Below are 144,179 nucleotides of genomic sequence, written 5' to 3'. Positions count from 1 at the left end.
TTCTATTTGCATATATCCAACTTGATATTTCGAAAAATAAAAAAATGAAAACAGCGAATACTTCAAAAATCTAAATAGCTTGCAGAACTCAGAATGAAATCTTGCGACAAATTTCTAGAACTCTTAACTATGTTTTATACTTTATTTTAGCAAAATAATTTACTTTTTTATCCTGGTATAAAACTATCTGTTCTTAATACATGTTTCCGTATTACAATTGAACAATTTATATACCTTTACTCAAACTTTTTCCAAAATTCTGTTGTTGCAAAATAAAATTATTTTATACCTATGCATCAAAATGAGTTTATAATTTCTTTGTAAAAACTTTTATTTCGTTATTCAGCTTTCATTGAAAGCAAAATGTTGTTTAAGATGTAAAATTATTGGATATAACAGACAGATTTAAAACACCAAAATGGAGTTTTTCAAAATTCAGGCCGTTTTATAATTCCATTTAGAGCAAAAAGTAAATAATTAATATTTGTTTATTGATATATAAGCAAATTTAACTTCTGCGCCTAAACTCTTGTCCAGGTTACCAGGAAAGAATTATTTTAAATATTGATACGCATCGAGCAATTAACAACATCTATCAACATCAAATGTACTATTAGTTGATCTTCTGTTTCCTGTCTTTTGGTTAATTGCTTACCGAGTACAGAATTCTTTTCTATGAAACACTCTCTTGAAATCAATGCATTCAATGTCATAGAAACTTCTTCCAATACTCTATGGAACTCATGAGAAAAATCAATCGAGATGGCAATAGACAATGGACTCCTCTGAAAATCACATTGGTAGATAAATGAATCAGCCATTGTACCAAATGTGTTTTGTCTTTCAACTGTTATCAATAATCTGAAACGCTTTCTTACACATGAAATCGATATCACTGATCTGAAGTCAACCAAACTACATACTTTTCAGCTTTGAAAGAATGGATAATGGTTTTAGACTTGTACACGATGGGGATTTTCCGTTGATATATAGTAACATTCGCACATGCGATTCATCAATAACTTTAGCTGTAAATTGCCACATGTATCTTTGCAATGAAAGTAATAATCTACGAATGATGATAAAATTTGGATGGACATTACATTATATAATGCATTTCTCTTTGAATTAATTAAATTCCAGATAAGAAGAATAAAAGAAAAATGTCTAAAACCATGAAACAAATAATAAAAAATATCTACTGCATTTTATCCCCGTAGACCATTATTTAGAAAAATCATTTGGAAGTAATTAAGCAGAATTATACGGGATCTTACCATATTTAAACGAAACACGTATCTAATAAATACCACACAGCGAATGCTGAAAATGCCTTTTTGCAACATTTTCCTACTGGAAGTGAAAGTTCTTGGTTGATTTTATTATACGCTATATTCAGATATCACCTGTATTGCATGTTATTCTTTAGGCAAAATGAAATGAATTTGCTCCTCGAGATTAAGTGATAAATTTGAGCTTATAATTTGGACATTCAGAGATTTTTTTTAAAAATAAGTGCATTGTATTCCATATTGCAGGTAATAAAATATTTTTGTATAAAATGGATTATTTAAAAGAAATTTAGTGCAGTAATTTACAAATAAATTTTCTACATGAATTGCGTAATATCTACATTTTATTTCCACATAAAAATAATTAAATAAAGCTGTAATGCACTTCTGTTTAATTTACATTTATTATCATCTTAAAGTTTACCTTAATTAAATACTAACAAATTTATTTCATGTAAATTAAGAGTATTCACTTTTAATTTTTTATGAGCAAGACCTCACACAAGATCAGTCCTAATATTAGATAAAAGAAGTTTGGAGGGAAGGTATAAAATTAACATTTATTAAAGTAATTGATTTTAACATGGTTTGAAATCGGCTCTGCGATTTGTCGGTGACCCTTCTTCTTGCATAGCGTATCTAGGCTTTTTATTATTAAATTTTATTACTATTACTTACATCTTCACATTGTAGAGTTAAATGTGCAATGCCGTTTTTGAGACTCAAACTGCTGACTGTGTAATTGCTAACCAGTCGTGCTCCACGAAGGCACGTGGCAAGGAGAGAGAAAACATTATAATTTTACTAAAGAATTTCTTGCTTAGATTTAAATTATTGAGATAACTCTTCGATAACTAAGACAAGGTGTTTATGCTACACATGTTTTATATTACCATTGTAATGTAATAAAAAAGTATATTTTTTGTATCCAAAATAATTTAATCTAAATTCTCAGCGAAGATTTGCTGATCGTTTCCCGTAGTTTTACTCTAGTTGGTTGTTAAGGTACAGTACTTAGTGGTTTTTTAACTCCTTCCTCTTCTGCCCTTACCTATCTGGGATTATATTCTCTGAAAACATCATAAATCATGGTCGAGTGGTTGGTCCCCCGCACCCCATCCATCTCTGGTACTGGGTTGCAAGCCTGGTTGAACTCAATCCTTGAGTGTGACAGGTACTCGCGAACTGCGCTTTCACGTATTGCCAGTAGTCATACTATGAGCCTCTCTTTTAAGGAGGGCATGAAATTCTTTGCCACATGCACCAAGTGCCGAGCATCATATGTCTGCCAAACACATTTTAAGCTGATTAGGCCTCTTTAAAGAGGATATTTATTTCAATCCCCTAATAGTAATCGACTTTCTTAGAGTCTTGGGCCCTTTCTCACTTCGTCAAAAACAGGAGGAAAAACAACAACAACAACAACTTAGAGGTTTATTTAAAATTACAGACTAAATGTATAATATAAACCGTTCCCTAAAGAATTTGCTTTTATACTCAGTAAAAATTATTTTAATTTAATAAACTTTAAAATGTTTACATTTCAATAAATTCTATAAATTCAAAACAAAACAAACACATTTAATAAAATAATTAGGGGAAAAAAATAACATTTAACTAATATTCTTAGTAATCGATGTAATAATAATCAGTAATTTACTTAGAGTATAGTTACAAGATAAATGTCAGCAAAAATTACAAAATTTGTTTCTCTCTACTTTTAGACCAGCGTCATTTCCAAATTCCAATTAGCGTATTTTCCTAAGCCACTTGCAATCGTACTCTAGAAATTAATAAAGTGGGCAAAGATTTTGCTTACCTCGAAACCCAGATACACTATGGAAAAATATCCGAAACATCACACTGGGGACTCTGATATCCTCATTCCTATTAATTTCTTAAACATTAAAAAAATTCGCTGTAATTTTAAAAAAGTAGTGCAATCATCGCCACATTTTGCGGTGTTGCTAGTAAAGGAATATGGAATAAGTATTTACTTAATCAAATATTAATCAAATATCAAATATTAATTATTTTGGAAACTGGTCGTTACTTCATTTCATAAATTAAAGGAAAATATCGAAACAATCATTTTGAAAGAGAGACCTCTACACATTGTTACATTGTTTGTCGAATGCAGCAGAATACATAAAAACAACATACTCGAGATACTAATACCATTCAGGTCATGCTGAATGAGTAAATCTGAAACTTTCTGTTCACATTCTCGTAGAAAAGTGCCCGAAAGAAGGGACTGCGAAGGAGAAGACATTTCAATATTTATAATAAATATTTCTCCTTCGTAAGAAAATAAATAAAAAATTTCAATGATATAATAAAGAAGTTAATCTAATAAAACGAAAAAATCAAATTAATAATAAATGGATGTAAAGTGCTGAGAGAAGAAACGAAAAATGATTTTATATTTTGATCTAAATAAAACATTTCATTTTCGATTTAATCCTTTGCAAAACAGAGGGCCATCACAGTGTTCAAAGGGCTACAAACGATAACTGTTCAAAACCTTAATAGAAATCAAATATATATTCCGTAAACAAGAGGACTCGTGTAATTTCATCCCGTAAACACCCGCACGTTCAGAGAAAAAAAACTAGGTTAAAAATAACTAAAATAAGTAAAATGAAATAAAATTTTCACTGAGTTCAGCAGTTTGATTAAAATAGATCTGGGCAATAATACAATAATTATTCGCTCATCGCTCGCATATATCCCGCTCCTTTCCGTACTGATTTTACCGCTTAGAAACTAGGGAGGGAAAACAAACAGCATGTTATTTCTAAAGAGATGGCTAAACGATATATAGTATAGCACAGCAGAAAAAAACACACATAAAGCCACAATAGCATTATTATATGATATATTTCAAACAATTTATCAATTTCAGTAATATTCTATTTGTGCAGACATTTTATATTGTTACACAAATCAGGAATTTCTAAATCATATGCTGAAAACACTACGAGGAAAAATATGAGAGTAAATACGACTATAAGCAAAGACATTCCAAGGTTATATTTAAGTGGAAGAGAGTATACAATTAAGAATTTCTACTGCATAGATAGAAGGTTGCATATACTATAATTTCTTAAAATATTGAATATTAGTTAACTGATATGATGAGAGAATTTCTTAGTTTCATTTTTCAAAATTGATGAAATTATGGTTTTTGCGAGACTCCGTATTATTCTTGCTACTCTAGTACATTTTTCACAAAATATTTCTGCTGCTGAATTATTAGATGCACAAATTTTGATGAAATACTTCAATGACTACGGTAGTGTTTCACGCTGCTCTTTTTTTTCCTTGTTGTTGCATCTAATCTTAATATAAAATGATTCCAAAGACAATTTTAACCACACTTAAATTATAACCTCTAAATACTATAGGTTTTTAACGCATACTTTTATTTTGGAACAAGCCTTTCCTTTACCTTCCAATTTCGTACTTACGTTTCCATGCCGGAATTAGTTTTCAGGATTACGATTTATGTAAATGAAATACAAACGAGTATTTAAGCTGAAATCAGGGGCACTTCAGTAAGAGAGCGTGTTCTACCTGTCGGCCATATTGTTGCTATTATTGTAGCTTAAGCATGCTATTCTACGCCGTTCTTAATACGTGCCTGTTTTTATATGCTCATGATTCTTAAATAAAGGGGCAACCAACGCGAATTAATTCTGAGCAGCTTCGACTGATTAATTCTCTTTAGTATTAGTTTAATATTTTCTATTTTGAATTAAAGTCCAAATGGAGGCTTCTTGTACGCCCCAAAGGGTGAAACTTTTAATTCATTTTGAGTTGGAATAAAGGGTAATTTAACTCTTCTTTTGACTTGTTACTTACGCTACATGAACTCAGCGAATAGTGGCTAATTAGTTCATTGGTATTCTAGGATGCTTGGATTACAAGGAACGCTATTTTAGCTAGGATATTACAGTATCATCTAGGCTGTTTTAAATTCGCATCTGAGCAGCTGATACACTATTGAAAAAATGGAGTTATCAGTATATGTGACCTTTTCGAGACTTTGATCGTATTGATCCGTTTTATTTTAATAAGAACAAAATTCATGATCTTCCAGAAGGTTTCGGACAGTTAAGAAATATATAAACAGATAAAATGTATTCAAAGATTTATTTTATTATAGCTTATCACAGCTTTGAATTTATCACAGCTTACATACTCCTATCTAGCAACTTTGCAATAAACCTTCGGATGAAATTTTTATTCATCCCCAATCAGTTAATTTAGTTCAGATTTGAGATTTCAAAATTAATAGCAGAAAATGCCTATATTTATTTCTTACTTATTTAACATATATTTTGTAAACGGTATAAAGTCAAACGGGAATTAGTAATCTCTAATACTAAATTCTGTCATTAATATAAAGATAAGAAAGACATACAAACATTTAATTTTTCCAACTATTGCAAACGATAATTGTCAACATTTAAATATTTAAATAACTGGGATTCTATCGATAAACTGCTTGATTAATTTTTCTTTCGAGCGATATTAAACCTTTATGGCAAGAAAAGAAACTAACAGACTTCATTCAAATGCCAGTGGTCTCTGAGAGTCATTAATCGATGCATGAGACAAATAAATATCGAAATAGGTATTCATTTAGACTATCGTTTATTAAATTTAGTCACTAAGAAAAGCAAGTACCCATTTCAAGGAATTGAATTAATCTTATACTATATCGTCGCATATTCATTGTTCAGTTTGAAGCAAAGGTATTGGAAAACAGAATTTCATTTTGAAATTTATTATGAATCACCGTCAGTAAACTCAAATATATCGTGGCAGTTTTTCAAACCTCATTCGAGAATCGAGAATAAATTATCAGTATTTGGAAAGCACCAAGATTATCTGCTATGAATTCGAAAAGTGCCTAAAATAATACGTCATCTCTTAGAAAATATATGAAAGTTGGAAAACCAATTTGGCCAGAACCTGAAACCTTGTCTTAAGACTACAGATTTTTAATATGAGATCATTATTTACTTTTTTGGTGCTACTTTTTAATAACAAAATAAGTGGTATTCATGGTTAAGCTTATCATACATCCCGCTTTGTCCGCTATTACGGTGTGGTTCATTCTTCCCAACCAGTTGTTCATTTTGTCCCAGATATTTGGTAATATTTTAAAATTGCTGAATATACAAGAAATAAAAATCGTGCAGCCTCGGGTAAAACACTGATTCTCTGAAAATATATCCTCTGCTACTCTCGCTGTTACCTTTTAAATATGTTTTGTGCTTTTAATGTTATGTAGGTGTTTCCCTCCAACATGCGGTCAAATTGAATTCATATTTTTTTTTATTTTTCATCTCATTCATTTAATTTATACTAACAGGTACAGGTAGTTGATAAGTTTGTATCTCTGTAGCGCTACAGGTGATTGTAGTAACCAAGCTAACTCAACCGGGCTAACTGGTAAAATTTCGCGCCAGTTTTGAGGGAGGACACTAAGGGGCGTTAAAAAGATCTGCCACTTCCTCACTTCTGGAGAAGACATTTGACTCGCCGCACAGGCACAGTCGTTTAGAAGCATTCATGCCTTATCCGAATTTGACCTGGTGCCATCGATCCGGCAGTCAAGGCCACTAGCCACTACCGGCTAAGCGGCAAATTTATAATTGCAGGTTGAGAGGCAAAGCAATTGGCTGTACACTTTAGCTCATTTTCTTCAAGCGGCTAAGCGGTAAATTTATAACTTCAGGTGATAGATGAATGCAGGGCCCGGACACCCGAACGGCTTAATATGACAAATCGGGTGTCTTCCGGCACGCGCACCTATCTAGAAGAACATAACCCTCGTGGCTTCCTGCGAGGCTGCATCAGGAATATGTTAATGGAGAATATGAGGTTTTAACGTGGCCAAACAAGGGCGTATGCATATATGCTTCAGTATACAATTAATAAAAAGTTTTATACCTAGGTATATTGGATGGTATAATTAAATTGGATACATATGTATATTGGTCTAAGTGGTTAATGAGATAGGCAAACAACAAACACTGACGCATTAAAAGAAATGATACACTAATGCAACTGGCGCATTAATGCAGAAGAGGACAATTAATGAATACACGTAATCGTGTGTCATCTTATACATAAACTACTAGAAATGATATGCATAAACACTTATACATAATTAGCAATGATATTTTGACAACGACACATACACAGTAATACGAATGATGGCGATAAATGAAAACACGTAATCATGCATTATTCTACTGGGCTACGCACACATCAATAAAAATGATACATACACACCTATACGTTGACAGAAATGATACACTGAGAATGAAAATTGTGCATCAGTGTGAACGATGACAATTAATGATTACACATATTCGTGTATAACATTACTTGGCTGTGCAAATATATATATTAGTACAAATGATAGACTTAAACACTTATACATTAATGGAAATGAAATACTAAAAATGGCGTTTTGTACATTATACGACAGATGAAAAATAATGGTAACACGTAATCGTGTATCATCCTAAGTGGCTATACATACAGTAGTAGAAATGATACACTTATATATTAATATACATTTGCACATGGTAAATAATTCCTTTATACATTAATAGAAATATAAGCCGGCAAGGGAATTGCGTTAGGCTCTAAGAATAGAAAAAGCTTGATTCCCTCCGTGCCCAACTGTCATCAACAGGACTCCCAAGGGAGAGAGGTAATGGTCAACCTAGAACGTCTGAGAGACAGGTCACAGTGATAAAGGGTACTTTGAACACTCTCGTGCACTTATAGAAACAGAACAAGGCGCCGCTGAAGTCTTTTCGTTGATTTTCTGCTTTTGCGATAATATTAAAATAGCACAGCATGTCACTGCTTCTGTTTGAAAGATAGATAAATATGTCATCCAGAGTAGAACAAACACTGCATTTTTCTACCATTTCACTAGAGGAAATTTCAAGGCATTTATATATACGTACATGCGCATAAACTGTATTATAGTTTGTGTTTGGTTTTTGTTTTTTAAAATAATATTTACTCTTGCAACAATGCTAAATTAAAAATAAATTTAATTTAATCATTAAAAAATAATGTAATAAATATTCAAAAGTTCGAAAATAGCTATACAATATAAGCCAGCATAGAAAACAATAAAAATAAATTAAAAGTAAACAAAACTAAAGAAAAAAAAAAAAACTGTACACGAAATTGAGATTTAAAAAAAAAATTAAAGATCTTTGAAAGGTAATAAATTAAATTTGAATAAGGGGAGAAAACGTCTGAAGAACGTTTTAAAAAATGCTAGTATCACAAAATTACAAAAAAATATAGGAATTTTTATTCTGGTTTTTTGCTGTACATGTCATTTTTCTGTTGCAGCGGAACGTATGTTCAAAATAAGAGGATTTTTGAAAGGATTTACATTTAATCAAATATTGTTACTTCTATTAAGAATCATACATGCATATATAAATGGAAGCAGTAAACAATGCTCTATCTAGAGTACACGAAATATTTCATAATGAATGTGCAGAGTCATTAGATTATATCGATTCAAGAGATGTGAAGAATGTGCGATGCTGTAACGGGACTCGAACGCCGAACCTTCCGATTTCTAGCCGTTCGTGCTATAAGTTACACCACGAAGCGGAAAAGAGGAAGATAAACTTCAGATACTCCAAGAATGGAAGAAGGGGGCCCAATTTCAAAAAACCCTGGTGGTGACGAAATGTCGCCAAATTTATAACACAATTAGCAACAAATGCAGTTTTAATAACAAAAGACAGAATGAAAACCAAGCAGATAACTCTCGCGTGCTTTCCCATGTACCAAACCAAAGCAAAACGATGTCTACCTATTCTTTTTCTTTTTACATGAAGAGTTATAGTTTTATATATTTTTTAAATACTAGCAATGTCTAGTAATTTTTGTCAAAACCACTGATGAATGCATTCTGAGCACACAGTCGTAAGAAACATGTACAAGTTTTCGTAACACCTTTTCAGTGTTCAGATGATGAAGTTGGAAACCTGATGTGATATCCGCATAGCCATTTCATTTTGTAGAAACGCGGGTTATTTTCTTCTCTTGAGAATACTGCATGTAGAATTTTCGGAACAGAAAATAAAGTGCAATCTTGCCGTGAATCGAGTCATGGATCTTTCTGTTTATTGTCACATCTGCTAAATACATTTATTTCAAGAAAACGTATAGTTGAGTGCAATAATTACATTCATTTACCTTCATTGTAGAGACGATTAGGCTATTCTAAATACAAAATATTAAAAACCAACTTTGCCTTCGTTGAGATTTGATGCATGGATCTTCCAGTGCTAACTCTTTACGCGCAAAATACGCGTGAGGGAAATTCACAACACTCATTTTTACACGCGAACGATTTGCAAGGGACAATATAATCACAAAGAACACTGTAAATGTTTCTCAAGAATAGTTTGAAATCAACTTACTTGAAATATTTCCTTAATGCTTTGTAGGGTTTATGTTTATTTTAACTAACATTTATTTTAAGTTTAAACTACCTTTGCTGTCAAGCCTTACTTTTCCCCTGGAACTGCCAATGCCAGAGTATGTAAATTTTAGTAGAATGCGCAAGGATTCAAATTATCAGCGGAAGTATTCTGAGTTAAACAGAAAGGAAACGAGTTCGAGGTGTGCTGTTCTTACTTCACGAGCACGGAGGTAGTTATCCAGAAATTGAAGAACCCCGCGTTTCGGCCTGTGTGCTGGCCTGGAAGAATTGTTAATCGTTCAAGTGATCTTCAAGTTTGCTGAATTAGCAGCGGTATTGTAAAACGCGGTGAGGTTAGTTACTTTTAGAGAGCCTCGTATTAGAGTCTTCTCTTTAGTTTCTTTTCAGGTTTTTATTTTTATTTGACCGCCGAGTTGGCGCAGTTTGTGAGCGTCAAGAGCACGCAGTTGTAATTTATTACGTTGAATAAAAAGGGACTTAAACCCTTAACAAGACTCTGTCTTTTATCCAGTTTTCACAGTCATCTCTTGGTTGCGTGCAAGTTGGAGGCGCGCAAAGCTACAGCTTAATGCTCATATGATGTGATATGCTCCTGAGTCACTGAAGTTTCTTTCTTTTAAGAAAATTAAATAACTGTAATAATTATAAATATAAATAAAAGAATATGAATGATTTAAATAGCGTCGCTGGTATGTTAATTCTGATACATTTTCCAGTCTAAGAACGAAAACGAAAGTGACCTCAATAACCTATCCTCTTTAAAACCTGCTTCCCCCAGCCCTTATATTGGTAAGTGAGAACTGCCGTACCGATAGGCCTGCGTTCGAATCCCAGAGAAGGCATGGATGTTTGCTTTTCATCATTCGCTTTGTGTATAAAATTTAACATTAAGCATATACACCTTTTTATTTTTTGTTACATTTTAGTACTATTTTTATTTTTTTTTCCAAATGCAAATGGAAGTATACAAATTTATAGTGTTGTTCAGCAAGATCTGAAATAGATTATATGTGCATCATAAAGCCAATGTAATAAGTAGGTAAATTTAAGAATAATACGCAAGGTGAAAACTCTAAAAAATGGTGAAATAATTGGTATAAAATATACACCCCTAATACCACCTTTGGACCAGCCAGCGGCCGAGCGGTAAACTCCGTTGAACAATGGTAGTTTGGTCCACGGCTCGAGTCCCCGCGAGAGGGTCTTGGGTTTCCCCACGTGTAACTTTGATACAAGTCCGTTTTTCAACGTCCTCCATGTTGAAACTCCATGTTTCAACGTCCTCCATCTCGCTTTCCATGTAAGACGCACTGACGGAATACGTAATAATAATAATAACTACGTAACATTCTTGTCAAAATTGCTTGCAAAAAATTATATTTCAGGTACCTATATGAATGAAGCTTTTAACAATGATGGAGATTTTATGCTGTACTACAGAAGATTCAATGCAAAGTATTGTGACCATCCGTACTGTATGTCGGATGCGTGTTATTATCATTACTCTCCAATCAGCTCCACTGCAAAATGTATTCACAAACAAATTTACTGAATTTATATACACTATTGATCCTAAAAAACTTTTAATGTAGCTTACTGAAGCGAGATGTGAGTGAAGTACAGTAATCCCTTTAAGAATGCAGTGATTACGTCAATAATAAAATACGCGTACAGCAAAATCACGTTCCGCAAAATTAACTTTCTATAGAAAAACCGTGTTAGGTATAGTTCAGATTTAAGAAGTATATATAATTTAAACATGCATAAATAATATTGTAATTCAAATAGAAAAATGAAACAAAAGTTAAATGAATTTGTATCACCGTTCAAAATAAGTATGTCCATGTTACCATAATACCATATTTTTTATATATCTGGTGATTTTCGTTTGGGACAATGTCTGACATAACTCAAACATTTCGCGGTAAGGTGTGAAGGTTTTTCGATATCTGTTATAAAGTGTACTCTTTTCACTTCATTTTGGTGAACTACCATAAAGAAAATCAGACAGTTCCTGTGCCTTTTTAAAAAATTCGTATCACTTTTTGTATGCTAAAGGCTCTTTAACTTCCTCACCACCGTTTCGTTCACCGTAGGCTGGTGTTATAGGTTCATCCAGTTCTTCTTTTGTCATTTAAAGATCATCATTCTCGAATAATTCTTTGATTTCTTCTTCGTCTATATATGAATATCTTTCGTTGCTTTTGCAATCTGTACAGTTCGATTTTCAGTCGATGGAAATTCTTTAAAATTGTTAAAAACTTCTGGCCAGAGCTGATGCGAACAAGCATTCATTGTTGATGAATGCGAGTTTAATCATTTCTAGACAGCGTCCTATGTTGAACTGCTTTCAAGATGCCATGCTATTCTTCCTCTAATGCTTTATTTGTACAGAAGGAAACATAATGACTTCTGAGTGTTTCAATGATTCTTTGATCCATTGGTTTGATTAACAAAGTGGTGTTAGATGGAAAGAATAAAACATTTTCATTTTGACGCAACGTTATGAGGGCTTCAGCACTGTGTTTTGGAGTATTATCGCGGATAAAATCGAACTGAGTTGTATAATTAATGAAATTATATAACTCCTCTTGCTGGTCAAAGTAATGTTTGATTACCTTAGTAACTGAATTTTCAAACCCTTTGCTAAAAAAGCTTATTGGTTATTGGTAAATCTCTGCAACGTACAATGTATGATTGAAATACTCGCTTAGGACTGCTGTTATACAGACTCTCAAAGAGTATTCAAGAGAGCACGTATACGTCAAATCGCGTTCTGCAAGTCCACGTTCGCAGATATTTACTGGATTTCTTAGTTCACTAGTACTTATTATTAAATGATAATGCAGAATTCTATTTTGGTACATAATGCATGTAATTTAGTATTTCCATTTTGCTTCCTTGTGTGAAGTATTCCAAAAATGTGCATCGGATTTCTAATGAGGATTCCAATATTTTTCATGATAAACCTTAACGGTGACACAAGGGCTATACATTGGTATTACACTATTTTGCAAAACAATCGAAGCACCAAGAAGGACATTTGCGATCGTGACGAAATTTGGTATGCGAAAACATCTCGATGGAACATGAAAATGATCAATGTTTCAGGCAAGTGACCAGGAAGTGCGATCATAGCTCGCATTTCTAGTGCGCAATTCGCAAAGTATAAAACCAGTACCAGAGGCGGAAAATTTACCTTTTTTTGCTGATGCCTTCGTAATTCCGTAAAGAAGCACCTAAAGATTCCATTCCGACGATATCGAAAACCTTGCTGACAACTAAACGACTTCGAACGTGGTCGCATTGTAGGGTTGCGTTAAGCTGGGTTGTTATACCGAGCAATAGGCCGCCACCAGCAGCGTACAGACACTGCTGTGCAAAGATGTTGCCAGCAATGGCTGCTACAAGGAAATTGCCGACGAAACGAAGGTTCTGGAAGGTCAAGGAGCACAAATACGAGGTAAGAAAGATAGGATGATTGTTCGCCAGGCCCGAACCGCCCCAACAGTATCATTGTCAACTATTCAATGCACTAGAGTCACGTCTATACCTCTCATGGTACCGTCCACCATCTCACGGCGCTTGTCTCTGAGACGGGGTTACGCTCAGAGAAGCCTTTAAGACGTTTGCCTTTGGTCCCACAACATGGGCGCAGTCGTTTGGAGTGTTGTCGCAGCCGATCATCATAGCTGCCATCAGACTTGCATCATATAGATTTCAGCGAGGAATCCCGCTTCACTCTTGAAGCAGATTACCACCGTCTTCGTGTATGGAGAGGACAGGAACAGGGGTCCTAATCAGCCTTTGTGGTTTTACAAAGGCATACAGCCATAAACCCTGGTGTGATGGTGTAGGAAGCTATTTCTTATGACAGCAGGTCATCTTTAGTCATCCTCCGTACATCTTTAACAGTTCAACGATATGTTGATACCAGTCTGCGGATTGTTGCCTTTACCCTTCATAGCACGTCAAACTGGGACCATTTTCCAACAAGATAATGCCAGGCCACATACCGTTTGCATATTTCTGGACTGTCTCCGTGCAGTTGATACTCTTCTTTGACCAGCAAGGTCACCAGACCGTTCACCAATCGAACATGTCTGGATATCTGGGACACGATATGTCACCAAGTTCGAGCACCTCAAAATATCGCAGATCTGGAGCGACAACTGATGAATACCTGGCAGAATGTGTCGCAGGATAGTATTAGGAACCTCTACCACTCCTTGCCTCGACGAATTCAAGCATGTTTGCTGCCACGGACGGTTCGAACAACTACTAATTTGAACACTCAATGGGTGATTGTGAGCCATCAACAGGTACTATGACCTTGATTTTTGTAATCATTTTATTATGTGCGTATAAGCTACACACATATTCAATTTCATCAAAAACAAAAAAACAACCACTTCCTCCATGGTGCTTCGTTTTTTTTTTTTTTTTTTTTTTTTTTTTTTTTTTTTGCAAAAGAGAATATTTGCAGTTGAATGCTTGAGGCAAAAGGAAGTATCCATTGCAGTTGTGTACAATACATCATTATCAAACATAAGTGTTTTTAAAATGGAGTTTTCTGTAGCGTTATATACTGTGACTATAGAAATAAAAATCATACTTCAAGATCTGAAAACATATGTGTCAAATATCCAATAGAATTTCAAAATTTACTGCAGTGATTTACACAGATGATTTGTAGAAAAGAAACATTTGTGCTCGATGCCCGTTCACTGTTTGACAGATGAACAGATACATTTGAATCTTTAACTGCTATTCAAAAACCAATGTTTGATGATATAAGTGAAATATTTTTGACTCGAGCAATTGCTGTTGAGAAAACATATTTCACAAGCCTTGAAACAGAGCTTTTATGATTTTCACGAGCCAAAAAATTTTAACAAACGCAGTAATGCGAAAATAGTTGGCTATCGCTATCTATTATTACCAAAGAATCTTCATCAAGATGAGAACTCTATCAAGAAAGCGTGTCACAACTGCATAATATTCGGAGCTGTTGTAAAAATTGTGGAGAAAAATATACAAAAATGATCTGCCGTTCTTAAAGATGGACGTTCATTTAGAAACTGGTACAGTTCTGTCGACGAGTACGTGTGCAAAGCTTTACCTTAACCGGAGCTTTACACAAGTCTACAAATAAGTCCACCAAACTTAAAAATTTTGCCTAAACTGAAAGAGGTCTTGAATGAATACCAATTTTTCAAGTTGAAAGGAGTTTTTTATAGCGAAGCTATCCACAGATAAGGAGCTTCAGATCCTTTAAGAGAAACAAATTTTCCAAGACAATGTATCGTGGCTGCTAAAAAGCTGAGGAACTAAAGAAATATTTTCTGAAGTAACACAAATTTGAGAAGAAAAGCACAGTGCATTGTGCACATATTTTTATAATGACATTCACATTTGTCTTTTGTTCCGAAGTCCATGGTATGCTTTAAAAGTAACACGATTGTAGCGGGAATTTGTTGAAATGTAATTTATTGCCACTTTGCTGTTCTTATGATTAGCGCACTGTGAACAATTTGTAATGAATTGTATTAATGCGCAGTGTAAACGAAAAAGTAATAAATAAATTATTCATTAAAGAAGCTTGCCATTTTATTATTCCTGCTTCTGAATACAATTATATATAAAAATTAACTATTGGTTTTGAGAACCGGATCAGTTTTAAAGAGCCAAAGTTGCACATGGGGACAGTATTTGTCTCATGAACAGTATTTGTCTACTATATAATACATATCAAAACAGACTGCAAGATTTCAATAAAAGAGTGATAGTATTTGTTACCTCTGAAATGCTATAATGTTGATTGGAAATTGATTGCACATCGGTTTATTTGACACATTTTAAAGTTATTCATTCATAAATTTTATTACATTTGTTCTGCAAATATGCTGCTAAACTCCGCGTAGCAAAATTTCATTTAATTGAATTCACGCATAATTACACTCAAAATCTATCCTGAAAACTAATCTTTCTGATTACTTAAAAAAATAAACTTTATATTATTTTAATATTGTTCCAAATTAAATACCCTTTTTTTAAAGTAATGATTTGGTTGCAGAAATCATGAGCTGTTAGTGAAATGGCCTTAACTTATTTTTTAATTATATTTATTTGAACTAATTTGAATTAAAATAGGTTTAAAATAAATGTTCATTTTATTTAAAAAAAGCGACATAGCCCCGAAGTTTGAAATATGTATTAATGACTCATTTCCATGCATCTTTATGAAAACATGTACACCACGAATTAGCCTAAAGAAATACGTATGTTATCAAGTACTTCTTCCCTTTAATTAGTTTAAATAAACGGGATTCAACTCCGCATGCATTGAATTCGAACAATTTCATGGCACCAAAATAGTTCGAAAATTTTTTCAATCAGTATGCCATTGAAAGCCGATTTTTTCAGTGGAGAAGGAATAGAGTATTCTGGTTTTATTCGGCAAGAAGGCAACAAGAGAGCGATTTTCCGACTTTTTCCACTGCATTCTTCTATGAATGTTCTTTTTTCCCCACTCAATACCTCTAAAATGACGGTAACTTTGTGGAAGACCATGAAAGGTAACATAGTTTTCTGATCTTTGTTCTCGCGTGGTTTAAAGTTTTTCAGGTTTTCTTATCTTTTGAGAGAATTTTCTCCAGTTTGAAAATTTTAAAATAGCGAAGAAAAACCGCTCCTGAAATATATCGTTATCACTATTCAACCCAATTCATTTGTAATATCATATTACTCACTTCTTGAAACTCAGTAAAAGGAACGAAATTCATATCTTCTTTATTTACAGGAATTATGTCTGAAGAAAACAAATCATATAGCACGTTAATTATATGCACAAATGATGTTTGAGAAACAGAATCAAATATGTGAAACTGTATGTGTAACATTCCTTGAAAAGTTAAGGAAAAGGAGCAACTTAATGTAATTATTATCAGAGATCAAATTTATCGGAATCCTCTTCCAAAACCTTTTTACTTCCTTGTACGAAGTAAAAAGGAAGTATTGTAATCCCGAAAAGTTTCAGGCAGCATATTTCAACGAAAATATCCATTTCGACTGCTATCGAATGCAATTTAACGATGTTTTTGCGTGATATCTGTACGTAAGGACAGAATAAAAGACTCGTTTCCTCCAAAAAAATTATAAAACTGCTTTAAAATTAATTCTGAAGAGAATTTTTCGTGGCGTCTGTACGATCGTATGTACGTACGTGCGTACGTATCTCGCATAACTCGAAAACGAGTAGCCTCAGAACGTTGCAATTTTGTATATGGCACTGCTATAACATGTAGTGCAACCAAAATGCACCTCGCATTTTGGTTGCAATTGGCCGCACCAAACGTATATAAATACTATATTTATATATATATCCACTTTGTTACTCGGCACAGTGATCTCAGTTTCTTTACTCTTATATGTTTGTAAATTGTACATTTTTTGCTTTAAAAATGATTGAATTATGTTGTTCTTATATTCCGGTTAAGGTTTTTATGCCTTTCTTAATTCTGGAAGCAATATTTGTACAATTATCAACAATTTAAAAGCTGTTTAAGGGCGGTTAAGTTTTTAATAACATGGCGGACATATTTGTTTACATTTGAAACAGCAGAATTGTAGATTTGTTGCCAATCTAGAGAGACTAAGCTTCGCAACAACAAAAACAACGCCTTCATTTATTATTGCGAATTAAATCATACTTAATCCTTTCTGGAATTGTTTCGATGAAGTAAGTGTTTAAAATTTACTTCGTAATTCTTAATACATATATTTTGAGTTTTTATGTATTTTTGCCTTGTCGCGAAGTGAGAACTTAATTAATTGAATGAGAAATACTGCATCGTCTGGGAAAAACTGTTTTTTTTCTGTTTTGTTTGCTTAATTTCTTTCATACATCATTCTAGCTTTATTATAGTATTTGAATAGAACATGTGGAAACGATAAGATAATTCTTCAAATAATATAAATTTTGTGCTTTCAGAGTGTCGTTATAGTAAACAAATATAGTGAATTTTAAAGAGTACGCTTATTCTATTGTCGTTTATGCGCCGTCGACGAAGTAGATTTTATTCAATCCAATCAATTTAAATGAAATTCAAGAAACAAATGCGTATAATTTAATATTCCGTACAAGGAAGTCATGCGGTGTACACATCAGATTTTTTTTAATTGATTTGATTGATCAGATTTTTTATTTTGGAGGTAACTAACAGCCGACCACCGTTATCTCCTATGAAGGGACAGACAGGTTACATCCATGCATCTCCGGAATTATAACCCTTCGGTTCGGCTGTCAAAGCCACTAAACACTTTCCCGTTTGGGCGGTCTCTTCCAGACATAAACTGTAAAAATTTGGTGTTTCTAAAATAAGAAAAATCATGTAAATGCTGTATGTCAAAGATACAGTAAATTAAAAATTTCGGTACATCTTAGATGATATTTCATTTAATTTTACTTAAAACTCGTCTCTATGAGAAGAAATATCTCCAAACAAGTATCTTTTGATCTGGTCCAATTCGTCTACGTAGGGAAACATCAGCTGTGCGTCAAAAGCATGCCTGAGTGGTCGCCTCTGCCGGACGTCATGTTCATTGACCACAGCAGCATACATTGCCGCTGGAGACATATTTGGCGACTGCTAATGGAATTGTGCATGGAAATCACGTGACCGAAAAGGACTGGTGCTGAATTAGCGTTTTCTTTCTTAAGAAAAGCGAATTATTTGGAGTTTCTTACTATTTTAAAAACTTAATTTACAATGTCCCATTTATTTTGAATCAGAATTTTCGATGAATTTATCGTAAATTCTAGAATACATTTTTCGCCTTATGCAAATGATTTCTTATTATAAGCTATAGAGTTATAACATTTCTTTAACTCATTTGTTAGCATTAACAAAATCGCGCGGAATATTTTTTTCTGTTAAAGGAGATTACTATATTTTTTTGTTCTGACAAGTCTAATAAAGAAAACAAAATTCAACTTATCATCAATTTGCAATAATACTTTTGATACTAGTATTTTCTGATAAATCATCACTAGTGATTCTTTTGACTAAATCTAGCTAGCTTGATTGGTTGGCGCGTTTGCGGGCAACTTAAATTTTGTTTGAAGCATCAGATTGGGAATTCGAATTCAGTTCAGCTGTTTTGTTATTTCCACTGAAAATAAATATTTTATTGTTTCTGTAAGTAACAGAGCTCTGTTGATATAAAAATATTAAATGGATATCAATTTTAAGTAATTATTATGCTCAAAATTTTACATTAATCAATTATTTTTTATTTTATGTTAATTATATAAATATAATAATTATATTTTCACGTTCTTTATAAAGTGATAAAATTTTAATATCCCTCTTTCATGTGATTAAAAGGCGCTGTATTATAAATTCTATTATTATCAGTAAAATTTCTAAAAAAATCTGAAAGATTTCAGATTTTAAATTAGGTCCAAAGGGGCGCTTTTTTTAACGTTTTGTGTGTTACCTTTATTTATTAAATATCATGTTCTTTGCACTTAAACCATAAAATTCAGTTCAATAGCAATGTCGCAAAATAATTTTAAAACGAGCCTATCTTTAGAATTTTCGATATACAGTTCCGCGCGCGGGAGATAAAAAGTTTTATTTTCCCCGTAGAATGTTGCTATTGCTAGCTTTGAAATCCTTGAGTTTATTCATCAAAAATTCGTTAAAGTTTTACAAAATATGAAATCGATAATAAAACAATTCCAAATTTCAAATTTGGTCTTGCACATGCCCATATTCGCAGGAGGGTTACGTCATTCAAAATTGGATCGCTCTGTGTACCGTTGTTTTATCACAATGTGAGAAATATACATACATTTATGCAGATTTTTCATTATTTAATTAATTCAAATATAGTGCAGGACTCTAATATTTGGTGGCAACAGTTTGAAAAGTGAAACGAACATTTATAATGATTCAACGCAGAATCGCAAAACGAAAATAATAGTCCACCAAGGACAAAGCCCCTTTGGCCTAATAAGTTACATTTTCTGCTATAAATGAAGTCAACAATTTATTCACTTTTTAATGCAAGTTTGTGCACATTACTTTTTACATTTAATTGCATTTCTGTCCGTTTCATTATTATTTTCTTAATTTACATTTTTTTTTCTTAATTTGCATTTTTGTTAGCATTTTTATCACTTTCATTTTCTGTTTGTTACTAAGGATCCTATTTAGTATTACGATTAATAATACTTTAAAGCAGTCATTTCATATTTTACCTTTCTCCCGTATTTAATCTTCCGACGGAACTTTTTTTATAACTCTAACTCTACATACCCGTAGAGATAGCCTGATTTATTTTTTTAAATTTTAATATATAGGAATTTTAAAATGAATACTGACTGCATGAGGTTTCAATCTAGGCATTATTTTATGGATTTTTAAAAATGTAAGCATTTTCTGTACTCGGTGTTAGCGAATGAAGACCATGATCGATAAGCTTATAGCTTTTCATCAGAACTGCCACCTACACTTTCAATGACTACCTGTTCGTTGTTAGCGATATATAGATGGAAATGTTTCGTAAGAGCATCTTATACTTTACATTTTATTATTCATCTAAGACCTTCCGTATTTCATTTCGATGACATTCGGGATGCATCTGTAAATAAGAGAAAAAATATTTTTCGTTTTAGGTATAAAATAGACTTGAGACGGGGAATACTGGAAGCAAGAAGTTAGTACTGTAAATAAATTTTAAAATCATAGGTCAAACAACATAGCATAGTGACAAATATGCTTTAATTCATTGATGATTCTAGAAGTTTGTTTCTCTATTACGCAGTATATTATTTTTTGCTTTGAACTGTGATACAGAAAAACAGGTATAAAGTTTCACTTATTTCAATGAAAGTACCAATTTGTTCCTAAACATTAACTTAAATTTAAAATTTTAAATAAATTCATATGAGGTGAAATTCATTTTTTATTTTTTGTCTTAGAATTTTTTTAGTAGTCTTTCTGAAGCTTTATTGCCAGAGAGAATTTCGTAACTTAATTGGGGAGCCCAATAAAGTTACGAAATTAAGTTACGGGCTCTCCAAGTAAGTATAATTAATAGTCATATTATGAATATATGTGTTTTACATATACAATGTAGTGACGAAGAAACTGGAAGAGCTATCTAATAAATTGCAGAGTCCCATACGAACTGTAGATCTTCAGAAACATGAGAAAGCATGCTTTTGACGAGCTCTGTGAGGCACTTTGTATTCAATTAACAAAAGATTGGTCAATATTTATGAACTATTTAAAAGAGGTAAATGTCTTCGTTTCAGGGTATCTGAAATAAGCTCGGAGCCGTAAGAATTTGGAGAACAGCTGAGACTGAGCATTGTGACGTTACATGACGAAAAATTCCGTAAAAATTGCTCGTCTTGACAAACGATTATTTTTATGATTGTCCACTTCTTTCGCTGAGCACTCTGATGTTGAACGTGGAAGTATTCGAATTATAGCACGTTGAATTATATGATTTTTGTCTTAGCATTCGAATAAACTCTGGTAAAGCAAAATTTGAAGGTTTAAGGTGACTACCAGAGTCATTTTAAAATGCGCTTTCACGAAATTACACTCTTTGCAAACATCTCTAAAATAGTGTCATTCATCTCATGCATATCTATCACAAAATTTCACTGAATGTTACATAAACAGTGAAAATTAGACATCATTGCTGAATCTGCAACTTTTACACATAGGAAAAACATAATGGCGTATAATTTTTTCGCGAAGGAAGTATACGTAATTTTCAGGGGGAAGGGAATGAAACAGAAATCCATTTTTCGAAACAGGTGGTTTCTGGATTAGAAGAATGAGTGATAGTGTTTTAAGCTTCTACAAATTTATGTGGGCATATACAGGTAATCTTCGCCTTACGACGAATAACCTTCTAACAATCCGTCTTAAGTCGATTCTGACGTCAGTCGGGGTCAAAATATTTTTGATAATATTTTTATAAATTAAGATGTAATTCAATATAAAATGGATTTAAGAAGATCTTCTTTCTCTTTCATTTGCTGATATTTGAGCAAAATATGGATCAGAAGCTTTTTGCATGATGGCGTTTATCATTTCATGATTTATGTAAAATATATCTTCATAAAAAAACTTAAGGATCAGATGCAAGATTTAAAGTAATCGGGAAAATTCTGTCGCCAATGCCAGGTAAAATCGCTCTTAGTAGCATTTTTTTTTATCCTATCTATTTTTTAATAGACCTTACAGTTTCAAACTGTTTCCAGAAACCACAGTTTTTTATCTTGGGACATTCGGACATCTTACACTTCCATGAGAGCAGGCTAATTTTAAACGATATATTATAATTTTTATAGCATTATGTTATAATTAATATATTAATAATGATATATATATTACAATATCTTGAACCACTTCAACAAGGAAAATTAAAAAAAGGGAACGAAACAATTTTAAATGTAAGTATTCAGTAATCGGTTTGATAAATAACATATAAGCTGTTCTTAACTCCATTTACTTATTACTCCTAAAATCGCAGAAATATATTCGCATAAAATTCTGTAGCAGACGAAAACACCTCAAATTTTATTATACCATTGATTCCTCCTTTCTTAAAACAAATTCAAACATTTTTCAGTCACATAAACCCCCTTTAAACTAAGTTCACAGCCAACTGAACGCAAACGATATTATGATCATATTATTTCATTCAAATTAAGTCACATGGAGATCTGTGTTAATGAATAAAGAAAAAGACTTAAGAATGAACATTCATATCTGCGTTAGAACAGGTATTCTGCAGACTTAAATTTTATATATATATATATATATATATATATATACGTCAAAGATATTTCGTTTTAGCATACGGAAAAATTCCTTTATTACTTCTTTATTATAATATCTGAAGCTTCATAAGTTATAATAAGGCAGTAGTAAAGGAATTTTTCAGTTTTATAATATTTTAGCATTATTCAAATTCGTAGTTAAATTATTTTCCCTCTTATTTTATGGCAATTCAAAACTTCAAATTATTTGGAGATAGCAATCCCAAATGGTAAATATTAAAAACAATTTGTTTTTCGATGCATACACTAAACAGAAAACGATCCTTTTATGTTTTTTTAAATATTCTTCAGACGCATATATGAGTATTTCATTCACATTTTGAAGTAAATAATTTTCAACATTTACATTTTGAAGTATATAATTTTTGGCTTCCTTTTCCTTTACGATAGTCAGTAAAATATGCAAAATTAAATATAAATAATCTATTAACTTCTAACGTACACTATTTATCTCCTCTCATTTTAAATTTTCGAAAAAATATATCTTACATATTACATTGTTCAAAGAAATATATAGCTACGTGTATATATATATATGTGTGTGTGTATGTATACATGTACCTATCTTTATTTCATGTTTAATCTTGTTTTCCTAAAATAAAGAGGGACTCTGAAGAAAGAACATACGAGTATAGGAAATGAGATAAAGCTGTGTTTAAAATCTGAAACATCTTCATTAAGATATAAACTGTGCGGTGCAATTTATAGCGATACATGTAAGATCATTAGATGATTAAAAAGCGTACGTTTATCTACACACACAAACACACCCAAAAAAACTTGGATATGATTAATTTGTATGGCAGACAATTGCCATTATTAGGCATAGATTACCAACGCCCATCCTCATAATTTAACCCACTCTAATCACGTTCGGTAGATAACTACGTATGTTTCTCACGACTCGAGAGACGAAACCAAAAATAAGACCTGAATTATGATACCAATCAGAAGGAAGAGAACTCTTTAAACTGGGGAAAATTGAAGGGAATAGCTATGTTAGCATTTAGGAAAAAAAACTGTTTTCACGACGTAATCAAAAAGTGAAAATAATTATGAGGTTTATTTGTTTAGTCTTTTGAATACACATAGTTATTTTTTGCAAATTATAGGAATTTAAACTCCACATTCTTGCAAACAAAAAATTCTCAATCAGAAACTTACGTGTATATGTATATTAGAAATTATAAATTTAAAAAATTAAATAATATATAAATTATGATTGAAATCACGGAGATTATTACTCATTCCAAAAAAAAATATGCAAGAATCTATTTACTTTCTTAAACTCAAAACACTTTATCCATTTGGACTCAACAGAGTTATCGACCATCAACATAGATAAAACCAATTCTTTCATATATCGAAATTTTGAAATTTATCCAAATGAAACTAAAAGCGGCTCTCATGGCAGAAATAAAAACTTTAATTATTATCGAACACTCTCGCAGTATTTATTTGTTTATAGAAAATTTCTTTAATTAAATAAATTTTGCTGCAACTACTAAAAACCTTTTCTGCTTAAGAAATAGAACTTTTAGAATTTTAGGAAAAGAACTTAGCAGCTCAGTCCAAAGCATTCTATTATAACTATTATAGTATTACTGATGTTTTCTAAGGTATAAATTAACTGCTAAGACTAAAACTAAAAATAAAATTGAAAACTTTTGTTTCACTGAATTTTTACACCATATGTTTGATCAAACTGATTTTAATCAAGTATTCTAAACTACTAAAACCTGTTTCTCGTTTCCAGTGATAAAATTAGAATTTGCTTCTAGTATACTAAAATCTTAGGCTTCATGATTAAAAACCACAAAAAAGATTGTGAGAATAGATGACATTTGTTTCTGTGAGGAAAGTAAATTAAAAAAAAATAATGATAACAAATATATTATTACCCAGAACTAAGAAATTACTGAAAATTTAAAATTTAAAAAAAAGTTTATGAAACGAGGTGCTATTCTTTATACTTACAAAGACAAAATAAAAAAAAAGTGTTTTGAGATCATTTTCTTCAATATTAATTAAAATATTATTTTAAACAAGTAATATTTTTTATCCTTATTAGTACATTTTTAGAATGGGCAAAAGGTATTTCTGTACATATTAAAAGTAAAATTTTCAAAATTAAAATTCCGAAATTTAAACTGAAATTCCCAGAAGTCATTAATTGCATCAAATAATTAAAAAAAAACAGTTTATGATTACCTCCTTAGATAAACAAAAAATAACCTGAGCAGCATTTGAAAAGCATTTTTATAAATTCATTACAAAAGGGCTGAGCAATGGAATAAATTATAAAACTTCCAGTTACAATAAGAGAACCATTAAAAAAATAGTATCTATCTTCCACATTTGCAATGCTTAGGCTCTTTCCAAATTTAATAAAACAGCACTTAAATTCAGATTTTTTTATACTTCTAAAAATTAAAAAAAAAAAATATTTAAGAACGTTTGTAACATTAATTGTTCAGTATAAAGCAATTTTAATTTACACAGTAGTATTACTAACAATGCAAGTTTATGAAACGGTGCTCACACTACTCAACTTGTATCATTACACTTACTGTTACCACTTACATTTTATTTATATTGCACACGTTCTTTTGGAAATTTTTTCTTCTAGGAAAAAAATTTTAATTTTCTATTTCACTTTAATTTTTTATCAAACTTTGATTTTATTTAAATTTCCATTTTTAGACTTTTATAATATATATATTGATTTACATGCATTACCTTAACAGCCCACCAGCGTCCGAGCGATAAAGTCGCTGAACTCTGGTAGTTCGGTCCGAGGTTCGAATCCCGCGAACGGGCTGGCCGCATGGGTGTTTTCGTGGTTTTCCCCATGTGTACCGTGTATATGAGCCAGTTTTCCTTAGAACGTCCTCCACGAAGGCATCCCTCTCATTAGGCAGATATCCCTCGAAGCTTTGCCATAATCACACACACACATTACCTTAACAATAATTGTGTGTTATTTTACCATTTTACAAAATAGCCCGCACACTACTCAAATAACATCTTTTAATTTTCTTTGCATTCTTCTCAATACACCAGGTGCATTAAAAGATTAATCGGAGACCAGGAGTAATAATCCAATTATATACTATTACTTTTAACTTTTTTTTTGGATACTGTGTTTTTTTATCCATTATCCGAATTTAAATTAAAATTTATTTAAATTTACTAACTTCACATTTGCGAAGTTTACGCATTTTGCATTTATCATGGTTTTTGATGTCTTTTCTGTTTAATATTTTGTTTCGTGTCAAATTTAAATAGTGTTTGCTAAAGGAAAAATACGTTTTTAAACAGTTTTATGACAAAACATTTTTATCTCCAGCGCACGAGACAGTATATCGAAAATTTTAAACATATGCTCATTTGAAATATTTTCCGATTTTGCTGTTGAATTGAATTTTATATCGTGTAAGCGCGAGAAACGTGATATTTAATAAATGAAGTTAACAGACACAAAGTGAGCAATAAAAACATTCTGAAAGGTTTCAGATTTTAAATTACGTCCAAAGTTTTTTAACATTTTGTCTGTTACCTTTATTTATTAAAGATCACGTTTTTCACACTTAAACCATAAAATTCAGTTCAAGAGCAATATCGCAAAATAGTTTTAAAATGAGCAAATTTTTCGATACAGAGTCGCGCGTGCTGGAGATAAAAATCTTTTTTTCTGTACAACGTTGCCATTGCTCGCTCAGAAATCCTTGAGTTTGTTAATTAAGAACACAAGCCCATATTCGCAGTAGGATTACGTCATTCAAAATTCGATGGCTCTGTGTACCGTTGTTTTATCACAGTACAAGAAATATAGACCCATTTATGCAGATATTTCATTATTTAATTTCTTCAAATATAATGCAGGACTCCATGTTTGGGGGCAACGGTTTGAAAAGTGAAACGGACGTTTATAGAATCAAAACAAAATCGGTTAGCAAGAGCGAGTACAGCGCAGACTGATAGACTGCGAGCCCAGTGAAAGCGCAAAAAAAAAACTTATTAAACCCTTTGCAACAACGGTTAGTTAAATTCTGAAAACTTTCAGATTTTTTAAATTTATTTTTTTATTTTAATTTATCAAAAATCTATTTTGTATTGATTTATTCCCATTTCATTAATTTTAGTTTTGAAAATTAAGAGTTTTAATTAAAATTTTTTTGAATTAATTTATTCATACCTAAATATAGAGAAACATATTTCTGCTTAAATTTCTTTCTGCTACTCCGTGAGAAATATTTTTTAATTTATCAAAATAATTTATTTTTTATTGATTTATTCTCTTTTGATTAATTTTCGTTTTGAAAATTAAGATTTTTATTTTTAATTTTCTTGAATTAGCTTATGCTTACCCAAATATAATTCAGAAAGATATCTCGGCTTAAAATTCTTTCGGCTACTCCATGAGAGAAAATTAAAAAAATAATAAAAAATCAACTATTACCTAATATTTGATGAACTGTGCTACATTAATTTATTTTATTTAAGATTTAATTTTAAAAGAAAAATTTATTTTATGCTGGCTATGTGCTAGTAAACAAAGATATTAATTCTATGTATTTTATCTCTTGCTAATGTCTATTAATGTGTAGGTTAAATTTCTTTCGTCTGTAGATGTTTAAGGTAGGACCGTGTTTGCAGTACAATTAAATTTAGATTAAAAGGTTATTATTCTAATATTCTCAATGTTAAACTTATGTTGAGAAATGTGGAAAAATTGGTACAAAAACATTTCACTTTTATTTAGAAAAAAGGAATTAATAATAACTATAGATCTGTAAGCTGAAGCAGATTACATCCAGACATTTGTAGGTGAAACATATATTTGTAACACTGTAAGGTATGTAGAAAATTGTGATACTGAAACGCTTCAAAATGTTCCGATTTGTGAAATTCGTTATGTTACCAAACTTTGCATCTGTTTTCTGGATTCAATGGAGAATTTGAAGAACAGTGAAATTCTTCCGCAAACTCTGGTAGATTAGACACTGGCCCGTTCACTCTGAAAATGTAAAAGTATATTTAAATGTTTTTATGTAGAACTAGGGCTCAAATACTTTAGTAAAACGTGGAATGGATTTAAGACATTTAGTACTTGTATATATGTTCAGTAAGTAAATAAATTAGTTATGTAGTAAGTTTTCTTTCAGACATATTAGTCCATTTTGTGGCTTATTTATACTGGTGTTCAAAATTGAGAATTTTCATATTTGGTTGACTACCTCCAGAAATAGTGAGTAGATTTTAATGAAGTTTGATATCGGTTTAGGTTTATGTAATAACATACAATACAACAATCGTGGTATCAGATGAAGGTACGTCGATGAAGAACCTGGGATTTGGTACCTGAGCTACAATAATCCGAAAAAGATTTGAGGTTTGATAGCATGGGGAGATATTATGTTGAACGGATACAATGAGAGAAACTATATCTTTGAGTGCCAAGATTAGGTTTTCAAGGGTACAGTTGGGATTCAGCTAATTTTTATGAACTACAAACCTGGTCCCCATTATGGATGTTTTCCTGGATGGATGGTGGATGATTTTTTTTAACTTGAGGATATTTACCAGATCTACTGAATAGTCAGATCTTCAGACGTAAACTTTATAGGACATGTCTGGGACTCTTTTGCAAGGATAACTCGAGCTTGTTTTCTAGCCTTCAGAACCTTTGAAGACTTCAAAACTTCAAGCGACAGGAGTGGGTTCAGCTGCCATAGGGATTATATGACTTGAGGAGTATTATACCCTGTATTAGCCGCGCTAAGTCGTGAAGCGCTGTTTTAGATCTGGCTGTGGCAATGAGCTTTTGAAAGATCTCGAGTATGCACCGCAGCTGTTTTCTAACAGTAAGTTTTCTGGTATCTTAACGAAGAGGAAATAACGTGAATATTTAAAAATGAAGCGGTAAAAGGGAGAAAACACTTTCATAATGTTGTGTTAAAAAGCTGACGAAGAAAATTACGCAAATAAATACAGTGTATATTTTTTGTATTATATCATATTATGCACATCAATATTTCATTTAAATTTATCCATCAGCTCTAAATATAACCTACCAAATGCGAAACTGCCTTAAATTTGAACATCAGCGGAATTAGTGAGAATCTAACATTGAATATTTTTCAGAAACCGCAATGTAGAAATAAATTATGAGCTGATAACTTCTGCCAACATCCTTCATATAAATACTATCTTGATAGCGTATTTCATTTTCCTTTAAAAACCATTATCCATGAATAACCATGAATGTTGCTTCCATAGCTATGTCATTAATTATTCGTTTCCTTTCTGTAGATTTCAATGATAATTAATGCCACAATCGGTGTAAGTTAAAATGTAATAATGGCGGGCGGTCGTGCCAATAATTATTAAAACTGGAGTACTAGAGATTCTGCCTGTAACCAATTATGGAAGACAATTAAAATTTCTAATAAGACGTAATAAAGGGAAAAATAACAGTTTCTAGTAATCAGAACCGTTTGCATGAGAGTAACAGAATTTAAAAATCGATTACATAATTAATTACATTTCTAATGATCCTGCACTCTTAGATGTATTCGTTAGACATATTAGATAGAATTTATTAGATTTAATAAATAGTGTTATTAGAATTATTAGATAAAATCGACCCATACTAGTGCTCATAATATTAATTTATGTATTTCAAAGTGCTTAAAGCTAAAACTAAATCTTTCTTATTTAATTTTACTCAACTATTCTAAGATAAATAATTTTTATACATTTTAATAGAATGTCAATTTTGTATTATATTCACATTAAAAATTTGCTTTAGCGTTTGCACAGAAAGAATGCATATATACATAGATCCAAATATTCTTATAGCTATCATTGGTATTTTAATCTTAACTTTTTTAATATATTCTTTTAAAAAGTTAGATTTCGTAACTTCTCAACATTATTAGACTTGACATATTTTTAACTCAGAATTTGATTATAATATTCTGTGCTAAATGTGTCATTATTTCTAGAGAGCGAATTTACAGAACATGGTTTGAACAACTTCTGGATATTGCTAAAATACGCTACCTATACAAAATATAAGCTGATGTGGAACCCTGCTCATAAGGAATGTGCTCATATCAGCATACACTGAAATAAATACACAGTATCACATGATTTGTAACACACAGTACATGTGAAACAACATATCACATGATTAAATTATTCAAGTATCGAGAAGATTTTTGAGTGTATCTAAATAAAAAAGAAAACTTATTTGATCAGCAACATAATTTAAAGATTTTGTTTAAAACGAATAACTGGAGGCCAGCTCAAGCCCAAGCTCCACTTTAAGCATTTTAAAAGATAACGCAGTTTCTGAGCATGTTTATATGAAAAGTGCAATATTTTCTCACGAAACTAATTTTAACGTATGTAAGATATTATAAGAAAAAATTATTTAAATAAGGATTCATAATTCACTTACCTAAATTTTGATGGGCTGTGTTCATCAGAAATAATGAGCATCGACAGAACTTCTGGTCTTATTTTCTGACACCACGCCTATAAAATTTACTGAAGTTAATATCTCAGGCTATGATACTCCATTTTGCACACAGATGACAATACCGGGAGCATAATTCGCAGCTGCCATCAGTATCGGCACTAAGGGAGGGGTTTCAGAAAAAGACCAATGGGCATCTACTGTTTTTTGAATCTGTGCATATGAGCGCATGCTTGTTGTTAAGTTTTATTTTGCATTTGTTTCGCAATTATAAATATATGGAATATAAATTCTGACATCATTTTAGTAGAAAATCTCATATTGCTTTTATTTTATTCATTTATTTTCGCGAAATTTATTACGCACTTGGATATTAGGATTTAACTTCGTGGCATATTATTGCTCTTTATATCGAGGAAATAATTCAAGCTGCAATCAGCCTTGAATATTTTGCACTTACTGACACTTGGGGATTAAGAGAATTCAAGTGTATATATATATATATATATATATATATATATATATATTGAGCTGACAATAACTGTGTTACAATGAATCTGGTAATTTATCGTCTCAATGCTTGGATTCGTTTCACTTTGAAAGTGCAAGATTGTGAAATTCAGCATAATAATGTGCAGAAATTCAAATTATGGAAATTCGCTTTGAATACAACTATGCATTGGCTATTACTATACATCTTTTTCATATAGACTTCAATAAAGAATGCTCAGATTTCTACTGTTTACATATATACAGGGTGTCCATAATTAAAATCGAAATTTGAGATATGTCTGTAGCAAAACCTATGCAGTAGAATAGCATGAAATTTGGTAATGGCAGAATGAAATGATGGAAATTCTAGAGAGGGAAAAAAACAATGAGTTTCAAAATCCCCTTTTAGATGGCGTTGTGCAATGTAAACTATTGGCATATGTATATGTTGTTACCATAGTAAACCTGTGCACGCACAGCAACCCTACAAAGATGCGAGAGGGGAAACGTAGTCATACTCGTTTTCAAGTCAAGGAGGATGAGGCTGACTTTCCAGGAACGTGCTAACTGGTGAAATTGCTTATCAAAACGGAGACTCTGTTACCAAAGCTTTGAGGAAATTTCGGTCTTGCGGTTACGAAAAGATCCACTCACTAATCAAGTACTAACAAACATGATTAGGAAATTTGAAGCAATGGGAACATTGGGGATTCAGCTAGAAAGGAGACGAGAGTGTGTTGCAGCACAGGTAGTGGATAATGTAGCGACGCAAGTGTGGAGGAAGACAGATCGCAAACTATCGACATCACTAGTGTTCGGCATACTGCAGCATCTGTTGACTAATCTTGTTCCACAGTTCTTAAGAATCTTCAAAACGTCTTACGATACTATACCTATAAAGTGTCGCTAGCGCAGCAGCTCTTACCAGCTGATCTGGATAGTCGAGAAACTTTTGCGTTGCGTTTTCTCGCGCAAGTTGAGCTCTAGGATGAATGGCCATGGAACAGTTTGTGTACCGACGAAGCACACTTTCATATGTAAGGTGCGGTTACCACGCACAACTGCCGTATTTGGCTGCTACAAACACACATCAATTCCTAAAAATTCCATTACACTCTTCGCATGTAACGGTTTGGTGCGGCTTTACTGCAAACTTCATTTTGGGTCAGTTTTTTTTTCGAAGAGCACAACACCGCAGGGCCTGTGACATGCACCGTCAACGATCAACGATACGCTTCATTATTAGAGCAATTCGTTATTCCGGCTCTTCAGGCAAGGTGATGTGATACAACCACAGTGTTTATGCAGGATGGTGCTAATCCACACATCGCCCGTTGTGTGAAACAAGTGCTCCGCCGCCATTTCGGGGATGACAGAATCATCAGCCGACAATTTACTATAGCTTGGCTTCCTAGATTCCCCGACTTGAATCCTCACGTCTTTTGGCTGTGGGGGGGGGGCGTATTCTACCGTAATCCCATGCCATCTCATTCCGACCTTAACGAAAGCATAGAATGCCATGTGCGTAACATTCCCTGGTTTATGGTGCTTTCAACAAGTCGAACATGCGATTTTGCGTTTCTAGATGGTGGCAGACAATGGTAGACATCATATCCAGCATGTTTTGTAAACTTTTGTAGATTATTTTTATGTTCTCAATAAAGCTATGATACGCCACTTATGGGGGATTTTTGAAACTCATTGTTTTTTCCCCTCGATAAAATTACCGTCATTTCATTTTGCCATTACAAAATTTTCGGGCAATTCCGCTGTATAGTTTTTGCTACAGACTGCTCGCAAATTTCAAGTTTAATTACGGACACCCTGTAATTATGCTTATATTTGATATAACTTCCCACTGAAAATTTTCGCAAGAACGCCTGATGCTTTAATTAGTTTGTACAGGAACTTAAGTGACAAAATATTTTCAATTATCTTGTTCAATATGCGGCAAATGTCATGAGAAATGACAGAAATATTACTGGACGCCCATTTGTCCAATCTAGAAGCCACACCTCCGGTGGCAATACAGATTTCCACTTACGAAATATGCACACGGGGATAACTGAATATTCATCTAGAAATGTAGTACTTGAATTCAGAATAGGAAAATCATGTCACAAAAATACTCGGAAGCTATTCAGATAGCAATAAAATCTTGTATGAAACCTGCAACATTCAGACCGTAAACACAGTTACCTACAATAAGTAACCTATAATAAGTGCAATATGTGCATTATATTCCATCTAAACACAATAGGAAATCTATCTGAAAAATCATATATTCGAATTCCTTCAATAAAGAATTCTTAGAATTTATGTTATTTAAAAATTTTATTGCAAAGGCTACTTACCCGTGCGATTAGAAACGTATCAACATCTTTTGAATTTGCAAATAAAAAAGCGAAATCTATTAGATAAGTTGCTGAACTGCTTTATATAAATAATTTCTGAGATTTTATGCAATACGGTATTAAAAGCATGGGAGCATTCAATATGAAAAAAGAGAAACTTTGCAAAGCGTTTTGTAGAACTTATCGTCATATTACTTAAATTAAGTAAAAGTGGTTTTTCTAGATCCGAATCGAAGCATTACTAGTCATGTCGAGTATTCATTAATCAAAAGACATTTTAAAATTGTTACCCGATATGCTAGTATTATGGCCAAAAGACAAAATAAATATTACACGTTAGTAAAATACTATAAAAGTTCAATTTCTTTTACCATTTACGAGAACTAATAATTCTATCCACTACAGATCAGTTTTCTTAGTACTGCGGTTAGTATATGGTCGATGAGAAAATATTATTTAACATTACTCATCAAATTAAGCACGCAGAACAGCCATTCAAAAATGGAATATATTTGTAGATCAGCATAAGTGTACCAATATTTTGCAATAAAATATAAAATTTTTTTTCACAAAACTTCAGTCAGCAAAACAGTTCCAAATTCTGCCTAACAATGCCTTGAGCATACTAGTATGCATATTTGGCTTTGGCTTGTGTTTGATGGCCTTAATATGTTCATAATGGCTTCCTCGATGTCCAAATGAGCACCTGATCGAACCGGTTTGGCAAAAAGTAGAATAAAACAAAAAATATTTCTTTAAAAGAACAGTATCACGTAAACAAAGGAGCGGAAAAAACTTTCAAAAACTTTTCAAGTTTCAAATAATAATAAATCTATCTGATTGCTTGGCAAAAAGATTAAGCGGCATTTGCAAAAGCTGCTTTCGATTACTTTTGATGGCTTCTATGGTATTCTAACAGAATATTACACAAAAAATTATAATTTCTTTTATAATTTTTATTTGATAAAATAAAATATTTCACCAATTTTATGACGCGAGTTTCTATCCTTAAAAAAAGGAATTGTTAGATGATAGGCTCACTGGGATAATGATAAGCTCACGTGTCTTTGGGATAAAATTTGTGTACAAATAGCACTGTATAAACATATACGTAATATAAAAAACCAATTTATAATTTTTTTCACGCATTTAAATTTTTGACATCAATTTCGGAAATGATAAGTGTCTGACCATTATTGAGAGAAAATGTAAGTGATTAAGAAATAATACTACAATTTTTTTTTCACAAAGTTTCGAAATTCAAAATTAAAATCAGTATTTTGTTTGAATGATTTGGAAAAAACTGTGTTGTAAATGAGCTGATAGAAAAGAGGTAATTTAATCTTTAAAATGTGGATGATTTGGGGACACAAATGCAAGGAATCCTTAAGATAAACTTATTATCTAGTTATAGCCAATTATTAAACCAACCAATGCTCTCTCGATATAAAAAATGCGCATTTCTTATGACACTCAGTTATCCGAGTATACATTTCACAAATATCACTGATGGGGTGGATTGAAAACAAGATCAAGTCAATAATGCACAAGGTGGTTATAAATAACGTGAGGTATTCAGAGTACTTTAGCGAGTAAAGTATTGAATGAAAAAAACAGATTTTATGAACTTACATAACGGACCATGTGATTTTGATTTCTTAAAAAAAATGTTGGTGCTGTTTACCGAATAAAACACATTAATTCGTATAATCGCTTTCCTTGTAGCGATCATCAATGTAAAAGGAAAATGCTGGGAGAATTCTCATTACTCTGAATCTAATTGCTTTTCGATGGCCTTACGGGACCTCGTTAAGGGGTATCAGAAACCCCCTATATCGACAATGTTAAATTGGCAATTTTCGATTGGCCATTGGTACCTTTTCTCAAAATATACTGTAGGTACAAGCTTGAACATTTTTCTGTAATTAAAGTATATCTATCTGATTATACTGAAATGAGCCTTTGAAGCATTTTGAATTTTAGAGTATATTACAGAATATTTTGTTAGGCATAGTAAAATTTAGCACTTTTCTCACACAAAAAAATTAACAATTTTTTCAAAGTTTATTACAAAAAGCTCATTTCAGTAAATATTAGGGAACCTAATAAATAAGCCATAAAAAGTTTAGATACCTATGAGCAGTAGTTCCTGAGAAAAGTTACATCGAGTATAAAAAAATCACGTTTGGAGAAAAACGCGTTTTAATGTAAAAATTCTCATTGATCAAAGCAGTAGATGACAAATTAAAACTAGATTTTTTACAGTTCTAATTTTTATAGAGATTAAAGAATGGTATTTTTAGAAAGATAAAAGTGATTTGAAAATGCAAAAATGCGAAATCACAATTTTTTGAAGATTTTGGGGTTCCAACACCCCTTAAGCTGTATTATGCCAATGCTGCCTTCGTGAATTCCGGTGGTTAAAGAAGTTGCTAAAGGACCGAAGTGCATAAAAAACTTAAGAAACGTGATTCAACGATTTGAAACCAAGGACATGTTCCCGATATCGCAAATTTGAAAAATTGAATAACGTTACAGGTGAGCAAATTAATTCTAATACGTTGCAAGCCGCCGTGGAAAATGCCGTGCAAAGTAATGGAACGTCACAAAAGTTCATGGAACGTCACAAAAGGTGGTCATATTAAACCTTATTTCTAACAATCATTTTTTGTTAAGAATTCATATGTGCAAAATTAACAAAATTGATATGTGCGTTTGGCATTTAATCATTGATTATTTACACTAATGCATTTTTGGACCGAAAACATTTTCCTTTGTGACAACTTTTGAAACTTTTTAAGAAATCAAAATCCCATGGTCCACTATGTGTGACCATTAAATTTTGTTATGTTTTGTCCAATAATTTACTCGCTAGAGTATGTCATTTTTTTTAAATTACCCTATATTTTTCACCGGCATGGGTTTAGAAAACCAAAACAAAACACTTGTACGATAATGTAGAATGAATGCACTTTTGTATCCAATCACAAGTTCAAGACTTTCCATATTTCATATAATAAAAAGCATATAGACTGGAATTGTGATTAAAAATTGACAAGCATATCTTAAAAATTCAAAGAAAATGAAACAGTAAACAAACGCTCTATAATTTATAAAGAGCTCATTTTCGATCAGTTTACAGTCTTTATAATTTTTTTCCAAAAGAAATTTTCCCTTCCGGTTTAAGGACTATAAAGCGTTCTTAAAATAGCAGTGCTTCAAAATTCCTTATACATTGCTACTTTATATCCACTTAGAATGAATTTATACTTTTTTCGTACTCTTTAATGTAAATACGAAGCATACAATTGAAATTCGGTGTTCTAGCACTGGATCATTCTATGAGAATGTAAAACTTTCGAAGTATTCTGGAAATACAAGTAGTGTAGCCTTTTGTAGAAATATATAAATTATAACCTAAAACAACCATCAAAACTTGAAAGGATCTAGCGAATTATTTTATTAGATGGTCTTTTTTTTCAATAAAATTCGAATTTTTCACACTTTCTTCGAAGTCTAAAACATCATTTTGTAATAAAGTAGTATTTTGGCATTGTGTATAACCAAATAAAAGTAGCAGTTATAATTATTTACATGTAATACGGTTAGTATTTCTTGCTTTATCACCTGAATTATAAAAAATGAAAGTATATTTTTACACTTTCTCTCATATGCCTCAAAATGACAAAGATTTGTTTCACTAACTTTTATTCCAGTAAAGTCTTGGCTTTATTAATCTTTGCTGTGATTTCTACTGAAGTCGGAATTGTCGGAATAGATATATCATCTTTCCAAGAGATGATAATTAACAGCTTGGGTTTAAATGGGGAGAGTACAGGCTGACTAATAATACTGGAAGAAGCAATTATTTAACTTTAAAAAGTCAATAGCTTCGGTGTCTGGATCAATGGGCATGTGCGCTTATCATGTAATAAAATTCATTTCCAACTAAAAATGAATTTTTTTACATTTTGCAGTGTTTATTTAGATTTCAGATTTAATATTTAGTGTAATTATAGACTACGATTTGGTAAATTTATTGTTTTAGCAGAAAAAAAAAAATCTTTAAACATGTTAATTCTTGAAATGAACCATGTTCAACAAATTATTCATTTAGTACTTATGCACTACGATATAACTATATATACACTAGCATAAATTGGATAGACATACGTTAGCTGCACTGATCCATAATAATTGATTTTGCGTATATTTCAGCCCCGGTAGCCTTGGCTCTCTTCCATTGTCTCTTACCCATTGCTGATATGCCTGTAAAAGTAAGAAGCAAAAGAATGATGCAGATCCTTGAAATGAAAAAATTCTAATATCTGAAAACCGAATTTAGATACAATATTGAAGATGACTCAAACAGAAAGTATAAAAATAATAAAAATGGAATCATCTACAATGCTTTCTGAAGCTAAGTGAATATTCAAAAAACACCCAGAAAGATAAATATAAATAAATTTCTTTCATTCAGTCATTGATTATTTTAAGTGCACTCAAAACTTCATTCTAAAGTGTGCTATTTTAAATCCATTAACACATAAAAATGAAATTAAATGTAAATGAAATTAACTGTGATTAATCTCTTATTTGCACTGATTTTAAGCTCACTGCAAGCCGGTACCCTTTAATAGCCCTGATGTGAAGAAATTTTCTTCTGAAAAGAAGATGTCAGACATAAAGATGTTAAACATATACAAATTTTTTTGAAAATCATTTCAAATCAGGAATTAAGAACCACAGATATTCCCGTGTGCTCCATTGATTACAGAACACACATTCAGTCAGGAGCCGAAATCCTTTTATACTTTTATACAAGTGGTGACAGCAGCATTCATGCGTTCTCTGAGCTCTACCAGCAATGGAAGAATGTATGAATATAAGATTTAAACAACTCCCAGAAGTCACACAGCTTTAAATCAGTAGAGCTGGGGTGAGGCATGCTAGGGAAGGTGTGAACAAAATTCGATTACATTTTCGATATGTATCTTGTGACCAGTGAAGTACTCATAAAATATTTCCAGCGTATGACAAAATATTAAACGTTTTACGTTTCTTTTCATGTATAAATTATTTGTGTATGCGTAACAAATTAGAACGTAAAGTGTGTGATAATCCGATGAATAATTTATAGTTGCCTTATAACTCCTTTCTATTACGTGTAAATTAAATATGAGAAAAGGCACAAGTGTAGAATTTCTAGTAAATTATTAAATGAATAATAATATTGCACAATCATGAAGAGAAATTGCATTACTTATTGAAAAAAATGTGTCATTAATAATAAAATTCACAAAATTGATGCTCTCTGGCATTTAACATATGATATTATATAAATGATATAAGGTTCAAAATTATTTCTTTGAATATTAAAAAATAATATTAGACAATTTACTAATTATTTAAGAAATGTAATTCCTTACTTTTCAGTTTTTTTAAAAATCTTCTGAAAATTAATTACAGATAACAGTGTTATGTGGCACAAAGCAAAGTAATTGTAAGCTTTTCAATGTTCAGTTTTTAAGTTGAGACCCATGTTACCAATTTCAAACACTTATCTATTAAAAGATTTCTTAAAGTTTCGGTTTCTCAAATATATAAATTATATTATTTAATTTTTCCGAAACTAAAAAAAGATAAATATTAGAATCAAGTCAGGTATCCTTCAATATGCAAGTTGGATGCGTTAATCGCTGCACTAGACGTGGGAGGTATGTTTTGGTGTCCTATCCGCCCACTCCATGTTTGAAAAATGCTGAGGAGAGGAAGGGCAATACAGTTGGCCAAGTCAAAGTGCTGGCGAGTTCTCGTTAATCTTATTTTGTTCATGAGCTTTCGCAGAGAAAATTAAATTGTTTGGAATGAAATATATAAAAAACTAAATTTGCATTTACCAGCAATCGAAACAGGAATCTTCTAATTTGCAGCTTAGTGAAGCAATAATATTATGGCATAAAGGAATGAATGCATTTCGTTTCTTGCAAACTCATACTATGCTTTACAAACATGCCTTGCTATTTTTCCATTCTTCTGCTTTTACTACCAAATTGTCCAGATCATCATTTTTTACCTTGTTAGGCATACTGCAATTCACACTTGTGCCCTTCCATTCCCAGATGAATTTCGCCACATATTTCAAATTCAGTTACGTTATCACAACTTCAAAGGGCCTCAAAAGCATTGCTTTAGTTCGTCGTTGTTTCAAGGATAAAAATATATATGTAGGGTTTACTTTCAAAAGAACATGGTAGAGCACAAGTTAAGCATAATTAACTATTTTATTTTACTAATAGGAAATAAAAGATAAAAAGTAAAAGTTAATAATTCAGATGGCGATCTCACGATGAAAGTAATTCCAAAAAAGTTCCACAGGATTCATGTAACGATGACTAACACACAGTCCTCAATAAATACATTCAAAGGGCCCGTCTTCTCTTGTACGGTTAACTATAGACAAGCATCTTGGAGGATTTGCAGGCCGTCTGCCTACTTATTCCATCTCAAAGATATCCGCTCCGCGCGTGGATGCGTCTCGTCTCCAGCACTTCCAACGGTCGTCTGCCACTCTGCAAGCTGCGCTACGTCATAGCTTGCTGAGTTGAAGTGGAAATGAAAGTAGTCGAAGAATCTACTTCCACATATATTGGTAAAATATATTTGATATTAAAAGCATTACAGTATTGCCCTCAAACTATCAGAGAACATCTGAAAGCTGTTCGGCTGTATTTAACGCTAATATCAAAGAACATCTTCCATATATGGAAATATACTCGACATCGAAACTCCAAGGAAATGACACTGCTATCAAAAGGTAAATTACAGGATTTCTTTGAAATATTTAGAAAATAAAAGCAAAATTTTTAATCGCTATTTACAATGCCTCTTATTCATAGATTCATAAATGTGCTTATGAAAATGTATTTATTGTAATAGTGGCAATATTTTAAGGGCAAATTTTAAATACCATTCATAATATTAATACAGTAATTTTAAACATCATGATAGTTCTATACTATTTAAAATTAAGATATAATATTATCATTTAAAAAAAATGGCAATATGTTATAATATTAAATTAATAAATAATCGTTGTAATTCGATTGCAAAACGTTCGAAAGATTGAGTTTTGCCATCATTTCTATTATTGCCACTACCCCAAGTAGTTAATGTTAGGTTAACTTTGTGGTGGTTTTCTTACGTAAGATCCTCCTGGAAAGCATCTTTCTATAAGTAATTATATCTTTAATATTTTCTATAATTATTTAACGAACTATTTAGAATATTAATTTAACTACGTGTAGATTCATTAGATTTGTTTTAAGCAGGAGAGGAGAAAAATGTGCATTGCCCTCGCCGGGACTCGAACATGGACCTCTCGAATACGTGGCGAGTGTGCTACTGTTACACCACGAAATCATGCTGGAACGAGGGAGAAAAAGCCTTTTATACTTACTAAAATTAATTCTGCGCTTTTCGGTTTTCTATTTAAAATTTAAATCGAAATTCTATAGCCTTTTTAAGAACAAAGAATACTTCTTACCAGATAAGTTTCTTTCAGACCTCCATTGTCAGCTATATTTTCTCCTTGTGTGTTAATGCCATTTAGCTGCGAAAGATATAATTATGTCAGTATAAATTCAACAGCATTATATATGTATATATGCACATTCAAAACGTTTTTATTAAATGTTATCCAAAAATCTGTAAACTTTTAAAGATTAGCGTTTCTATGAATTTCCAATAATTCCAATGATAATAGTATAAAATTGAAGATATATTAAATATTATGGTACATTTTTAAGTTGCTATTAATGCCTGCCATTGACGCTCTACAAAGAAAAATTTTACAGAAATATTTGCCATTAAAAAGAAGCGAGGTGCCAGTAAGCGGATTTTGGCATTCTCAGATAAACAATTCTGATAATAAATTATTACATATAAACGGTAGCAGCAGTAGCTCTGCCATTTGTTTTCAGCTCAGTTATTATTACATGTAGTAGAAGACCATTGATTAGAGAACGAAGGATCGAAGAACATAATTAAAAAGCTTGAGAAACTATACTGATGTTATCCGATAATGGACAATCAAATTTTAATGAATCTCCACTACGAGTTCTCATTGTTGATGGAACTGTCTAAGGAGAAAAATTAAATTTTTCTTAAAAAAAATTCAGTGTCTTCCGAGACTTATTGCTACTTCATATTCTGCCGCAAATCAAGCGTCATCTGTCAGAACTAAATGAATCCTAGGAAGCCGACTGATGGTCCATGCAGTTTTAGCTAAAAACGCACAAAACAAAATGATTCAGTTTGCCTTACTTATTTATTGCAATTACCTGCCAGTTTCATTCTCAGACATGACAAATTCACGGAAATAAAACTAAGTTAAACATATACCGGCTTTCAAACATCTGTTAATGTTCAGCAGTTGCATTTAATAAAGTTATATTTATAATTAACGGTTATAGTTATAAATAATCTACCTCAGGTAGATTCGTAATAAAGGAAAAACTTCAGATTTATCTTACCTTCATACCATTTTCAGCAGTGTAATTACCGTACTGTTCTATAATACACTGCGCTTTCTTTTTGAATAGCTCATCTGTTGTCTGGTCCCACCAGTTCACGTTGTTACCATTTTTATCAAACTGCCGACCTGTAATGTTACCAGTGTGGTACATGATTGACGACAAACCATTAAATTTTTTACTTAATTAACAATAATAAATATGATATCAATTTTCTGAATCACAATTATAATTTCTTTCGAAAGGTGCTCGTGTAAATTATTAGAATAAAAGCATTTGAAAGAAATCTTGCTTGGGATACATTTCCAGGAGCATAAATGTAGGACAAATATTGCTCAAGTTTCTGAACGCTTGTGAGGTAAATTCGTAAGGAATTTTCTCCCACCTTAGCGCTCGTCTTTGAGGTGTATTTGGAAGCAAGACCGGCTAACAAACGGGAAGGGGGTTCGGAACTCAAATGCCGATGAGGGCTTTGCGGAATTTTCATGTTTTAACTTTGAAATAAACCTAATTATTCTATAACTTCAGAAGAAAGCAAGTAAAAAAGAAGCTGATGTATTCCAAGGGGCTGATGTATTCCAAGGGGCTGATGTATTCTGATAATTCTTATTTCTTAGAATGCTAGTAATATGTTTACTCTTGCTTACAGTTTGCCCTGATATATAACCCATACATCCTGATATATGTCATATGGTCCTGGTGTATGCCAATCGTGCTTAAAAAATTAGCAATAAATACTAAAAGTAAAGGTACAAATTTAAAAAGGGGAAATTAAAACGCATATGAGGTAGAGGCTGCATAACTGAATCCAAATAAGCAACCAAAATTAGCATAAAACGCAAACCCGCAGTAACATCACAACTTTCTGCACCTTTGTATGCGTTCTTTCATGGGATTGGGTACCGAAACTATGACACAGACGCGATATTTATAGATAATAATGCCCGCTCGCATAGAACTCGAGTGAAGACCATGGTTTGCTAAATCCCCGGCCTGAATCCAGAGCGCATGTGGGACATGTTGGGACTATAGATAACAAGTCACAGTGTGCCACGAGGCACCCTTCGCGAGTTTCGACAGGCATTACTACAGGCAGGGGTCATGCTACGACAGCAAGTGATTAACGACATGATTGCTAGCTTGCCTCGCCGTTGTCAAGCTTGCATTTGAGCATTCCTGTTATTAGCGTGATGTTTCCATTGCACATTTTTCCGACCCGTTTGGTCTTTCGCTATATGATTGGTTGTAATACATCTGTTTTGTATGCCCTTGCTTTGTTGCTTGCTATGTAGTCTAAAAATGACAGACTAGCCTCTTGGATCAATTTCACGCATATCTGCTAAATAGTTTTTGTTTTATTCCGTGAGACAGATAGATAGATCCTGACATATATATATATATATGTAATAAATCAAAAATAAATGCCGGAACGAAAATTAAATAAAAATTATGCTCCAAAAATTTAAAGGTCTAACTCTCTTTCTCCTTGTAAAGGTTACCAAACTGAATTGATAGAAATTAAGGAATCATTCAAAAACGGAATCATTAAAAGAAAGTTAGAAATTAAAATATTTTTTTTATTACAGAACATGAGACATCGCAAAACAAACTGCAAAATAATTTTGCTCGAATTTTTTTTTTTTTTTTTTTTTTGTGCTCTTGGATTTTGGGGTCATTCGCTTTGAATGATGATGTCATAATAGTGAAGAGCTTCAAGGAAATGAGGATATCTAATAATTTTGGTAGCTCTGAAGATCATTGCAAGATGAAACAAAGACTGAAAGGTAACGAAGACGATAACAGTGACCCACGATTATTTGCAGGGTGCAGCAGAAGGGCACATACAACAGTTTCAGAAGCATTAAATGGATTGAGTTCTAGAAAGTAGCAGTGTGAGTAATAAAGAGCGAGATTCAAGACGCAGGAAATCAGAAATGAAGCTATTTCGTAAGATATTGGCAATGGTATTATTACTGCGTATTCTTATCGGAATGTCGGTTTCCTTTTAAACAAATACTATTGTTATAGCTGGCAGTAGCTTATACTTAAATACTTTTCATTTGGTATTGTACAATTCATTTGGTATTATACAATTCTTACTGTAGATGTGTCCTTCAAAATTAAATTACTCACTTAAATTTTCTCTTTTGAATTTCGCAATATAAAATTAATAATAAAGGGAGAAATACGGCGAGCAAATACGATAATACACTGTGGCTGTGAATTTGGTTAGTTTACTCGAAAACAACTCGAATACATTTAATAATTGCATTCCTGTTTATACATTTTTATTCAAGTTTCCGATAAGTTTTTGCTTATTCAAATTTTGGAAAGGGTTTATATGTCATTTCTTTTGCCATGTCTATTCGTTTTTTGCTACTTATGCATTAGTTTAATGCAAATAAATACTTCACCTGTATCATCGAATCCATGAGTAATTTCATGACCAATCACGTAACCTATGGCTCCAAAATTCAAGTAGCTGAAAGAAAAATACCAATAAAAAACTTATTTTGTAAGCATTTTAGATATGTTTTGTGCCAACTGAATTAAAAGAATTTTGTTTCAATTATAGTACGTTTAAACACATATTTGAGCAATATTTAAACTTACTTTGGTCGATCTTTGTTGAATAAGGGATGCTGTAAAATACCAGCAGGAAAATCTTAAAAGAAAAAAAAAAGAAAAAAACTTGTTAATTGAAAAGTGTTGAAGTTTCATACAAAAATATTATTTGACTTCATTCAAGGCAGTTGCTTGTTTTCTGCGTATATTGATTTGTTCAGTAAGTAATATTTTACTCTACTAGAAGGATTAGCTACATTTTAAAAGAACAAACTAATTTTAAACTCTTAATTGCATTGTCATTATATATTTTGACAGTTAATAATTCAAAGCTTGTTTATAAAACATTTTGCTTGATTTTGTGCAATGTTTTTCCTTTTGACATTTTATCAAGCATAGAAAATCAAAAGTAGCATTTATAGCATGTTGAAAATTGAGTGTCGTATATCGAGAAAGTGTGCTGATAGAACGGCAGTGAAAATTTTCGTGCCTTCAAGTTCGACATTGAAGATACACCACGTTTTTGGAAGGATAGTTGAAATTGATGAAGCTGAAATAAAGGTACTGATTGAAACAAACTACCGAATAACAACACCAAAGCTGCTAAAAGATTAAACCTGTCGAATTTAAACGTTTGTGATAACTGAGGCGACTTAGTTTAATTTCAGTCTCTGATATATATGGGTTCCACAGTTGTTTAAAGAAAGAAAATTGCTCCGTCGCATTGACATATGTGATTCACTTCTCAAAAGATATATTTCTTAAGCGAATCATAGTATGCGATGAGAAGTTGATTCTTTATAACAATTTGGAACGCGGGTGTAATTATAAAGTAGAAGAGATAAATGGTACTTCGAAAGTAGATAGTCTTTAAGAAAAGAAGAAAAAAAGTTATTTTTGCTATTTCATAGGCTTTTAACGGAATATATTTTCAGTTCTATTAGACAATTCCACAACTGATTTGAAAGTTGCCTAAGGAAAGGGATGCCTTCTTGGAGGACTTTCTAAGGGAAACTGACTCGTATACACATTACACATGGGGAAAACCACAAAAACGCTCATGCAGCCAGCCCAATCGCGCGAATCGAACCTCAGACCGAACTACCAGTGTTCAGCGACTTTACCGCTCGGCCGCTGATAAATTTTTTCTATAAATGATACGCTTGTGAGCTCGGATTGATGCTATTCGTAGAGAATGGCAAAATATATTAAATCAAAAGGAGTAGATGTGTAATTCACTCAAATATTCATTTATTATAAGAGAGAATTTCCTAGGAAAAAACTGAATTATTTTCCATGCAACCCAAGATAAATATAAATTCGTAAGTTTGAGAAAATTTTCAGTTTATAGCAACTAAAAATAAAAGTAATTTTACCAATAATATTCTCCAATGGGCTATAAAAGGCATTTACAACAGCAGCACCCGCGTGTTTCCTCCAGCTGAAACAAATATATATTAACATCAGATAAAATTTCTGTGATTTAAAATGTTTCGCTCATAAGCAATTTTATTTAAAATTTATTGATGAAATATCCTTATTTAAAAGAAAAATTCACTAGCGAATAATAATAGAGACAAATAATGTCACTGAATTTGTTTCTTTTTCTTGTAATTATATTTTTCTTCCAATTATTCTTGCGTTAAATTTAATTTAGAATAGGCTATAGTATAGGTCAAAGAAACACTTTTTTTAATTTTTCTGGCACTATACCCAGGAAAGTTGCGTACTGATTCATTAAGCAAAATGACAAAACTTTTCACACAAAATTATATCTTCCTTTGACAAACCGCACTCAATAGTTTGAAAGAAGGCGAAATTTTAATATTTATCTTCAATTTTTCACAATTACTAAACACAATATTATTGAAACGCTATAGATCCTAATGTGAAATTTGGGCCATCAGGAACCCGAGAAACATTTAAAATATATAACTTTAAATTATTTATTTTTTGCTCATTAAGCTCAAAATCATATTTTTTTTTTTTGGAAATTTTGCAATATTTCTTAATTTTTGCTATAGACCTTTTTAAACGGTTACTATAATTATCAAATATTAAGATACTAAATTCTGTAATTATAAATACTGTGTATATTGTAAAACATTACGTAACTAGTAAATTGTAAATATTATGTAACTAGTATGTGATAACTAATTCAGACAATTCACATATCGTTTATAGAAACAAAATAGGAAAAGAAGAAACTCGTAATAAGGTACATGATTTGATTAAGGAAACATTTAATAGATTGATTCTGCAAATGTACTACGTGGTCTGTACGTTGATGAAAGGAAAGACGACACAATGGCAATTATAAAAATGATTGAAAGCTTTTTCCGTAGACCTGAAAAAGAGGACCCTTACATAAGAAAGAGAATAAAAAAAATGGGCCATATTTTCTGATGGCCCATATTTTTGCTAAATATATAACTTAACTTATAAGTAAGTTATTATATTTTTTGCTAAATATAATAACTTGCTAAATATATAGCTTCTAACACAATTCTGCATTCGAATATATATGAGAATCCGTTTGAAGAACTTGTAATGATAGGAAGCGGTGGAACTGTAGCTAGAGTTGGTTTGAAAAATGATATTAGCCACCTGATCGAACGGCACATTGGAAAATCATTGCGTTTTACATCTCCTAAATGTGCACGAATCGAAGTTACGTTATCCCTTGGATGGTGATACCACAGGGCCCAAATCCTTTAGAGGACATATCGGGAAAAAAATCCCTGGATGTAACAAAGTTCTACTAGTTCGTTTTAAACCTATTACATTCCTCCTTCGTAAGTTCAAAAGAAATGTGGTGGGCAAGGCTGAATTTTACTTAATTGATATTTCTGCTGTCAAAAAGTCAGGTATAATTTTAGAAACCTTAGCAAAGCATAATCCTCATCTGTTTAGCATTCAAGATGACAGCAAACCGAGTTATGATACGAAGATAGGTTTAGAAACCAACAGAACACCACGCTAACTCTAAAATTACTGTAAGTCATCAACTCAGTAATTCAGCAAAATTCATTCTTTCTTTTCCCAGCAGCTCATTCTGAAAATTTGATCAATGCAATAATTCTGGATGAAAGGAGACATATCAGAGAACTAGAGCTGCCCCGATTGTAAAAAGGTTTCCAAGGAAAAATCTATTCGGAGCTTCCCCGCACCAAATTTAAGCAACTGACTGTGTAAATATCATTTTGAGAGATAGTTGAAATATCTCTTCTTTTCAAACATAATGAACATAACGGATGTGCACATAAAAAATGTACTGAAGACTGGTACATTGTTGCAACCAGGTGAGCCAGATTCGATTGCAAGGGAAGTGGGCTCCTGAAATGCTTATTCTAAAGCAACCTCTAGTATCTGCTTTTGCTAACCGAAAGAAAATCAAAGATGATTTCCATATTTACGAAAGCGACTGAATGCGAAGACAGAACTGAATGTCAATTTTTGATAAAGTTCCTAAAATTCAATAGGACATGCAAGAAGTTTGAAATATTTGCAAATTCTTGTAAGATAGAAGTAGTGTAGATCCTAGGCACACGTTATTGCATTTAAAAATCTTCTCTACCAGCTACGATATACCCTTTTTAGAATTGAAATGGACGGTTATAGATATTGGTAACCTACGTTCCTGATATGAATTTGAAAGCAGATGAGATATTAACAGATGTTCACTGCATTTCAATCATGTACCGAACTTCTTATGCCTCTGCGGAAACAATATTTCTATAGCATTGACAAACATGTAAAAACTATCATCACCACTATTTTTTCCCCAAACCTAAAGTATGAATGGGTTTTATCTTTATCGATGGAATTTTCTGGAATGCGAATTCTTCTTACATTTCAGGGAACGTTTTCGGCATGTTCAGCATACGTATTTCGTGTTCTTACTATCTTATGAGTTCATACTAAATGAAGACTTATTGCACATGTATTATTTCATAATCTAAAATTTTATTGTATGCTTGCTGCTTATGCATTAAGATTATTTCCCTATTGTTTTCATTTAATAATTTCATATTTTAAAGACGAAAATCTGATATAATAATTCATGTAATAAAACACTGCACAGGTAAATGTAAATATACAAGGTGTCCATAATTTATTCATCTGATAAAGATATGTTTTAAATAATATATAATAAGAGATACGTATAAATGACTGAGTGAATTTTATTTTACCATTCAAAAAATGTTATATTAAGAAACTTCAACTAGCTTTTCGGAGAATACAAAGTCTCTTATCGATTTTTCAATTCTTTGGTGCGAATCTGTGCAGCATAAACTCTATTTAGATATCCCCAGAGAAAAGAAGTTGCCTGTGACGTTCGGAGAACGAGGTGGCTATCCCCAGAGAAAAGATGTTGACTGTGACGTTCGGAGAACGAGGTGGCTATCCCCAGAGAAAAGAAGTTGACTGTGACGTTCAAGAACTAGGTGGCTATCTCCAGAGAAAATATGTTGACTGTGACGTTCGGAGAACGAGGTGGCTATAAAATTGGTCGACCTGTATTAATCCAACGATTTAGGAATATTTTACAAGGAAAACATACTTACGTAGCGCAATGACAGGAAGTTCTGTCTTGTAGAAAATAAATCTTTGGCTACATTTTTTCGAACTGTGGTACGGAAACAATCTCAGCATATCGAAGTAATCATCCACATTAATTAATAACTTCGAGAAAAGAATGCGAGTTTTCTAATGCCAAAATCCTGCATTTATATCTATTAAACTCTCCTCGGACATGAAATGTTGCTTCATCGCTGTATAGTATTCTCCGAAGAAATTGATCATCATTACAAACACATCGCGATTGGCGAAAACATTTTCATTACTGACGCTCGGCCTAATCTGTAGTTTCTTTATGCAAAATAAAACCTTCTCTCGAAACTGATTTAACCGCATTTTAATTGAATTTTCCTTTGCTAGAGATTTACTAAATTTATACCGGAATCGCTACCAAACTGTTTCGAGGACTTATAACCAGAGAGTGCACGTTGCTTCTCCAATGCATGACACCATTTTGTCTGTAAACGAACACGCTCTCTGTTGCCGTTTCGAAAAATTAGAATAAACGAGATTCCATGAACTAAATATTGTTACGAATTTGGTATTTAAAAAGCTAATGTTAGTTCAATTATAAATTAAATGGTTTTATTTCTCGCGCAGTGCAGCGCGTGACGAATATTAAAAGAAAGCTAAGCCGGAAAAATTAAAAATACAAGAGCGCGTGCGTTAAATAAATAAATATCTCTTTTTGATTTCGAGAAAGTACTGGAAAATTCTAGCGCGTGATTTTAAAAGCTTATAAAAGGAGGAAAACATCTCAGTTTGTAGTAGTTGCTTAGTTTGTTGTTGTTTAGAAAACTACTGTTGTTGATTGTAGCGAATTCGCGGATTAGCGTTCTTTAGCTGTTTTGAATTACGTTCTATTGGACATTTGAGTAGTTAAAAGAAAACTACTGTGAGATATTGTAATACTGCATGATAATTTGAGAAAATTTAAGCATTTTTGTTGTGATAATAATAAATTTTTGTTCATTTTTCATCGGACTTGTGCATTCATTTCATAACGAACCCGTACGCACGCAACAATTTTTGGTGTCAGAAGTGGGGTTTGAATGCCAATAACAAGAGCGATGGAAGAACAATTGAGACAGCTCATTAGTGCTTTTGCTGCATTCCAAGAAAAGATGGAAGCTGGCCAAGCATTATTTAAGGAAGAAATGAAATTGGGCCAGGAATCCGTTAAGGAAGAAATGAAATTGGGCCAGGAATCCGTTAAGGACGAAATGAAAGCCGTTCAAGCTGGTCAAGAAGAAATGAAAAGAGAAATTACTTGCATAATAGAAAATAAATTTGAAGCTATGGAAGGCAGAATTGACGCAGTTGAAAATAAAGTTGGACATATTGAAGAAAGAGTTTCTTCGGTGAAAGAAGAAATAGAAGAAAGAGTTTCTTCTGTAAAAGAACAAATTGATGAGAGAGTTTCTGCAGTTGCCAAAGAAATGGATACTTTAAAGAAATTCGTAGCGTCGGCAGGGAGCAGGAGTGATGATTTTAAATTCTTACCAATGCCTGCTCGTCCACCTCTGAAGCTATCCACATATGATGGGAAGACCTCCTGGCAGGTGTATAAGACACAATTTTCTATCGTGGCGGATGCGAATGGATGGGATTCCCAAGCTAAGGCCTGTCATCTCGCCGCTTCTCTAAGAGCCGACGCAGACTCTTCCCGAAAACAAAAGGTTAGATTTCGAAGCTCTGTCCGGCGCCTTGGAGTTGCGCTTTGGGGAGAAGTGTTTAAAAGACTACAGCAGGCTCCAATTAAAATCTCGTCAACAGAAGCCTACCGAAACACTTCAGGAGCTCGCCACGGATGTTGAAAGGCTGTCCCACCTCGCCTTTTCGGAGTGCCCGACAGAAACAAGAGAAATCCTGTCGCTGCAATATTTCATCGACGGCATCCGAGATCCTGAAATACAGAAAGCTCTTCGAATGGCAGATGTAAAGGTCGTGAAAAGCGCTCTGTTGTACGCCATGAAGTTCGAGGCAGCCCAGCAAGCAACTAGTATCGATCGCTACCCAGTTAGAGCTGTGCGAGTCCATGAGCCAGTGGATCAACTGATGGCTCGTTTAGATGATTTAGCCAGACAAGTCGACGCTTTGATACGGAGTAGGAGGGAGAAGAAAGTGGCTCTAAGGTGTTGGAGATGTGGTAGTGAAGGTCACCTAAGACGGAATTGCAGAGCACCCCAGGGTACGGAATATAAAGCAGATGATTTTACCAGACAAGTCAGTGGCTTGAGACGGAACAGAAGTGAAAAGAAACTAATTCTAAAGTGCTGGAACTGCGGAGTTGAAGGCCACATACGAAGAAAGTGCAGACCCCGAGGTACGGAAAATAAGACCATTTCCCAGCAACAACGCAGTAAACAAATTAGTGACCATATCGAGGAACGGAGGTTGCCAGATAGTGAAAAACCTTGTTTTAAAGCTCTTAAAATTTATACAGTGAGTGGCAACAATAACGGACTGTCCATCAATGGGAATATCGATGGAGTTCCTTGCAGTATGATCATTGACACAGGAGCTAATGTTACCATCATTAGGAAAGATTTAGCTGAACAGTTTAAAGATAAACTTATTTGGACGCCATCCTGTGTTACCCTTCAGACTCCGTCTGGTGACAAGATCGACATAACTGGGAAGTTAAACGTAAACATCACGTTTGGAAGTGCCGCCTACCATCACACGGCATATGTGGCGGATATTACAGATCCATGCATACTCGGATTGGACTTTTTAAGGAAATACAATTTTTCCTTAGACTTGAAAAACAACAAACTGCTTTCAGGATCTGAAGACATGACTATCCATCCTAAGAAGGGATCCTCACCTGGAAATGCCGACGCTTTGTCCGAAAGAACCAGCTCGAGAAACAGTCGAAATCATGCTAGGGTCGAAAAGAAACACCAGACTACCAGCTATTCTCCATCTCAGATGCTCTTCGGTCGAGACCTTCGTCTGCCTTGTGACCGCCTGTTTCATCGCCGTACGGATGCGCCTTCATCGCCTGAGGAACACATCCAAGATGTCAAGGCCCGTTTTGAAGTGATGCACCGTTCCGCACGAAAGCGAGTGAACTTGGCGACGGAGAAAGTGAAGACCAGATACAACACGAGAGCTGCTGGACATAGATCCAACGAAGGAGACAAGGTGTGGTTGTGGAACCCGATTCGACGAAAAGGAGTCAGGCCTGATTTACAGTCACCTTGGGATGGTTCGCACACAATCCTAAACAGGCTAAATGACGTCATGGTTCGGATCCGTGAGTCTTCGAACTCTTACGACAGGTTAGCTCATTACTATGGCCATAGTACGTAATGTAAATAATTGTAAATAGTATCAGACCATGGTCCTTTTTGTTTATAAATGTGTATTTAGTATTTGATTTGTATTTAGTATTTGTTTTGTATTTAGTATTTGATAGCATTTGATTTGTTTTATGTATTGCATTTATTGTTCATGTTGTTTATTATAGTAATGTAATGCTTATTAATGCATTTATGCCACAGTTGTAAGTTTAGCTTCCTGTCCAGGGATTGTACTGCCCGGGACGTGCAGTCCTTGGGAAGGGGGCAGTGTTACGAATTTGGTATTTAAAAAGCTAATGTTAGTTCAATTATAAATTAAATGGTTTTATTTCTCGCGCAGTGCAGCGCGTGACGAATATTAAAAGAAAGCTAAGCCGGAAAAATTAAAAATACAAGAGCGCGTGCGTTAAATAAATAAATATCTCTTTTTGATTTCGAGAAAGTACTGGAAAATTCTAGCGCGTGATTTTAAAAGCTTATAAAAGGAGGAAAACATCTCAGTTTGTAGTAGTTGCTTAGTTTGTTGTTGTTTAGAAAACTACTGTTGTTGATTGTAGCGAATTCGCGGATTAGCGTTCTTTAGCTGTTTTGAATTACGTTCTATTGGACATTTGAGTAGTTAAAAGAAAACTACTGTGAGATATTGTAATACTGCATGATAATTTGAGAAAATTTAAGCATTTTTGTTGTGATAATAATAAATTTTTGTTCATTTTTCATCGGACTTGTGCATTCATTTCATAACGAACCCGTACGCACGCAACAATATTAAATTGATTTAATTTATTTCCAACATGATTGATGTAGTCAGTTGAACTTTGTTGAATCGGACACTTATATTTATGACAGACAAATTTAGTAAAAGTTTACGAGATTTTACTTTTCTAATTTTCGAAAAATCTCTTTATATTTTGTAAATTTCTCCCAAGTTATAATATTACTTTTGTGTAAAAGTTAGTTAAGCAGATAGAAAAGGGAATACAAAAATGAGCTTATCAGAATTTGAATGTTACATACTCTCCTTTTATGACAGGTTTCCGAAGTTCAGAGAATTCTAAATCATTTTCCCACTTTCTTATTTTCCTTTCGTTTTCATAATAACTTTCTCCATTGAGTTTCAACTGTGAAAATAATTAAATTACGCTTTATAAGTTTTAAGAGGAAAATACTTTGAATCTTATAACTAATTCTTTTGCAAAATCCGTCAATAAATATGTTGATACTTACATTTGCGTATAAACCGGATATAAATGAATCATTCAGAAGCTCTTGAGGATATCCAATATATGGCTTCATAGTAAGGGCCTACCAAAAAATAAATATTTCCATGTTAAAATTTATTCTAGCTGCTATAAATTTAAATGCAATAGAAGCTCATTGCTTTGTTTCAGCAATGATAATTTCCCTGTTACTATGATTCCCCAATTTGGCTCTGAATAAAGTTTTCTGGAAAAACGTTATTTACTTCCATAATCTTCTCTCTCCGCACTAACGTTTAAGCTCATTTATCGTTCAAAATTTTATTCGTATTATAGCATGTCCTGCAAAAGTCGTTCGAAAGCAAAAATTTGAAATGCAGTACGTATTTGTTATTTAAATTATTTTTCCTTAGGTTATAAATCTTACAATATCCGAATGCTGCTACCTTTTGCATACGGTTTTCATTTCTTCATAAATGTTATTAGCGGCATTTATAAATGTTATTTTTTCAATCATCTCAAACTAATTTTCTCCTTTACGAGATTTATGAGATGATTCGATCACTCGCTACAACCGCTATGTTTTTACTTCCTTGTACGAAGTAAAAAGGAAGTATTGTAAACGCGAAAAGTTTCAGGCAGCATATTTCAACGAACATAACCATTTTGACCGCTATCGAATGCAATTTAACGATGTTTCTGTGTGATATTTGTACGTAAGGACAGAATAAAATAAATACTCTTTTCCTCCAAAAAGATTATAAAATTGCTTTAAAATGAATTCTGAAGAGAATTTTTCGTGGCGTCTGTACGTATGTACGTATCTCGCATAACTCAAAAACGAGTAGCCTCAGAACGTTGAAATTTTGTACATAAGACTGCTATAATATGTAGATGTGCACCTTGTATTTTGGTTGAAATCGGCAGCACCAAACGCATATAAATATATTTATGTATATATCCACTCTGTTATTCGGCTCAGTGATCTCTGTTTCTTTACACTTATATGTTTGTAAATTGTACATTTTTTGCTTTAAAAATAATTGAATTATATTGTTCTTATCTTCCGGTTAAGGTTTTTATGCCTTTAGTAAATCTGTATGCAATAATTTTAGAATTAACAACAATTTTAAAGTTGCTCAAGTGTCGCTAAGCCTAATATTTTTTTTTATGGCGGCCATTGCTTGTTTATATTTGAAACAGCAGGATAGTGGATTTGTTACCAATCTAGAGAAACTTAGCTTCGCATCAACAGAGATAACGCCTTCATTTATTATTGCGAATTAAATCATGCTTAATCTTTTCTGGAATTTTATCGAGGAGATAAGTGTTTTAAGATTTACTTCGTAATTTTAATACAGATATTTTGAGTTTTTATGTATTTTTGCCTTGTCGCGAAGTGAGAACTGAATTAATTGCATGAGAAATACTCAATCATCTGTGAAAAACTGTTTCTTTTTTCTTTCTTTTTTTTTTTTTTTTTTTTTTTTTTTTGCTTAATTTTTTTTTATACATCGTTCTAGATTTATTATAGTATTTGAATAGAACATATGGCAACGATTGGATAATTCTTTAAATGATATAAATTTTGTGCATTCTGGGTTATAATATGAACGAAATATAATACTGTTGAGTGAACCTAGCGCCAGAGTGTCGCTATGGTAAACAAATAGAGTGAATTTTAAAGAATGCATTTATTCTATTGTGGTTTATGCGTTGTCGGCGAAGTAAATTCAATTCCGTCCACTAAGTTTAAATGAAATGCAAGAAAAAATGCGTATAATTTAATATTCCGTAGAAGGAAGTCATGTGGTGTACACATCAGATTTTTTTCTTTTAGTTTGCAGACATCGTAAAAACTATAAGCTCTCCTGCGTAAGTAATTCAGAAATACAAATACATAACTACGTCTTAAAAAAGTATTTTTTTATTATATAAGTCGTTACATGAGATTAATGTATGATGATATGATACAGAACTTTTCTAACATCTTTCTTTGTCACTTTGAATAACTCATTTGAAATATACGATTTTGTTCATTTCTGAGGGACAATTAAAAAATTTGATCTGGACCATGACTCCCATATATGGCCTATTAAATTATATACATGTTTTGCCTTATTTCATTTAAACTTATTTCCTGTAATTTCATTAGAGACATATTTCTCATTCAATTAATTTAGTTCTCACTTCGCAAGACAAAAATCCTCGAAATCTCAAAAGAACTTCATTAAAAGTTGTAAAAACATAAAACATAAATACAATTAAAAACAATTTAAAAATTATAAAATTAAATTTAGAATTTATATGCAAAAACAAGCAATTCGGCCAGCATGCAAGAAGACAAACATTTTCGTGCACAAAACTGAAACATTAACTAAAGGCGTAAAAACCTTAAGCAAAACATGAGAATACATTTCAATTATTTTAAGGCAAAAAAATACACAATTTACCAACATATAAGAACAAAAATACCGGTTCATCCAGCCGGGTAACAGAGTGGTGCTGGTTGCTTCCAAAAAGGGAGGGGCACAACTACATGTTATATCCGTCCTATATACAAAATTTCAATGTTCTGAGGCTACACGTTCTTTGTTTATGCGAGATACATACATACATACGTACAGGCATCACGAAAAAATATTTTCTGAATCTATTTTAAATCCATTTTACACTTGTTATGGGAAAAAGAATATTTTATTCTGTTCATATGTACAGATGTCACGCAAAATATCTTTCAAATAGATACGAGAGCGCTAAAGTGAATATTTTCGTTGAAATATGATATCCGAAATTTTTGGGATAAAATACTTTCTTTACTTCGGACAAGGAAATAAACACTGCTAGGCCTATCCAGCTCCTTAATTTAAAATTACATCAAGTGTTAAACTGAAGTGTCCGTACGAAGGTCAAAGTGCTATGTCCTCTTAATTTTAGGATTTTTATATTATTTAATTTGTGATATGTTTCATTTTTTTTTGTTTATTTTTTTCTTTATTTTAGTTACTTTTTTCCCCCCCAAAATGGTATAATTTGTGTAATTTTGTTAGTTTTTATTCGTTTAACCCTCTTCGTTTTCCGCGGCTCCACGTTTAATTTTCAGTTTGGGGTTCCAAGAAGTGTGGAGGAAGAAAAGGAAGATAAAAATGAATAAGAAGTAATGTCGAATTCGACAGAGATTTACGAAAGCTTACAAAAAATTAATATATTTTCAAGAAAAAAATGGACAATAGATAATGTCGAACTGCACCAAGATTTACGAAACTTTACAGAAAGTTAAAATATTTTCTTTGCCAAAGATATATACAAGGCAGATACTGAATTTACTGAAGTTTCGAAATGTCGGCATACTACTTCAGTTGAAGCAGAAGTTAGCCAAGTTGCAAAGAACAAATTTCTTATTAAAATGTAGTTTCTTATTTGCATTGTATTTGTGCCGAAATAATAATGTTATTTATTCACAATATTCTTCTTAGCTACAAATAGTTTCCTGTATGCAACATTTGACTGCATTAACCGTTATCTTCTAAATATATTTTGTGTGTATACTTTAAAATTAAATAAAGTTCTTCAAATTATAGCTTAGAACTGTTTCTTCAAATATGAGAGTTGGAATACTTAAGGAAAATGAGCTTTTGAATGTTCAGATCCGTTCATTCACGAGTGCGAAAGAAATTCATAGTGGTTAGAATCTCCTTGATACATTACAGGAAATTTCTCGTTACAGGAAAAGTACATACAATAGGTATACATAATTTGCAAATGCTGCTAGAGGAACTCAAAATATTTTACACTTTTATTTACTTTGTATGTGTATGTAAGTATGTGTTTACGTTTTGTATATACGTGTTCATAGCGTGGATTAACTGCTTATCATGCTATTTGAACTCACATTTCGAGTGAATTTAATGTCATTAAAGAATTAAATCAAATTCGTTGAAATTAATTAGTTTATGTGAATATGAACTTTTATTCACAATATGATCTGAAATTCTATGTAAAACAATCTAATTTGCTTAGTTATTCGTTTTGAGGATTGCATTGTTCGTAATACACATTATGAGCATTGCAAGTGATATGTTCCAGAAGAATACGTAAAGGGGCGTAGAAGACATAAAGGTTCAAATGAGATTTGTAAACTTGTAAAAAATTCGAGAAAAAACACAAGTTCATATTCACATAAACTAATTAATGTCAGCGAATTTAGTGTCATTAATGAATTACTTTAATTTACGATTGTGTTTATGAACGTATTAGAAAACGGTTAACTTTACTCTGAAATTATGTATTGTTTAATATCATAGGTCTATATAATTTTTGGAAAATGATGGTTTTAAATAATGTAAAGAGGAAAGGAAGCATAGCAAAACCTTTTCTATGGCTTGTCGTTTTGTTTCTTTCTCCATCCAGTCTACATTTTCGAGAATATCTAAGAATGCTTGATGAATATATTTAACCATGTTTAGCGCCTAAAGGAAAAGAAAAGAAGCATTTTATACAAATACATTGTTAGTTGCATCAAAATCACTAGTGCTATGCTAAGTTACTTAAATTTTTAAATATATTCGGTAAACATGTGAAACAAAATTCCTTAAAGTAGATATAAAATCAATGTTCAAGTTTAAAAGTAAAATAATCAAAGAGGTTTTAAGAAAAACTTACGAACAGAAGAAAAGAATTCTCGAAGACAACTCTAACATTAGAAAACATTAATAAGAATTATTAAATCCTTACAGTACTTAAATGAATTAATGTTTTAATGTTACTCATATGGGTAGAGAATGCACAGATTAAACTTGATCGGCGCCACTGGACTTACCTTAACCCTTTTCGACACACTACCTTTTAAAGTCGGAGTTTTAATTTAAAAAAAAAGTTGGGCAGTCCAATTAGGCCTAGAGGAGTACACAAGTAAAATTTTGTGAAGATAGCACTTACCGTTTTAATTCTGTGGGTGTGCCCATGCGCGTACACTGATTGAATAGAGCTTCGAAAAGAGTGTTGAAACGAGCATTGTTGTCAATGAACTGACCGAAATGATGCGGAGAAACAACGACTACATACTCTCAGTTGTCCTAAATTATCGGTGAGCCCGTTCTGGGCACACCTAGGTTCGCCGTTTGATTTTAGGCAAGATTTCAAGGCAAATATTTAAAACTAATATAGAATAAGAAGATTAGCATACAGCCAAAAAATAACATAGGAATTTCTTTTCAAACAATTCCTTTTATACCCTACAAAATATCTGGAAGATTTCTTTGAAAAATGAGGGTCTTAAAAAACTAAACATGGCTAAAATATATGGACTGTTTTGTGTTGAGCTGCCATCTACTATAAATAAAGAACGTTCAGAGTAACCTATAATAAGCTACAAATCTTTCTTCATTCAATTTTCCTGTGCGTACAGAAGGAAATTTTTAGATGTAGCCAGACCGGACACACTGTACCGCAAAGAGTTAATGCTTTGCGAGTCCACTAGCAGCAAGACTTTGTTCTGTTTTGACCAGGCATAATTAATGCATATGAGAATATGCATTAAAGAACGCTACTTTTACAATCTTATGCTCTGTTGCTTTTTTTAACTCTGCACATGGAAGAAACACACATTCAACATTATGAAAATTGGATCAATCTGCAAGAACCGTTATGTTAGACGCAAATTTATGCCATATAATAAAAATAAAAAAACCTAAAAATTTAAATAAAAGATTACAAACTAATTTAGGAGAAATGATGAAATACAAACAGAAAATAAATATTTTTAGACCTCGAATCGTAGAAACAAAGAGGTTTTGGATATGTTCCTGAGTTATTTCCCACCAGGTCACTTCAAGTAAGTTATTTCCCACAGTTTACTCGTACAGATTTGCTGCACGTAAATGATAGATCACTCACCGAGTCACCATATCTTACGCACATTCAGTCAGCGACATTTCTAGTGAACCAGCAATCTATGTGGCGCTGAGTAGAAAATTTGGACAAAGCGCAACCTATTTTCGCGGCATTATTAGTGGAAATGATTCATAATAGCTTGCATTGTCTATGATAAAATACGGCGCCCAACGCTGTCACAACTGTCGTTCGTTTAATGACGACCTAAATTATAAGTTGGAAGACAGTTCTCGCAAAAACGTTTTGTTATGTGTATTCGTCCATATTGTTCATGCTAAAAATGGAGTTAAAAAACCAGAACTGGTGCTATCCGTATACCTTTATGTGTGTAGCCTGAGCCACTCGCAGTTCACGCTCAATAGAATCTTCCACAAATGACAGCTTGGACACAGTTCTTTGCACAAAATAGCCCATTGACCAGGTACCATTGAAGCAAGTATGTTATAGCTGTGAAGTGCTCCAAAGATCCGTTAAAGCTCGAAAAAATTGTACACAATGACGACATTATACGCCGTACAAGAAACAATATTTCAGTAAAAAATTCCTTTTATGTCTTAGTTATAACTGTAATTTATTTACGTGGTACATTTTCAAATCATGAAGAGACAGCGATATTTACATGGTAGTTTTCAACTCGCTGACTTCGATACGTTACTTTATAAGGTATTTCTCCCGCCTTCCTAGCATGCCTTCGTGGTGTGGTGGTCTGCTCACTGCACACAAATGCACACAAATTCACCTTAGATTAATGCATTTATATTTGAGTTGTTGTTTAATATAGTCATTATATTTATTCTAAAAACTGTTCAGAGCTTTCATTTCCTGGTCCTTTCTTAAGGCGTCATAAGATTTGTATAACAACCAATTTCAATCAATTTTGTTAACAACGAATGAGTCATTTAGGAATGATTTGCGGAAATCATAAGAAATTTTCTCCTCGTTCAAGGAGCTGAAGCTTTTCATCTGCAAAACAATCGTTTTGTTTCACGGTTTTAGCATTTCCATAAATAAAGTATCGAGCCAATGACCAATTTTAACAACCAATGAAAAATTATTTTAAGCAAAACACATCTAGGTTTTGAAACAGCTGTATTATGGATATATACAAATTACTTACAGCGTGCTTGCTTTCTTCTTTGAAGTACTCGCGCACATAGTAGGAACTGAGAGCAATACTTAGGCCATCACTAAAAGAAAGACATTCTTTCCATCGTGGCGCTTCTTGCTTGTTTCCAGAAATTACAGAGACGTATTCCTGAGCTAGTGCCCTCCACTCTGAAGATAAATCTATCGTAGCTCCTTGAACAGCCCTCCAGATCATGTAATTGGCTACCACCCTAAAAAGTAAAACAACCATTACTGGATTCTTAAAACTATCACACTCACTTGCTTTCATTTACTTTTTCATTAATTTCTTTTATACATCCTTCGTTCCTCTGCATCCGTGCATGTTTGGTTGCTCAAACCTGCAGACGCAGTTCAGTCTTAGGTGCATGTGGATAGCCTATTGAATGAGAGCAATAGGTAGATGGTTACTAAGAATCAAATTTGGATTGGGGTGATCGTTCCTATCTCGGATAATATGCTAAACTCCCAGGATTTCATGCGGGAACGCATAAAAGAATTAAATTTACAAATTGAATCTACCAAAGTTTTTATATAGATGTGCCAGTAAATTCACCCTACTGCTGATCTTGATAAGATAACTGCACCAGCCATCGTGATCTTACAGGATGTAAGAAAGGAACCCAACGAATTGCGAAGCAGGTGCAATTTATCTTGCTCTTTATTCACTAGAAATACTACTGCTACCAGTAATACACGTAAAACTATGTATTCTAAAAGTAAAAGTAAAATTTATAATTGCGATAATGTTTGGATATATAGTGATGGCTTCCAGATTGACACAAAACAGGGATAAACAGATTAAAGTAGATAAAATGCGCCTGCCTATTGAAACGGATAGCCATTTTAATGCACTAGATTCTGATAAATTGAATGAAAACTCACAGCAGTTTACTGTTAGCCTTACCCGGGCTATCTCTTCTATTGTTTTAAATCCAGGAGGTCTTATTTTGAGGCATTTCTACAAATATAGTTAAAAGCATAGATTAAAAAATTTCTGCCAAGCTAAGTGTAGAATTCGTAACAATATTTAGCACATAATGAAAATTATGTGCAGTTTCAGAACAAGTGCAGTTTTCAGAACTTTTAATATCGAGCATTACATTGTTAATGCAAAATATGCCCAGCTAATTAAAGCTGTGTTACATGTCATACCATCTAATCCAAGTAAAAGTAGTATTATTGCAGCATTGACAGACAGAGGATTGTCAATCAGTAAACTGATTTAACTTATGCCGAGAAAAACTAAGGTTCCCATGTCTTCTTTATGGTTCATGAGTTTGAGAATGAGAGTACTGAAAAGATCTATGATTTAAAATATATAATGTACAATACAACTCCAATTATCCGAACTCCTACTATCCGAATCGCTTTCAGAATTTAGGAAAAAAATTAAGAGGGAAACGTAGTGTTGGACAATCAACGATTTCGTACATTAAAAGGAGCAAAAATACTTTTCTAAATTTCGTGACACTGCTTCAAAACGAAGATGGAAGTTCGTGAAGAAAATCAATGAATGAGGGGAAAAAAAAAAAATAGAAGATGTCGTTTTCAAGTGTTTTTTGCAGCAACGTTCAACGGGAAACCCAGTCTTGGGTCCGGTTCTTTGTGAAAAAGCTAAGATCTTAGCTCAGAAGCTTGGTAGTTCATCCTTTAAAAGTAAGTAACGGCTGGTTAAGAAATTTTAAGTGCAGGCCCGATGTCCGTCAAACATCTTACTTTGACCGAGATGCTCAGTAAGCAATGATTTTCAGCAGTTGTAAGTACTGCGTAGTACGCTACATAACATGTACGTAAAAGTGTTGCCTTTTCATTTTAATTAATTAAACCTCTTTTCCTTTAAAATAGTTTTTCTCCCATTTTTAACATACAGTAATTAATTAAAGTGTACGTGGACACTTTCTTCAGAAAAAAATATAATTATCCGAATAGTTTCCGGTCCCAATTGATTCGAATAATTGCAGTTCTACTGTACTTTGTTATGACAGTGGAAAATGACTAGAAGACTCAGGTGAACACAGTGCCATAACTGACGATGATAGCACCATTTTATCGAGAACTATGTTTTCACTTCACGATGCATGAAGCGCTGACTAGATCACGAAACTAATGATTGTGTACTTAAAGGCAGAGTTGTGAAACCTAAGCGCAGTAATTGCCTGAGCCCCCACGTTGAGTCATATTACGAATGTTTGAAATTTCCTATAAACCAGCTAAATCCCACCAGAGACTGCAACATATCCAAGCCAGGCATATCATATGCAGAAAAGGTTAAGAAACATTCCACAAATTCGAAATTTAATGCAGTCTAAACCAAACTTATGTCAATAACTGCTGGACCCATGTATTCGATCAATGATGTATCGGATAATAATATTGTTCATATTCAAAAAGTTTATCCTGGAAAAAGTACTTTTAATGTTAACTGAAAAACTCAAATATCAGAATTCTTATGGTTTTTTTCAAAAATATGTCTAAACAAAATGAAATTTTCGGATAAACGAAATTTCGGCTATGAATAGTGTTTTTAAAATTCCTATGGATGAAAACATATTTTATTGAAATAGTAAACAAAATCAACAAATATGGTTCAGAGTAGTTCAGTCTCTTACGAATTACTTTTCTATTACGCCATTCCTCAGCAAACATCTAATCCGTATATAAATCTTCCATGCTTCTCATCGCATTACATTTTCAGCCTTTAGAGGTCTAATTCCTTTTTCTTAGCTTTTAAATTCTTAATTTTTAATGTTACCCCTTCCCTAAAATTCAGAATTTTCAATTTTCTTCGTACTGTAATACATATTGCATTACGACATTTATTGCAGTTTCGGAGAAAAGCTACGTGAATAACTTAAAACGCTAGTGAATATTGGAAATTTTGGAATATTGGAAATTTTGGAATATTGGAATATTGGAAACATAATACGAAATAATTCCATAAATCTGGAGAAGGTATTTATAAAAGTATTAGATGCATGTTTGCGTCATATTGTAGCGAAGATTTAAATGAATGCAATTATCAACGTTGTTTAAGTTGATAAGTTTATACCGGAGAATCCCTTTTAACTGGCAGCATCGTGACAGCGCCGATTTCAAATAAGAGGTTTTTTTTTTTTTTTTTTTTTTTTTTTTTTTTTTTTTTTTTTTTGGGGGGGGGGATAAGGGATTACATATATTTAGAACATACTTACTAAAATTTTGTGATGCCATCGCATAAATTTCAACCTACGAAATGTATCGGTAGCTATTCTGATCTGCAGGGCTAAATTCAGTAATTATATGGAAAAGCGTGCATATTATTTAAGAAAACTATACACATATTTCAGAAAACGAAATTAAAGTTTCAAAATACCATAAAAATTACGAGGTATGATGGCATAAAACTTCGAATGTTTGCTTTATTATAAAGTTTTCGCCGTAGTTTTAAAAATTCACTATGTATATAATGACGTTACATATAACGTCATGTACGGATGTGGCGAACATTTCGGATAAACAGAAAGAAAAGTATCGGTAGTTAATTGTATATGTTATTGTAAAAGCCCGAAATCTGGTAAATCCTAGGTTTAACTGGTAAAACCTAGCTTTTAATAAAGTGACTTCGTAAAAGTCCGAAGTATATTTTAATATGATTCCATTTCGGGCTTTTACCAAGCTTTTGCGGTAAGTCTTAGGAGTTACCAACGCCTTCTGGTAAAAGCCCGAAATGAAGGATTACTTATGATAGGATTTTCCATTCGCAGGTATGTTGTATATAGTGTGACCACAAAGGTTAAAACACACTTTAATTTTTAATTGATAATAAAAATTGTAAAAGTTATCAAATAAGGCATGTCTTAAGATTATATCAATGGAGCTGTTTTACAATTATTTTTCAAAATAATAAAAATTAAAAAAATGCGATATTTCTACCATTTTACAAATAAGATGCACAATTCTCTCGATAACTACTGAACAGATTTCAAACAAATTTTTATACACTTTTGAAAATAGTTAAAAAATTAAATTAATAGCTCAGAAAAAATATAAATAAAAAATATGAAATTTAAAAAATAAGAAAAGTGCTGCGCATTTTTCGTTAATATTTCTTATTTCCTATTACAACAAGGTTGACTGTTATGGCATTTTGAATTATAAGATAGATAAGCTGATTTGCAGAAACACATCTTCATAATAGAGTTCTTTGAACAGTTGCATTTTCTGAGTCCTTGTCTCCCAACTAAAGAAAGTATTTTACTACTTACCGTACATTTATTACCTTCTGAGCCATTTCCTTCGATGTTTAAATTTTTTCTTTGCAAAATGTAAACTGGTTTCTTGTCTACAACGATTTTAATTTAACAAACTTAGTACCAAGAGCATAAAACTCGATATCTTCAATATCTGTAATGACGGCTATTACTGATTTTGGATCCATTTTTCGATCTATCAATATCAGGCACTTTTATTTAAAAATTTTTCTCGAGAGTAAATTTCGGTAAGTTTTTACTAGACTCAGCTTTCATCTTCTTTGCCTGGTTCTAAAGTCCTTCTTTAGCTATTTCTCGAAACACTTTCATATTTTGAACTTTGTTCATAATCGCACCCGTTATGCTAGAGCATAACCTCAGTTCTTTTTTTTTTTTTTTAGTTTGGACTTTAGAATCTACTTCTATCGTTATGCATGAATCTTATGAATCTTTTTCACATGTATTATTACGAGTATTATCTCGTTATTCTAAATCAACTGTCGATTCGAGATTAGTGCGTTCATGTTCTGTATTAACCATGCATTCATTACTAATATTTATATTTTTTTTCGAAGTCCTCTTCAGTGGCCATGTTACTAATCAACGACACGATACACTAGAGTACAGCTCCGGACTCGGTTCATTCGTTCCCAGAGCTCAACACACTCTAAGATAAAATATGACAATGCACCAACTCGCGATACACTAAAAGACTCTCTCGATGCACTCGACGACCAACTCAGCACTAGACTTCGGGACATTCGCTGATTGACTATCAGCTCGCTAGACGGGCACTAACTCCTCACGGACTGACTCTCCGCGTACCAGCAGGTATTATATAGCTTTTGTCTTGTGTTCGAGAACATTCTGTGCTAAACCAGTAAGAATTCGTTCCAGAAGGTTCTGCATCCGTGTATGGCATATCGCCAATTTTTCGCCAAATGGGCGGTTCCTCGCCAAATGCGGCAACCCTGTCTTCCCTTGCCATTTTCTGTCAACTCTAAATCTGCTTTGCGGGGAAGCTATCTTACCGCGCCTGGACATTTCTTAACAATATGTATTTATACATATATGAGAAATTCAATCGTGACATATGGACAAACTTGATGAATTTTAACATTTTGACATGAGATCGAATAATAACGAAAAGTCAGCTGGAAGTCGTTTTCATGATTTTCCAAATAGGAACATAAATGCAGGCGGCTTTTTCTTAGAAAGTAGTAAAAATCCTTTCCTCATTTCAATATAATGAATATTGAATCTTGTAGGAAGAATAAAGCTAATTTTTCAGAATAAACAAAATACCTTTATTTAAATTTTAAAACAGAACCAAAAAAATAAATGCTGCAGCTCTTAACTATCAAAATTTTAAACTCTTAACTACTACAGTTAAAACTCTTACCACTATTAAAATACTCAAAAATCTTAAACTCTCTAAAACAAAATATATCAAAATCTTTCGAATCCTCTTCTTGTTGCCACACCGTAAAATGCAAGTTCTTGTCCTATTATTTATATTTCACGTTCTCTTTAAGTCTCGATCTTTATAAGTCATGATCTTTACAAGTCCCCCCACAAGAAGCACATTCGTCACCGTAGAGACAATGTTGCTCAGAGTTCATTGAGAGAGAAAGAGTTAACAGCTAACCTTGACAAAGCATCAGCATTCCCATGTGAACTCCCTTTGCGGTATGTCACAGTCATGTTATACCGTTGTAACGCTAAGGCCCAACGAGACAGTTTAGCACCATGAGGGTCGCTTTGGGTCAAGTAGGTGAGGGGATTGTGATCAGACACAATCTGCACTTTGGCACCGAAAATCCATGTGTCAAATTTTTTCAAGGCTTCGATGACACAAAATGCTTCTCGTTCGACGGTTGATCATCATTGTTGACAGGGCGTTAGTTTCTTGCTGAAAAATGCTATGGGCAGTTCTTTTGTAAATGGCCTATGTTTATTATCATTCTCACCTATGGTAGGCAATCCTAGTAGCTGTTGTTCCTTGTCATCTTTCCACTGTTCTATCTTTCCAATGGCTTTGTCAAGTAGCTCATACCATTTATCAATTGTTTCAGCTTTATCGATTTCTTCAAATATGGGATTTCTGTGCTTGCTGAAAGTCCTATAAACTAAAAAAATCTCAGCAATTTTTTCTACTGCTTTTTCTAATAATTCTTCATCAACATGATGTAGATCGTCTACCTCGGACTCGGGCTCTTCTATTAATTCAGCAATTCCTTCCGTTTCTTTCTCGTCTTCCAGTTCTTCGCTGTCATCCGAATAACTTTCTGTTCAATCTTCCATGTTTTCACCCTTAAACTTGAAAGGTTTCTGTGGTTTTCAGTTTCATTGTGGATGACATTTTCCTTTTCAGTTTCAACTTTTGTTCTATAATCCAGACTTTCTTTTTCATCTCCCAGTTCAACAGTATCTATGCTGCCCTTATTGTACTTTTTGTTTCTGTTATCATCCAGAATTTCTTTTTCAGTAAATTGTAATAGTTCACTGTTATCTCCAAGTTTATTTTCAGTTTTAAGATCTGCAGCTTCTGTGTGATTTACATTTTCATTTTCAGTTACTAAGTCAGCTTTCACACTTTCCTTATGGATTATTAAGTCATTCTTTTTATCATCTACTTTTTCCTTCTCGTTTCCAATTTCAGCAATATATTCTTTCTCTTCTATGTTTTCATAATCAAGATTTACTTGTGTTTTATTGTCATCTGCAATTATTTCTTTTTCAGCTGCAGTTTCAGCATCATCAGTATTTTCTGTTTTGGTTACTGGCTTCACTTTAGTTTCACTTTCATTGACAGTTTCTTTTTCAACTGGGATTTCAGTCTCACCCATAAATTCGTTTTTACTTTCAGGTGGAATAATTTCTACATCTGTTATTTTGCTGTCAATTAACTTTTCCTCTTTGAGTTCATCTTCTGTTTCTACCCTCTTAGTTTCTTCAGTTATAATTTCTTCCTTCTGTGCTTCCTGTTCAACAATTTTATCTTCTATCATTTCTGTTTTCTCTATTTCTGTAAAGGGCAGTTCTTTACAACTTTCACATAATTTTTTAACATCTTGCTTAATAGTAGGCCAAAAGAATGAGTACTTGATTCGTACTTGAATTCGTACTTGAAAGAATGAGTACTTGAATTGTCTTTTTCTCACCGAGGTGGCCGGCAAGAGGGATTTCATGTGCCATTCTTAGGACTTCCCTTCTTTTTTCTAAAGGTAACACAACTTGCTTAATGTTTTCACCACAGATATATTCGGAATGAAGTAATATGCCATCATCAAAAGTATATGAATTTTGATTTTTATTTGCCCATTCAAAGCATTTTTTCAGAGTTTCGTCTTGTTCTTGATGTGTCTTGAATTCTAGTCTTACTCTATTCGTTGTTTTCCCAGACTCTATGTTTTCTTGGGAAAGCTGATTAACAACAGCCAAATTGGTAGTATTTTCTTCAACTGGTAACGGTTTATCATCTGTCTCTTTGTACTCTAAGGGGGATGCATCCCAATAACGATCACAGTTAAACAGTTCGATATTCCCACAGAGTGTTTCATAAGCTGAAGAACTCAATAGCAAATCGGTAACTAGCTTTTTTGAAACAGCACACGCAATGGACACTCTACCGTGAAAATCATCGTCAATTTTCATCTGGAAAATCTTTAGTGGAGTAATTTCGTTTTCACCAAAAGCAGAAGATATCTCTATTTTACTTTCTCCTTCGCAAGGTATGTTGTCAACCAATTTCTCACGGACTACTGAGATTTGTGCTCCCGTGTCTACGATTCCATTTAAAATAATATCTCCACATTTAACTTTGACAAGTTTTAATTCATCTATGTTTCTAGACACGTCCACTGATTTTGAGACAGGAATAGAGATCTTGGCAGTTAGCACTTCTGGTTTTTCTTTTTCTGTAAGGGGTGCTTGTGTTTGTATTAAGTTGTTTTGTGCTGTTGCAGAAGCACTTCTTGGTATCCGATTTTTGGTACATAACTTAGATGTATGATCTTCTTTTCCACAATTATAGCAAGTTAGTTTGAAACTAGGCTTTTGTGGTTCGTCACTCTTACGGGATGGGTACACTCTTAGCGTGTTTTCAGCGGACAGCGATTTATTTCTGAAAGCTCTTTCTGGAAGTGGAGAACGATGTTGCCATTTTTTATTAGTTCTGTCTGCTGATGGATTACCACCATTCTGTTTTGAGATATTACGAACACTGTCATATTCGTCAAGTTTATCAGCTAATTTGGTTGGAGAAACGAATTTCGCCCAGTCGTCAAGAAGATGGTCTCTTACTTCATAGAGTACTCTTTTCTTAATTTGGTCAGTAATAATCAAGTCTTTTAACGCGGCAAAATTTGTGATTTCAAGACCATTGATCCATTCTTCAAAATAACTTGTAATTTCGTAGCAAAAATCTCTCCATGATTTTTCAGCGCTCTTTTGGTGCATCACAAATTTTTTTCTAAAGCTTTCAGGATTTAATTTAAATCTCTTCAATAAAATGGCCTTAATGTACTCATAATCTTCAAAATTTTCTTCAGATTCCCTACCAATTAATTGAATGATTTCAGATGGCATTAAAGTCAATAAACATGAAACCCAATCTTTAGGATCAATCTTTGTCCTTTTAGCTTGTCTTTCAAATAAGGATAAATAAATCACAATATCATCGTGTCTTAAATTGAATTTGGGAATAAGCTTAATTAAATCAAAATTATGATGTTCATTTTCATTTGTTGGTGGAGTTTGTGTTAGTCGAACACGAGATTCAATTTCGAGTTTCCTCAATTCAAATTCCATTTGCTCTCTTTTCTGCTGTGCTTCTAATTCTTCTTTCCTTCGTCTTTCCTCAAGCTCTTCTTTCTCCTTTCTTCGCTGTTCCTCAATCTCTTCTTTTTCCTTTCTTCGCTGTTCCTTAATTTCTTCTTTCTCCTTTCTTCGCTGCTCCTCAATCTCTTCTTTTTCCTTTCTTCGCTGTTCCTTAATCTCTTCTTTCTCCTTTCTTCGCTGTTCCTCTTCTTTTCTTTTCCTCTCTTCAATAATCATTAAAAACACTTCTTTAGCAAATGCTTCATCATATGTATCACTTTGAATTATTTCATTTTTTATCGCCACGATTTTCATACTTGGATCTACTTGAATTTCTAATTCAGCAGCTAAAGCCAGCAAATCCTCTTTTTTCCCACGTCCCATAAAAGCCATGTCTCGATTTTATTCAGCTAATAGACTCTTAGTTTTTTTTAATAAAAACAATTTTTTTTTCTCTTTTATTTTCTATTTAAATATAATTCACAATGAATTTAATTTTATTCGGCACGAAAATCAATCAGTGGAATCAATACTTAATGTGTTGTTCACCTACTCTGACGAGTCAAATGAAATTACATTTGAACACTGGCGTATTCATTACTTTGACAAGTAAATAAACTAAGATTCCGGAATCAATACTTAATGTGTTGTTCACCTACTCTGGCGAGTCAAACGAAATTACATTTGAACACTGGCGTATTCATTACTTTGACAAGTAAATAAACTAAGATTCCATGACGGAAACAATAATTAACTTTTCATAATCTTAATTAATTATTTTACGTTTACTAGGTAAATTGAGCTCTCACCTGAGTTATTTTGGTTCATAATTATATGCGGGGAAACTCCGATCCTGTCGACTACGCCAGTAAAAATCCTTTCCTCATTTCAATATAATGAATATTGAATCTTGTAGGAAGAATAAAGCTAATTTTTCAGAATAAACAAAATACCTTTATTTAAATTTTAAAACAGAACCAAAAACATAAATGCTGCAGCTCTTAACTATCAAAATTTTAAACTCTTAACTACTACAGTTAAAACTCTTACCACTATTAAAATACTCAAAAATCTTAAACTCTCTAAAACAAAATATATCAAAATCTTTCGAATCCTCTTCTTGTTGCCACACCGTAAAATGCAAGTTCTTGTCCTATTATTTATATTTCACGTTCTCTTTAAGTCTCGATCTTTATAAGTCATGATCTTTACAAAAGTCTTCAACGAAGGTAGTATCTCCTTGGCCGGTATCTAACAAGGGCTTTCTCTATCAAAACCAATCATATTGTTTTATGCGGGTAATCATCAATATGTTGTATTTAGAGAGGGATTGTTCGCGATTGCTTATTTTGAAGTATATATGTACATACCTTACAGACCTTCAGTATTTTTCTTACCTTTTATTTGTTTCTGTGATCAGATCAGCAAATTTGACGACGAAATTTGGATCAGAAACAATTAAAGTTTCATTTTCAAATATTTCATCATTCAACAATCCATTGATATATTTCAGCCAATCAATCTATCGCAAATCAAAATAGAACTATTTTAGATATTTATTCACAGGTCATTTTCGAAAAAGTATTATTAAACTTTAGTAAGAGAATATAATAGAAGCAGAAATAAAATTAAAAAACAATATTTAAATTCAATAACAACAGATGATCGAACGCAGAAGCAATAACAATTTTAATAATTATGAGAAAGAATATTTATTTAATGGCTGAAATATTAAATTACTTCTATATAAATTTGCACATAAGAAGTGTAGTATTGACGCGTATTTAGTTATTCCGCCTTTTCAAATAAAACGTAGCTTTACGACACATAAAGGCGGCAGTTAATCAATTCGAAATGCAAAATATTCAACAAAAATTTCAATTTTGATTTTTAAATAATTATTGTACACCTAGATTTGCAATATTTATATGGTTCTTAAATATGTCGAACATTGTGATAAAACTATTAAATAGTAAATAAACTATTAAATAGTAAATTAGGATATTTTTAAAATATTTTTTCATGACTTACTAGCTGTTTCAAATTTTATGATTTTATAATGCGTAAGATATCTGCCATAAATGTAACAATGTAACACGATCTGCAAAATTTTAACGTAAATGCATCAATTGCATTATTTACCTGAACCATAATTTTTAACTAATTCATTTTTAAAAAAATAACTAAGTATTACTTTCAAGAACATTATTTAATGTTAATTTTTCGCATATATTAATTATACTGAAAAATTCCAGTTTTCCTTAACAAATCTTGAAACTTATAGTTAATTTAAATGTTGCTTTGATATTTATATGGGCTAAAAAGTTTGAGACGGTATGCTTGTAAAATCTAGTCTTTTTTCTAACATACACTGGCTTACTTGGAAGTTTTTGTAGTGACTTTCCTTGCACAAACTTTCAAATAAGTCCACATTCGCTCAAACTAGAAGATAAATACAATAAGGAAAGAGAGTAAAAGCCACTTTTATTAAATTCAGTAATGCATAGACGGCACGGTCTTTCGTGCTTATAATTTCATCAACCATCTATGGTGAGGAACTTCTAACTTTTAAACCAGTTGGGAACAAACTAAATTGAAAGTTAAGCTCGTAGTTCAAGACAAATTAGCAGTTTGACTCAGAAGCGTACATCGAAGTATTACTAACTTCGGACTCAAGAATGCGAAGCCGAGATTCAAAATTCAAACAGATGGTAGAAATACCATTCACTACTGAGACGTGCGCACTCAGTAGTGAAAACACACTCAGATTAATGTTTTCCCTACTTCCGTTTAAATACACTCTCGTATTAAAATTTACGCTGATTCCTAATGTTGGCCTTTGTTTTTTATTGTTATTCAGCCTGATTTTTAAACTAAATTAAGGTGACGAGATGGTTCAAGAGTGAAATGATCTCCGTCAAATTTCCTATAGATGAAGTAGATCTTTTTTCCGGTTAAAATTAAGACATTTTAGGTGTTTACGTACGAGCCTCATCAAGCCTGATTCTTCCATTCTTGCAGATTTCTTTACTGTCGACGAAGAAGGACCTGTACCTGTTAATAATTTTATGTTCCTGTTTTTCGTAACGTATCCTTATTAAACAGGAATGGCTAATTTAAAATTTATTAATTGATTATTCGATTCCCGATTTCTTAAGGTTTCACTAATGGTTTCAAAGTATATTTAGAGTTATCATGTTTATTTCATGATATCTAAATGCCAATACGTTTACTAATATTGTTTTTATCGCAAGATTTAGATTTTCTGTTGTAGAGCCTATGTCTTTCTTGGGAACATTCACAGTAAACCGTACGTAGAAGACTGTGTAGCAAATTTTCGCTATGTCTCTGAAGAACAAATACTGCAGAAGAAGGTTTAAATAATTTTTAATTGAACTAAAGTAACAAGATGCATGAATTCCGTACTCATAATTCACCACCACTTGTGGCTAAACTAAATTGAACAGAAAATAAAAAAATGTAAACTCACAATTAATTAGGATGGTTAAATGACTGGTTCATTTGTTATCTAATCAGCTAAATCGGCTGCACACAGCAAAGCCGAGTCTAGAATATCAATATAATCTGGAGTGTGTCTAACACCAACTAGAGAGCTAAATCAAACACGCAGCATAAACTCGGAACTAACACCGCTACTACTCCTCACGAACTTTTGAACCCGCAGCTTAAATGCTGCTTCTGAACAAACTTAGATTTTGCACACTATGTCATTAAAATTTACATTCCTGAAAGAAACTGAAATTAAGAGGAAAAGGAAAGTCGAACTAAAAATAATTGGTTAGAACAAAAAAAGGTATTTACATTATATTTAAAGACTAATTTAAAGCCAATCTCATTATTTAAATTTCACCAATAATTTTTAGATTTTTGAATCGATTGCTTTAACATTTTTTTCTAAATAAAATTAATGGTACTAAGGGAAATAAATACTATAACTTCCATTATAAAATTTTTATCCAGAAAAGCGACAGTGCTCTACATATAAATGTTCAGCTAAATTTGAAAAAAATATTAATCCGCATAGGAAGGAAAATTTATAATTATAAGGCCAAAATAATTTTAAAAGAATGCTACCTGTTATATTTGATACCAAATATCTTAAATAAAAATAATCCTATTTTTCATTTGCAATGAAATACGTATAAAAGATGAAATGCTTTTGAAAGTTTTATAAGTATTTCATCATCTTAAATTCATTAGTATTTTAGTTTATAAGTATTAAATTAGTTTATTCCTTTACAATATAGAGAAATCTTAAAATAATTAATAATTTTACCTGTGGTATTTCCTCCATAAGCTTCTTAACTGTGTATTTATGATACATACTGTTATAGTCTCGTCTTTCCTCTTTTGGCGTCGAGATCTGAAAGAGAAAAAGTTGATTATTTAAAAACGGAATAACATACCATTAAACAAATTACTGCAGTGCTGGATTGGAATATGCAACGAAAGCAGCCAGAAAGGTCTTAGGTTTAATATATTCATTTGTTACTCATATATATTTCAAAACAGGTTTCAGTTGATTTAACAAAGCAAACACAAATTTTGATTAACAGTTTTATTTCTTAAATTTACTGATGACCAGTACTCTAAAAATCATTTCCTATTCTAAATATAATTCAGAATCTCATTCTTGGTAATTTTCTAAAAGATTATTATATGCAGGCGTAGTTTAGTTCTTTGTATTACATACAATTTTGTAATTTTTCTTAGAATTTTCATTTAACTTTCTTTTCTATGGATTCAAATAAACAACATGCTAACACCAATTTGTTCTTCAGAAATGCATTATTTCATTTTATTTTCAAAATTATGCAAGTCGCATCCAAATCATGGCTGTTATCATAGGAAAAAGAGTCCCTGTCCTCTCAATATCGCACTTTTAGACTGATTAGACATAATATAACAGATAAATGTAGTATGTGCACGCCATGGATTTAAGAATGGAGTGGGTACCAGCCAGGATTTAAGAATGGAGTGGGTACCAGCAACCCATGATTTAGGACTTTCACTGATAAGCCTTTTACTACGCTCGCTTTTATCGGTCCAATCAGCCTGTTATTACCATGTGATTCTATGCGTTTTCATTGTTTAGCTATGCTAATAGAAACAGCGTTTTGAAGCAAACTAAACATTTTTGTCTCATTATTAAAATACTTTTCATTCTTACAACAGTTAAGTTTCTGAGCTTCAGCTGTTTCAGCAAGCATCGAATATGCTACTAAACATGGGGATGTAATTACAAAGCAATTAGTTCTACTGTGATAATTTAAATATCGATAGAAAATTTAAGGAACAATAGTAAAACCGAAGTTCTAAGTAGATATAAAAGTAATAAATAAAAAATTACTGTAAACGTAATATAGTGTTTTTTTTTTTTTTTTTTTTTTTTTTTTTTTCTTTTCGAAATTATCTGACTCATAAGTAACCAGAAAAAAAACTGAAGAAAATAATAGTTTTATTTCTGAATAAAATAAAAAAAACCCAAAATTTATTTTCTATACTTACTGAACAAAACGTAAAAAAAATACTCTATGAAACATGAACAGGAGTGATTTGAAACGTAAGTATGAATTTCATGAGCAAAACAAAACTTAGAATCGTGCTCTACCTTCATCTAGAGCCAGTTGACAATCATTAAAATTTTCAAATATAAGAATAAGGCTTAAAATGCAAATATAAAGTAGAATACGTGACATATTAAAATAAATTATAAGAGAAAGGCAGATGTGCGAATATTAACATTAATAACAACATCACACAAGAATAGAAGGAAAGAGAAATGTATCTACACATTGTCCCGTTAATTTAAAGTCTAATGACAGAAGCGATGTGAAGCTCAATTAATTGGAAATGAAATTTCATTTAAGTGGGAATGTAATATGTATAATTAATTCCATTAGCCTTGTTTCGTGTTTTCTTAATCCACTAATGAAAATGTTTTAGAAATGTTTGAAATTTGTAAACAAGATAATTGCCTAAAATCTATCAATGACAGGAAGTGAATTCACCCCATGCAGCTCCAGAATTATTGTAACAAAAATAAAAATTGATTAAACAAATTAAAAATTAATTAAATAGTAAAATTAGTCTTCAAACATTGGTATAATAGTCTTAAGACATTCAAGATGAAATAAAGTAAAAAACAGTGAGTAAATCGCGAATGATTACGCAGCTTCTTATTATGCGTGAATAAATTTGTAAATTCTCAAAGATATTAGATAATGTGGAAATAGAGGTAAGGGAAAAAGAAATAATATTAAAAATTTGAAGAGGGAAAATTTTAAATGGAATAGGAACATTTAACAACAACTAAAAGATGCAAATAATGTCTTCTCTGAATCATTGCCTATTCAGAACGATCTGTCTTTCGATCATTATTTGATGCATGTATAGATAGAAAAAATAATTTTGATGATTTTCAATTCTAAAACCTCTTTCAATTCTAAAGTCAATTCTAAAGCCTCTTTCAATTCTAAAATCAATTCTAAAGCATCTTCACTTCACCTTTTCCGCTATTAAATCCTACAAAGCAATTGATTCCTTTAATCGCACATGAAAATTATCGAAATTTCAACCAACTTACCGATGCACCATTTATTTTAGTCAACTTTGATTTTTTACTGGTGCATCTACATCTGAGAATTATACATTTTAAACAATAAAATAAATTATTATACAGTCGTATAAAACTGAAGAGTAGCAAAACTCACAAAAAACACGATTATTAACTAAGCAACAAACCTTGAGTATTGAAAAGTGTTTCTTTTGCAGCTAAATAACAGATTTTCAGAATATTAACTTGCTGATTGCTTACAATAAGTTTTAGTTCCTCTTTTCTTCCTTTTCATTAAACTGAAAGATTCCTAATATTCGATGACAATGATTAATTTAACTATAAATATGCATATACGTTAAACAGAAATAAATTTATTCCATATATGCAAAAAATAAATATTAAGCAATTTTCTTAATAAATGGTTAATTAATTTTTAAATAATTAGGTTTCGAATGCTCTCTCATTTCTCTCTAAAAATGAATTCATATTTACGTTTAGGAGGTATCAAAATATGGCAAAGCACATGTGTTTAAGATGAGCAATATCTTCATTTAGGACTTTGAAAGAAAACTGGCTCATATAGCGTTACAATTGATAAAAACCAAGAAAACTAACCATGTAGGAAAATAACAGTTGGCCTGGTATCGAAAGTGGTTCGAACTCTGTAAATATTCAACGGTTTTAACCACTTGGCTACTGTTCGGAAAGCAAAAATAAAGAAACATTAATCCTCGAATATATATAAAACGTGCAAATACTTTGAACCAGTGATCTCATTCTTAATGTCTTGGAATAAAGTGTAAAATTTAACCTTGATTCATGTGTTAAAATACTAATTTTAGATTGCAAATTTTTCTGTAGACAGAGGCACGCAACAAAAACCAGCTTTGTTGAAATTCACACTGGCGTTCAAGACTTTTAAACTTAAGAGAAGATAACAGGGATAATAGCTATAGAAATGCAAGACATTAAGTTTTCAGAATGCAGTAAATAATAAAGAATTAAATATAATCTATATATTTTGTACTATATACGTTTATTATTTAAACTATATAAGTTTTTTATCTAAATATTATTATAAAACCCTTTGTTTGTATGCCTAGAGGAGTACTTAATACGCTTTTTGGGAGCATAATTTTGAGCTTTTTCTTATTTTTGTTCCTACAGCGTCAACGCCAACCTATCCAAAATATATGTGTTAAAGTAAATTCTTTCGCCATTTAAACTTGATACAATTTTTAAACTAATCGAGCTACGGGGCTTGGGAATTGGAATTCAGTAGATTTTACGAAAATGTGGCCTACTTCAAGCTATTAGTGGATACAATAATAGTAATTTCCAACGAAATCAGAAAGACAGCTTATTATAGTGTTTTAAGTAAAATTATGATGTAATTTGCATTTATGCAAATTAGTCTTTTAGTCGTCTTACTTAATGTATTGCATTCTAGATAAGGTGCCTTTTTAATAAAAATCACTGTATGCCAAACGGGATAGCCGCTATTTTTTCCTATGGTGTATCATTATAGAAACTCAATAGCCGGGTTTTTATATGTCACTAGATAACAAAAGTTTCCTAATTCCTATTCTCATATTATTAATTTGGTCTAATATTTAACAGTTAAACATGATATTTAAGATAAATGTGAGACTTTTTTTTTTCCAGTTCAAGTGCCTTTAGGCTTGTAAAGCTAGCGTGTCTCCTCGCTAATTTAAAAAAAAATATTATTTGTTCTCCATTATATTAACCAAGGGCAGATGTCTTTTAAGACTTACTTGAATAAACATTGAATCATCAGCCAATTTAACGGTCTTAGCGAAAAAAATCATGAAAAATTCCATACAGTTTTTTTTTCTTAGAGATCACATTATATGCCTCTCATAAAAGTAAAACCTCCTTCTTTCATCCTGATATTCATTGGACTAGCAATTGAAAATTCAGTATGAACTGTTAAATGAATTGGGGATTCATTTAGTAGATAGTAAAGTTAAATTTAGAGAAGTGTCCTTGAAAGGAATAATGATGTTTAATTACTTCAGAAGGATTAATTTCCTCAAAGAAAGAAAGTTTGGTTTACAAAAATTTAATGATACGAAATTTATGGAGCATAAAACATCACAATTGTAAATTTAAAATTGATTTGACTCATATCATTGAATACAAGTGAGACAGAAAGTATAAAAATACTGCAATACGAGGAGCCTTTATCTTCATTTTAAAAGTGCATTAAAGTTTTTAGAATCCCTCGACGGCAGATTAGAAAACAAACAAAATGCACGTTTTAATTTGTATATTATTTATTTTTCATTACTCCTTCTTATATTGAAATTTTATTGATCTCTTGCTCCTTTACTAAGTTGTTTGTTGCCAACGGTGCTTATGGAGTATCAGCTTAACGGGAAGAAATAATAAGACATTTTTCATTCTTATGGAATAAAATGCTTGAAATAAAATATATTATGGAAGCATATATTAATAACATAAAATATTTCCAACAAAATAAGTAAAGCAGTTAAAAAATTCCATACTCACAGTGGCGAGCATAGTTTCGAATCTGAGAACTTCCCGGAGTTCGGCTTCCGATGTCTCTTCATCTGCACCCAGTTTGTTAGCTGCTTTTACCATAAAATTGAAGTAAGCAGTCGTAACGGGATCATCTAATCCATGCAAAAAGTATACACGATCTGGCATTCCTAATTTTGCTTGATCCAGCTTGAAAATGAAAGAATGATTCCCATGAAATAGGCAATTTGAATATGTTAGATCTGAGATAAAAATTTAGAGTTTTCCCCCAACGCGGGAAATACATGATTAATATTTTAGATAAATTCACTATATTATTTAAATATTTCCCTGTAATTGAAAAGCAAACATCAAATCGTATTTTTTATTTTAGAGAAAAGATCTTTAAAAAATTACTTATTTGTATTCCATCATATTATTGAGTTTCGGATATCGGAGATATATTTACTCATTTTTTAAATGTTGTGCAAGTCTCAGCCGTTACTTTCGCCGTCAAATAATATCCTAAAAACCTACTTTAAAGTACAATCAGTGTATGCACCTAAAGGAGAAAACTACAGTAAAGGAAGATAAGGACACAGTTATGAGATATTTCCCAGCAGCCAAAATCACTCCTTGGAACAAGTGAGAAAAGAGAACCACAGCTATGGGACAGACTGGGAATTACAAAGCACAGTTCGAAGCATGTTACAAAAATAAATTTCAGATTTGTTACAACTAAAACAAACCCAATAGTTATAAAAATAATAAATTGAAAATAAAATGCAATTACATGCACATGTGAAGGTACACACAGGAGTGGGAGGGATACCTGAATTTCAGCACTGCTTGTGCAAATATTCCCAAATTCTGAGAAACAAGATCCCGCGGCTTGGCCTCTTGGTCTCCCACCCCTCCTTCTCTACCACTAACCTCCTGAGAGGACTTTCGGATCGTCGTGTATATTGAGTACCCCTTGTCGCACAAGATGCTCTACGCTTGCAAACCTTCGTAACTTTTCCGAGATTCGAACTCGGGCTTATCGATAGAACAGTCTGAGTCACAAACTATATTACTGGCTGGGAGGCTATATGCATATGCAGAAGACAGGTGAAAGCGTAGTCGGTCACCCAGGCAGCTTACAAGGACTATTGGGGTATAGCCCGGAATTCGCAGCTATACAAAACAAGAGCTCTCTGGCATCATATGAGAGCTGCGTTGGAGTTTAATACGAACTCTGTATGGCTGTTACGGTGAAACATTGAAATCTGGAGAATGTCGACTTTCACCGGTGAATGTCAACAATCGCATAGTCGTTTGATGTATGTCCGAAATATTTTCCAAATGCTCGTATTTCTGACTTACACCTTTAAATGTCGACATTCACCATTATAAGAAAATTATATTATCTTCTCCGTAAATCAGTCGCGAAAAAACGCACTTGAGACTAAAAATAAGAACTTAACATAAGAATTTAAAACACGCAGTACATTCAAAATGAGAAAGACAAATAATATAAGTTAAAAACTTACTAAATTATGTGATTCAAATCTTATTTATTGCAAAAACTTAAAATATTATGTCACTTTGAGCCTTGAGCCTCACAAGAGGCCTTGCTTTTAAAACTGCATTTATACTTCCTTTTGTAAGTACAGCGTGTACATATACTCATCATGTAAGACAGCGTGTACATATACTCATCACTTTTCGACCTAGTACACCAGAGAATATCTGTGATTGTCGACATGCAGCGGTGAGGATCCGAATGTACAACTCGTAGTGCGAGGCAACTCCGGCCTGGCTATTGGCCTTTCAGATTAGTGCCACCCCACACAAAATTCAATCTACAATGTGGCGACCCCACAGAGCAAGGGCAGACAAGGTAGTACCAGTACGGTCCCTGCCGAGCCTTACTCTGTCCCGAGAGCCCTAAGGTCTTCTGTGAAGTCTGTTATTATACTCCCGTGGTTGAAACTGCCTAGGTACAGATCCTAACCAGTACTTCCCAGGCATTTCCAGGTACTATTCGATCTTTCACCGACGTATTTGATAAATATCGACATTCTCCAATTTCAGTCTTTTACGGTAACATGGCCATACAGGGAAAAGGTATAAGATAACAGTTTCATGCAAAATACAAGATGCTGTTACACTGTGTTGCTGGTAAAAGTAGCTGCTACAAGTAATGCTGGAGATACGTTCGATATTCAGGCATCAAAAACAATTGCTGTTGCTAAAATCAAGGATGTCTATTATGATTGCTGGAAAGATGAATGGAACATTTCGGAAAAAAGAAAGATTATTTGTTGAACTTTATAAAAATATGAGAATAATATGTGATTTTGATTACAATCAAATAATTACTGGACACGGGTGCTTCCCATGGTACGTGAAAAGATTTAATTTGCAAAATAATAGTCTTTGAAATTTTTCTAGTGCTGAAGACAATGAATGACATTTCGTCGAAGACTGTGTATCATTGCGACATTTTAAGGGAAAACATAGTAAAATAAAATAATTGTATTGTTGCAGAAAGAGTTTAGATTTGCAAAAGATTTGGTGAACTTCATAAATAACAATAGAACGATATTGGGAATTTTGACTTGATGTTTTTAAGAGTATTTGTGTTTTTATCTGTGTTGAATGTGCTACATTAACCATGAGACTGATTATTAAAAGACAGCCTACACGTTTATTACATTATATTACGCGGATACTGTACATCGATAATGCTGTTATGTTGACACTACACTGATACTCCAACACTGATAACGTACATTGATATTTGAAAACTTTGCACAGATAGTCAAACATTTTACATTGATATTTAGACACTTCATACTAATTTTACTCTGAGACATGCAATGACATCTCTAAATTCCTCACTGCTGCTCATTTACGAACATAAATTGTTCTCGGTGCGTTTTATACGCACACAGGTTTAGACATAGGTTGAGAATGCCCTAATACAAAACATCTATTTTCCACTAATGTATAGGTCGTTGCATGTACAAGTGTTTGAAAGTATGTCGAAGATACAATGAACCATATGTTATGTGACGAAGCTTTCGATCATTTTCTTAATTTCCAGCAAATAACCTAATGACCCTATTATCATAAATAATCCCGTAATTAAGGACAGATGAATAATTCTCCATCGAGCAAGTGGAGACTTAGTGAAAAAGTTTCGTCTAACTTTCGAAAGTACTCAACTATAATATCCTTGTGTAATAAGTTATTTCACACATACATATGGGCTTTCGTGATTACCCGCAAAACATGAAGTTTTGAACCTTAAGTTTAAGACGTTGAGATAATCTGAAATTTTGAAGTTTGCCACCTAAGCTGGGAAGGCGTAGTCGATAAATGATCTTGTTATTGTCGTATGAATGAATGTTTTTCTCCTAATGTCTGAACTAAATCTTCGAATTAATAAAGGCATTATACGGCTATCAATCATAATATCAGCTTATCAACCTTTTCAGTGATCTGCTTAATATGAAGGTCCCAACTAAGGATTTTTGTTGACATTTAACTTCTGTTATATGTTGTACTCACCTCTTGCTAGATTTCTTCATTGAAAAGCACTAGTTTGTCAGTAATAAAAGAAAGACTGTGAATTTTTTGAACAAATTGATTTAAATCAATATTCTACTAAAGGTTTGAAATGTAAAAAAATGGCTGCTTCTTTAGGCTTAGAACCACTTAAAAAAGCTTTTAAATTGTTGATAATTCGATAACTATTGCACGCATATCAATTTATAATTATTTTCTCCCTCCTTCCAATATGCCTTCGTGGTGTAATTGTAGCACACTTAACGTAATCGAGAGGTTCAGGTTCGAGTTCCGAAGAGGATATTGCACATTTTTCACGTCTAGTGCATCGAAAATCGAATGACTCTACAAATTAAAGGCATAAAACCAATAACTGGAACATAAAAACAGCATAATTCAATCACTTTTATTTACCAACATATAAGAAGTGAGCTCACCGAGCCGGGTAACAGAGTGGATATATATATATATATATACATACATATATGTTTGACGCAACCGATATCAAGCAAACGTCAAACGTTCTAATTGGTTGCCTCAAACATACATGCACAACTGAACAACTGCATGTCATAACAGTCCCATATACAAAATTTCGAATTGTCGAGGATACTCGTTTTTGAGTTACGCGAGATACATCTATATGTACGCATGTACTTAACGATGTCACTAAAAAAACTCTTCTGAATCAATTTTAAATAAATTTTGCAATGTGTTCTGGAAAAAGAGTCTTTTATTCTGTCCATACCTACAGATGTCACGCAAAAGCAACGTTCAAATGAATTCGAGAGCATCGAGAATAGATATTTTCATTTAAATATGATACCCGAATTTTAGCTAACAGAAACCTAGTAATGTGGCCTCGAGAGAAAGGAACACGCTCTGCCTTACAGTCCGAAAAACTTCAGCTTAAAATACCTGATTTACATTCTGGTAGGGAAATGGAAAGGAGAATTGATCTAAAGATCTAAATCATAATAACAGGTTAGATTAACATAATGTAAACTTACATTATTTCATCTTGTATTATTTGTATTTGCTTTATAACGTAGCAATTAATAATAATAATAAGTTTAATAAATTGCATTTAGTAACATGTAACTCTATAGTTAATATATATATACGGATGTCATGTTGGAGGCTGCAATCAAAGCACTCATCAAGAATTCCGACAAACTTGTTAATTCAAATTATAAACTTCTAAAAGTATCGTATGCATTAAGAGCTCTTTCATAGTCTGTAGACACTTTTCTGTTCCTGTTATAAACTATGTACAGACACCCTAATCGATATAGTGATTACCGATGTTGGCTGATCTTCCGAGAACCTCCGGGTGGAATGCTGAGAAAGTAAGGATGTTTATATAATGTCTGTGTGCCATGGGAATACTTAAAGCACACTAGCTGGCCGAAAATCTTCTGCAGTGGTTTAGTGGTAAGATAATAGTAATAGAACACATTCGCACTGCCTCCGTGTTTTTTGTAATAACTAGGACGGAGTTGCACAGTTCGTGCGGTGGCACGGTACCAATGGTGAAATTTTATGTCCCGCACAATTGTACCTGTAAACTGCATGAACGTATGCAGTAAAGCTGTCTTTCATTAAGATCTTAACTCATTAATAATTGACATTCAGCTTTATTAAGATGAAATTTTGTATAGAGTTTAAAATGATTGATTTCACTCTGCACACTCTATAAAAGCAGTGCCCAAAACTCGTGAACTTACCCCTAAGATATAAGCCGTGTTGTTCTTGTAATCCTCAGAGATAGAAAACTCCATTAAAGACTTGAAACCATAGCCCATCTTGCGGAAACGAATTAGAGTGTCGATCCAGTCGAAGGAAGTTTCATCCCAGCTTTCACCTTCTACTACCGGCCAGCCACCGAGGTCTCTCAATGCCTTCTTCAAGGGTACACTGTCTGCCTTTTCGATGCTTTCTGTATGCAAAGTATACTAGGTGAATACAGATAGAATAAAATGGTTTTGTCATTAGAGAAATCCAAAATCTTCTTCAATTATGAAGGAAATTTTTAAAATCTTTATTTTAGTTTTAATTTAAAACAAAGATTCTGATGTGTGTTTAACGAAAAACAAATTTAAGAATATTACTTCTAAAAATGTATTTTTTATTTATAAGATGCAAATGGAATTTAGCGAATGAAGTCCATAATAAAAATTCATAAACTATATAATTTTAGGAAAAGTATTCTGATTCTAAAAATCTGATCAAAATTTTCACAGTTTTCCAGATTCGATTTAATTTGATTTATTTCAAAGCATCTGTAGAGGAGAAAGCTTCCTTAACATAAACTACAAAAGGAATACTTTTTTAAGAAAACAAACACAAAAGTAAAAATCTTGTTTAAGAGTTTATAAAAGCATGCTTTTCACTTCAGGAGTTAAAACTGCGTTAAGACTCAAATTTTAGAATCTTGAATTATTTTTCTTCTAATTCATGGGATTCGAATATTTCATCTCTAATTATTACTAATTTTACTATCAGTATAGGATTTCTGGCTATTTTTTATGTTCATCAAATTATTTTAACATATTTTATCAGCCGTAAATCGTAAATATTTTAATGAGGCATTAAATAATTTGTTAAGATTTTTAATTTAAGGAAATTGTCGCATCTAAGATATTTCACAAACCTGGTAAACGAATTGTAGTAGTTCTCTAAAATTTAAGTAATTTTTATTTTTTTCACAAACCGTTGTATTTGTCGTAGCAAATTAAGTTTTTATTTTTAAAATTTGTTTAATTATTTCGTTGCTATCTGAGAACAATAACTAACTATAAGACAGAGGTAAAAGTCTTAAGAAATAAACAAGAATAGTAGCTCTTTGCAAGCTGCTTATAATCGGGTTCCATGCCGTTATAAATCGGTAAATCATTCGTCAAAAACGCGGAAAAGATTTAATATTAACTACAGCGTAGGACGATGGATGTACTTGCTTTAATTCTTCAAACTCTGTCTTTATGATTTGTGCTTGATAAAATTTATGGTATTTTCTTCTCTATCTTCTGATATATACCTTTTCTTTAGATAAGTATTTATATGCATTATTTATATGCATCTTACAGAACAAAGTATCTTAGTTTTGAAACCTCTTTGTTGAATAATAAAGCGAGACCTACTGCCCAGTCTTTCTTTTTCTAATCAGTTTATATAGCGTGAATAAATCGTAAGTTCTAAATCGAATATTTAAATCGAAATTTGAACACAGTATTATTCGAACCCGACAAAATGAATTTACAAACCTGCATGCCAAATACTCACGTATATTTTGAAATGTATTTTTCTTTACTCTTTTCAATTCTTTCCTATGCTTACAAATAAGCTTGAAAATAATATCTATGCCATGCATTACGTAAATTATACTTTTCTTTCTTTGTCAAAGCCAGTTTCATTACCCTTTGGCACTATTCGTTTTACACTTAATGACATCAAATATTAAATAATTTATAATTCTTTCTTGAATTGCATTGGTGCACTAATTTACTCTTGAAAAAGTTGAATTTTGTACAGATTGAACATGGGTTTAAAAATATTCAATTTATACTAATTTCTATTTGTTTAAGTTTCATAGGAGGCTAGTTGAGTAAAAACCGATTAACAGCTGCAACATGATTGGTTTCAGTTTCCGACGAGCGGCGTGGCTGTATTCGAGTTATAGGGATTTTACCCATGTGAAACGCAAATGCAAGCCAGTTTCCTTTAGAAAGTCTTCTACAAAGGCATCTTCTACCTTAGGTAGACATATTTTGCATGCTTTCCTTAAATCCGATAACAAATTGATTAACTATTGCCTTATTCTTGAAAAATTTGCACATAAGAATTTGTGATGAAAAATAAGAAAAATGGACTATTTATTTACGCAATATGCTCCTAGAGATGACTCATTATTGAAAGCTATATCTATTGCCTATTTTTTTTTTAGTAAAAAAGGGCTTTGTTCCTAAAGGACTATTGCTTTCGTTTTGCGATTTTGAGTAGAATCACTCTAAACGGCGTATTACTTTTCAAATTGTTGTCATCAAATGTTAGAGCCCTCCATTATATTAAAAAAATTAAATAATGAAGAACCTGCCTAAATGTAAGTATGTTTATCGCATTTTGATAAAACAACGGTAACTAGAGCCATTAAAATTTTAATAATGTAATCTTCCATAGAATATGGGCATGTGGAAGCCCTAATTTGAATTTGAAATTTGTTTTATTATCGATTTCAGATTTTGTAAAACATTAACGAATTTTTGATTAGCGATTCAGCGATTTAAGAGCGAGCAATGGCAACACTCTACGGGGGTGGAACCTTTTTATCTTCAGCGCGTGGTACTGTGTATAGGAAATTCTAAAGATATGCTCATTTTAAAATTATTTTGTGACATTGCCGTTAAACTGAATTTTATGATTTAAGTGCAAAGATAATAATATGTAAAAATAAAGGATATTTAATAAATAAAGGTAACACACAAAATGTTAAAAATACGCTCCGTTGAACGTAATTTAAAATCTGAAACCTTTCAGATTTTTTTTCAATAATATTATTAGTCCAAAGTGGCTTTATCCCTGAAGGACTATTGTTTTCATTTTGCGATTTTGCGTTCAATCACTATAAACGGTGAATCACTTTTCAAACGTTTCAAATGTTACAATCCTGTTTTACATTTGAAGAAATTAAATAATGAAAAATCTGCATAAATGTATGTATATTTACTGCATTGTGTTGAAACAACGATACATAGGGCCATCGAATTTTGAATGACGTAATCCTCCTACGAATACGGGCATGTGGAAGACCAAATTTGAAATTTGGAATTTGCTTTTTATTGATTTCATATTTTGTAAAACGTGAATGAATTTTTGTTTAACAAACTGAAGGATATCAAAGCGAGCCATGCCAACGTTGTACAGAAAAAACATTTTTATCTCCAGCGCACGAGTCTGTATTGGAAACTCCAAAGATACGCTCATTTTAAATCTACGAGTATTTTGCAATTTTGCTCTTGAACTGAAATTTATGATTTAAGTGCGAAGAACGTGATATTTGAAATAAATGTAAGACACAAAATGTTAAAAAAACGCCCCTTTCGACGTATAAAATCTGAAACATTTCAGATTTTTTTTTTTTTTTTTTTTTAAACTTTTGCTGTTGACTTGCTTTATTTCTGAGTAGCGTTATGTCGTATTTTGCAACGAAAACTGATTTTAGGCTCAACGAGTTTTGCTTTTTTGAATTATGCTATGAGGCTTAAATCAGATAGTGTTGTAATTTTTTTAGCCCATTTATTATTATTTTTTATTTTTGGCATTTAATTTGTATCTGGTGAATTTAATCTTATAGAAAACATGTTGTGAACAAAAGAGTGTAACTGTATTATATTATATAAAGCTTATGCACCGTGAAATTTTTCTTAATTGACCACAAACGGCTCCAGCACTGGATTAAACGGCGGGATACACGAGCTGCTGCTTAAATTCAACAAGATTTAACTACATTTCCCGTTCTTAGGTTAATACTGTATTAAAATACTCCAAAGATGGCTTCTGCGGGAAGTAGGAAAATACCTTCAACTAGCAGTAGACGGTTTCAGTTGAGACTTCGGGCCTTCAACTAGCACTAATCTGTTCCAGTTGAGGAAACGGTTTCAATATTTGCAGGATAACTCAGGTTTTCCTGTCCTTGCAATATACAGAAAAAGAGGTAGAATGTGTACCATAGTTACAGCTAAGATTATTATATGTCAAAAATTTCCAACCATAATTTCACACTGTGCAGAATTTTGCATCAAGGAAAACAGTATAAAGCGTTGGCCCAGAGTGTGTAGAATAGAAAACACAAACGGAGTGATTTTAAAACAGAGATAGTGGTGCAGAGGGCAAGAGATAACGGTCAAGCAAGAAATTGTTATTATACACCTTGTTTTTGCATGTAGCGAGTGCGTATCACTCAGAGGTATTCTGGAAAGTGACAGCTATATATTTCTCACCTTCACGTTCCCAAGGTCGTTATTAGTTGTTCAAATTATTTCATGACGATTCTGTAGGTCAGGGGTTCCCAACGAGGATTCCCTTTGGGTTCGAATAAATTTTAAGTGGGATCAATGATAACTGAGGGATCGAATAAGGGATGACAGGCAAATATCCGCCGGCAGTATGTCGTAGTAATCAATATTACATTGATCGCAAAATATTATTAAAAATTATAACTATAATTATAATTTTAATAATATATTTTTAATAATTATAATTATAATTGCATATTTATATAAAGGTACATCATGTAGTAAATCACATAAAATAATTATAAGTAAAAATGTATTAGGATTGTTTAATAGATTTTAAAAATCAATAATACTTTCTTTAATATTCAATTTTTATGCAATGACTGCAATATAAAAAAGTCTAAATGACTTGTTTATATCGACACTGAATTGAAACTCTTCTTATGTTTTTATGACTTGTGACTGTCCGTTACCAAAAAGGAATCTACTTCCTCAGAAGATATATTGTTATAGATAAGCCCCTTGCAGAATTATGGCTTATATAACTGCTGAACTGATATATATCTGGTCTTGATAATGTGAATCAAGAAGGTTTAGGGTTGTTCAGTTATTTCAAAGCATTCTAGACCTACCTGCCGAAAAAACGGGTTGCCTACGTAGAGGGCGTTCTATGGGGAACCTGGTTCGTATGCACGTTACACATGAGGAAAACTAAGAAAATGCCCATGTAGGCAGTCCGTTCGCCGGAATTCGAACCTTGAACGGAACTACCTGTATTCAGTGCTCGGCCGCTGACGGGCCTAAAATGTAAGAAGTGTTGATTTAATTAAAGGAAGATTTTCAAGCACGAGACTCATTCAACACATGAGTCCGCTAACCTTATATCTAGAGCAGGGATCCCCAACATTTATTTTCTCTACAATATGCAACCTAAGACATAATCAAAGTACAAATAATTGCAACTAAATAATTTAAAGATAACAATTTGTCAGGTTCCTCCAGCTCCTTACATTTTTCTCTGTAATATGCTGCCAAAACGTAGTCAAAGGAAAAGTAATTGCATGCTAATAATTTAAAGGTAACAATTTGGCAGAGATTATGAACGAAAGTTTTGAAAAGAAGAGGCACATAAGATCTGCGTTATATTACTTTGAGTGTTATGTTTACAAATACAAACACGTTTTCAGAAACAAAATCACAGATTTTAATTCAGAAGCATTTGAATTTAATTAATGTGAACATTGCACTTAATGTATTGACTTGGGTTTCAAAGGCATTTGAGAGAAATATTCCAAAATAAAAGGGTAGGGTACGAACTGCGCGAAATTTGATTGGAGATCCCCCCCTCTTATCTAATATACCTCTTATCTAATATGCGACTTTTTCCTGTCCCCTCTTTCTAACAACTTGAATTCCCAAGAAGATTGGGCGCTATAATTTAGAAGTCATTTATCGCCATTAATGGGGCATTTTATTGAGACTGAAAGCCTCTATTTTCGTTTATCAATATTGAAAAAAAGTTGTACATACAAGACAAATATTAATTTAAAGGCTGGCGTTTGCTTTAAAGGTCTGGCGTAAGTAAAAATGAATTTCTTTTACACTCATTTTGAAGTTTTATGATGCTTAAAAGAATGATCAGCCAGATCTTTTAATTCTCTGTAAGATTAAAAACTTTCCAAGTTGTAGATTTTAGACGCTGATATATATACATCAGTTTTGAATAATAAAACTGATAGCTTAACGACATGCACAAAACTGATACATAATCAATCTATCAAATATCGGATTCGTAGCGCACCTTAAAAAGTTTCTTGTCTAGATAAATATTAAAAAATTTTCTTAGATAGCAGAATAGTTTTAACGTTCAAATTTTCCATGTTAGGTAAACAGTCCTAATTTAATTTAAATAATTATCTTTATTAAATCTAAAAATTGAATTTCTTAAGTGAATCTAAATTCCCACTAATATTATTGCAATATATTGCCGTATTAAGCTTTCCATTTTCAGTCATTGAAGTAATTTTAAGGTTATTTAACTGTATTATAAAAGCCCATATTTTAACACTAGAAACGTTTAAACATTTATTATGTTTTCCAGTTACTCTACCTGATGTACTTTGGCATATATTTAATTTCTAATATATCTGTAATTAATAAATTGATAATTATGAGCGTCTGCAGAATTTTCATAATTAACAAAAGAAATTGAACTCCCTTACATTCAGATCTTGGAATTTTCAATTCCCTTTTTACCCATTCCTTTTTCACATATTGTTGCACTGTATTCAACTTTTCATGTATGTAGAATTTATATAATTTGTATTGTATTTATGTCAATTTATATTTAAATAATCATTTTTACAAATTTTTGCATCATAGCTCTAATTAAGAGAAGATATTTCCAACACCTTGGTAACGTTTAATCTTCAGCATGCAGCTTATTTTCTTCTATCCTAGTTTCAGGCTGAATTTTTTGTAAAATTAATTATTTGAAATTATTTGTTAACAAAGATGGTCGCTAAATCACGCTAATAATTTTTCTAACTGTTGTAATTTATAATGCAACAAGTCCATGTGATTTATAATAGAATTTACTCGTATTTATAATTTTTTCAGCAGTATTGAAATTAATAGCAGATATTCATAATGTTATACATTTAGATTACAATGATTTAGTTTGCCATTGCCTTCTTCACTGGTGCTTTTATGCTGCAATCCTAATATTTCATATTGGCATCCAGATAAGTTTAACTCAGTCACCAAACATGTAAATCTGTAATTCAGCCCACTTTTATTCTTAAGTGTGATGTATCTTCTATTTTCTTTAATATATTGTTCAGCTTAATATCAGAAAGTCTTATGATCAAGCAGAAAAATCACTAACCATTGGTAATTCGACCTCAGTTTCTAATCCCAGAGATCCCCCAGCTCTTTCTTTTTTTGTACCTATTTACTGTGTAAAAATGTATTGCAAAAATTTCAGTTCATGAAGCAAAACTATTTTTTTAATTTATTCTTTAAAAATACTGCAAAAATTTTAGCCTTTATCTTAGCATATCTTTTTTCAAATCCCTGTAATAAGAAAAAATAAGAAAAGAAATTAACTCAGATTCGATGATTGATACAACTGTCCAAATTATATGCAACCTTTTCCAAAAGACTTCCATAGAATTTAGTATATAGATATTAATAAATTAAGGATTATTTCTCCATCTAATTTTCTTAACATTTTTGTTCCAGAATTTTCTTTTCACACTGTAGCGCCTAACTTTATGAGTTACTTATAATTATTCAATTTCTGTAACTATGGTAACTTTGGATACCTTCTGACAATTAGTTATATTTTTAACCACTGTATTTTAATTACTGTTGACTATCAGTACATTATTCCCTTGTTTCACAAGTGCAAATATTTATTTTATACGCAAATCTGCGTAAAATAGCAATAAAACTTCAGTTATGCGGAGCTACTGATCCACTGCGTGTTTTAGATTGAATGAAATTAAGCTTAAAGTTACTGTTAATTAGCTTGTTATTAATTTAATTGTACATTTCTGATCAATTATATGTTCAGATATTTCCAAGTATATTACACAAACTTTTGCATCCCAATTTTTTGTTTTTGGTTAAAAAGATAAGCTTTTATTTATTGAGAAGCTTGATTGATTATATTAATTTGCAGTAATGTTTATCTAAGTCTTTTCTTCTAGATAAATTTTAGAAAAAACTTCTTAGCATAATAATTTAAATTTATTTACAATTTATACTTTAGTGTTCCAAACGCACAGTAATGTAGTTATAATAGATTTCATGCTAAGCTTTTTTTTTTTTTAACTTAACTGTTAATTTCTGCACACATTTACATGATTACTTTAATTAACGAAACATATTTTTAGCACACTTTAACACACTTTGATTCGGAATAATCTTTTGCACCCCAGTGAACTATAATAAATTTTCCAGTCTAGTTCAGATATCTTGACTATTATTGATGTAATTTTAAAAAAATATAATTGGTATGCTTTATAATTATATAATTTATGATATTATTATAATACTCTTTGCTCTAATACTGTAATTAATGAAAGATGTTTGTAATGCTAATATGTATGTTTATTAATACCTTTTATTTTCTCTGTTAGCTCTTGCAATTTTACTGTTATTCAAGTAATTAGCCTGCTTGTTAGATATTTCTTTTTTCCTTTTTCTTGTGATTTTGATTTGTAATTCTATTTCGTTATTTTTATTTTCCTCTTGGCTAAAATTGGCTTCGAAAAGTTAAACTGTAATCCTGTAGGCGACGGGGAAAAGAAATTTTGATTCGCGCAGTCGGACTATAGCAGGACGGGGGTAGGATTTTTATTCGCGCAGTTGGAAGCCTACCCCAATAAAAGTTGTTAATGTATTATTGACTTTCTGTTTTCATGCCCTGTGAAAATAGGTTTTAGACAATTTAGTACGAAAAGAAGAAATGGTTTGAATGTTCTTTAATGCATTAATTTAAAAATGGGATTAGCAATTTAACGAAAAATCTTTAAAAATCTGCATCAATACATTAAGTGCAATGATCACATTAATTAAATTAAAACACTTGTAAATTAAAATCTGTGAATTTGTTTCTGAAAACTTGTTTGTATTTGTAAACACAATGCAAAAAGTAATATAACCCGGATCTTATTTACCTCTTCTTTTCAAAACTTTGGCTCATAATATCTGCCAAATTGTTAACTTTATATTATTGATATGCAATTATTTTTACTTTAAATACGTTTTAGGCAGCATATTACAGAGGAAAATGTAAGGAGCTGGAGGATAAAAGCCATTCGTTTAAAAGGGTTCTGACAAATTGTTACCTTTAAATTATTTAGTTGCAATTATTTGTACTTTGATTATGTCTTAGGTTGCATAATATAGAGAAAATAAATGTTGGGGATCCTTGTTCTAGATATTCGACAGTTAACTAAATAGATATGTTCGTGTGGGCGGCAGTAAGAGACAGAGTGTATATGAATAAAATTTATATCGTTTCGAATGTTCGCCTAAATGTTCTTCCAGTCTGGATTATAAGTACGAATGACCCAACTCTACTCCTTTCCAAAAATTGAGAAGTTCGACATCTTTTATGTATGAATAAACAAATAAAGCAAATAACATAAGGATAATTTCACAGTGAATCTTACTTAAATCCATGCAACTGTCGTATACAGATTTTAACATCCGGATGAAATCAGGTTCGGTTCCTGTCAACTCTTTTTCTAAGAGAGCTAGAAATAAAAACAAATGAGTTTAATGTAAGTGAAAATAATCTTAATATTTGAAGGAATCTGTAAATGTTCAGCCTCTTTCTTAATGTGTTAATCAGAATGATTGTTAAATTTGAATATAACTTACGCAAATTGTGAAATGTACGTAAAAATAAGAATTTTTGTTTACAATTCTTGTAAAACAATATTCATCAGAATCAATAAGGTTATTTTAGAAATTTTAAACTTTTAAAATTAATTTGCTTTAGAAGGTCTCAAAAACTCTTCCGTTAAAGTAACTATTTCAATAATTATGTAATGTTACATTCAATCTAATGCTTACAGAAGAATTTACTTAATAAACCTATTGATTAAATGTTTTCCGGTACTTTGAAGTTAGGCATTGCGATGTAACCCTTAAGGTTTTATTTGAGTTACAAATCTAGGCATACGCTGCCCATTCCATTTGTGTTTGAAATGATGTTCCCAGTCACAAACATTACGGCAAATTATCATTCAAATTGCCAACCGTAATTAAGTGACTTTTTAAATTACAGAAATTTAAAAGCAAAATTTAATTAATTACATAAATTACTTGCTACATGAAAAACTATGACATGAATAAGTAAACCTTAACATTGACATGATCGACACTGCGTATGATCGAAGAACTGTGTAGCATCGACATCGCACAGATCGATATCGGCATACCAGTGAAACTATACAGGTTCTTTATAAATGAATGGTGCATATTTAAAAATGAATGATAATTCGATGTATTACCCTGATACTTTACCCGTGTAAAACCTACACCGTAAGATTTGGCAACTGCCCAAGTTTCTCATGTGCTGTCTGCTGTTTGCTTGTCATGATTACTGTGCAGCCGCAGTGTCAACCCATCAGGAAAAGACACTCTGTGTGCTCAGTTTTGAGGTGTCCAGATCTGTGATTTCAGTGCAGCGTGAGTTTCGTGCCCGTTTTCTGTGTGGAGTTTCTCGAGAAAACGCCCTGTTCATTTTTTCTTCGAACAAGAAACTGTGATCCGTGACTCATTTCTAGACATGTTGGAAACCTAGTTGCTACCCTAGACGAACACGAATTATGATAATTACATTTTACAAATGGACATTGCTCTACCATTTTCACAGGAATGTATGGGAGCTCCTTATTCGTGTTCTTCCCAGTGCTAGACTGTATGTGCTGCAGCACTAGACAACAATCTTGTCCCCTGAGCACCTCGTTCGCTAGATTAACGCCATGCGATTTCTTTCCTTGTGGATTTGTTAAATAAATAAATGTTGTTGTAAAGAGTTCACAATTTAAATATACTCGGAAATGACTCAGTAATTCTAACTGGAGCGTCAAAATCAAGGTAACGTTATAATGGTATAATGCAAATATATTATTATTATTTGCATTATACCATTATACCGTTACATTTGCATTATACCGTTGCCGGTATAATGTCGGCTACGGTATTATGCAAAGCTGAATAATTACAACTATGAAATCTGGCAGAATTAAAGTAATGTGCACGCGAGTGATAGAAATAATTTTCTGTCTTAATAATATTAAAAACACTTGCGAACTCATCTACATTATGCTGAGGTGTGTGTGTGTGTATGATTATGGCAAAGCCTCGAGGGCTATCTGCCTAAGGGGAGGGATGCCTTCGTGGAGGACTTTCTAAGGGAAACTGGCTCGTATACACGTTACACATGGGGAAAACCACGAAAACGCCCATGCAGCCAGCCCGTTCGCGGGATTCGAACCTCGGACCGAACTACCAGTGTTCAGCGACTTTATCGCTCGGCCGCTGGTGGGCCATTATGCTGAGGAAACGGAAAGAAGTTATAGCAAAGGCTGAAATTAAAAATAACTGCTTAAATAATAATCTTATTTATGACTAAATTTTGAAATCCATTATATTCCTTTTAACATAGTTCCTATTTTATAAAGATTGTAAAACTAATCAAATTATATATTCGACTAACAAGTGTGTACGATTTATAAGAAACATTTCAATTGCAATTAAAAATTCAAACGAAAACTACTAAAGTACTTAAGAGAACTTGATAATTAACATTTACCGAGCCAGACAGACGAGATGTCTTTTTTGCATACGTCTTAAGTCTTTCCGCTCGAAAACAAGTATTAAATATGTTGTTAATTTCTTTAAATTTCTTTGCTTATAATTAATTATTTTTATTACACAAGCTAGACGTCAAGAAACAAAACAAAGTATCTTTGTATTTCTTGTATTAAACATTTAATTATTTTAAACACGAAATAAATCGTGAAACTGACATAAGCGTCGAAAATAAAACTGAGGAACATTTTATTTACTATCATCTCGTATTGAGAAATGTCGCTATATGTATCTTTGAAGTTAAGCATACCTCTTCAAGAAAGAAAATTAAGTTACATTAATAAGAAGTTAAAATTGTTAAATTTTTACATCTAACAGAAATTAGTCATCTAATGGTCTGTTACCATGCAGGCAATGCCATTGCAAAGGCAAAAATCCGTCGAACAAATATATCATACTTAACTATATTTTAACGTAAGAATTGCACATCAGGCGAAGTATTCTTACAAATGACTAAATGAAGAAATCAGTTCTGCACGCAGCTTTCCAACTTTTTTAAATGAATAAAAATTTTGTAAATAGTGCATGTATATAAAATTATTTGTAAATAGAACTTTTGTTGAAAAAAGAGGATTTTATTTTAAATATAATTAGTATAATCTTTATTTTTGGAGATATTAGTGCGCGATCAGCCTATAAAGGTGCTTTTCCTATAGATTCCAGCATAGAATTTCTTTGTAATAGGAAACGTACTTCAAAACTGAATTTGTAAGAAGACCGTTACAAATATTTGGCTAGAATCGCGCTACATCGAAGTTAATCATAATCAAAAATCAGTTATCCTATAAATAGTTTTCATGCAAAAAATTTCAAGAAAAAAACCAGAATTAAATGCATATAAAAACGGCTTAAATAACATATTTTTAATCATTTAGTGTATCCTTGAAAATATATTCTAGTTTACTTTAAGTAAGATGAAACTGTTTTGCTTGAATTTAGAACAATCAAAATTATTTCTGTTTATTTTATTAATAGCATATAAGTTTAATGGTTGTACAAAGAAACAGTATTTGAATATATGTTATATATATTTTATTGGCTAAGAAACATTTTTACAAACGCGACATTTCTCATAAAATAGGTCTTTTGCATTTTAGCACAGAATTTGATACGTTTCCTCTATTCTCGGAAGCTATTCAAAGTTTCATTCTTGTTGTACGTATCCAAAAGATATTTTACTGTACTTTTATTTACAATTTATTTACAAGTCGTATGCCACCTGGCATATTTACAAGCGTTATGCCTCCTGGCATGTACATGATAGATATATTCTGCCACCTGGCATGTGAATTGATACATCATACTAGTTTTCTGCCACCTGACAGATACGATGCAATTACCTCGATTAGCGGTAATACGCCCGACATTTTGGCGTGTCCGCTTCCCTTACGTTCTGTAACGCAACTAACTTTTTCTGCGGTGCGCCCTCTGGGCACAAAAAATCACCGCAATCACCGAGGAGGCCAAAACATCCTCCCCCCCCGATGAATTACATTCATCTTAATACAATCTTCAATATATGCAAACAAGTAAATGAAAAATATAGAAACTGAAAACATACAAAAACCTTCAAAAAGTATAAAATTACATGTTACACTTACCAATCTTCTAGCAAAACATCTTATATCTTAATATATTGAAACGTTAACTATGAGGGTTAAACTAGAACAAACAAATAAAATTATTAGTACAATAAGAAATGAAAATAATAATAAAACATATTCAATATAAACCAAACGCTTAAGTTAATGTTCTTCAACTGGTAAAAGACACAGTTTGGTAATAGGACGTTTAATGTCCCCGTGCACAGTTTTTAGTCTAACCACTCGGACATTATTGTCTCTTCCAGGAAACACTTCTATTACTCGCCCGAGTTTCCAACGTAATGAAGGCATATTATCGTCTTTAATGAGAACCAAGTCATTTAGACGAATATTTCTGCTAGGCTGTCTCCATTTGCTACGCTGCTGTAGTTGGCACAGGTACTCTTTAGACCACCGCTTCCAAAACCCTTGGAACATCTGCTGTGTTAGTTGCCATCTTTGCAATGGAGACACTCGTACTTCGGTTAAATCTTGTTCCGGAACAGCTGTTAAAGAAGTCCCTATAATAAAGTGTCCAGGAGTCAAAGCTGTCAAATCATTGGGATCACTGGAGACCGGTGTTATTGGCCTCGAATTTAAGCATGCTTCAATTTGTGCAATTAGAGTTAGAAACTCTTCATAAGTCAAAATTTGAGTTCCAACACATTTCTTTAGATGCAGCTTCATAGATCTAACAGCTGCCTCCCATATACCACCATGATGTGGAGCAGCTGGCCGATTGAATATCCACCTTATGTTTTCATTTGCTAACCACCTTTGAAATTCTGAAGCCTTCCGTAACTCATAGGCGGTAAGCACACCAGATTGCTTTTCACGAGCGGATTTACAGTTGTTCACGAAGCTCAGAACATAAGCCATTATTCCCAGTACTTTGTTTAAATTTCCGTACAGTTCAAGATTTAGTAACGGTTCTGTAGATTCCACAAGTGTTTTCAAAGTAACACATTTACGTTCTTCACTAACGTTTTGCAAGTCAGCTTCGGTATTCATTTCGTTTATGTGATGTCGAATATGTACTTCTGAAAGCCAGGGTGACCCAGAAAACCAATCACTATCATTAATTAGAGCTTCAGCATCCATCCCCCTCGTAAGTTTATCAGCAGGGTTTGTCTTCCCACTGCAAAAGTACCAGTTGTTTAAAATTGTTTTCTCCTTGATTTCTACCATACGATTTCTAACAAATTGTTTCCACTCGTTGGCAGATCCCTTGATCCAGTGAATGCAAATTTGGGAATCAGTCCAGTAAAATATATTTCCCTTATCCAACTGCGGAAATATCGATTGCAAATACGAACCTAATCTTGCAGAAATTAATGTTCCCAAAAGTTCAAGCCTAGGGAGTGTTACCCTTTTTAATGAGCCAAACGGGATTTCGACACTATGAAACTTGTTTTACATTTATTTTTCTTCTTAAATCTAAAATATGCTACGGCACCATAACACTTGGGACTGGCATCAGAAAATATGTGAACTTCTATAAACTTCCAACACATATGACTGAAGTACTGTCTGGGAATTTCGAAAAACTTTATTTTTTCAATTTCTTTTAACCATTCCTTAAATATGAATTCTGTATCAAGGGGAACACTTTCGTCCCATTGAATACCCTTTTCCCACATAGTTTGCATTAAGAGTTTAATTCGAACAGTAAATGGATTCATAATTCCTAAGGGATCAAAGAGCATACCACATGCTGCTAAAATGATGCGTTTAGTTACTTTGAGATTTTGTAACTTCTCAAACTGAGATACATCTATTTTCAAATTATCATTGACATTGTCCCAGATAAGACCTAAAACTTTCAACGGTACCAAAGAGTCTTCAGATGTTTCACGAGAGTCAATTCCATTAAGTTTCCATAGTTCATTCAGCTCAGGTGAGTTTGAAACCCATCTATGTAAATTCATACTGGCCTCGCTAAGAATGAAAATCATGTCCTTGCTTAAATGTAAGGCCTTTGCTACATTAACTGTCCCAGAAATTAAATCATCTACGTAAAGCTCTTTTAACATACTGCATGCCTCTTCGTAGGCATCTTCATACTTTTTTAAATGCAGTCTTACTGTAGCTGTTAATAAATAAGGTGAGCACTTGACCCCGAAAGGAACTCGATTGTGTTGAAGAACTTGTAAGTTGGAATTACTGTGATCGAGATTTGACCCTTCCTCATTTATCCACAAAAACTTTAAAAAATCCCTATCTTCTTTAGCTAAGCCTACCTCTAAAAATGCACGCTGAATGTCGGCACAAAACGCAATTGAATGTACCCTGAATTTAATGATAATCTTTAGCAAATCAGGATTTAAATTAGGTCCGCTTTCCAAACAATCATTAAGTGATAAATTTCCCTTGCTTTTAGAAGAAGCGTCAAAAACTATTCGAACCTTTGTAGAATCCTTCTGCTCGCGCACTACCGCGTAATGAGGCATGTAATACCCCGTTTTCAAACTACTATTTAAATACGTATCTACCCGTTCCACTATACCATCTCTCAAGTGTTCATTAATTATATCATTATATTTTAAATATAGCTCGCTATTTTTCTGAAACCTATTATTTAAAAATTGCAAACGCTGTTTCGCGATTTCATAATTGTTATTTAAACCTTCAACACCCTCTTTCCACAATAATCGAGTTTCATACCTTTTATTCTTGTAAGTTCTATTTCGTTCAAATGACTCTAAAATTTCTTTATCTGATAGAGATATTTCTTTATCCGAACTTATCCCAATTGCTTCTAATTCCCATAATTTTTTAACTCTTTCATAATCTAAGTCCTCATTTACAACGGTTATATGATTAACTCTTGCGTCCTTACACTTTGATCCTTCGTCCTTGCCTTGAATCACAAAACCGAAAGTGCTTTCTGTTGCGACTAATTTTTTAGAAATCTTCACGTTTCGTTCTCCTAAAATTTCCCAAATATAATCTGAACCTATTAATACTTGAATTTCGTCACTCGTACCAGCATCTGCTAATTCTATTCCCTTCTCAAACGTCATCTTTCGTATCCACCAAGAAGGAACTTTTACTTGCCCTAGTGTTATAGAATCAATGACTATTGCGTTAATTTTTATCTCTTTACTGGGATGGCTTACATTTTGCAATACGATTTCTACGATATCATACAAGTGCTCTTTTGCATCTTTGCATCCAAATGTGAAAATAATAAGCGCTTCTTTATTAATAATTTTCAACCCCAGTGAATCAACCACTTCTCGTAAGATGAATGACTTTGTTGACCCTGAATCTAGCATACAACGTAATACCTTTTCGTTCCTCCTTTTACACCTAACTGTTGCCGAAAACGTCTGTAAAAGAACGGAAGTCGGTGATTTAATTTTGTTATTATTTTCATTACATAAGAGCGAAAGAGAAGCTTCAGGGATTGGCGTTTTTTTGTCTGATTGGAAGTATCCGTCTCTAAATCTTTCGATGCGGCGTCACATATTAACGAATTATGTAAACCTTGGACATTGCACAGTCTGCATTTTTCATCTTTATGAGCACAGAAACGCCTTGGATGCCCTTTCGGAAAGCAAATAAAACATAAACCTCGATCCATTAATGCCTTTCGGCGAGCCTTTAAATCAAGTGCGCAATCATGATTCATATGACAAGCAGATAAACAAAATATGCAGACATTTTGATTCTCTTTCTTAGGCGGGGTAGAGAACTTTCGATTTGGATTAAAATGTGAATTTTGAAAGTATTTAGAGGGAGTTTCACTTTGACTAGTTAATACCGAAGCACCTTGCTTATTCGTATTGAAATCATTTCTTTTAGAATGCATGTAAGATTTATTTTGATAACCTTGATGGGAACTTTTGTTTCGTATTGATGTTTCATTTACATCAAAATTCTTAGAATGCGCTAACATCATTGATGTTTCCCTACATTCCACTTCCGTTTTCAAGAACGTTAGTAGTTCATTAACATCGAAATTTTGTTTATCACTTCTTTTCCTAGTGAATTCTAGAGTTAAATTCTCGGGTATTAACTTTAACAAAATAGGGGATAATAAATGTCCATAAGAACCACTAGTAACATTTAAAGAATTTAAATTCCTTATTTGTATTTCTATATCGTCATAAAGCTTCCTCAAAGAAGCCGTATTTCCAGAATATTTTACAGGTTCTAAACTCAACAATTTATTCATATGCGCATTAATTAGCAGGTCATCTCTGCCAAAACGGTTTTTTAGTATATCAACAGCCACCGTATAGTTTTCACTAGTAAATGTTAATCCACTAATAGCATTTAAAGCTAAACCTCCCAAAAGCGATTTTAAATAACAAAACTTGTCAACCGAACTGAGACTTTCGTTTTGGTGAATGGAATTACTAAACTGATTCCAGAATTCAAGCCAAGAACAAGGATCACCGTAATATTTTGTAATCGTTAATTTTGGCAATTTTAAAATATTAACTTCACAAGTTTTCAACTTCGGAGATATAGTTTCCTCACTAGAATTTCTAGATTCAACTTTACACGCGTTTTTTCTTAATTTTTCCTGAATTTTACATTTAAAACTTATAATTCTTTCCTGATATTCCTGCGCGGAAATTACTTCTGGTTCCAACTCCTGTTCCGTAATTATAAGTTTTTCAATCTCAGAATCGTATTGTTTCAACAACTGCGATTTTTCAAGTAACATTTCGAGTAATTCTTTTAATTTCTCATCCGCGGTTTCACCCTCTTCTAAAAATGCAGAAATCTATTTTACTCATCAACTTGGTAGTTAAGTTACGCGTCACCGTACGCAACTTCTTTGCCTTATTCATAGCCTCCATTTTACCATTAGATTCTATCAACTATAATAATCACCAAGATTTTTATTCAACAATTCTATTCAAAACTGGAAAAATGAAAAAGGGCCTACCTCGAATTTCTTCGCGTTAAATCCTGGCTTTTCAGTCATGAACTCACTAATTTTCTTCGTCCATTCTTCATCTCCACAAATCAAGTCCGGTGTCACCAGAAAAAATGTACGTATCCAAATGATCAGAAGGTTGTTGATGCGTGTTCCTTGATCTATTGCACCAAGATATTTTACTGTACTTTTATTTACAATTTATTTACAAGTCGTATGCCACCTGGCATGTTTACAAGCGTTATGCCTCCTGGCATGTACATGATAGATATATTCTGCCACCTGGCATGTGAATTGATACATCATACTAGTTTTCTGCCACCTGACAGATACGATGCAATTACCTCGATTAGCGGTAATACGCCCGACATTTTGGCGTGTCCGCTTCCCTTACGTTCTGTAACGCAACTAACTTTTTCTGCGGTGCGCCCTCTGGGCACAAATCACCGCAATCACCGAGGAGGCCAAAACACTTGTATTAGGTTTCCTTATCTGCTTATTTATTATGCCTGTTAACAAACAATCTGAGAAAATTTTAATGTTTACTTACACTTGAGTTTTAAATCCAGATCATCTTGAAGTCCGGACATTGTGGAAACCGCGGATTGGTCTTCGGGAATTTCATGACTTTTCAGCCATCCACCGCAAGCAAACTGATAAAAGTCGCTACAAGGATCTACGGATTCGTCCAAACTAGACAAGATATCAGCAGCTGAAAGGGAAACAAAAATTCTTCAGTTGCACAAAGATATTTCAACTTGTTTATATTAACTGCTGTTTGAATTTCTAAAATATATAATACAAAGCTTTAGAGTTTATTATTTTCAGAGTTTAAATATTAAATGAAGGCAATCGCAAAGCAAAGGACCTTAGCTCACAGATCAAGGTCAGTAGACAAACAAGATTATGCTCTTCTCAGCTCTGACGTCACTTACTTGAAGAAGTGGAAGAAACGAAGACACAGAGGGTGTAAGAAGCAGTTATTTTGAACAATATAAGCATCATTGGCATTTTTCAATAACATATTTTGTAATTTAGTATGTTTAATATGTAGTTTATAATTTAGTTTAATATAGTATATAATAAATATTAATTTTTAATCATCTTTAGATAAATTTAAAATCATAATATGCATTTTTAAAATTGAAAATATTTTGCTTACATTTGAATAGTTAATTTTCTTGTTAAATATAAAACATTAAGTTTGTATATGATTAATACTCGAAAATATTAAAACAAACACCTTCAATTATACAAAGGAAAGAATCTTCAGTTTAGAGGAATGTTATTTCTAGTATAATCCATTGGGAGGGGGAGGAATTCTATGGTATTTAAAAGAAAAAAGAACGGTTAACGGCGTCAGTGGTGAGCACGAAAAAGTCGCAAGTAGAAGAAACTAAGAGCGAGATTAAAATGGGACTACTAACATTTAATTCTGAATCGAAAGTTAACGATATACTTTGCATTAAAAAGAAATATCTGAAAATGTTCATACTTAAGTAATTGCATTGAGTTGAAGATTAAAGATCAAAAGAAAAAAATAATAGCTGATTGAAAACCCATTTGAAATTTCACGAAACTCCTTTGGGCATTTGTGCAAATGAATAAATTGAAATTTTTATCCTGGAAAGGACCAATCGAAACAAAAGTAAATTCATAGAAAACTTTGAGGGAGCCCTGTTTTTGATTACGTCTTCACCAAACGTTTAATATTTATTAGGTCAATATTTTATATACATAGCTGATATATTTTTCATAATTTCAGGTTCGTCTTGTAGGAAATGTGTTGGTTTCATAGACAGTTTCATTGCTGGGAATAAGAAGCAATTCAAGAGAGAAAAGCTCTTAAAAATAATTGCATTCTCAGTTGATTAAAATGCTGCATCTCCAAATAACGATATCATTGCACTAACCGCTGCACCATAAAATGAATTCATGTAATTCCTTTCAGTTTCACGAAGATGAATGAACATTTCTGAGTTTTTGGTTGAAGCTAGAATTTTTACACACTATAGGGTTTCTATAAAGACTCAATATGTTTTGGTTCAGCAAGACAACGTTGTTGAATTAATTGTATAACATAATTTAATGCATTTCATTCTGATTAAATTTTATTTCAGTTAAAATGTACTACTTTTCCTACGGCACTGCATGTTAAGTTTAGTTGGGCAGACGCGGTTAGGTTTGTAAGTAATCTTTCTGAAAATTATGTTCGTCTGCCTGAATGTTAGTAAAAGAGAATCTGAGTGCAGAATGGACCAGTTACATAGACTATTCGTACATTTTAAGCGATTTTACTGTGCCATAAAATAATCGTCTGCTTGGAATTTTTTCCTTTCCAACTATATTTTTAAAAGTGCCCCTACTTGCAATTATCGCCCGCTACTTGCAATTTCGTTCTCATGCAAAATTGCGTTTTTAAGCACTGTGTTCTTTCCGAAAAAAATTATTGGTATAAAACTATTAAAAAGATGTGAGAATGACATGATTTTTCAGTATCTGAAGTAGCGATATATAATATTGTTTAATTGGAAAGAAAACAGACGTTAAAACTTGGCTTCAAGGAGTAAACTGTTCAAAATACCTATTCAGGGAAAAAACGAAATGTTTCGAATGCTGTAAAGTAGGAACTTTAATGTTAAAAGAAAATCTCTAATGTTAAAGGACAGTTACATAATCTCTAAAATGCTCAAAGCGAACTGTAAACAAAATTATTATTGCTGATTTGAATCATAAAAAGACGAATAAACCTAATGTGCATCATCTTTCTACATGACATATCGCCGAAAGCGGAACGTGTTTCCGAACTCTCTATAAAAAACAATTTTTATACACAATTTTATTTTCTATAGTCACAATAGATGAATATTGAGTATATTTAAATGATCGCAATGAGAAACGATTCATTTATTATTACCAAAGAGAAGAAAATATTCTTAAAAATGGTTAAAAGGATCTACAGAAAGGTTTCAAGAGGGATTTGTGATAATTGATGTTTTTTTGATATAATGGCAAATAAAAATTCAAGCGAACGTAGAAAACTGTTAAGGTCAACTCCATATATTATCAGGACCATATTACCCAATTTTCAAATATGAAACACCTTCTCTTTACCCACTATATCATCGACCAGTAGAACTGCATCAAGACAAAATAAGCAGCCGAGCGTCAAAATCCACTATTAATTTTCTGGAAAAAATGGAACAAGAAACGAGTAATAAGGCCCTTCACTTATATACCTACTAAATCTCTTCATGTGTAACCCATGAAGTTTTATGCTTTTGGACTTTTTAAAAAAAGGTGATTGACCAAAATATCTCTAGACATTGGAAACATAAGAAACACAGCTTAGGAAGTTGTTCAAGAAAAATGTTATAAAGTACCTCTTTCGATACTAAAAAAAAAAGCTTTATTGTTTTGGATAGTACACTGTAGAAACATAGTGAAGAATGAGGGTTATGAAATGGAACATTTAATAGACAAACGTTTTAGGTAAAACATTGCTGTAAATACAATGATAGTAGTCTAAAACTCGTGCGAACAGCTTTTGCACAAGTTTTCAATATGACTTCAAATTTGGAGAACAAATGTAAGAAAATCAATTTTAAAGCTTATTATCTTTCCTTTTGCTTAAGAATAAATTTGCACGAGTTTGCAGTCATAAACATGTCAAGAAAATTGTTTCGTCTAGAACAATAAGCTTTGAGCAATTCTGTCAATAAGGGAATTTTAATCTTTTTTTTTTTCCACAGTAATATGCTATTTAAACTCGGTTAGGTTCAACGCCTACAGCAAAAGGATGCATAAATTTAATGAAAATTCATCTCCGTTTAATGTACTTCTGTGCGAGTGATCGGAAAAATTTAATTCATTGTTCCTATCTTTGTATTTGAATTTTCAAGTTATAGCTAATAATGTAGTATATAAATAGCAGTGTGTAAAAGTAAGATTCATGCATTGATCTGTGAGCTCAAATAAAATAACTATATGTTTCGCGTATTACTGCCATTGCAAGCAAACTATGAGGCAGTTAATAAATAAGGATTCGTGATGAGCAACCTAATCACAAATGTAATAATTTATTTGTTGTGATACGTTTAATCGAGTGAATTATAAGGAAATAGAAATGTCACCTGCTTTGACGCATCCAGATGTCTGACAGATATTGGAATCCGGGTAATCATCCAAAAGAACCGCTTGCTGATCTGTGTCCGAAGGCAGATGAAAAGCTTTTCCAGAATCTAGAAAATAATATATTACTTATTTCCTAAATTTGAACAGTAAAGCGCATAATTAACATACAGGTACTTCTACTTCAGTTATTGCGTGCAAATCAGTGAATGAAACTCCCTTTGTTTTATTAGGCTTAACTTCTCAAGTTAATATTCACCTGATAGGTGTAATAAGTATTGGGCATTCCTTTAGGCTACGGTATTTGTTTGCCACTAATAACTATATTTATGATCATGCCTAATCTATCCGTGTGTGTGTGTGTGTGTGTGTGTGTGTGTGTGTGTGATTATGGCAAAGCCTCGAGGGCTATCTGCCTAAAGGGAGGGATGCCTTCGTGGAGGACTTTCTAAGGGAATCTGGCTCGTATACACGTTACACATGGGGAAAACCACGAAAACACCCATGCAGCCAGCCCGTTCGCGGATTCGAACCTCGGACCGAACTACCAGTGTTCAGCGACTTTACCGCTCGGCCGCTGGTGGGCGCCTAATCTATCCAATAAAAGTAAACAAAATCTCACAAATTCTGAGGTAAATGAAATTTGTTCTCAGGAGACTACTATCATGTCATGCTTTACATGTCCATGCAAGGTTTTTATACAAATAGTTCAGTTTCACATTCACCAGTGAAAAAGTGGTGAAAACATAGTAGTTTATCACAGGCTCGTTTTAAAATGCTTACAACAGGCATTCAAGGAATTTTCTCTTAAAACTATGAATATACGAGATAGCTTCAGTACAGTACGTTCAGAATTTTTCATTAGTATTAAGTTTTGCCATTATTTTTCACACGAAGTTTTTCCTCTTCTTGTTACTGGCTTTTTGTCTTTATTTATTAAACATCAGGTTCTTATCACTTACACCTTTAAAATTTCAGTAAAATAACAAAACATTTAAAAACATCCTACCTTTAGAACTCCCTTCTTTTTTATATTCTTTATAATATTTCTTTAAAAACAATACATGGGGATAACATTTGGTGCAATAATCCTTTTACTTTTATTTCCATATATATATTACATATAAATTATTTCTTTCAAAATATTAAATGGCTTTAACTTACGGTGCAATATCCCTTTTTTGAAAAGTGATTCGGCAACAAGTGAATGAATGAAAAAGTGAGGATCGAGAATAATAACACCTGGTGCTAAAAAAATCACGTTTAATACTAAAATAATTAACAAACCAAAATTTCACAAATATTTTATGTACGCATGCGGTATCCTTTTTCTATAAGAATATTATTGAGTTATATATAAGACTTATATAACTGATATTTTGGCCAACCTTTTTCCATTTTCTAGCAACCTTTTTCCACGATTTTTGCTCAGTTTAATTTTAGAAAGAAAACTTAGAGGAAGCAGGTACGATTGCTTTTTGTGAATTATTTTTCTTCAAGAAATCCGTACCTTTTTGTCTTAGCAGGACCCATTTTGTTAATTTTAATTAAGACAAAGTTTTTATATTTTTCGTTAAAGGGCTTCCCCTTGAAATGTATATTTAATACTTACAGGTTTAACCCTGGTTCATTTGATTGTACATTTGCCTTCCCATGCTACTTTGTATATGTTTTTTACCTCTATTAGATGATTTTTTATTACTAAAATGATCTTGTTTTAAGTTTATAACAATGACATTTTTATTCATTTTTTAAAACATTCATTTTTAGACACGTCGGGAAAAGGGACAAACTATTGAAACATCGTTAGTAATAATAGATGATTAAATTTTATAACTTAACTAAGAAAGCCGCTTTCAGTCTCAATGGTTTAGTTTGACGAAAAGTGTCTGGGTCATTAGCTTGGTTTGAGATTTCAGGCACGTTTCCCTTGATACGTCTGTCTGAAATCTTGAACAAAGTGGCTTGACCATTTGTATTTTTATTTAATGCAAAGTGGATTGACCATTTGTATTTCTATTTAGTTCTTTACTAGTTTTTTAAGTTGTAAGACGTGTTTTTATGGTGCTTTTAAAGGATTACTTTGGACTGCGTAAAAGTTGACATTAAATGGATATATTTTATATTAAATTAAAGCCCTCGAGGCGACAAGTCGTTTGGTATAAGTTCAAAAACTGTGGAACAAGCCACTCAAATGTTATTTACATTTTAATTATGGTATTTGTAAGTTTAGAATTTCTAACAATACTTTACCATATAATAACATATAGCTGTCAATACTCAAACTTTTATATTGTCTTAATTTATACTGCAATATAATAATTTTTATATAAATGAATAGCCCTAAATTTTCTCCTTCCAAACATATAAGTTTTATATGGAAATAATTTGAATTCTGTTAGTTGTTAATTAAAATATTGAATTTTGTTGAATATTTAGATTTAAAATCTTTAGAAGCCATTGTTGTTCAAATCATAACATGAATTAGTAAAATGCGCATGCAAAAAATATTTTATAATGAATTGACTAAATAATACCTTACTTTATGAATTTAACAAATATTACTAAACTAGCAGCTTCGTCTGGCTTTTAAATGTACCGGAAAAAGGGCTGAAGGAAATATCAAACGTTAAATTTAAAAACTGCGTAGAATTTTACTCTGCAGAACAACTTCATAAAAAGGTTATTACGTATAACAAAATTACAATGAAATAAGCAATATCCCTTAATACAAACATTAATTATGCTAATAAATAAATTAACCAACTTCCCTTTGCAAAATCTTAAGAACTCAAATGGTATAAAGGAGGTTAAGAACTTTGTTTCCTAAACAAATCACTCAAAACTTTTCAACGTCTTAAAAACAGTGAAATGAACAAACAAATCACATAAAAGAATTTAAAAAAAAAAAAATCTGAAAAACAAAGTATAATTAATGATATTTTATTTTATATTTTCAAGAGAAAAAAATTACAATGAAATAATCCCTTAATACAAATACTAATTATCCTAATAAAAAAATTAAACAACTTTCCGTTGAAGAAAAAAAATCATGCTAAACTTTTCAATATCTTACAAGCAGTGAAATAAGCAAAACATAACGTGAAAGCAACTCAAAAAACATAAAATTCCGCGCAGAATTTTACTCTGCAGAACAACGGTATCAGGAAAAAAAAAAAAATAAAATAAAAATGCATCATATAAATATAAAAATGACAATGAAATATGCCAATCTCTTAAAAACAGTGACATAAGAAATACGATGAAAAATTCTTGCCAAACACATATTTCTAAAAGAATGAAACTATTCAAAATGATGCGATTTCATCAAAAATCTATCAACAACAATAAGACAGGAAAATTGTTTCCAAAATCACATTTTTCAAGATGTGAGAAGTGTACTCGGAAGCTTCATTCAAATTTTTTTTAAAAATACAAAGTATTATCATTTTTCCAAAATTCTTTTTGTAAAAGCAGTCGCAAGGATGAACGTTTAACGTGTCCAAATATCAAAGAAAAATAAACTGTACATGTTTAAAAATAAACTTTTTTAGAAAAAATCCCGTTGAAAAGGTGTTAAGCACACTTTGTTAAATAAATTCGTATTTAACCGATTTATTGAAACACGAAATTTATTTTAAGTTCGTAAAATACCTAAGAGCCTACGTTTCATGACGATGTGAAAATAGAGCGTGTAGAGTAAAATCCCGCTTTCCTATAGCCCATTATGTCTCAAAATGACGCGATTTCGTCACAAAACGTAAAATAAAAAAAAAAAAAAAAAAAAAAAAAAAAAAAAACATTTTATTTCGAATATCGAAAAAATCGCTTTGAGGTGCACTGGCTCTTGTCTAGATTCACGTATGTACCAGATTTTGTAGCCGTGGGTCTATTAGATACGCGCAGCGCGCAGACAGTTACGCGCAGCGCGAAGGAAAGACACACACACACACAGACAGACTCTTTCTTTTATTATATGTAGATATAATATTAAAATAGAGAAGGAGGAAAACAACTTACATCCTTATCATAATTTTTATTATACATCAATTCGCTACCATTTATACATTCACACTTATATTACCACAATATTTCGAGATCGTCCAACCTGTCATCATTATATAACCATAATTCCAATAAGCGCAAAAGATATCTATCAAAAGAACAGCAAAATTAAATCAGTCATTGAATTCCTAAAAGACTGTGCTTTAGACGCCTACACAAGCAAACCAACAGTACGAACACCCAATCTTCAAGATACTGAAACCGAACCAGCAGCTATTCTACTGAACGATGCTTCAACATCACCTATAAATCTTTCACCTCTGCAGTTAAATCTTCAGCACCCTTATATCGTCTACTTTAAAGCCTATGCACCGAATAATTGCTAGGTCAGACACTCAAGACCGACACCCAATCATCGTGATACTGCAAATGAATACATGTTAAACATATTTAACAAAGTAGACTAGAAGAGAAACACGCTAATGTGACAATCAAAATCGTAAAAACAACCTTGTATTTAGCGTAGGTATAATGAAACACTCAATCGATTTCGAGGGCAGGTAAAGGTCTCTCCTCATCAGGAGAAAGAAATACCTAGAAAGAAGAAAATACAGGAGAAGGAGTTACAGAAACACGTGGTCCTTATCAGCACTGCACGTGGTCCTTATCAGCACTTTTACTGAGCCAGGCTATCTGATCGAGCATGAAAAATTAGCGAAGTTAAAATAGGGAGCGAGGGGCAAATGCATCTTACGCTCAAAATCTGAATTTCAAATAATGGAAAGCAAATAATAATGGTACTACCAGAGTGTATAAATATCCGTTCATTCAGATTTTGAGCGTAAGGTGCATTTGCCCCTCGCTCCCTATTTTAACTTCGCTCATTTTTCATGCTCGATCAGACAGCCTGGCTCAGTAAAAGTAGGCGGCCAGTGCAACTCTCATTAAAAATCTAGTTATAACCACGTGCAGTGCTGATAAGGACCACGTGTTTCTGTGACTCCTTCTCCTTTATTTTCTTCTTTCTAGGTATTTCTTTCTCCTGATGAGGAAGGACCTTTAGCTGCCCTCGAAGTCGATTGAGCGTTTCATTATACCTAAGCTAAATACAAGATTGTTTTTACGATTTTGATATTTAACAAAGCTTCAAAAGCGCCTATGAATACATCAATTAAACAGTCAAATTGCAATCACCCTGATGCTTACAAAAACAACAAGCCCTATGACATATCAGGACCATTTTCCAACATGGCTTTACATGCACAAGTCCTACAACAAAATAAAAAGCAACCGGTCCTCTTAATTTATGCAAAAGATGCCAGAAATGTCTCAAAACTTCAAGAAAAGTTACAAGACATCCTGCCTATTTAAAATGTTCAGAACCAAATAAAGAAAATTGCACTGATTAAAAAAGGTGGGCTAGCAGTATACTGCAATTCAAAGAATCATGTGAATGAATTGAACAACAAGCTTAACAATACAGAGCACGTTTGCAACCTAATTCACACAAAAATATCAAAACTAAGGGCCCCTAAATGCACAATTCATGAACTTCCACAAAACACAACAGCAGAAATGGTATGTGCTACATTAACCAAACCAACGAACAGCGACATCACCAATTTTCCACGTATTTTCAAACTTAAAGATAAATTTAACACGAATTAATGGATCATTGAATGTCAACCTGAAGTCTTTCATAAATGCATGAATCTACATATCATTCACATTGGATGGCATACTAGTTCAATCTCAGAATCCATTGGTGCACATAGATGTTAAAACTGCCAAGATTTTTGCCATCGTTCCAAAGATTGTACCTTTTACTCACACTGTGCATATTATGGCGACAGACATCGACGGAATAAATGTCCATCTAACAGTCCTCATTGCATAAATTGTGAACTCAGCAAACAAACAAAATGGAACATACTATCCATGCGATGATCCTTTTGCTTATGTAAACTATTGTCCAACGTACATAGATGAAGTAAAGAGAATCAAACATCGAACGCAAGACAATGAGTAGTAGTCTAGACCAGGGGTCGGCAACCTGCGGCTTGCGAGTCACATGTGGCTTTTTGGATGTGAAGCTGCGGCTCTTTAGTTTCATACGCAACTATTATTTATTTTATCCCACCCACCAACCCAAAAAAAAAGAAGAACTGAAGAAGAGCATCGAGAATTTAATCGGGATTGGACGCAGTCGTTCGCTTTCATATGCAACTCAGATGGCCTTCCGACTTGTCTCATTTGCCACGAAAAACTCGCACACAATAAGAAATCAAATTTAGAGAGACACTTCACTAAAAACATACTCAGTTTGCTAGTAAATATCCAGCCGGCGAAGAACGAAAAAAAAAAAAAGCTGCCGACGAGCTCCAAAAACAAAAACAGCAATCACGTTCCATGTTAAGTAACTGGACGCAATCCACAAGTAATGTTAATCTGGCAAGCTTCGCGGTAGTGCTTAGAAATTGCGAAAAAAGGGAAACCATTCACAGATGGTGAGTATGTCAAAGATTGCTTAATACGTGCATCTGAAGAACTGTTTTGTGATTTCAAAAACAAACCAGAAATCTTGAAAAAAATCAAAGATTTGCCACTATCCGCTAAAACAGTACAAGATAGAATAGCTAAAATGTCTTCAAATGTAACATATTTGCAGGTGGAAGATATTCAATTTTCTTCTGCCTTATCACTTGATATAGATGAGTCTTGCGACATCGCACAAGTTGCCCTTTTTGTCAGGTATATGTCTTCCCAAGACCCAAAAGAAGAACTTATAGGATTGCTACCGCTCTCGAGACAAAATAGAGGAGAAGATATAGCGAATGCCGTCGAAAAATGCCTTGAAGACAATAAGATCGATTTAAATAAAATCGTATCAATAGCAACTGATGGAGCCAGAAGTATGACAGGAAAAAATAAAGGGACAACAGCAATTCTTCAGAGCAAAATAAACCACGAAATTCTTACGTTTCACAGCATAATACACCAAGAAGCGCTTTGTGCACAAACATTTCCGGCCGAAATAGTTGAGGTCATGAATTTGGTAATCAAGATTATTAACAGCATCTCGTCAAAAGCACTCTACCATCGTCAGTTTAAAGAATTCTTAAACGAAATGGAGACTCAGTATTCTGACCTCCTTCTTCACAATAAAGTGAGATGGCATTTCGAAGGAAAGGTGTTGAAACGTTCTGCTTTGTGCTTGAGTGAAATAAATACATTCCTAAACGAAAAAGGCATTAATCACTTTGAATTAGAGAACGACAAATGATTGCAAAAATTTTACTTTATGGTGGATGTCACAGAGAAATTAAATGAGCTGAATCTAAAACTTCAAGGAAACGGAAACCCAGCCTATGTTTTGGTAGAAGAATTGTCTTGTTTTGAAGAAAAAATAATTCTTTTTCCAGAAAATATTCAGAGCGGTAAATTACTTCATTTTCAATTTCTAAAGCAATATCGTGATAAAACCAGTGCAATTGTTGACCCGAATTACATCAGATAATTTAAGATGAATTTGCTGACATATTTGAGCAATTCAAAACCAACAAAATCACTCTAGCATTCATAGTAAATCCTCTCAACACAAATAGTAACGAAATCCATATTGAGCCATTTGGAATTGATACTGGATCTCTAGAAATGCAACTGATCGATTTAAAAATAAATCTTTGTGGAGTGGAAAACTTACAGAGTTGAAAAGCGAGCTGGAAGAGTTGGAGATCCAGAAATATATGTAGGTAACGCAACAAAAGTGGACAGCTTTAACAGAAATGCCGCGAGTTGAGGCACTTATATTCGACGCATGGAATGGTCTTCTAGATTGCTACAGTGAGGTGAAGAAGTTGGCATTCCTGCGAGCAAGCATTCTCTTGCATGAATATAATTAAAAGTACAGTAAGAAGCCAACTAACAAATAAAAATTTAGTGTCGTGTTTGAAACTTAAAACAACAAGTTATGAGCCAAATTTATCCAAACTGTCTAAAACCTTGCAAAGCCAACGCTCCCATTAAGTTTGTTTGCTCGAATGTGTGCTATTGTTTTTTTTTTTTTTTTTTTTTTTTTTTTTTTAATATTTTTTTATTTTATTTTAAGTACAAGTTACATTGTTTAGTAAAGTTTAAATTTTCTACTTGAATAACCAAGCAAAGCCATCGCTGCCATTGAATTTATTTGCTCAATTGTTTGTTATTCAAGTACAAGTTTGTGTTGTAAGTAAATATTTAATTGTTTTAATTTTTTACTTAAATAATAATTATCTAATAAAGCCCTATATATTATGTAATTTGTTGTGAGAAACACTATTCATATATGAATAAATAGATATTTTTATGAATAAATATATATATGTTTTCTTATGAATAAATAGATGTGTTTTTTTTATCAAAAACCTTTATTTATGCGAGTACTATTTATTGTTGGCAATAAAATTTTTTGTCGCTCTTTAAAAACGTTTAAATTTTGTAAATTGTAATTTTTGACTCTTCTGACTCAAAAGGTTGCCGACCCCTGGTCTAGACAATGAAACAAATATCGCAGTCCAGCCTTCTACAATCCTCTACCACTCTAATTATAATAGCACTATCAAATTATTGCATATCAATCTCCAGCGCTCAAAAACTTCAACAGATATTTTAATTCAACATATCTCAGAATGCTATCATGATATTGTATTTGTACAAGAACCGTACTGTAATCAAGGTTCCACTCGTAATCTGCCGCTTTCATGGAATGTCATATCCTGGAAAGACCACAACCATCAACAATCTCCTAGAGCAGCTACTATTAAAACCAACAAATCGTGGACATCTTATAAAATCTCATCGCGACGTTTTGTTACTAGCTCAGTCACCACTACAAATGCTGAACTATACCTAACTAGCACCTATGTCTCACCTTCTGTAGAAATTAATGACACTCTTCAAGTAATTCAAGAAATCCTCCATAGCTCTAATACCCCCCCCACACACACACACACAATAAATGCACAAAGCAGCACTTGTGGCTATCCATATAAGACTCCAAGAGGCACGCAGATAGAAAACTTCATCTTTTCAAATAACTTCATTCTCCACAATGACCCAGAAGATTTATTGCAAAACGGAAAAGGCTGATCAGAAGTACGCATCACCTCACTCAAAACATCATAAACCGGAAAATCATTACAGATGAATCAATATCAGATCATCAACAAATCACCTTTGAAATTAATATGCAAATCAAAACCGCACATATCAAAGGTTTCGGATCAACAGCAATGGAGAGAAAAAATTTAAGAAATCTCTTGAATCCAAAAGGCGTTTCCTCTTAGACACCCTTACTCAGATATACACCAAAGATGCTAATAAATGTGCAGTATTTCTCACTCAAACTATTCAAGATTGCTGTCATGCCTTACTAAAACTAAAAACTCTTACCAACGCCACTAATATCAACTGGTGGACCAAGGATCTAAGCGCTGCTCGCCAAAAGACCAGGGCTTTGCGAAGAAGACTTAAGACGGGCACAGACAATAACGACAGAATAATTGCTTGGACTGGATATAATAGATAAAGGACACTATACAAAAAACAAATCTTAGAGGCCAAACTAAAATTATGGAATGCTTATTGCACCCGCAATACTGACGCGTACGGCACACTTTATAAAATTGCAACTTCTAAGATCTTTCAGCTGACGCTGCTTCACGCCCAAGACAATAGCTGATTATGGATAAACAATAGCGTGTAACAGAGCTGATTCCATTCAAGTGCGATACACTGAACTGACATGAATTACCTGGACTTATAGTTCAATTGCCAAGTGTATCATACTGACATCAATAACATCTGTATGATTGCATGTCACCTTGTTTAATTCTCAATAAATGCACCGGGGCAATACCAGTTTTGCTCATAGCGATGATATGATGCCCCCTGTACTTGTTCCTGTCCTGTATTTTTATTTTATTTTTAACTGTAAAATTTCTCAGTATTTTGTAAAATGTTGAGGTTTTATTAACGGACCAAATTCTGATTTTGTTGTATAGTTTTTAGAAATTGTTTTTAGTATTTTCTTTGCTTACCATTTTGATTTTGTTGTTTAAGTTTTTAAAAAAAATATTAGTATTTTCATAATAAAAAAATATTAGTATTTTCATAATATTAATATTAGTATCAGTATGTTTTTTGTGAGTAAAATGTAACCTTTAACTGCTGTGAGCGGTCTCTCAGACCGCGCGACATTTTCTATTAAATGCTTCCAACCCTTAGAATAATTAATGGCTATTGCCATTCTTAGTACCTTCCTAAACCAGTTGTCCAAAGTCACATAACAAGTTGCATTTGGCTAGCTCTATTTCTACTTTATTTTTTTTTTAAATTTTCCCTCTTCAGCGGTCTGTGGGACCGATCACAGCAGATACGATTCAAATTTCGGCCGATAAAGTTCACTTTTCGTTGTTGTTACATATTTCGCTTTTCTTAAATATTCTTGAAATGACTTCAAATACGTGCAGGAAACGTTCTATATATCTTACCCAAGACCAAATTGAATAAATAGTTCGAAATTGGTCTAATGAATTCGAATTAGAGTTCTCTGATGAAAGTTCCCATGCTGAAATCATCGAGAGCGACCACGACACAAATTCAGAAATATCTGCCGATGAAAATGAAAATCCATGTTCTCCTTCTACTAGAAATGTTTTTATTGGAAAAAGTGAATTCAAATGGTGTATTCAAGAGCCCAACAAGGGTGTTCGAACTCCTAGTCACAATATTATTCTTCGTTCAATTTATTCAACTGCTCGTCGAATCCCATTTTGGCCTGTGACAATATTCTTCAGCAACTTGGATATCTGTGCATTCGTAGTATTTCAATCTTATCCCATTGGCTCCGAAAATGAAACGAAAAGATTTCATTAGCAATTAAGTTGGTGGAATCTCATGTAAAACGGAGGATATCATTTTTACCTAAAGAACTCAAACTTATAATAAGGAGAGTTTTCAAAATAAATGATGATGAAGGAAACATTGCGATTGAAGATGATAAATTAGATAAAAAAAGAACGTGCTATATTTATCCACCGAGCAAAAAATGGAAAACAGCTTACAAATGTATAGCATCCAAAGAACCAGTGTGTCTCTACAATTCAGTAGAAAAATATGTATAAAATGCTGCTCGAATTGTAATTTTTAAAATAAAAATTAATTTTCTATATTCTTATTAAAGCATTCTTATCGCAAATTTTAATGTAAAATAAAAAAGTTGAATTTTAAAATTCACTTTTTCTGTCTTGTGATGAGTCGGTACTACCGAACCGGGTATTTTGTAACGGGTACTTAGATGTAACGGGTACTGAAAATCGGTACATTCAAGTACCCGTTACTTCAGTACCGAAATCGGTACTTTTCGGTATTCGTTACTTTTGTACCGAAACGGGCACTTTTCGGTATTCGTTACTTCTGTACTGAAACGGATACTTTTCGGTATTCGTTACTTCTGTACCGAAACAAGTACTTTTCGGTATTCGTCACTTCTGTACCGAAACGGGTGCTTTTGGGTATTCGTTACTTCGTAACGAAAATTTGCGTCTCTTCTCGGTATTTCGGTATTCGTTACTGGAGGATAGATGAGGGTTCAGCTCACTTCGGTTTTGGTGCGAGGACAGTAGTATCTGGTTGTATTTGCGAAATGGTGATATTCGCTCCTTGTGTCCATGAATGGTCTGCTCCTCAGACACTTCCGTAGTTGACATGTTTTCTGATATTCAAAATCTTACTCCGTACAGATAAAATCAAACACGTGGTGACGTGGCAGAGTTCCTTCAGTGCGCAAAATCGTTAGCTGCGTATTTTGGTACTCCAAATCGTTACTAGGGTACTCCGGTACAGTAAACCGTTACTAGGGTACTCCGGTACAGCAAACCGTTACTCAGGTATTTCGTTACTTCGGTACTCCAAATCGTTACTTGGGTAATCGATACTTGAAATCGGTTTTCGGTACTTTTCAAAGTAACGGTTACTTGAGTAACGGGTATTTTGTACCGGGTACTTGTACCCGTTACTCTCGTACCGGGTACAAGAATGCACCGAAGTTGCCCATCACTACTTCTATTCAGATATGTAAGCGAAGGAATTATTATCATAGTATATATTTTATTTTAATGAACTGATTTAAGTATAAAAATTGCTTTATATCTTCATGAAAAAGTTAAATATATGAAATTAAGTAACATTTTTTTCAAATTAGAAAAATTTTATTAGCTAATTTTTAACTTTCCCTTTCTTTTCAATCTATTTTAAATTGCAGCTCAATGCGCAGTTTTTGACCAAGTAGGTCTCACATTTTTTTTTACTACTTTCTACATTTATATATAACTTATATTCTCTCAGTTACATATCAGAATTACAAGTTTAGAGATTTTAAATGTTATAATTTTGGAAATTATCATTCCAGTGAAGTTTTCTTCTGTCTTTAAGGATATGCAAGGAAACGCACTTTACCGAAGCTTGCTTTATTGAAACCCAGATTGTCTGAAGGATTAAAAAAAAAAATTGAAAATCAAAGAAGGTATTAGTTTTTACTCAATTAGTCTGAAATTACTCCTCCCCAACTCATTTAAAGGCCTAATACTAGCAACCATGTTATTAGTACCGCTAAACACTTACGGTTTACTTGGGGGTTATTCCTAAATTGAATGCTCCTTGCAAATGGATTTTTCGTGGTTTCCGTGTCATGGTTAAAACTGAGCCAAATGCCATGATACATTTCTTGGCATAATCTAGTCTATTCCACCACTTTTAAAAGAGCTCTTTATCTATTTCATTATAAAAGCATGAGACATTTTTACATTGTGAGCTTAAACATAGAGCTGTTAAATAAATCTGTAAACAGGAAAGGGATTCAAGTATTCTCGTTCATTGATGAATTATGTCAATTAAAACATCTGCTGCACCAAAAGAATTACCTAAAATGTAGCTGTGCTACCACATACACACACATTAAACATTAAAGTAAATGTTACAAATATTTCGCAGTACATAAGAGATATTTATTGTCCATTCCATGAGAAAGACTTTTAGTAGACAGATATTTGATGCTAAGTTTGAATACAAAAACAGGATATTTAAAAGAGAAACATATTTATTTATGATTACTGTAAATTGTATCTAATTTTAAATTTTATAAACTGCAGTTTATTTACCAATACTCATATTTTAATCTATATATTATTAATATACATTACATATTTCCTTGTATGAATATTGATTACACGGCATTTTTTTCTATATTTTGAAATTAGTAACTGTAATGAAATAAAAAATTATCACTGTATTGTACTTAGATATTTATGGTATTTAAATTAAGATATTGGACTGAACATATAAATACTTAAAATTTCAGTTTCGTTTTCTAACAAATTATATTAAAAAGAAACATAATTGTCGTAAACAGTGCATGCACGAAAGTGATTTTTTATTCGTTTTTTTAATGAACAACACAACAAATTAATGCATACATAAAGATTCTGTGGCAGTCAAGCTCCTAAACGGAACTAAAAATAATCCATAAAAAGTGCATTGATTCATTTATTATTGATATGTATTTGTATTGTAATATATATTTTCTCTTAATAATGTTGTAGATATTTATTCCTACTTTTACACACAGTCAAGTGCCTAAAGTATTTGTCGTACAAATATGTATGTTCCACATATATGCAATCCGAAATTATTTTTCCACACAAGAACTCGGGTAAAGATCATTCTGTTGTAGTTTGTCAATACATAAGGTCTTTCAGATAAATTTGAAAAGAAAAGTAAGTTTTCCGATTTTAACGGTCACCCAAAAGGATTTGTTTCTGATGTGGCAGTCTACCAGCCCACTTATAGCACTTCGACAAATCCATTTTTTTATTATCCCATTGCCATTGTTTTCTTCACACTTGCGCAATACACAGTTTAAAAGCACCATGTGTCTAGTATCCCCGATGCAGTGTTAAGTTTTTTAATAACATTATCTATTTTTAGCCCAAAATATCCATTTCACTTTCAGATTGTTGCCACCAAATATTATCGAACTGCATTATATTTAACAAATTAAGTAATGAAGAATCTGCATGAGTGTATGTATGTTTCTCGCATTTAGAAAAAACGACGGCATCTAGAGCTATCAAATTTTTAATAACGTAATCCTCCAACCGAAAATGGGCAGCTGGACGCCCGAATTTTGAATCTGAAATTTTTTGTATTATATATTTCATCTTTTGTAAAATTCTAACGAGTTTTCGATTAACAAACTCAACAATTTCAAAGCTAGCAATGGCAACACTCTACGAAAAATAACATTTTTATCTCCAGCGAGCGAGACAGTCTATCCGATATGCTAACGGTATGCTGTTTTTAAATATTTTGTAACAATGCTGTTGAATTGAATTTTATGTGGTTAATTCCGAAAAACTTGATATTTAATATATAAATCTAACACACAAAATGTTAAAAATCACCCATTTGGGTGCAATATAAAATCTGAAATCTTTCAGATATTTTTTACAGTCTATTCTGAGTTATACTATCAATATTTAGTTTCCTTAGTAACACGACTTCCAAAACTTTCTTTTTGTATATTTATTACTAACGTTTAGTGTGTTAACGTTATTAAATATCACATTCTTCGCACTTTCACCACATAAAATTCAGTTCAATAGCAAAGTCGCAAAATATTTAAAAATACTCAGCTTTAGATTTCCGATAGACAGTCTCACGCGCTGGAGGTAAAAGTATCATATTTCGTATAGTACTGTTACTGTCCGTTTTCAAATCATTTAGTTTATTAATCAAGAATTCATTAAGGATTTTAAAAATATGAAAAAATTAATCTGATAGGTTTCAGATTTTAAATTAGTCCAAAGAGGCGTTTTTTAACACTTTGTATGTTACCTTTATTTATTAAATATCCTGTTCTTCGAAATTAAACTATAAAACTCAGTTCAAGAGTAATATCGCAAAATAATTTTAAAATGAGCATATCGTTAGAAATTCCGATACACAATTTCGCGCGTTGGAGATAAAAATGTTTTTTTTCTGTGCAACGTTGTCATTGCTCGCTTTGAAATCCTCCAGTTTGTTAATCAAAACTCATTAAAGTTTTACGAAATATGAAATCGATAATAAAACAATTTCTAAACTTCGAATTTGCGCTTCCAGATGCCCATACTCGCAAGAGGATTACCTTATTCAAAATATGAAGTCTCTAGGTTACGTTGTTTTATCACAATGCGGCAAACTTTTATATATTTATGTGATTTAATTTCTTTAAATATAACACAGGGCTCTAATGTTTCGTGGCAACAACTTGAAAAGTGAAACAACGCTTGTAGTGAATCGACGTCAAAATGCCCAAACGAAATTAATAGTCCTTCTGGGCAAATTGTCCCTTTGGACTAATAATAATAATAATAATAATAATAAAAAGAAAAAGAAAAAAATCTGAAATTTTTCAGATTTTAAATTACGTCCAAAGGGGCGTTTTTTTAACGTTTTGAGTGTTACCTTTATTTATTAAATATCATGTTCTTTGCACTTAAACCATAAAATTCAGTTCAAGAGCAATATCGCAAAATAATGTTAAATTAAGCATATCTTTAGAATTTCCGATATACACAGTCTCGCGAGCTGGAGATAAAAGTATTTTTTTTTCTATATAACGTTGCCATTTCTCGCTTTTAAAGCATTGAGTTTGTAAATCAAAAATTCGTTAAAGTTTTACAAAATATAAAATCTATAATAAGACAAATTCCAAATTTGGGATTTCAGATGCCCATATTCGCAGTAGGATTTCGTCATTCAAAATTCGATGGCTCTATGTACCATTGTTTTATCACAATGCGAGAAATAGACAATCATTTATGCAGATTTTTCATTATTTAATTTCTTCAAATATAATGCAGGACTCTAACATTTTGTGGCAACAGTTTGAAAAGTGAACCGACGTTTATGAGTCCGACTCAAAATGCCAAAACGAAAGCAATAGTCCTTCGGGACTGAAATCCCTTTGGACTAATAATAATAATATATAACGTCAGTCTGTGAAAATATTGAACATAGGCCCTAGATGTATTATGAATGAAATGCATTTTCGTTATTTAAATCAATCCGAATCAAGAGTAAAAGACGAATATTTTTATGAATTGCATCTATTGCTTTCAATTAGCTTAGTTTATTAATCTAAACTGCTAGGTGCAATTTGATAGATACATTACATTTTGCCGAATGGTAAAAGACTCAGATGAAAAGTGAAACGATCCATTTATAGTGATTTGACGCAAAACCTCAGTTTGATGCCAATAGACATTTTGTGCTATTTTAAGTAAGCTTACATATTATAAAGTTTAGTCAAGATTATGAATATGGGGATTGCCTTTTTACAGTTGCAACAAAATAAATTTTGAGGTAAATAGATTTAAATTTAGTTCATCTTCTCTAATATCTGATGTATAACGGTTTCTGCATAGAGTTTACAACTGTTAAAAAGCTATTTTTTTATTTATTTATTATAAGATAAGAGTTGCCATTTAACTAACCGTGCATTTTGCACTGCAGATGCAATGACATGAAATATAAGTAGATGTTTTATAATAATATGTTAATATATTCCTTCCAAATAGCAAAATATTACTACTGCATTTTAAATAAATTTTTTAAACACATATATATCGGTACTATTGATTTTTTAAAATTTATAAATTACATTTTTGTTCGCACAGATCTTTAACATCACTTGTTCGCATCATACATTATATTAACCGAAACGTAAGAGAGTACCCTATTTTTTTTTTTTAATAAATAGGAGAAAACAAATTATTTGTAAGGAGATTAACGGTTTCAATAAACCAACTTTGTCTATTAAATATCCTACGAAGAATATCATTAAAAGTTAAAATTATTTCCAATAAGTTAATGTCCTTAAACCTAAAAAGTAAGAGACAGTAATGAATTGTTTTAATATATATTTTTAAGGTTAATTTGCGCATACAAATATAAATCAAAGACGGTTCTGATAAAGAATCTGATATTTCATAGTACCGCCAGTATGGCACTTTCCTTTCACACTGAAATTATAATCGCACGTTAGTTTGCAAGAGATTTTCCGAATTTATTTGCAAACTTATTACTGTTAACATTTAAAATAAAAATAATTACTGTTATTTTCACATAATAATTAATTATTATAATACCAAATAATTTATTACCTGGAAAGAAAATTAAAAAAGGTGTTAAAAGGAGGAACCACATGACTGTTTAGTTGCCTACAGTAAAAGTAACTACTCTTAGCTTAACACTTGCTTTCTGAAGCGTGAGATAAAGTAACAATCTATCATATCTGTAATTAAAATTCAAGACTTAATATTTCCTTCCTTATTTCCCTATCGGCCGGATGTCCTTAAATGTTGATAACTGCATCCTTACACGGATATGAAAAACTAATTAGGTGCTAAAGTTTAATTCCATATTACGTTTAGAAAAAATATTAATTTAACGTTGCAGCTTTTATAATGCACCTTCAATTTAAGTTAAGTTAAAAGCTCACATTAATTCGATTACCTGTCTTCAAAACGTTTCCTTGCTACATCGAAATTTGTATAAGAAATAGAAATAGACTGTATTACTCTCAGAGCTTCGTCCTTACAACTAGCTTTTAAATATTGCAATTCCATTGCTTTACTCAAAATATATTTGTTTTCTGTTACACTAGGTTAAACATTACCCAGTTCTCGATTTTACCATTAAATGTCGGTACCGATAGCGTCGGTAACGTAACATTCGAAAACATATTTGAATTATTATTACTCGGCACAGCAGAAACAGAATTTTCAGAATTCATCTTATTTTTAATTACGAATAATTTTGCGTTTAATCCTCAATAGTTTAATCATCATAATTTATCAACAATATCATCTGTATCTTCTTTATACTCAACATATTTACACGATCTTTCTGGTTTACATGGTTCGGAAATTGAATAAAATACAGATTTAAGTTCATTTGAAATTTCATTAGTTTTTGTTTCAAATAGCTGCAACGCAACTGAATCTGAAACATTGAATGACGAAACAACTTTATCTTTATGCCGCGTCAGAGAGCTTTTCAACTTTCGTTTTCTAGATTTTACAGCTTCCATATTTATAAACTTTATACTCTTCAAATTTAGTAAATAGGGATTAAAATGGGAAAGCTCACTTGCGACTATCGACGGACCACTTGAACTGTACTCAGGAGCTGGTTCACTTTCGTTTCAATAACAAAGATTATCATCAAAAAGATATTTATTTTATTATATATTTATTAATCATTTCGTTGTTGTACAGGAGCGATCTGGACCCTAAACATTTTAAATTTTCAATCACAAAGCTATAAGATATGTTACAGCAAGTACACGAAACAAAAAAGTACTCTATAAATATTACGTAGGTCCAGAGTATAAACGCGCTAGCAGCGCCTCCTGTCGGCAACTCCTAGTCACTACTGAAAAGTTTCTTTTAATATATATAATAACTTACAAGTATGAGATATAAAGAAATTACACATAGTTAGCTGCAAAATTATGTCAGTATCAAAGAGAACTGAAGCTAAACTTATGATGTAACAAAAGTTATATTATCAGTTTTGAAATTATGCGGGTACAATATTTACATGATTCGTAAAAATTTCTTGAAATTTTAATCGGCTAGTTCAGAGAAATCACTGACAAGCACAAAATTCATATTTTTAAGAAATCTGAATGGAAAACGGAATTACTTTGAAATCTGGTCAGCATATTGCCCTCTTAAAATTACTATATCATGTGTAAGAGAGTATTTGTATAAAAATGTACACACATTTAATATGTAATTTTATAAATTATTTATATGAAATGTTTATGAAATTAAATTATTAAACTAAACGGAGTTATTAATTTAAATCAAATTAATATAATACGGCAAGGAATAAACAATCATGTAAAGAAACGTATCTCTTGACGGGGAAACGTCCCGACGGCGAAGCGGCCCGACTGCGAAAAGCCCGACTTCGAAGAAGCCACGGCGAAATGGCCACGTGCTTTCGTGCTTATATGCTTTCGTGAAGGCTACACGCAGTGGTATTCTTACTTTCAAGGCTTCTATTTCTGCTGTTAAACCATCAAAAGTGTCCTTTACCTAACTAATGCATCCTGTCTCGGACGCCACTTTTTATTGTGGTTATCCACGGTTTGAAAATGGATTCTGAATCAGTCCAAATTCGTGCAATAACCTAGTGTTTCCATTTGAGAGTAAAGAACATCTATGTTACAAAAATACACTTTTATTTACACAGCGAAAACGCGCAGAAACATTTTTAACGAAAGCTCATTCTCCTATTAACATACTTTTTTCTACACTCCGCTTGCGCATGCGCATTGACAATTACCAAAGGAACTTGGGAGATACTGCCATCTGTTGGATAAACTATTCTCTACAACTATAACTAATGATAAAGAATTTGAAATAAAAGAGGACTATCGAAAAAAGGCTGTTAGGATACAGTTAAAATCGGAACGATTTCTCGATAATATTAAAAGAAAATTAAACGAAATCCAAAATACAACGTCAGAGAGTAGTCAGGAATTAGTTACTGATGAAAATCCACGTAAAACTTTGTGCCAACGCCTGCCGAAAGTAGAACTTTATAAGTTCGCAGGTGATTTAAAAAATTGGCTTACGTTCGGGAATCAGTTTAAAAACATACATGAAAATAATAACTTAACGAATGCAGACAAATTCCATTATTTGATACAGTCAACAAAAATTAAATCAGAAGCTACTGTAGAATCTTTTCTTGCGACAGACGAAAATTATCCTTTGGCTATAGAAAGCCTTACTGAGAGATATGGCCGTAAAGAACTTTTAATTGATTTTTATGTTCGAGAGTTAATAAAACTTGTTTTGGATAACGCAGCGAAAAAGGAGCAGGATTCTTTGAGTAGTTTGTATAACAAACTTTCAACACAACTTAGAGCCATGACCAGTCTCGGTATGACAACTGATCAGTGTGGAACAGTTTTATACCCTTATATAGAAAACGCTATTCCTATTCATGTATTGTGATCATTTGAAAAACAACGAAAATTTACTGAATCTGAATGAAACATTTCGAGTCTTGATGCAATAATTGAATTTCTGAAAAGCGAAGTTCAGTCAGAGGAAAAATAAAATTAAGCAGAACGGATATTTTTTTCTGTGTCTGATCGTAAGCACTTGGCAACTAGTCAAAATATTCCTTCCGCGTCGGATTTGATGAATCATGAAGCAATCAATACCTTCTTGTTCGTTTTGTTTAAAAGATCATGAAACGCGTAATTGTAAAAAGGCGTTTTATATTCCGTTAGATGAAAAAATGTCTGCGGTGAAAAAGAAAGATTTATGCAGAATATGCTTGATTAAAGGTCACCTCAGTAACCAGTGTCGATCAAATATTAAGTGTCAGATCTGTTCAAAAAGACATTTGAAATATTTTTGTCCTAGTCTTGAATGTAATAAGTCCAGTGAAATGCATAACCAGGAAAATGATGAGAAAAAAGAGAAAGCAATCGATTATTTGCATTTGCGTGCTACGAATGAAGTTTTCCTTCAGACCCTGGTTGTAAACATAGAGGGTTAGAATAAAAGGCGTAAAGTTAGATTAATGATTGATACGGGAATCTCAAAAAGTTATGTTTTAAAGTCTACCGCAGAAGAAATGGGTTTTGACATGCAATGGGAGGAAGAATTTAGTCACTCTTTATTTGGTGGAACGAAAACTGAAGTTTATAAACATAAATGTTACAAGATTTATTTGAGTAGCCTTGATGGTAATTATTCTTGTAAATTAGATGCTGTAGACCATGATGTTATTTGTAATGATATTTCAAGCATAAGATACGGTTCTTGGATTCGCGAATTAGGAAAGGAAGGAATAAGCTTAACTGATACCCAAGGGAATTCAGGCCCTATTGAAGTATAGTTAGGGGTAGACGTTGCAGGGAAGTTATTTACTGGCAAACGAGAAGAACTAAGAACAGGTTTAGTGGCTATAGAAACAAAATTGGGTAGGACTTTGAGGGGTAAGTTACCTCTATCCGAACATCAGAACAATGTAAATATGACTATAGTTTCTATGTTACCTCAAGAAGACCTGCCTATTTCATCGTTGTGGAATTAGAATTATTGGGTACCCGAGATCCTGTTGAACAAAAAACTAAAGAAGAGTCGAGAAGGGCTATTATAGTTCATTTCTAAGAAACAGTTCGTCAATTAGAAAATGATAGATACGAGGTTGATATGCCTTGAAAGATTGAACACGCAGTCTTACCTGACAATTATGACCTATCTTTGAAAAGACTCGAATATACTACGAAGAAGTTGGAAAAAATCGGATATCGTGAAAAGTATCATGAAGTATTTAATGAATGGCTGCAGGAAGGAGTGATTGAAGAAGTTCCCCAAAAGGAGTTGTCTTTACCCGTTGCTCATTACCTCCCAAATCGTCCAGTCATTAAGGAAACGTCCTTTATCTTCCATGAAAATTAGACCCGTTTTTGATGCTTCGGCAAAGCTTCCTAATCAGCCATCTCTAAATGATTGTTTAGAGACTGGAATTAATTTGACTGAAACTATTCCCTCTATTCTAGCAAGATTTCGCTTACATGAAATTGGTATGATTTCAGACATCAGAAGAGTTTTTTTACAGATATCTCTAAATGAAAGAGATCGAGATTTTTTACGATTTCTTTGGTATGGTGATGATGGTAGAGTGAAGACATTTCGTCACATCCGTGTGGTATTTGTCATTACTTGTAGTCCATTTTTGCTAATGGCGGTTATTGACCATCATTTATCCAAAGAATCGTGGAAAGAAAAGTATTCTGAAGAATTTCTTAAAAAATTAAAACATAGTTTTTATGTCGATAATTGCGTAACTAGTGTACAAAATAATGTCGAAGTAGAAATATTCATCGAATCTGCAACTAATGTGATAAAAGAAGGAATGTTTGATCTCAGAGGATGGGAAAGTTCTGGCATTCCTGCATTTTCAGAAAGTACAACATCACTAGTATTAGGACTGATTTGGGACAAAGATTTAGATATCTTAAACACCGAATCTTTGAAATTTGATGAAAGAAAAAAAAAAAAAAAAAAAGGGAAAATTTATCACTAGTTAGTCGAGTATTTGATTCCATAGGTTTCCTTGCACCTGTTATGATTCAGCTTAAGATTTTGCTGCAGGCCGCTTGGAAGAGAAAAGAATCATGAGATGATGAAGTGAATGATGAAATAAAGAAGAGATTTTTAAAATGGGCAAAAAAAAAAAAGTGATATACTTCAAAAATATAAAAATTCCAAGATGGTTAGGTGTGATGAAGGAATCCAATTTAAGTATCCATACTTTCGTCGATGCCAGTAAGACAGCTTATGCGGCATGCATTTTCTTAAGAAGTGAATCCAGTATAGGTTCTGTGACTGTTCAATTACTTCAAGCAAAATCACGAATAACTCCAACGAATACTATTACTATACCACGTCTTGAATTAATGGGCGCTAGCATAGGTGCTAGGCTGTTTAGTTCTGTGAAGCAAGCTCTGAAACTTCCCAACATCCAGACTTACTTTTGGACAGATTCTTCAACAGTTCTGGTGTGGGTAACTCGCCGAGAGCAGTGGTCGATATTCGCTACAAACAGAATATGTGAAGTTAGAAAATTGACAACTTCGGAAGATTTGTTCCATATTTCAACTGACCAGAATCCAGCAGACATTTTATCAAGAGGTTGTGGACCTAGGCAACTTCAGAAACGCAAGTGGTGGCAAGGGCCAGCCTGGTTGAAGAATCCGAAGGAGCAGTGGCCAAAGTCAGCTGTAAATATTAACGAGAAAGAAGTAGAGATAGAGAAACGCGAAAGTCAGTCATCTCTGCTAGTAACACAGAGCTAGAGTCAATTCCATTACAGTTAGCCAGAAGATTCTCTAGCTTTTCAAAGATGATTAGGGTTATGGCTTGGATACTGCGTTTTTAACCAAAGGCTACGGACTTGAGCAAATGTAAGGAACTTCAAAATGAAGAGCTGTTAAATGCACAAAGGATTATTTTCCGTGTAATACGAAAGGAATGCTACTCTAATGAAGAAACACGAAAAAATTCGAAAGGTCTTCTAATATTTGAAGATGAAGAAGGAATTTTACGATTGAAGTCCAGATTGATAAATGAAGAAGAATCGAAAGATTTTATTTCTCCAATAATTATACCATCGGAACACCTGGCAGTGAGAAGATTTATAGCCCAAGAACATATTGCTAACAAGCATGCTGGGACATTAACTCTACTGACTATTTTACAGGAAAGATTTTGGATAGCGAAAGGGAAAAGAACTGTTCGGAGTGTTATCAGAGAATGCTTAACATGTCAAAAGCAAAAGATACAACATCTTGAAGTACCTTTTTCGCCTCTTCCAAAAGACCGAACAGAAGTAGCAGCAGTTTTTCAAGTGTCCGGTGTAGATATAGCTGGGCCTCTGTTGACTAAATCTAAACAAAAGGTGTGGATAGTACTTTTTGCGCCGTATTTAAATCTGTCCATCTCGAGCTAATACCTTCACTTAGTACCAATGACTTCATCCAAGCTATGCGTAGGTTTATAGCCAGAAGAGGACGAATTTCTGTGATGTATTCAGACAATGGTACTAATTTTACAGGACTAAACAACGCTCTGAAACAGATTAGTCTACAATTGAAAGTGAATTTAGAGTCAACAAAATTCGTTGGAAGTTTAACCCACCCTCCTGTCTATGGTGGGGAGGCTAGCGATACGTTTTCTACTTTGCAGTTTAAAATATTTAAAGTTCGAATACATTCGTCCGTTATATCAATTAAATTTAGAATAGAACTATGGTTTAGATGTCTCGCTAATATTCGGCTGATTCAAAAGCTTTTTCATTATAGCATTTAAAAGCTCACGTTTATTCAAATACCTGTCTTCTAAAACTTTCCATGTTACATAAAAATTTGTATTCGAAACAGAAATAGACACTATTACTCTCAGAGCTTCGTCCTTGCAACTAGCTTTTAAATATTGCAATTTCATTGTATTAACCGAAATAGATTTGTTTTCTATTACACTAGCTTTATACATTTCCCAGTTCTCCATTTTACCATTAAATGTCGGTACCTATAGCGTCGGTAACTTAACATCCGAAAACACATTTGAATTATTATTACTCGGCACAGTAGAAACAGAACATTCAGAATTCCTCTTATTTTTAACAACGACTATTTTGCGTTTAATCATCAATAGTTAAACAATCATAACTCATCAACAATATCATCTGCAACTTCTTTATCCTCAACGTATTTATCCAATTTTTCGGTTTACATGCTTCGAAAATTGAATAAAATACAGATTTACGTTCATTCGAAATTTCATTAGTTTTTGTTTCAAATAGCTGCAACGCAACTGAATCTGAAATATTTAATGACGAAACAACTTTATCTTTATGCCACGTCAAAGAACTTTTCAACAATCTTTTTGTCGTTTTTAGAGCCATCTTCCATATTTATAAACTTTATACTCTTGAAATTTAAATAGAGATTAAAATGGGAGAGCTCACCTGCGACTATCGACGAACCACTTGAACTGTACTCAGGAGCTGCTTGACTTTCGTTTTAATAACAAAGATTATCATCACAAAGATAGTATAGTATTTACCTTATTATGTATTTATTAATCATTTTGCTGTAGTAGACGAGCGATCTGGCCATTAAACATTTTATATTTTCAATCACAAATCTGTAAGACCTGTTACAGCAAGTACACAAAACAAAAGAATACTGAATAAAAATTACGTAGGTCCAGAGTATAAACGCGCTAGCAGCATCTCCCGTCGGCAACTCCTAGTCACTACTGAACAGTTGCTTTTAATATACCGTATATACCCGCGTAAAAGTCGAGATATTTTGGACAAAAACAAGACTGAAGGACTGAGGGGGTCGACTTATATGGCGGGGCCATAAGAAATTAAAAGAATCGAGAGTTCAAAAATTTCTTTATATAATTCAGTTGTTTTCTTCCCGCACTCAAATTGGACGACTTGTCAAATAAGTCACTTACCTGAAGTAATTTCATGACTTAAGTTATGTGACGAACTATCACAGAGTTTCATACTTTAACTAGAGTTAAGTTTCGATTAAACCAAAGAAATTTCGGCCCCCGAACAACCGATCAATATCGAACAATAAAATAGTTTCGCCAACACGCCAAGAAAAGAGAAATGCAGATAGTTTTTACGTACGTAGAAGTCTTTATAATAGTTATTGTTCATTCATGAAATACATTTGTTAACAAGCGTACACGTCAAAATTTAAAAAAATAGCCCACGCAATAACTGAACAGTTTTGAATATTTCTTTTAACTTTTAAAAAGGGAAAATGCAGATAGATTTTACGTACGCGAATCTTTTCCGGAACAAATTCTAGAAGGTTACAATGCAGAGTTCGAGACTGAAAATATGTATGATGACGAGCCAATGACGACAGAAGAGTTCTATGAAATGTTTGGCGAATCTATTTTGATAAGGATTTTGACATAATGAAATCCATCCAGATTTCATCATGTCAAAATGTTTCATCATGTCCGATCATTTCATGAATCGGACGTTGAAGGATTTTGATTTTGTTTATTTACCAAATTATTTTTTATCGTATATTTACTTTTTTTTTCAGATGATTTTGAATAAATGTAGTACTTAAAAAATTTTTTCGAAGTTTCTTGATCGATTTCGGAAGTGGGGGGTCGACTTATACGCGGGTTTCTTATTTTCTACGAATTTTTTACGTCGAAGTGGGGGGTCGACTTATACGCGGATATATACGGTATATAGTTATTTACAAGGATGAACTATAAAGAAATTACACATTGTAAGTTAGAAAATTATGTCAGTATCAAAGAGAACTGAGGCTAAACTTAGTATCAATTTTAAAATTATGCGGGTACAATATTCGTCAAGATTCGTAAACATTTCTTGAAATTTTAATCGGCCAGTTCAGCGAAATCACTCACAAGCAGGAAATTCACATTTTTAAGAAATCTGAATGGAAAACGGAATTAGTCTGGAATATTGTCAAGACCTTACTCTTTTAAAATTAATATGTCATGTCTAACGGTGTATTTGTATAAAATTTTGCACAAAAACACTTTATATATTATTTTATATAAAATGTTTATCAAATTAAATTAAATTATTAAACTAAACGGAGTTATTAATTTAAACAATCTTAATATAATACGGCAAGAAATAATGCAGCCGTGTAAAGAAAAATATGCTTTCTTAGCGTAAATTTAAGAAAACTATTTTAAACTACATTTTGTATTAATTCAGAAGTTAAACCACAAAAATCAGCGTTATATTTTCAAACTTTTCACAGAACTAGTTTCGATGGTGTTACCGAACCACCATCCTCAGCTGCAAAACCGCAAGTGAACAAGATAGGAAATAATTCATTTGCAGTTTTGCAGCTGAGGTTGGTGGTTCGGTAAAACCATCGAAACTAGTTCTGTGAAAAGTTTGAAAATATAACGCTTATTTTTGTTGTTTGACTTCTGAATTAGTATTTATTCGGCGTGTTATTGTATCTTAATTACATTTTGTATGTCTCGAATTTCTGTTATTTTAAAAGAAAATATGAGATTAGTGTTCTTCTAGCAGTATGCAGTTAAACATTATTCTGTATTGTCTGGTTAAGAAATGTGCTACAGCTATTTTAAAATATTAAGAGCATTACATAAATATCTAGGATTTATGATCAATCGTATTATTCAGATACGATTGGAAACATCATTTGTATGTCTTTCGGGCGGTGGAACGGTCGATGGAATAAGTACCACTGGAATACTTGTTCCTCTTTCATTTGATGCATAATTCACAAGAATTAACTCAGTGCCAGGGTGTAAATTGTGAATTTTAAAGGCAGGCTTATCTGCTGCGGTGAGATTAGCTGCCAAATATCCTACCACTGAAATATGTAGCTCTAAATGGAAAGTCTGAGTCAAGCCTCCATCGTATCCGGGCTCACATTCGACGGATAATGAGGTGGATGACTTGTTTGTTACAGCACATTTCCCTGGGAGACTCTGGGACTTCTGTTAAAAAAAAAACATTTATCAATAATATCATTGAAATGATTTTAATATAGTGGAATGCTTCAAATTCTCTACATCGTACGATTAAAATGTAAATAATCAGGAATTTTATCGTTGTTACACATTGAGCAATCACTTTTCGCTATTTCAAGTTATATGGAATTATTAGGTAAATTATTCAGTTTAAGCCAAGCATAGGAGAGTTATAAGCCGCGAACCTGTGTAGGACCACCAGTATCCAAGCGTATGAGTCTCATAGTTCCTCTTCGACTATGAAAATTACGGCTACGTATATAAATAGAGATACTGTATAAATCTTAAGCTTCAAAGACTACCTAATCATTTTTAAGAGTTTTTGTTATTACCCACATAGCACAAAAACATCCTTGGGATATCCCAAGGATGTTGCTCGCGGGATATGCGCACATCCTCAGGACATCCCGGAATATCCCGCGAACCTCCTAAACACCTCCTCTCGAGTGCTTAATGTCACATCCCGGGATATCCTCAGGACATCCTAACCAAGTCCCATCGACAGCGTGCGGGATGTTATTAGCAGGGATAAATAGAAGGGCTAGGTCATTCCTTTGTTCGACTCCTCGCCGACGTGAGCCTCATGGAGGGGGGGGGGACCAGAAGTAATCTGACGTGTCTCTGTTGCACCTGCTCTGATTTCGCGCCTTTAAAACTGTAGTTTCATTCATTTGCGAGACGATTTTCTGGAGATCGCATATCCCAAATTAATGTTAATCATACATATTTGTTTTCTAATAATGCAAATATTTAAAATAATTTGTGTTTGCATATATATATATATATATATAGTTTTAGTCAGTTTTCCTTTTAAATTCTATATTTAAAGTATCCTTTATGTAATATGGCTTTTTGTGCTGTAGCAACGTGCCGTAACACTTATAGAAATAAGAAAGAAAGAGATATTGTATTTCATTCTTTCCCAAAGGATAATTTGCTTTTGACGAAAGAATGGATACATAAATGTCGAAGACAAGATTCTATTAATGTGAAAAACGCAAGAATTTGCAGCGAACATTTTCTGTGCAGTGATTATGAAGATGACATGAGAAATCGCTTGCTTGGATTGCCGCAAAAGAAACTGTTGAAATGCAATGCTGTGCCGAAAGTAAATTTATCGTGTGCAGTAAACGAAATAACACAAAGGAATCGGAGACATTTGAAAAGAAAACTAATGCAGAGTGCTTTTGAAAGACTACACGAATTAAACCCAAAGAAAATTTATTTTGAGGCCGAGAACGAAATTGAAGCTGACAATAATAAATCAAATGTGAATGATTTTGAAATAAAACTCACAAGTGACAATGCCCTATGTGACAATATCCTTGAGTGTCCTAAGTGTAAAGATAAACAAGAATGTATTGATAATTTGAAGAACAAAATAATATCCTTAGAAAATTGTAATAAAATATTGAAAAATAGAGAAAAGAAAAATTTTAGAATGTTTGCTCAGCGACAAAGAAGGTGGACGACATCTAGAAAGAAATTTGTATCGGAAATTCAGAAATTAAAATCCCAAACAGCGAAATTTAGGAAAAAACAGAACAGATCGGAGAATTTGGAAAAACGTCTAAAGCATATTTTTACAAAGACGCAGATTAACGCATTGCTAGAAAAGAAGGAAAAAATCAGGTGGACTAGTGAAGATATTTCACGTTGCATTGTCATAAGAGCTCTGTCATCTAAAAGCTACGATTTTTGGAAAGAAAAAATGGGAATTCCTTTACCTAGCACTAGCACATTAAAGAGATGGTGCGCTAAATTTTCATGTAGTCCAGGAATTCAGAGTGATGTTCTAGCTGTAATGAAGGAAAGATGCCAATATTTGAATTCTGTAGAAAAAATATGCGTTCTCAGTTTCGACGAAATGCACATAGATTCTAAACTCTGCTATGACTCTAAACTGGACCAAATTCTCGGTCCTTTTCAAAAAGTGCAGTTTGTTTTAATCAGAGGTCTCATTTCGCAGTGGAAACAACCAATATTTTTTTTATTTTAACACTCCAATGAAGAAAGAATTTCTTTTTTCACTCATAAGACATATTCAATCATCTGGAGTAGAAGTGAAAGCAATAGTGTCTGATTTAAGAGGATCTACTACTTTGTGGAAAGAGTTACAGATTTCGATTAATAGTTCTCAGTTTCCAAATCCAGTATTCCAAACGAAAAAAATATGGGTTTTTGCAGATTTAGCGCACTGCCTCAAATTACTGAGAAATCACTTTTTAGATAAAGGATTTGTTTTAGAAGATGGAACTGTTTTAAATGTTGATATTATTAAAGAGGTTTTAAATAAAGATTCAGGAGAAATTAAATTGTGTCACAAACTAAAACCAAATTATTTAATGGTCAAGGGAAACGAGAGACAAAAAGTCGCTCTAGCTTTTATTGTATCCTCTGTTATTATTGATTCGAGTTTGTGTTAGCTTAGCATTCTAGATAAAATATATATAAAGTATGATATTAAAGTAATTGGCATAAGAAGACCTGCCCCTAACTCCCACTTTTGAAAAATTAAATAATTATTTTAGGTACTGTGAGTAAAGTTGTTTTGTCTAAATTAAGATAAGAATCTTACATGTATTTATTTAAATGAAATATTGATGTAAGCCTAAGTTACAAAATTATTTAAAAAAAATATATGTTATTATATTTAATCGGGATAAAAATATGCCAATGTAAAATTTACAATTAGGCTGAAACTCAAACTTAGATTAGCAGAAATTTTGCCATATATAACCATACATGTTTAAAACTATGCCAATTTAAGGTTGTTTTTTGATTAATTTTAAATAGCTGTTATTATAGTTATCTTAGAAGCAGTAGTACAGTTCTCTTAGTTAACATGCAGATAAAGAAATGATTAGAAACAAACAGGCATTTAAAGAAAAAAAAAATTCCCTGCAAATAAAAACAGGAACTTTATGCTAAGAGTAGCGCACTTTATCTCTTATTTTAAAATTGAGTAAGTACTATTAAATTTTGTAATGTTCAGTGTAAAATGCATACTGCAGTAACATTGTCTCTTTCAAATTATAGCTATCTTTCACACACAGCTCATTTTAAACGCTGGTTCTTCAAATTTAAAACGCTAATTTCTATGTTGTCAATTGCATCTCCGCGCTCGGTGGCATCATTGCTACGTCATCACTCCTCACTGCATGTTTCAGGGGGAAACGCTCTATGAGCTAGCCCTTCTCTTTAGTCCTGGTTATTAGGATATGAACTCCTACTTACTACATCCTCAGGACATCCCGGGATATCCCACAAACCTCCTAAGCACATCCCATTATATCCTAAAAACATCCTATCTATGTCCCATCGACAGCATATGGGATGTTATTAGGATTTAAAGTCCTACTTACTACATCCTCAGGACATCCCGTAATATCCCAATTTCCTCCTAAACTCATCCTCCTGAGCGCTTAATGTCACATCCCAGTATATCCTTAGGACATCCTATCTACGTCCCACCGACAGCGTATAGGATGTTATCAGGATTTGAAACACTAGTTACAATATCCCTTTAACCTCTTAAATACATACTCTCAACTGCTTCCCAGTGTCACATCCCAGTATACATAGAGGAAAATTCCAGTGAATAAAACTGAAAATTTTGCTTTTGTTTTTAAGATATTAAAAATCTTTTGATCATTTTTAAACATCCAATAGCCCCCAAATTGAATTATTCATAATTAAATTATTTTACAAAATCAGTCTCTAATTTCAGTTAATTTGTATTAAAAATTGAATAATAAAATTACCCATTTAATAATCTTTACATAAATGAATCATCTTTCTTTAAAACATGTAAGGAATTTATAGTGTTTTGATGACACTGTTGGGAAATTGTTAAAAGGAATAAATTGTATTTTTAAAACTAAATCAATTCCTAGCCTCAGAATAAATAAATATGTTTTCGTAACATGAGAATGCTGCAGGATTTTTTTATATATTTAATATTTAGTTGTAAAAATTTGACATTAGCACTGCTACCTTAAACTGTGATTATATATAACAAATGCAGTGAATTATAGTTAAAAAATAGTGAAAATATTTATATTTCTGAACTATTTCATATATAACATTTTCAGTTTCGCATATGTGGCAATTTAAGAACTTTTTTATGTATACCAATTTTTTGAAATATCTGCAAATTTTTGCATCTTTAAGGAAAGCTTATTCTTTCACCTGTAGTATATAAGTAATGGTAATTTACCAGATAAAATTACTTAATGGGGAATACAGAAAAATATCTAACCAGTTACCTTTGTGACTTCATCTGCAAAGAGACTAAAAAAGTAGTTCAGCTAAATCTGCTATAATAAATATTTATAATAATGCTAAATTATGCAATATCTATTAATATGACAAATTTTTGTAAAGCTATTTATTTGGATGAAAAATAAACACATTCAGAAATTTATGGCACTATATTATGATTAACAGAGGAAAAACACTTATCAAAATTCAAAATAGTTTTTATTAATCCAATTTATCACATTTTATTTGAATTCATGAAAAACAATGTTATATCCATGTATTCTTATGTGTATAAGAACTCTTGATAAATTGGATCTCTGTCATTGCCTTTCACAGCATCTAAAATAAAAAAAACACTCACAATTACTACATGTGAATATAATTCATAATTAAATTTAAACAAATGACTATTAGAATACAAATTAAAGGAAGCATTTAAAATATTTTAACATTTAGTACCTATAAACAGAGTAGCAATTATTTGATTTTTCGATTATAGTAAAATAAACATGGGGGATGCCTTTTAAAATTTTTTATGTCAGAAAATAAACTCAAACCACCAGCTGAACATATGAGCAGTTTTATCAATCAGCCACTGGTAGGTAACCTGGATACTGAATCAACATATAAAGTTGCCAAGATAGAGAGAGAAACAAAATTATGATAATCACATCTTACCTATTCATAAAACTATTTTAAATTTAATGTGTAGGCAAGTCCAAAAAGAGTGAGAATGAATTTATTTTGCAACACAAAGTAAAGTCTTGCAGGAGCAAAAAAAAACTTGTCTCATGAGATTGGCAAGTAAAAAATAATTAACTGCATCTGGTAACATTTATCTGACAACACATAAGTAATTGTTAGCTATGTGCAGAAAATAAAATCTGATCAGGGTCATAGCTAGAGGGGGGCAAGGGGGGCATCTGTCCTTGGGTGCAGAATCCAAGGGGCGCCAAACTGATGTTATAACATTTTAGAATTAAATGTTTTCCATCCTTGGCAAGCAGTAGGGGGCGCAAAATCTTCAATTGTCCCTGAGCACTGAAAACCCTAGCTATGACTCTGAATCTGATCATGTTAATGCAATTTTAAACTTTTGAATCTAACCACAGAAATTTACTTGTAACAGTAGTAAATGAAGATGTGGCTAATCTTTACTGTATGGTACACCTTGGTTTCTGTCTGAAAAAAAAATCGCAAAGTGGTATTGGTTGTTTGTGAAATGTGGAAGCCCATTGCGTCAAATAAGATTTTCGGTAACCCTAATGTTGATAATGTTGGCAAAAGTAGCCTTTGGGGAAAAAAAAAAAAAAAAAAAACTTTTTTTTTTTGTCAATAAAAAGGAGTTATTTCTGCAAATATTGCCAACGTGCTGTGATAAATTTAGTTTTGGGCTACTTTCTTTAATAGTAAACCTTTTGTACGGTCCCAGGTTTTTGGTTCTTACCATTCTCTTCAATTGCTGTGTTTGGTTGCACGAAAGTGGTATGGTCTTGTATTTTGAACATGCTATTTATTATTTTGGTGTGGGTACCATTGTTTGAGTATGTCTGAGGTGACTAAGAGACGGAAAATTTAATTGAATTGCTTACCTGGAGGATGGTGGTGGGAAGCCTAAACATATGCATGTGAAAAAAAAAGGTATGTTAAACAAATGACGTTTCATTTATTTTTTTGCCTCTGTGTGTTAATTTTTGTTAGAAGATTTGTTGTTTAATGTTTTTATGTTAGGAAATATGTATTTTTGGTAACTTATTCCTCTCTGTTTGTGTATTTTTGGTTGTCTGTGTGTTAAGACAGTGGCGAATTTTTTCTGGTAACTATGATATTTTTAACTTTCTGATTTTCTTAAAGTGAAAATAGATCAATGTGTACATGGACAAAGTTAAGGCAGTGCACAATGCCCAGTTTGTGCAGTTCTCTGTTTTAATAGGTCGATGTGTACATGGACACAGAATTTGTGTATGTCTTTGACTTCTTATTTTGGTTTTGTGTAGCGGCCACCTAGAAATTGGTGCCGATCCTCTCAGGTGACGATCTTGATATAAAAAAAAGAAACGATTCACCAAGGGTTACAGTAGAGTAAATTTTTACCAAAGATGTTCTACCATAATCACCATTTCAGTGGTTTAAACACTAGTGGAGCAGTATGCAAAAATGAAGATTTGAGTTTTGTTTACACAGCATGATGGTTTAGGCACTCCATCCATTACAGTGAACAAAATTATAATAAACATAGCTACAATAATTGTCTATAAATATTGATGTATAACACTGCATTAACTATTATATTTCTTATGCTAGTATATACAGAATCCTTAATCAAAGGGAAAATCAGAAGACTGTGCATGCATTTTCCTTTAACTGAAACATGGATTTGACCATACAAATCTCAGTCTTACGGGACATGCCACACTATGCAGATAGACAGTAAAAAGTGCTTGTGTTGTTTTTATTTGTTAGAGGTATGAAATAAATATACTTCTAGATTTTAATTTTTTCTTTTCTTGTTTTACATTTGGATTACCTATCAAAAAGTAAGGAATTTTGATATTATTACAATATCGGAGTTAAAATAACAATTATTGGACATGTTAAAGTAATGAAAATTTTAAATTAGGTTAAAAAGTAACCCTTAATGTGGCATATTTTTGAATTAAACTCTATCGACATTTAAAACAACAAAACGTCCCTCTTTATTAAGGACTTTAATTAACTAATTTTAAATGCGGAGCTATGAATTGATTTTTTTCCCTTGCATGTTATAATAACTGAAACAAAATTACTCTGATACAGTCAAAATTCCTAAATGCAAGTACATAAAATTTACTTTAGCAATTTAAAGAGATGAGACACACTGAACACATGAATAAATTTCTATCAAAGAATAATTTATTAAATTTGGCCCATTCCATAGTAAACTTTAACCATTAGATTACATTATTACACCATGTTATGAGTTTGAAAAGCAAGTCATATGCCAGATCTTGGTTGTAAAAGAAATGCACAAAATAATATATAGATTATTGAAAAATGATGTATACCAGTGTTTATAGATATGATTAAATGTACAGAAAATTTACTGTCACAACCATATTTTTAAGTGAAATGTATTATTTTAACATTTTACAATATTTAAGGTATGGCATTAAATGCAATATTATGTGCCTAGACATAAGTTATTAATAATAATAATCAAAGAATGAATGTCATGAAAAATTTCAAAAACAAGCAGAATTTAATTTAGACCTTTAGACACTTATGATAAATAAAATTGAGAATTCTTCACCCAAAATTAAATTATAATTAACTAAAACCAGTTTGACTGACCTTCTACAAAATCCTTCAGGTGCAATTTTTTCAAGCTTGAAAACCAAATTCTCCTCCACATGGTAATATCTTAACCAGTTGAAATTCCTACAGAAAGTTTGATAACACAATAATATAATTAATAGAATAGAAAAATTAACACAAAAGTATAGAACATCATTTAAACTTAACATTATTACAAATTTTGGTGCTTTCTGACTACCTGCAAAGCTGTGAAAATTGGCAAAATGGTTAGTTTATGGTTTATATCTACTGCTCTGTTCACAAATAGTAATTCAAATAAGCACTTTATAAGAAACAAGAAATTTTAGGATGCACACACACAAAAATATATATATTGGGTCAATATTCACATATTTTTCATCCAATGGAATACTATTCAGAAATAAAGATTAAATATAAAGCATGTAAATACATGTGTGTGGTATGCATATTCATAGTTTGCTATTATCGTGTACATACTCTTGCAGTTTTAAGATAAGTTGAAGCTGTAAGGGGCAGATGATCAGAAAGTATCAAAATTTTTCATGTATAAGAAAAGATTGACCTGACAATAGTATCTCAATTGTTTAGCACTGACATTTACATAGCGCATTAGAAATATATAGTAATATATGTATAATAAAAAGATAATTGCATATTATTAATTCATTTTTTTAAATGCCAAACTTTAACATTTCTTTCACATATAATTAAACAGAATTCTTTCACATGAACATCTAAAATCCATTCTTAACTAAAGAATAAATAATAAAACCATGTAAATTTCTTATCAAGCCCATCATTTCCGAAATGTCTACTTCTGAAAGTTCCCAGCATTTCTCAATATATTATTAAATTACTAAACTAAGCATCAATGATCGTCATGTTCGCTAATGTGACAATATCTTTCACACTTCTTTGTTACCAGAAGTAACAAGTAGGCTTCAATAAATCCTTAACTGTTACATGCTACTTTTGTCTAAAATTTGTACAAATAATAAAATTAAATGAGGGTTGATCTTTACATTATGGTAACTTGGCGTTTTTTTGGCGAACATTTGGCGACCAACTCTCCTACAGCAACCCTCTATTTTTTTTTCCCGCCGCCATTTTGTCTTCACGAAGTAAAGACATGTTTCTTTTCTTTTTATCTACTGAACACTTCTTCCAACAATCTACTAGCCGAATTACACTTATGCTAGAAATTTTATCTAACAAAACTCCTTAATCATGACAAATATTCACTGCAAAATTGGGAAAAAGTGCACAATACCATACTCCTTACGCGTTTTTCAAAATAACACATACACATAAACCATGTACAGGCCGACTTATTTTTACTTAAAACATCCCAGAATTGCACAAAAATGGCATTGCGCACACTCTTCACTATATCCATGTACACTACTTTTTTCTCATAAATTAGAAAAATTTCACGAAAATACATGACAATTTTCTCAATCTTTAAACCCGGTAAAAAGAACATATATGAAATTACCTCATCGCGAAAAAGTATTTACCTTTTCCAAATATGAACATTTCCACATATAAAATAAATAAAATATCCAAAAACTTTTACCTCTACATCATCTATTACATTATACACGTCACCAACGAATTCATACCGCAAGCATTACAAATACTTAGTATCAAATATTTAAATTATTTCCATGCGTGTACCAAATTCCTACAAACATAAAATTCACAAAATAACTATCATTTAATTAAAATATCACTAAACCATGTGCACACGGACTTATTTTTACTTAAAAAAACATCCCAGAATTGCACAAAAATGGCATTGCGCACACCCTTCACTATATCCATGTACACTGCTTTTTTCTCATAAATTAGAAAAATTTCACGAAAATACATGACAATTTTCTCAATCTTTAAACCCGGTAAAAAGAACATATATGAAATTACCTGATCGCGAAAAAGTAATGAACATTTCCACATATAAAATAAATAAAATATCCAAAAACTTTTACCTCTAAATTATCTATTACATTATACACGTCACCAACGAATTCATACCGCAACCATTACAAATACTTATTGTCAAATATTTAAATTATTTCCATGCACGTTTACTTCAACTAAAACGTATACCAAATTCCTACAAACATAAAATTCACAAAATAACTATCATTTAATTAAAATATAATTAAATTCAAAAACAATACTTAAAATATACATGAGCATATACATTAAATTAATACATACATAAATACCCATTTCGAATTCACTTTAGTTACGGCCATGGGATCCAAAAATTCACGAACACTGTTTCACACAACACAGAATAAAGCCAAATACAAAATTTCCAGATTTTTTCCCGATTTCCCCCCTTTTCCGATTAAAGAACCGTAATTCGTCCATTAATATCACATGACATATCCCATGATCTCTCATTTCCCTCACACAATATAATGCGTAATCGGAACTGAGTACTGCTCACATTATTACCAAAGTGCCAGGTAGTAACCTTTATCGCCTCCAAAATGTCGCCAAACTACCAGTTACCATATTGTAAAGATCAACCTAAATGAGCTCTTTATAATATGCTCAAAGAAATAATTTTGTATGAAAATTTGTATGTTATATATTGGCCTGATTAATGATTCAGGAAATAATTCGGGTTTTCAAAGTGCTTCCAATAATTCAAATTTCAGCTTGTGTCAAAACAAAATCTATAACACAAAGATAAGCAAATTTCCTTATGAACAATGCATTTTAACATTATTCAATCACTGGCAATCACACAGTACTGATTGCTTCAATAAACATTACTGTAACTGTGTTATTTAAAAGACTGTAATGTTTTAATTATTTCCTTAATTAAAACATTACAGTCTTTTCCTCCTTCTAACACCAAAAGAAAACCCAGATAAGAAATATAAAAATATCAGTAAAAATAAATTATATTATTGAATGACACTTTACATTAATTACACTTATGCATATATTATTTTATTATAAATTATTTCAAAATCAAAGAAGAGAAGGGGGAGAAACTTTAATATTGACATTTCTAAAATGATATAAACATTAATCATTTAGTACAGTTTGTTATTTCCTGCAAAAAGAATTCACTTTTCTGGATTAACATTAAGAGATTAAAGAGATTAAACATTAAGAGAAATGCATATAATTTAAACACCAGTTTATTTTATTTATCAGACAGATTATGTCAACTCGAAAAAAACCTATCAGTAAAATTCGGTAGTAATAATTCTGAATGTTAGGTAACTTGCAAGATTCAACAAAAATTATAAATACTTTTATTATAATGACAATACTACAGTAACATGAACATAAAATTAAACTGCATATAACTATGAAATAAGCCAGCATATAATAATGGTGCATTGGTTTCTAAAACAATGGGGTCGATGAAAAAATACATGTATTATGGTAGCTATTCATATTCTTCAGCTTTCCTAATATTTTCACGTTCACTTTACATAACTAAAGTAT

General features: G+C 32.3%; 1 protein-coding gene and 1 long non-coding RNA gene across 2 annotated transcripts; both read right to left on the bottom strand.

Annotated features, from left to right (window-relative positions):
* Positions 1 to 17,656: 17,656 nt before the first annotated feature.
* LOC146998273 (uncharacterized) lies at positions 17,657 to 20,453 on the bottom strand. The gene is made up of 2 exons (XR_015040054.1): positions 20,395 to 20,453; positions 17,657 to 18,175 (listed from the first exon to the last, which is right to left on the bottom strand). It is a non-coding gene; the product is annotated as an uncharacterized LOC146998273 (long non-coding RNA).
* Positions 20,454 to 27,411: 6,958 nt separating this feature from the next.
* Positions 27,412 to 123,281, bottom strand: LOC118202202 (neprilysin-2-like). The gene is made up of 20 exons (XM_035374358.2): positions 123,162 to 123,281; positions 105,915 to 106,022; positions 102,332 to 102,493; positions 93,093 to 93,176; positions 83,626 to 83,837; positions 78,374 to 78,553; positions 73,559 to 73,645; positions 70,659 to 70,783; positions 60,201 to 60,420; positions 57,562 to 57,660; positions 53,220 to 53,297; positions 53,010 to 53,113; positions 45,480 to 45,544; positions 44,152 to 44,203; positions 43,953 to 44,020; positions 41,539 to 41,666; positions 40,551 to 40,616; positions 37,178 to 37,273; positions 30,141 to 30,217; positions 27,412 to 27,692 (listed from the first exon to the last, which is right to left on the bottom strand). The coding sequence occupies exons 1-20, from the start codon at positions 123,202 to 123,204 to the stop codon at positions 27,593 to 27,595; spliced, it is 2,154 nt and encodes a 717-aa protein (XP_035230249.1). The 5' UTR covers positions 123,205 to 123,281; the 3' UTR covers positions 27,412 to 27,592.
* Positions 123,282 to 144,179: the final 20,898 nt, after the last annotated feature.

This window comes from Stegodyphus dumicola, chromosome 3, assembly GCF_044657685.1.
Source record: "Stegodyphus dumicola isolate Sdum_Otavi_A_Nest chromosome 3, ASM4465768v1".
NCBI lineage: Eukaryota > Metazoa > Arthropoda > Arachnida > Araneae > Eresidae > Stegodyphus > Stegodyphus dumicola.
This window is presented reverse-complemented; position numbering and strand designations above follow the sequence as displayed.

What these genes read in the sequence shown, in the direction of transcription:
- LOC118202202 (XM_035374358.2), bottom strand. Translation starts at nt 123,204, where the DNA reads ATGTGGTTCCTCCTTTTAACACCTTTTTTAATTTTCTTTCCAG. An exon ending in TCATGGATTCGATGATACAG is followed by an intron (nt 41,667 to 43,952) that starts GTGAAGTATTTA and finishes GTAACATTACAG; the next exon opens with GTCGGCAGTTTGATAAAAAT. An exon ending in GTCTGAAAGAAACTTATCTG is followed by an intron (nt 37,274 to 40,550) that starts GTAAGAAGTATT and finishes TTACTTTTACAG; the next exon opens with GCATATCAGCAATGGGTAAG.